Source organism: Talpa europaea (genome assembly GCF_964194135.1).
Source record: "Talpa europaea genome assembly, chromosome: 7".
NCBI lineage: Eukaryota > Metazoa > Chordata > Mammalia > Eulipotyphla > Talpidae > Talpa > Talpa europaea.
Window position 1 is genome coordinate 86052846 of NC_140074.1, and position 101511 is coordinate 86154356.

Here is a 101511-nt window from a genome sequence, read left to right on the forward strand (position 1 = left end):
AGTCCCATGATCTGCCTAGTTATCCCTCTCAGAATTTCATGCCTCTTCACGAGGATGGTATTTAGCTGGAGGAATGATTCTGATAGTGAGATTCCAGGCATCAGTGGGAGACAACTTATTGAACTGGTTAGAAGTGCCAAGTGTCTGTGCCTGAGGGACCCTGTCTGCTATCTGCACCCCAGCCAATGATGTGCTTGCTTTTCCCTCTTCCCACTTCAGATGTGACTCCCCACCCTGGCTGGGCAGTTCGAGCCATGGCTGACACCATCTTTGGCAGTGGGAGTGACCAGTGGGTTTGCCCCAATGACCGGCAGCTTGCCCTACGAGCAAAGTGAGTACCCCCATGATCCTGCCAGGCCTGCCCTTCTCCCTCCCTGCTGACCTCCTTTCTTTCACATGATTCATCCCCAAAGACCCAGCTAGAGACATTTGGAGACAAGTGTCTGTCCAGTGCATACCACACTCCAGGCCCTGAACTGGGTACTTGGCAATCATTTTCACTTAACTACCATGTGGAATTTGTCCCCATTTCTTCAATGAGGAAAGTAAGGCTGAGCTCCTTGTGCCAGTCACTTACCTTGTGAATTGCTGGACTGGGACCCACTCAGGTCCATCTCACTCGCATGCCTATCACACAGGCTGCAGGGAGCCAGTCCACTTCCTTTCCTTATCTGTTAAGAGTATAAATCTCCCTGTCACTGAGCCTTCAGTCTCTGAGCCCATGGAGGTGGGGAGCCTTTGATCTCTAGACACCCACTTCATAGTTGATTGCCTGGCACCTACAGACAGGACAGAGCAAAGTCTTGTCAAATGAATGAAATGCTGCCACTTGGGCTGAAACACACAGCCAGCCCTGAGGCATCCCAGGTCTCTGCCTTGCTCCTGTCAGGGTCTCTGGTTATGGTTTGTCTTCTGGGGTCACAGCTTTCCTGTTATTTCTCAGCTTGGTGATGCCTCAGCTCCAGTTAGATCGTGCCGTCTCCACCCACTAGCCCCCCGGGACTGGAGACCAGCGGGTCCCAGTTGCCACTCCTGCCTTCCAGTCTTCCCTATTCCTCCAAGGGAGTTGTGGGTTTCTGGTGTCTGGTGAGCCCAAGAGTGCCCCTTCATCTGTCAACCTGTGCCAATTATGAGAGCCAGCATTTCCCAGATGGGACCAAATTCAAGAAATTTGCAATTAGATGTTATGAGCCTGCAGGGGGACAGAGCTAAAACATCAAAGGGGGATAGAAAAATTAATCCAAAGTGCCCAAGAAGAGCAGAGTCATGCATGATTTGCAGGGATCTTTGCACAACAGATAATTTGTCCCTCTCCCTAGATGGCTCAGCTCCATCCAACTCCCCTATCTAGTCCCTGCACATCCCCACAGGGGGAGAGACTAGGGATGAAACCAGTCCCTCTCCCTCTCTCGTCTGACACCAAGCAGGATGATGTGTCCTCTTGGGCAGGATGCAAGGGCTGGGGAGAGAGACATTGTGGTAGGAGGGTTGGTGTGACCCCTGGTGCCCCTCCAGCCTTCCCTTTATTTCTCCTATCCTTGTGTTGTGTTGCTCTCAGCAGCAGCCAAAAACTGTTGTTGCACCTTTTAGAAGAGCAAATGCTTTTATCTTATCCCCTGGGGCGTGCTGCCTGGTAATGCCAGGTTCCTTGTAATGCCAGCGTTTGTAAAGGAGAGTGCTACAAATCCCCGCAGCTGGGTGCTGTGCCCCTAGGGTCCTTCTGTGAAGTCTGGGAAAATTACCTTGCCTGGTTCCTGCTTAGGTCTGTCCTTTTATTCTACAGCCACCATCAAGCATTTTCCAAGCCCCTACTATGTGCCACATATAGGTTGCACAGCAGTAAACAAGACCAACGTGGTCCCTTGTCTTAAAGCATTAATGGAGAGAAGTGAGCACTAGGCACATAATTACCCATGTGCAGCTGCTCTGACTGGGGAAACAAGCAGTAGGGGTGATGGGTGCTAACTTAATCCGAGGATTTGGAGAGGTTTCCCTGAGAGTGTGATGATGATGAGTCCTGGAGGAGCGATGTTAGCTTTTAGGAAGACAGAATAAGATATTTGACATGTAGAGAACTTGACAAGTGGTCACTGTGGCTTGAATGCAGAGAGTGAGTGGTGGTGGTGATAGAGGGTAATGGTGTGAAAGGAAGATGGAGAAGTGGGGGTGGGCAGGAGTCAGATGGGGCAGGGCCTGGTCACCCAGAGACTAAAGTCTGGAGGGGGAGACAGAGGGACCCACCTTGTCTTTAATGTTCAGGCGCAGTGGTGGAGCTATGCCTGGGCCTTGTGGAAACCCTGATAATGATTCTGAACCCATCCTGAAAGAGATCAAGGAAAAACCTCCTGGTGAAGATCATGTCTAAAAGAAGTCCTAAAAAAGAACAGGAGTGAGCCAGGTGGAAAGGGGTTTTAGGAAGAGGAGGAGAGGAGCAGGCACTCTAGGTGGAGGGCACCGTGTGAGCGAAGGCCTGCAGACAGCAGGCAGCCCAGACACCCAAGGGAGCTGGGAGCAGCTGTTGGTGACACAAACCTGTGAGCCCAGAAACAGGGCATCCTTTGGATGTGTGCGTGGGCTCTGGGCTGCACTGAAGCTTCTTCCCTAAGGCGTGATTGAGGGGAATGTGCGGCCTTGTCTCCATCTGGCACCCTGAGTTGTGTGAAGGGGCAAGATCCTTAGTGGCAACCACTTGACTGTAAGTGGGTCTCAGGGCCTGACTTCACAGGGGCAGTGAGCTGCAGGAGGAGGCCCAATGAGAAGATGTAAATTGTCAGGCTTGTTGGTGATCAGATGGAGGCAAAAAAGGTGTGGAGAGTGCCCAGATTGCCAGATGTGACCTCCCCAGGCCAGATGGGCAGCCGAGGTCTAACTTGCCTTTAGAGAGCCATCTAACAAGACCCTGCCTCTTTTCCTCCTCTGGGGAGTCGGGAGGCTGCCTTGCAGGATGCTTTGCAGGACTTGGGGCCTGGGCTGGCTCCAGGCCCAGAAGGAGCCAGGAGGATGTGCCCTCCTGGACAGTGGTGGTGCTGGACTGTACCCTCCCACTACTGAGTTCCTTTTTCCCTTAGGGAGTAGGGCAACCCTGTTTTCTCATGCCCCTTCCCTGGCCCAGGGGACCATATACAGAGGGTATCCTGACCAAGTCTCTGAACCTGAGTACCTCAGTTTCTGAAATGCTCAGACAGAGGAAACCCACAGGTTGTGCTGGCAGTGTCTTTTCTCAAGGCCTAAAACCCTGAGTCTTCCCAGCACTAAACCCTGAGTCTTCCCTACACAGGAAATGTAGGCATGTGCCTGTGCCCTCTGAGGACTGGCCCCCCTTTCTTTCTCTTCCACTCCCATCCCTTTCCAGCCCACGAGGAGCACTTGAAACAGTGTTGGTCTAGCCCAGTGCATTTATTTATTTTTTTTTTTGCATGTTTTTTTTTTTTATTTATTTGTTTGTTTGTTTGTTTTGTTTATACATGCACTGGGTACAGTCAGAAGCGCAGGAGGGTGAGAGAACTCACCAGAGCCAGAGCGGGGAGCAGAGCAGGCAGAAGGACCGAAGTACACTGCTGAGGGGAGCAGCGGGCGGCAGGAGAGGTCTGCGCGCCATGTGGGACCCTCCTCCGGTGGCCGGGGAGCAGCTGGGGATCGAACCGGCGCCTTAGAGGCCTCGGGCAGCTTCGCAACCCAGCGCTCAACCGCTGCGCCACCAGGGAGGCCCTGCATTTATTTTTTTTTAATTAGAGAAATAAGCAGTCTAGAAATCTGGACAACTCCCCCACACACATACACACAAAGCAGCACATTACTCTGAGCCTTCATCCTTTGCACATGTGGTGTCCTCTCCCTAAACTCCATCTCCTTCCCTCCATGGGGGAACACCTATTCATCCTGCAAAGCCCTGCATAAACACTACCTCTTTGGTTACACCATTCCTGAGTCCTACCTGTGATAATTATGGTGACCATCAACAACCACTTATTATGCAATTGAGCATTTGCTGTATGCAGAGCACTTCATGTGCTCTGCCTCATTTTGTTCTCAGGGCATCCCTAAAAAACAGATCAGAAAGTAAAGGACTGAGCAGCTACCCAAGTTCTAACATCTAGGTAGGGACGGAGCCATGAAAATAAGTCTGTCTGGTAAACTCCGAAGTCTTTCACCAGCCTGCTATGCTTACAAAGAGATGGTGTGCTTCTCAGTGGGTATGGTAGATTCACCTTAAGTTCTTTGTCTTAAGTGTTTTTGCAGCATAACTCATTGCTGCATGGCAATTTTGCTGTAAAAGATAAAATACCTGGTTGAAAGTTTGGTTTGACAGTTTGATTTCAAATTTGGTTTCGGCTGACTCTGCTCCCATTTTTATATTATAAAAATATGGTGATAAAACAACATGTTGGATGTGTGAAATATGAGAGTGTAAAGCCAGATTGCATACTATCCTAGAAAATGATAACGTATCAGTTTGCAAGTCCTTCAGGGACTTGCAGCCATCCCTCCCTCCTGTCAAAACCAAAGGTTGACCGAGCTATAACAAATATAAAGGAGGTGGCTAGTCAATTCCCAGCAGTCTCCAAGAGCATAAATGATCAGTTCTTCAGCTAATCTAGACACAACAGCTTATTCTCTATTGCTGTCTTTATCAGATTTATTGTGTGATGTTAGAAGCTGGAGACAAAAAAAGAAGAGCCAAGCTCCTCCTAACCCCCAAAAGGAAATGGTGACTTGATGGCTAATGAGCATTAGTTTCGTGAAAATACTTTGCTACTTGAGAGCGAAGACCATAATGTAGATGGAATTTTGGCATTTGGCACAGAATCTGGCTCAGATGATTTGGTGAAATAAAAGGCCTGGGCATGTGACGGAACATCTCAGTGCAGTCCAGGTATGTGCTCCAGCTGCATGCGTTGCAGATAATGAAAAGGTGACAGCGGAGTGGCTTTTACAACACGATACAAAGCTCAGGCATGAGTATGCATCCTATGGAATGGAAACGGATTCCTCTCTCGTAATGAAGGAAGAAAGTTTGGCAAAGAGAAAAAGTTTCATTGTGCCCTTTTAAATTAATATCCCTCTCTTTCATGATTTTTATCTTTTTTACAGCAAAATTGCCTTATGGTCAATTAGTTAAGAGGCAAAAATTGCCTGCAGCAAAGAACTTAGGGTAAAACTACTGAGGCCTGCTTTTCTCTCTCCTGACTTCTCTCTCCTGACACTGGGAGGGCTACTGCTGGCTGCAGTAGCCTAGGTGGGATGGCAACACGAGGCCTTGTGTGTCAGGGAGCCACCAGAAAGGTGTCCGCACCCCTCATCCTCCTGTGCTGTGTCGTGCATCAAGGGCTGGAAACAGTATCACTTCCTTAGGGAAACCCTTGTAGAACCACACCCCATAACTAGGTTAGTTCCCCTATCTGTATCTCCTGCTGACCCCCACCTGCATAGATCATCCAGGAGCAGGTCCTCGGCACCTAACAAGTGGCATCACAATGGATAGTCAATAAATATGTGTCAAAGGAATAGCTCTTACAATTTTTCATTCAGTAAATCCTTGTATAATTTGATGGGGCCTCTGTCTCCACCACCATATTGTCATTCTTCAAGGCATTGGCTTTGCCATCATGTCCATCTCTGTAGACCCAGCACTTGGCATAGAGTGTCTCAGAGAAACTGGGGCCCAGGGCAGGGAATTTGCAACCTGATCTGCTTCTGCCACTCTCTACTCATCCAGAAAAATAGAAAGGGTTTGAGTTCTTTCCCTCAACCTCAGGAGACATCACTGCTGCTGAACCCCCCCATCCTAGCCAGGCCCCAACCCCTCCGCCTTGCCTGCCTCTCTGTCCCCTTCTTCCACAGCTCTGTTGACCTCCAACCATTTTCAAAATGCTGCAGGCATCTCCTTTTACCTTCAGGGCTCATTTTAAATCTAATTACCATTCTTTCCTAGCCCATTGTAAACTTCATCTCACTTGTCTCACTTAGATCAAGGTTTTCATTCTTCTCTGAATAAGCTCTGTGCTCCGCCCTTAACCTCATGCACCATGGTAGGGGCCTCCTCCATTCGAACAGCCTCACAGTCTGTGCTCCTGCTGCCCAAGGTGCTAAGGTGATGGCGGCCAGCATTTGAGCCTGGTGTCTGCACTGTTTCTGTTCCCTGTACCCTCGCCCCTGACACATACACAGCATCTGGGCTGTGGCAGACTCTTCTCAGGGGAGCTTTGTAGATGTGATGGGGTTTGCACTGTGTGACTTCAACATCAACCCTGTTATTATCTCTCAAGGCTACAGACAGGCTGGTCTGTGCACACCTATCAGACAGAGAAGCAGAGGAAGAGTCAGTGCCTCAGCCCAGCCGAGGTAGAGGCCATCCTGCAGGTCATCCAGAGGGCCGAGCGGCTGGACATCATGGAGCAGCAAAGGATCGGGTAAGGGCTGCTCCCTAGCCAGGGCAGGAGCCAGTGGAAAGCAGATACCAGATCCAAGCGCTGGGAGTCTGGTGCCCTGGGTCCTAGTGCTGGTGGCTCACCACTGGGGGTGTTAGCTCTTCTTCAACACCCCTGTAGTGTAGGCGCAGAACCCATCACTTTGAAGCATGGGAGCCTCGATATACCCCTTTGTCAGATGGGGCTAGTGACTGGTGTGGGCCCCAGGATGTGGGGAAGAGGGATGAATGTGTCTGACTATATTAGAGGCTGTTCAGCTCTGCACACATAGGGTCCTCTGTGGTTCTCAAGGGGAGGGATTTAAGTCGAGACTGAAATGTGGATCTTTCCTTCAAAATTTCCTTCAAAAATTCAAAAATTCGGGCCTCCCCGGTGGCGCAGCGGTTGAGCGCTGGGTTGAGAAGCTGCCCGCGGCCTCTGCGGCACCGGTTCGATCCCCGGCTGCTCCTTGGCCACCGGAGGAGGATCCCACATGGCGTGCAGACCTCTCCTGCCGCCCGCTGCTCCCCTCAGCAGTGTACTTTGGTCCTTCTGCCTGCTCTGCTCCCCGCTCTGGCTCTGGTGAATTCTCTCACCCTCCCGCGCTTCTGACTGTACCCAGTGCATGTATAAACAAACAAACAAAACAAACAAACAAAATAAATAAATAAATAAAAACATGCCTCTATTAAAAAAAAAAAAATTCAAAAATTCAACTAGACTGCTCTCCAGCTTGTTCGAAGCACTTTTGGCCTCCAGCATCCAGACCTGAGCGCCATGGAGTCTTCAAATAGTTGTGTTGTGTCTTTCTTTAATTATAAACGCATTCATACTTTAGAAAAAGTCTGTAAGACACAAATAGGAAAACCCAAATGCAGTGCATTGTATGGAACAGGAATTAATGTGATTCTGGTCTCCTTATTCTTTTTCTATTAAAAAATTATGTGACCATTTTTTAAAAATGAGATGTGTGGAAACGTACAGTTCTAGAAAGTGAATGCACCAGTGCAAAGATCACTGTGTTCAAACAATTTATTGTCTATGCCTCAATAGTATTGGCATATTACTATCATTTTATAAAAAGGGTTTATATCAAGCAGACTAGTTGTACTTTGCCATTTCCCCCACCAACCTGACTGTGGCCCTTCGTGCTTACACACCTGTGCCCGGGACTCTGCAGCACCTGAATGTGCACATGTTGATAATTGACATACCAGTGCTATATCCCTCCAGCTCTCCCAAGAGGGTCAAGTAACTTCACATCTCTGACAAGGACAGGGAGCAGTACCCTAGATGAGGGAACAACATGTGGGTATGGTGTTGGGGCCCTGTAGCAACCTTGTCTGGGCAGTGGTTGGGTTGTAGGCAGGAAACACATTCTCTCTGACTCTGAGTCCTGTGCTGCAGGCGGCTGGTAGAGCGACTGGAGACCATGAGGCGCAACGTGATGGGGAATGGCCTCTCCCAGTGTCTACTCTGTGGGGAGGCGCTGGGCTTCTTGGGCAGCTCGTCAGTGTTCTGCAAAGACTGCAGGAAGGTAAGGCCCTGCTCTAGCCCTGCCACTCTGGCTACCCAGCCTGGACCAGCTCTGCTGCTCTGTGGCTTTGTATTATGGCTCTCAGAAGTATGAGTCTGTGTGTGCATGACTACATATGTGCACAGGTGTGCACATGATGTCCTATACTTATTGGCAAGCAGGATTGGGTTAACCTGTCTTCTAGGGTCAGCTTTGGGGATTGGACCTCTGGGACTCAGAGGCCTGGGGGTGAATTCAGCTTTACATTAGCTGTATGGCCTAAAAAAATATTGTTTAATATGTCAAGCCTCATCTTCCCCATCTGTAAAATAAGATTAATTTAGGAGTTGGAGGATTAAAAGTTTTATTCAAAAAAATTTTTTTAAGATTTATTTATGCATATAAGAGCTGGGGTACAGGCCAGAGATGCAGGGGGTGAGAGGATTTACCAGAGACCGAATGGGGAACAGAACAGGCAGACTGACTGAAACACGCTGCTGAGGGGAGCAGCGGGCGAGACAGGAGAGGTCTGCTTCACCATGTGGGTTGCTCCCTGGCAGGCTGGGGATCGAACTTGTGCTGTAGAGGCTGTGGTTTGCTTCATAGTACAGTGCTCAACCCCTTGCGCCCTAGGGAGGCCCCTATATGCAAATTTCTTAAACCTTGTATGACATGTTTTAGGTACTCAATAAACCTTATTAGTTGTTACTAAATAAATATAATTCTCTCATGGCCAAATCATATGCTAGGATCCCACTTGCTATTCAGTTGTCATACTCTTAATCCTTAACCATTCAAACATGAGTGATCTTTGCAGCATGATCAAATGGAGTGTCTCCTTTTCTTATACTCCACAATGTTATAAATTGTGTTGCTTATTAAGTTGTTTCATATTGAATCTAAGATGTCTTAAATTAACTTTTTGTTTTTCTTGAGTTTCTAATTACCTTTGGTTTTCTCTTTGACCAAAGAATAATATGCCTTCCACTCAAGATTATTTAGCATCTCAGTTTCTACTCTCCATTGCATGGAATCAATCTTTTTTTTTTTTTTAACTCTGCCAGAAACCCATCCAGACTTTTATCCCTATTCCTGTTCCAGCATAGACTAGTTGCTGCATATTTATTGTCATGGGATTTTCCTTTTTTGCCCTCCTAAGTTAAAGATGCTGTTCCAAAAATAATATATATCCCTCTGTTGTTTTCACTCTAATTTTACTGGAACCTCTAAAGTTTTGCTGGACCCCATGTGCCAATCACTCTTTTAAACCTGAAGTTATGTTAGTGAACAAGACAGAAAAAACCTCCCCACTTGAAATTACATTGGGTAGGGGAGCCAAAAATCAAGTAATGATCAAATAAATAGGTAGATTTCAGAAAGTAACAGATTCAGGGAAGAATTCATGGGATAGAACTGTGGGATAGAAGACTGTGGATTGGGTGGAGCAGTAGAATTAAAAGGACTATAATACATGGAAAAGTCAAAGAAGTAAATATGAATTTGGCCACATAGAAGCCATTGGCAACCTTGGCAAGGGCATTTTCTGTTGCATTCTAAAGCGAGCATTCCACAGGTATGAAGAGCTTTCCCAGCTAATAAGTGGGAAAGCTAGGATTTCAGCTAAGGTTGTTTTTATCCCCTGCTCTGTCACATGTGGTGAAGTAGACTGAGAAATGTGGATTAATGGTGAAGGTTTGAGAGAATAGTGTAGAGGTAGTTGGGGTCTGGGCTTCAGAAGTAGGGGTGGGCACTGGTGTGCCCACTTCATAAGATCCTTATGAAGTCCTCCCTAGGCCCTGACTAAATACCACTGTAGGAGTACGTCCAGAAACTTGGGAATGTCTTGCTAGGCAGGTGGTGTTGTGTTTCATGACTTCTTCCTGGGAGACCCCCGCGGCTAGTTCCTCTTCCTCCTCCATAATCCCACAAATGCTATAAATGTTCAGCCTTAGCTCATGCCCCTAGAAAAGTCTAGGGTTGCTGTCACAAAGGCAGGCTTCTGCCTGTGGATGCTGAAGGGTTAATGTCAGCTGTTCCTTGGAGAGTCATTTCCTAGGCAATAGTGAAACCCTAGGTAATAGTGGCATTCAACTGCATATGGGAATGCGGGGAAATGTTCTTCCAGATACTCTTGCCATACTACATCCCATGGTCCCCTGGAGCACAGGGCTGGGCTGGTGCTGAGGATATTTCCATTTGAAATTGTTTTTATTTTGTAGCTGGCTGACAACTTGATCATGGCTTGCGTAGTGAGATGAGGAATCCTTTGTGTTTCTGAGGGATGTTGTTACCAGGTCAAAGTGGGAGGAGAGCGTGCACTGAGTGATGAGCATTTGCAGGGTTTTCTTCATCCATCCTTGAGAAGATTGTGTCATTTATTTACTCTGCAAATAGAAGAAGGCCTACTGTGTGCAAGCCTTATTCCAGCAGCTAGAAGTATCATCAAGTTAGACAAAGTCCTTATTGTCATGGAGATTATATTCTAGTGATGGGAGAAGAGAGATAATGAATAAACAAATGTAAAATAGCATTAAGTAGACTGAGGACTCTAGTGAATTAAAAGAGGGCAATGTGGTGTAATGTGACTGGAGGGCCACTTTGAGCTCAGACCTGAGCTTAGGCAAGACCCTGCCCTGGGAAGGTCCAGGTAGAAACCTGTCCCAGGTAGAGGGAACAGTAAGGATGAAGGCCCTGAAGCAGAAACTAACTGGGCATGTGCAAAAGACTAACATGGCATCTGGGGGAGAGGGAACAAGCGGTAGACATGACAATCACACAGAACTTTATAAGTCAAGGTTAGGGGTTGATATTTGATTCTGAGTTTAATGGGATGCCAGTAGAGCATTGTAAGCAGGGGTGTGACATGATCTGATTTGCATATTTAAGAGATAAGTGTAACTGCTATTTGGACTGTAGGGGGACATAGAGTGGAAGCAGGAGATGAGTTGGGTAGTGACTACTGTCATTGGGAGATGATGGGATTGGGGACAAGGCAGCATGGGGATGGGAGCCAGATGTTGAAGGGTTCAAGAAGGAGGTTGAGAGTCCTAGGAAGGAATGAGGATCCTAGACTACAGCTGGACTAGGGCGCGAGGTCCCTTGGTCTGCCCACACAGGGAAGGGCGGAGGTCCTCCTGGGCTCACAGCAAGTGCTGCTCCACACAGATGGACTTGGTTTGCTGTCCCAGCTTGGCCACAGCAGAGTGACCTTGTACAAGTTGTTTAACTTCTGGGCCTTTGTTCCTTTATCTGTAAACAGGGTAATAAATAAAAGATCACCTTTGGGTGAGTGTGAGAAGTAGATGGAGTAATACAGGGAAAGCCCTTAGCAAAGTATCAGGTCCATTGCAAACACTATGTACAGAACGCCTGTTGTTATTGTTATTATAGTATTATTATCAACCCATTTTAAGTTCTAGCTGTTTTGACTGTGCATGTGTTGCAAAGAATAAGGGAACTAACCTATGTATCTCAGAAGAGGTTGAATGACATCCCACATATTAGTCAGCTCAGGCTGGCATAACAACTTACAATAGACTGGGCAGCCTCAACAACAGAAATTTATTTCTCAGAATTCTGGAGGCTGGGAAGTCCAAGATCAAGGCGCCTGCCAATTCCATTTCTGGTGAGAGCTCTCCTCCTAGCTTGTAGCTCCTTCTCGCTGTGTCTGCGCACAGCCATGGCAGAGAGAGCACTCTGGTCTCTCTCGCAAAGACATCAGTCCTGTGGGAACAGAGTCCTATGCTCATGACTGCATTTAACCTTAACTGCCTCCTACAGACTTTGTCTCCAATACAGCCCCACTGAGGGTTGGGCCTTCAGCATATGAATTTTGAGTGAACACATTCTCTTTATTAGAGTTCTGGATTTCTTGAATTTAAAATTGGAGTTACCACTGTTTTTCATAATTTATATAAAAGCCTCTGGAAGCCTTTGTAGCTCTCAAACATTGGGCATTATGAGCCAGCAGGGAAACCTCGGTTTTGTGCAAGTTCCTCATTTAAACCTAATACCCAATCACTTATCAGTCTGTTGCAGGCTATGTCTGGGTTAGGGGAATCTAAAAGGAAAGGTGTCTGCCACAGTCACTTCTCTCAAGTCTTGATGATCAGGGTGGGAAGACAGTATTCACGAGAGTGATGCTGACCATTGCTGGGGCGAGAGATCCCAGGACAGAGGGCAACAGAGAGGACTACCTGGAGGGACTGGCTCCTGAAGGCTGAGCAGGCTTTTGAGAGGCCAGGAGCAGAGCAACACACGTTCCAGGAAGGCAAGAACGGTGCAGCAGAGACACATCCCTGTAAATGGATTAGGTGAGCACCTGATTGAGGATGCAGGCCCTGAGGGCAGGGAGAAGCAAGCTGAAAGAAGAAAGGACACAGGAGATGACATCAGATTTGACTTAGGAACAGGGTGATGACAGGGACCAGAGGATATAGGGCAGAGCTGAGGTCTTTGGGAAGGAGATGGGACTTGTTAGAAGGGTTCTCTGAGGACCAAGCTGCACTTGAGCAGGGTGGGCCTGTCCTCCAGGACAGATCCCACGTGGTTGCACTTAGGAACCAAGTTACTAGAGAATCACAAGGGAGGCCCAGCTTACCCCAAGCTGTGACCCTCACAGGGGCTCTCTGGTTTCTGGAAGGGAAGGAATAATATCATCCATTCGCTCATCAACAAGTATTTATTGTATTCCTACTGGTGCAGATTCTGGGGACACGGTGTAGAGACACGATCCCTGCCTCTTGGAGGGAGATATTAAACAGCTGTGGATGACTAATTCCAGTTGTGATTGGAGCTGCAGAGGCAGCTCTGGTGGGGCTGAGATGCCCTGACAGGGTAATGGGTCCTCATCGGGGCCATCAGGAACCCTTCACTTTGGGTTCAACAATTTCTAGGGCACCTCCCTGTTTATTTCCATCTCCACTCCCCGCATTCACCTTTTTCTTGGCCTGTAGTCCTGGGGCAGGTGTGTGGGCATGGGCAGGCTGCAGGGAAGGGATGCTGAGAGGATCTCTCACTTGGGAAGTGTCCCGATCCAGGCCTGGGGTCTGGTCGCAGCCCTCCTGGCCACAAAGCTGTCCCTGGCAAGAGCACTGGCAGCATTCAGCAACTACATGCTAATGAGTACGTGGACAGAACCCAGGATGCCAGTCCTCAGTGCTGCCTCCCCTCCGTAATTGGGCCTGCCCACCCAGACTGCCTGCCCTTATTGTGGGAGGGCTCCAGTGGGCAGGGAGAGGGACTGGCTGATTAATTAGAGAGGCCTGGCACTCCTAATTGCTTAGGCTCTGAGTCAGCCAGCTTTCAGTTTAATTGAGAGTCCGGCTTCATCAGCAATGGGGAGGCTGGGGGTGGGGGCTTGCTGCAGAAGAACCTGCCTTAGCCCAGGGTGATGCTGTCATCATGTGAGGGAGGCAGTTGGGATTTTTCCTGCATTTTAGCCAAAATGTGGCTAGAGTATAGGCACTGAGGACCCTGCTAGGAAGTGATGCTCTCGGTGGTGTGTGTTGGGTTCCAGTGAGAAGTTGAGGTAATCTCATACTTTGCTCAAAGCCCTTAGGGGAAGCCCAGCTTGTAGGGGTCAGGTATCCCCTACCCAGGATGGGGGAGCACTGGAGGGAAGGCTCCCTCCTCTGAACCTGATCCCTGCCTCAAGGTGCTGCTGAAATGTGTCCTGCTGAGGTTAGCCCAGAGCCACTGTGAGGAGCTAACAGGAACCTGAGGGCCCCACCCTCGTGACCTCATGGCACCATCACACTGGAGTCTAGGGCTTCTAGGAATTGGGAAGAGACACAGACATTCAGTCCACAGCACCTGCTGAACAGAAATCTGGGCATAGGGGCAGGGGGCGGTCTCCTCAGGGGATTTTGCTTCTCCTCAGGTTTGAAGACCCTGCTGTGAGGTCCTAGCCCCAGGCCTGGCTTGGGGCTTCCCACTTGTCTCCTCCCCTGGCATTCCCCTCACGCCTTCTGCTGCACACCCCATACCACCACACACACTCCTGACACCACACACTACCACACACACTCCTGACACCACACACCACCACACACACACCCCTGACACCACACACACACCACACACACCCCCATCACCCCCCACACACACATGCACACACACTGGCTGGGGGCAGCTGCTGCCCTCCCTCAAACCATCCTCACACTTGCAGACTGTGAATCCTGAGGCCATTGTCTTATCTTTTGATGTCCTGTGGGGTTTGTAGAACACTTTCACAACAGCCATCCTTTTTGGTCCTCTCGACAAAGCTGTAAGGCAAGCAGGGAGGTAGGCTGTAGTCATCCCAGGTGGAGAACAGAGCTCAGTAGAGCAGGCTGCTGCCATTACCCTCCCAGGTAGTGGGGAGCTGGGTCCCAGGTTTGAGGGGCATTTGTGACCTGTGCAGTGCTGCTCCTCAGACCCAAGTGTGATGCTTCCCCTTCCTTGGAGAAGCAGGGGTATCTTTCTAAAGGACATAGGAGAAGGCACAGGAGAAGACACTCATGTCTCACTTTCCAGACCCAGCCCTCAGTGCCTCTGTCCCCCTGCTGCAGCCACAAAGCCACAGCCTCCAGAGCAATGACCATTTCATCTGAGTTGCCTCCAAATTGGCTTCTCAGTGTCTTTTCCCCTCTTCGACCTAATTCAGATTTAGAAAATGTGTGTTTGGGCCTCATTACGAAGATAGATTTTTTTTTATTCAAGTACTGATGTTTCCTAAATTCCCAGAAAAAGTACTTAATTCGTCTGCCCTGAGGGGGCCCGCTCTGACTGCTCGTATGTTGCCCGGGCTGCTGGCAGGAACTGACTTGGCCACTGTTGCCAGGATTGGAAGACTGGACCAGACACTGCAGCGTCTTGGATCATCTGCCCTGCTCAGGAGTCTGCCATACAGAACATCTCCATTACAGCACACTTTTCTTCAGATTCTTGGTGCTTGTGGTGGCTTTTCTCCCCCAACATACTTTCTTCCTCGTCACTTTGTGTGGACACAGTGGGTTCAGAGCCCTCCCCATTCATCCCTTTGTGCTGCTCACTTTCGGCTCAGGGCCATCAGGACAAAGGCTGCTTGCTGAGAGCCAGGTGGGCTCTGGTAGCCATGTGGCCTTGGGGCCAGGCCCGGGGCTACCTGGAGAAAGCCCAGGGTTAGGGTCAGTAGCCTGTTTCTGTAGCTGGGAGCCCTCTGGAGACCATGTCCACTAGCTCACCTGCACACCAAGCCCTGACCCCAGGAACTCACTGCTGGTGACAGATCATGTGGGAAGGGAAGCAGAGGGCATGGAGTGATCCCCAAGCAGGCAGGGGCAAGCAGGGGCGGCAGGGCTGACACCTGGAGAGGTGCATGAGGCTGCAAAGAGGAGCTGACATTTGAGCCACGTTGGGAAGAGGCCTCCCTGGTGTGTGTGGAGGACATTTCTAGAGGTGGCATGTTTCTGCAGAGGCCGAGTGACAAGGAAATGCAGGAACTGATGGGCATTTGGCATAGTTAATTGTTGGGGTCATGGCAGAGGGAGCTGGGGAAGAGGAGCATTGTGTGCCAGCCTGAGTAGTGTCCTGTAGGCAGCAGAGTCATCAAAGGGCACTAAGCAAGGGGGATGGCAGAGACTCACATGTTTGCTTTCCAGCCCTTGTCCTCACTCAAGCCCACACTCAGGGCTCCAGGCCACTCAGGGTGAGAGAGGTGTGACTTCTCCCCCTCCCTGATGTATGTCAGTTGGCCAGGTATGGGGGCCAGGGTGGTTGCTTGGGCTCCAAAATATTAAAGAATTAAGTGATATAATATCACTTTACTTTCTAACTGGTTTTCTTTTCCTGGAATTAAAAAATATATATATTATTGCCTAAAGGTTAAGAACCCTGAATTTGGGCTGCTAGGTTCTGTCTTGAGCAAGTTACCTCTCTGCCTCAGTTTTCTAACCTGGAAATTGGGAGTAATAATAGTTCCTATTTCATAAAGCAGTGTGAGGATTGACAGGCGTCTTTAGAAACAGTGCTTCGTTCTTTAGAAACAGCACCTGGCTCATAGTAACTGCTTAATAATTATAAAATTCCAACAATACAAAGTGTATAAAATATTACCAACATCTGCCACCTTGCCCCAACCTTAGCAGCCTGGGTATTTGTCCTTCCCCACCTTTCTCTCTCCACGTGTATACAGATGTATATAGGTGATATATATATACATATGTATTTTTAATGGAACGTAATGTAGTGCTTACTCTGCAATTTCCTTATTCATCATTTTTCCCTTAATATACCAGAAATCCCTGCAGATCTATACATGGAATTGATTCCATCTTTAGGAGCTATGTGGTAGAAGAGAATTCTCCCCACTCACCTATAGCTCCTTCTTTTCTAGGATGCTCACATACCCTTGGGTGGGATGGGCCTGGGTGGGAGGTGCAAGGCCAGGGCCTACCCTCTCTAGCTACAGATACCCCTCACCCTGCCGCCTGCTGGGTCTGGCCTCTTCCTCAGTTGGATCTCTCCCAGGGCCACAGCCCAGTCTGCAGTCTGCCTCCTGCTGCCTTCCTCTGTTCAGCGTTTATACCCTCCCCTCTCCCCTGCCACACACAACACACACCCTCCTGTGTCTGAAATTCAGTTGAGTCATGGGTCAAGTTCATTTCTCATAAAATCCATGGTCCTGTGAAGTCAGAGGAGAGACATAGCTGGTGGGGTGGGGTGGGGCAGTGCTGCCTAAATCCATAGGTGAAACAGCTCCATCTCTGCTATGGGTGGGCCCGAAGTCAGAAAGCTGGGCTCTGCTCTGAAATCCCCATGACCTTGAACAAACATCCCCTCCCCTCTCTGAGGGGCCCCTGTAAAAGGAAAGGGTTGGACAAGAGGTTCTCTCAGGCCCTTCTAACAGTTTCTCCTGTAAAACTCAGCCTCAGTCCAGCCCTTGCAGCATTATCACCCAGAATCTGCCCCTGGGGCCTACACCAGTCCCCGCAGATCTGGGAGCAGCAGCAGCCGCAGCTGTGAGCTAAAGCTCATTTCTTTGTGCCTCTGGAACACGACTCTGTCATTGTTTAAAAGCCCTGGTGAGTTTGCTTCCCAATTCACTTTGTCTCAGGCTATGCTTGAGTCCATGTCCTCTAAGCAAGAGGAAGCCAGTGTGGGATTGGCTTCCTCTGCATCTGTGATGCCCCTCATGGTAGGTAGGTGCAAGGCAGTGATTGTACCCACTTTCCAAGTGGAGAATCGGAGGCTCAGAGATGACTAGATCCAAAGCCATGCTTTTTCAATTACTCTTGAATCTTGCTTCAGATCTTTGCTCACATGCTGTTTGGGAAGTAAGACGAGCTAAAGTCGTGCAGGAGACCCTGCAAAGGAAGGTGCTGTCTAATGGTAGCTTGCCAGTGGGGTGCCAAGGCCATTCACTAAGTGCTCCCAACACTGGGGGACGGGCTGTAGCCCCTAGAGTTGACCTTTCATGGTGGGGTGTGGTGCCCAACCATGGGCCCTCTGAGACACCCCACTACATACAAAGTGGGCCTTATTGCCTGACCCTAGTTTATAACATCCCCAGGGTGGCTGGGCAGTGGCTGGACACATGTGGAAGGCTTATTGAGTCATGGACCAGAGTCACTGTGGGCCAGCCCCTTGTTGAGTGCGCAAAAACTTCTGCAGGCTGGGGTTGGGGTGTTGGGGATGCGGGTGGAGCTTCTTTCCCGAGACACCTCTCTGGTGCCCCTCAGGTTCCTACTTCCAAGCTCAGTGGCACTTCTCCTGGGTCTGGTCAGTCTCGCTTCAAGAAAACGCCGGCAGCAGGAAGCAGTGTTGGCAAATCTGTTTAGTGACTGTTACCAGGAACAGTAATTGTGTGCAGCCTCTTGTCCTCTGTTGTGGTAAATAACAGATAATGATATTTGCAGTCCATGGTGTGGCCTCGCGCCGTACACATGGCCCTCACCTCACCTGCCAGCCGGCTGTGCCCTGCCGCATTTCAGAAGGCCTGCCATTCTTCATCGTCCTTGCGTCACCCCTGCTGCTCCTGTTTGATGTTTACTGCATGATTCTTTGCTGTTCACAGACCTTAACTCAAGGCGGCTTTAGCCTGTCCTTCTGTTCCTCTATGGGAGGGTACCAGGACACTGTTCCTGTTGATGGGGAGACCCAGGGGAGAAGGAGGAGCCCACTCCCCCTTTAGCCTGGACCTCCAAAACAAGAAAGATTAAGGCCTTCCCCAGCGTCAGCTCTGAGATTCATTATGAATCTTTAGCATCTACTCCCTGGGCAGCTGGGGCCCCCCATGTGGCCAGCGCCGTGGCCACAAGCATCCTCCCTTTGAGGCACAGCTTCAAGACAGCCCCAAAGAGCCAGCCTTGCTGCCCAGGAGAGGCTGACAGGGCAGGGCAGTTTCAGGATGCTGATGTGAGGACAAAAAATCAAAATGATCCAGCCTCTTCCCCAGCTGTGGTTCTAAGAACCAGACTCCTTCAATAGAGCCTGGGCCAGGTGACTGCCAGGCAGAGGCATACTTCCAGTGAAAATAATCTGGGAAGCCCCAGCACAGGACTTCCAGAGAGCAGAGGCTGGTTATGCCACCAGACTGGACCAGGGGAGGCTGGAGCAGGCTTTGTCTGGGGCTTTCCATTCCCAGTGTTCATGTACCTGGCATGGCCAGTGTCTGTCTGGAAAGTGGGCTGCCATTTATCTTCAAACCATCACTGTCCACAGGAGAACAGCTCTGTTCACTCACTCTCTGTGTCGTCCATTTCTGGGCCCCATAAGCATCTTTCTCAACCGGTGTGGGGGTGATAGAGGGTGTGAATAAGAGGGAAGATCAGGAGTAGGGCCCCACCTAGACCTCCATTTACTACCCTAGGTGACCCCAACAAACCACCTAAACAGTCTGCCCCAGTCTTATCATTTGTAGGTGAACAGTTGGTACCCCCCATACAGGATGTGTTATGTAAGTTCTTGCATTATTATGGCCCTAGGTCCCCATCCTGTCTCTGCTGCCTCCTTGTTACATGAACTTGGCCAAGCCACCCAGCATCTCTGCAACTTCAATTCTTCATCTACAGCGTTGAGCTCATAAAACTTCCCTCACAGGGCCCTTATGAAAGTAAACAAGATTAAATGCAATAACGATAATGTGTGTTGAGCACTGAGCGAGGTGCCAGGCATGGAATAAGTGCTCAATAAATGGTGGCTATTATCACTATTATGAGTTGTAACTCTAAGGCACCATGTGGCAGAGAGCAAGATAGATGTAAGCCCTCTTCCTCCACCACCTGGGCCTTCCCCTGTCTTGATACCCTCCCAGCCAGAGTGCAGCTGGGCAGCTGTGGGCACCACATAACACAGTGGTCCTAGGAGATGACTGAGGCTGACCGAACCCCCCTTTGACTTGGATGGAGCCACATGAGCCGGCCGCTGGGAGTCTGGAGGGGCTGCCATGCTCAGCTGTGGCTCAGGCTCCTTCAGTGCCAGGAGTGCGGGCTGGGGCGAGGGGGCGCTCAGAAGCAAAGGGATTCTTCCTTTAGGGCTGGAAGGAGCTCAGAGGGCTCCAAGATTCTAGTCCCAGAAGCACTCGCCTGAAGCAAGCAAGAGGAGCAGGCTGTGTTCAGAGGGAAGGCTTGGCGAGAGTCAGGGAGCCCCTTGGTGGAATTCCACCTACCTCCTACTCTCCCTCCTCCAGCAGGTGGGATCAGTGATCAGCGAGCCCCGAGATACCAGCCAGGTCTCGGAGACTTTAGGAAGGTAGTGTTTGAATACCCCTGATGGAACCACTCTCAGAAGAGTGGCAAGTTCTTTTGCACTCACCTCTGGAGAGCATCAGTGCTATCCCTGTCCCCACACCAGGCCCCATTAGACCCCAGAGGTTCCTGTAGGTGTTTGAGAAGGACAGGTGTAGCCCCCAATCAGGAGGGCTACCTCCTCTCTCTCCATCAGGACTTTAGAGAGGCAGTGTTTCAAAACCCAGTCTCCGTTTTGATAAACATGGAAATACTTTCATGCTGGCTTTTAATACCATTTAAAATTTCAAAATAATATTTAAGTGTAAGAAAAGTGAACATAATATTGAATGTGCATTTCCCACTATGTGTGTCCTGCCCACTGGCCCTAGAGGTTCTGACACACCCCCAGAGGAGAGGGACCTCAGATTTAGACAGACTGGTGGCCACACTGGAGCGTTAGTAGAAGCACCTGTAGGGGCTCGCAGCCTCACTGCCTCCTTCAGCCTTTGGGGCCGGCCCCTCTTGCCATTCATGTTTCTGTGCATGACCCCTCTGCTTACACATGCCTGGCCAGCATTCTCCAGTCTTGGCCAGACTCAGTGCACACAGGCAGCGTCTGCGGCCGCTCCCCAGGGGCTGTGTCCTGGGCACCCCTGGACTCCACTGCCAGCACACAGCCCATGCCTGGGGGGACCGCTGCCACATCTGGTATGGTGCCCCTTTGATCACACATTATTAGATTTGCTGGTTTTTCAAAACCTTCCTCTCTGCTTCTGACTGAATAACCCCTTTCTTTCCCTTTGTCCAGGCTCTTGTTGAAACAGTTGCTGCCTCCATGCCCAGTCATGCCATCCCCATGGCACGCCCACCTCTCGGACCCTGTCGAGACAGCTCAGACCTCCTTTGTTTCCCTTGTTCAACTCAAAAAAGAGGCAAAAAGTGTCACACAGTCTCCAGAGCAGAGTGGTAGTGCTGAGGATAACCAGGGCCAGGAAGAGTTAACAGGTGGGCGGGGGTTTTGGGGGGACAGCCATCCCCCCAGCCAGCCTGGCAGTTTCATTCTGTCTGAAGTACCCAGATTCCCCCATCAGACACCTGCAGTGGGGCACAAGCACAGAGATGATTCAAAGCTACATCCAAGTCATGATTTCTTATTATGCGCTCCATGAATGTTAATAATCAAGAGCTGCTTCTCTTGCCTTTTTTTAACCCTCCTCTCCACTCAAGCCGCAGCACTGACTGACTGTAAGTGAGTCGCAGGTGGGGAGCCAGGGGGGAGGTGTTTTGGAAGCTAGTCCTGAAATCTGCAGTGCTTCCTTTTAGCTCGGAGAGGTGGCTAGGGGCTGCACCAGCCTGGGGTGCGCAGGTGGTCCCCTAGCAGCATCAGTGGCTCATCTGGTGGAGGGGGAGGATCTGCCTGGGCAGAGAGGGAGGCCTGGCCCTGTGTGGCTGGTACACTTACTATCTGCAGCCAGGATAGAGAAAGGCTGTTGTTTCCTTGGTAGGGCACTAGAATAGGAAGCACAGGAGACTTGCCTTCTTTCTGAAATTCTTCCCCTGTATTCCGGCTCCTTCTGTCTCAGACTAAGCCAGACCTGGCAGCTAGCATCCTTAGGGTGTGCCTCTTTGGACCCTAGTGACTTAGTATTTGCATAAGGTCAGCACATCCTCAGCCCTGCTGGCCTTCACACTGTGTCCTAATGAACAGGAGGGGCCTGATAGTGCCCTCTCCCACTAGAGGCTTGACCTAGTCTCTTGTACCTTGTACCTAGTCCCTTGTACCTAGTCTGTAGTTCAGAGGAAGGGCCGAGGCCCAAGAAGCCAGTCCTGCATTCACTTGGATGAGTGCCCTGTCTGGGCAGCTACCTGGGACTCAGACAGCATGGGAGTCACATCCCAGCTCCCATGGTCAAGTCCCTTAGCCTCAAACCATAGAGCCCTCATTGATAAAACAGGGACAGCAATATATACTTCACAGGGTAGTTATAAAAATTCTACATAAAGGACTTAGTGTACCGCAAGTGCTGGTAAAGTATATAAATATTTAAAATATATACATAAATATCTATTTAAAGATATTTTGCAGCAGGACCTTCGTTCTTGTATCTATGACAACCAGGCCATTTCTAGTCCCTATATTAGGGGCATGTGATCCGCCTCCAAGCCTGGCTGATGAGCAGGGCTGAGTCTGTAGCCTGAGGAGTCAGAGACCCAGTGGCACCCTGGGGCACTCCGGGAGGGGCTGGAGTGGGTCTGACTACATTTGAGGCACAGGCAGCCACTAAGTCCCATCTCCTGCCTGTCTGTGCATATGCTTTCAGCATCTTTAATCCATCCCGACCCACAAAAATCCAGATCTGGTCCAAAAATGCAGTCAGGGCAAGTGATTTCCCAAAACATTTAGCATAGGCTTCCTTTAAGTAGGAATTCTGATATCCATTTAAAATAGATTTTGACTTAGCACAATTTGATTTACATCTTGGCCAATATCCTTTCAGAAATTTTTCTGTGCATATATCGACTTCTAAATAAATATGAGCACATATGCTTATTTATATGCTAGAGAATCATACTATGCATACTGTTTATAACATGCTTTTTAAACTTAATTTATTTGAATATTGCTCCATTTCAGTACCTATCCAACTTTGTCATGACTTTTCACTTTTTCTATTTACAACATCATCGTTTTTATTGCTGCATCGCTTTCCCCAAAGCAGAATGGGACTTATCCTTGTCAGAGGTTCCACCTTGGGCACCAGGAGCACGTTGTGTGGCATGAAGTGTTCCTCATGTTGCTTCCTAGGCCTTTCTCCCCCTGCCTCACCGGGGCACCTGGTGGCACTGAGCATAGGTTGACATAGTTCCCAGTGAGAGACAGGCTGACCTACAGACGCCAATTGACTGGCACTCGGGAGAGCCATTTTCCAGATGCATTTTGCTAGTTCATTATCTCCCCTGTTCGATGGGATACTTGTTGAGGAAAAGAGTCCCTTGTACCTTGCCTCATGCCTTGTTCATCCTCATCATTCCTACAATGCAAATCAATATTTGTTAAATTGAAGCACCAAACATTTTAAATTAACCATCTTCAATATTCATTTCTGCAGCGCCACAGACATTTTCCTGGCCTCCACATATGGAGCATTTGAGTGCAATTTCATCTTTTTTTTGCTTGACTGAGCATCACAAAGGCTCTCTATGATAAATGATAATACCCCGAAGCCCTCGGGCCTGTCAGTGTGTGGCTGTTGGCCTGGTTACAGAATGACCACTGTTCTGAGAGCAGGGCTTTGTGCCCAGTAGCTCCCACCCGCCCCTGCATGGCACTGTGCCCCTCCTCCTAACGGGGGCTAAACCCCCTCCCCAGTGTGGAGCTTGAGGGGTTTGGCATGAATGGGTCAAGGGATCACAATAAGGATGTGAGGAGCCAGCCTAGGAGTACAGTGCCTGCGTTCTGGTGCTTGTGGCCTCAGAGGCCTTCTTGTACCTTTTGTTTCTGGGTTGTGATGTAGAAGGTAAAGGTGTTGGAGAAGCTAGGTAAGGAGAGGATGTTCCAGGGAGTCAAGGATAATCAACTGATAAGGATCATGAGGACACTGAGGGGGCACCTGGTCAGACCTTGAAACAAGTCTGCACATATAGGTGACCAGCATTGTGCAGCCCTGGGGAGGCAGACAGGAGTAGACATGTAAAAGCAAGGTTCACATGCCAGCTCCCCACTCTTAACTAAGGACCCTTAGTGTCATTTCCTGTGGCCGAGCCAGACTGGACTCATGCCCCCTCCCCTAAGAGTGAGCCCCACGCAGCCAGCTCTTCCACCGCCCCAGGTCACTCTACCCCATTTTAGGCTCTTATTCATCTGACCTCTATCATCCTGCCAGTCAGCATCACTCGGGTGGACAGGAGCACATCCTCCCTTGCACCTTGCCTCAGGCTGCTGAGTGTTTCGTGTCCCTGTGTGTCTTCTCACCCCAGCAGATTGGCATATTCTAAGAGAGATGCATCTTGCTTTTGCAATTGTAATACCAGAAGTAGCTCCCATTTGTTCATTCTTTTATTCCATATTCCCTGGAAACAGGAAGACGAACAGAAATAGACCTGGCCTCTACCCTTGGGGTGATAGTAGGGGAAGAGAGTAGTCACAAATGAGGGTAAGTCACAGGCCTGACAGGGGGAGAAGAGACAAGAATTTGTTAAGGAAGCTTCAATTGGATAGGAATTCAGAAAAAGCTTCCTTGGTATTTTTGCTGAATTCTGAAAGATGCATAAGGAGGATTAATGAGGAGAATGTGGTCATTGCATCCTAGACAAAGGGAGTGGCACGTGCAAAGGTCCTGTGGCAGGAGAAGTAGCATGAGGACCAGAGACTGAAGGCAGACCAACACTGCTGGGACTCAGAAACTGCAGAGCGATGCGGGGAGTGGAGTGCAAGCTGAGGCCAGCAGGGTCCAGGCTGAGCAGGCGTTCCACATCCCATGAAAGGGGGTGGTCTTCATCCAGAGAGCAGGAGGGAGCTTCTGCAGGCTTTTCAGCTGTCAGGGATGGGAGAATGACATGATTAGATTTGAATCTTTGGCTGCTGTGTAGGGAACTAATTGGAAAATGGCCAAATGGAAAGAGTGGTGAGAAGGATACCAGGCTCTGGAGAGGGTGGCGCGGATCGAGGTAGATGATGGAGAGGAACTGACAGTATGAGAATGAGAGTCTTGGAGTTGGATTATTAGGGTGGGAATGAGGGAGCTTGAGGATCAGGGGTGATTCTGTTTGATAACTGATGGGCACTGGCATCCTTCATGCAGTCAGACTTGTGGGGAAGGACCGGGGTGCTTGTCCAGTGTTTTCCATGTACTGTGCTAGCTCTGTTTGAGCCACTTTTCGTAAGTCATCTCTCTTGATCCTCCCACCTGTGGCCTGAAACTACCTGTTGTCACCATTTTACAAATGAAGAAATAAGGCTCAGAGGTGAGCAACAAGTCCCAATTTACTTCCAAATGGTAGACTGCTATCCTCCGCCCCAAAGCCTATGTCCCGTGGGAAACCCTGAGCCACCCCTTCCTCAGGTTCCTGGGCTGGGATGAACATTTGTACAAGAAACGCATGGAGGGAGGAGAGCGCACGTGTGGGCCGAGGGCCCGGAGTTTTGTCACTTCTGCTCCGAGTCAGGCCCAGAAGCCAGACTTGGCTTGTTTAATGCTTAGACACACTTCCAGGCTGCAGGAAGCATGAGACAGCCAAGCCTGGAAAACCTGCACTCGCTCGCCCAGAGCAAGGGCTCAGTGGAAACCCACGCCAGACAGGGCAGCAAGTGGCAGCTTTAGACCCCAGGGGTGTTCCGATCGACACTCCATGTTCCTGCTGCACCAAGCTGATGCCACAACTGGCTCACCCTCTCTCTTACTGGCTTTTTAATTACCACCTGCTTAATTTTCTTTAATGGAACCTAGGAACACCGACCAAGCCCATAAGGAGGAAAGGTTCATTATTGTCTTACTGATCTAAATAGAGCTGCAATTACGTATTATTTGAACTAGAACATGTTATCATTTTGCTGGCCTCAATCCCCAGCCAGCAGGTGCATGAAGATGACTGGCTGATGGTGGGAACTGACCGTGGATTTCACCAGTGATGGCTTATAGCCTGAAAACAGGATGGTAGGGCCAGGGCTGGAGTGTCCTGTCAGACCACCTCCTCATGCCTCACAGCCCCCACAGGGCAAGGGGTAAAGGGAATGTTTAGGACATTTCAAACGCCCTTAGGAAGTTGGGGGCCAACCTTTGACCCTGAGACCTTTGACCCAGCCTCTGGAAGGTGACTGGACCCCACTCCTATCCCCAGGCTCACTGGTTCTGTGTCCCATGGTCTGTAGGTAGAAGACAGGACATGGTTTTTCTGCATTCTCTCCTAGCTTTTTCTGTCCCACAACAGCATAGATGTCCAGATAATCAGGCATGCTTATCAAGGTATGTGGATGCCCATTCGCCAAACCTCGCTTAAAGACTAGGCCTATGATGTCGCCAGGCACCCCCTCAGACTTGGCAGGCTGCTCTGTGACCAAACATGCGGTTCCTCGCTGGGCACACCTGAGGCCTGGGCCCCAGCCTCCCAACCCAGGGCCGTGGGCACACAGTGGGCAATGACTACAGAATCAGCAGCTCAGAGGGTGGGTGAGATCAGATGGGGTGGGTGGAACAAAGCAGGCTGGCGAGGGAGCACCTCAGTCTCGGAAGTAGGGCGTTTTGGGGGAGGGAGGGCGCTGTGGGAGAACAGACTCTGAAACCTTCGGCGAGTCCTAAAGCGCCCAAAGGAGGGCTGGGTCCTCCACCCGGCACCGTCCACCAGAACTTCCCGCAATGGTGGAGGTGTGCCGTTTCCGTGCCAGCCGGTACAATAGTCAGCAGCCCTGGTATGAGGCTATTGCGTACTTACAATGTGGTTAGTGTGAGCGAGGAACTGAGATTTTCCTTTTATGTAATTCTAACTAACTTCAGCTTAAATAGCCACCTGCAGTTGATGACTTAGATGATACGGGACAATCATGCAGGGTTTTAGAACAGAGCACAAGGTGTGGCCAGTAATAATCACCACTGGCATATACAAGTGCTTCTAACACATCGTTGTTTTTCTGTGTATCTCGGGATAGACTCCCACTTTACAGATGAGGACATCTGATCGGGGCTTTGAGAAGCTTGTCCGAGGGCCCTCCCAGGCCTGACTCACTCCAAAGCCTGTGCCCCGAACACCAAGCTGTGCTGCCTCTGAATGGACTCAGAACAGTGTTTCTGGGACATAAAATTGGTGACAGTACAGGATGGTGTGAAGTGGAATTCCATGGTCGAGATAGCTGATGAAGTGCCCCTTGCTGGGGCTCCCTCTGTGTAGAAGCAGAGGAAGGCACCCAATTTCTTGTTCTTTGTCCCTCCTCCCAACAATACGTTAAAGCCCTCACCGCCCTGAATGGTATTTGGAGGTGAAGCCTTTGGGAGGTCATTAGGCTTAAATGAGATCATGAGCATGGTGCTCCTCAACGGGACTGGTACTCTTTTTAGCAGAGAGCTCATGCTCTCCAGTGGGGGCGCAGCTGTCTGTAAAGGACCCTCACCAAGAACCGGGCCAGGCTGCACCCTGACCTGGGACTTGCAGCCTTCAGAACTGTGGGACACAGGCCTCTGTTGTTTAAACCCCTGAATAGCCTATGCCTTTTGTTCATAGCGGCCTAAGCAGATGAAGATGGACAGAGTCTTACCCCCCTACACACACCTCTTGGCTGAATCTGTGGGGCAGGAATGCCACAAAGAGGGAGGGCAGGCTGTGGGGAAGCCGAGGCGTATCGGTGGGAAGACCACTGGACCAGGCTCCCTGTCTGGAGCTGGAAACCTCTTTCCTTCCCTCTTTGAAGTAGCACAGAGGGCAGAGCCAGATTCCCCAACCCAAAGAGTTTCTGGAAGAATTGGTATCATGGACCTGACGAGCATGTGCAGCTGCACCCCCAACAGCAAAACCTTGTCCCAGGGTCTTTCATGTTGAAATCAGCCACATTCCCAAAGACCTCAGCCAGCTTCCTGAGCACCGTGAGCATCGGCTTGGCACCTGGGCAGGGAGGGCATGATCCAGCTCTCCCAAGGCGTGAAAGAAGGGAGCCTCCTGCATCCTGACCATCACTAACTGGTTTTGGGACCTCAAGCCATCTTTAACATCACTGAGCCCCAATTTCTTAATCTGCGACCCACCTACTTCATTCTTTGTTGGTAGGGTCACAGTGCCTGACACACACTTGGTCAATAAATGGGGCTTTGTCCCTTCTTCATAACCAGCTCCATCATCTCATAGGGGACAGAGCTCTCTGTGTTTAGAGGGCAAGCTGTCATCAAGATCTGTAAGCATGTAGAACTTGCCGCAGGAAAGTCTCACCTCTCTGAGACAGCCACCCTTTTTTCACACACAGCATTTACAGGGGATAGTGGGAATTAGCAAGAAAAGCAGTGAACTGGCTTCAGTGATTCCTTCCTCTCTACTCCAGAGAGGAAAAGCGCATGGGTGGTTCTTGAGGCCCACCTTGTGGGCTTACAGGGGACCCTATCCTAGAGGTAGAAGGTTGGGGTCAGTGAGAGGGAGAGAGCAAGATATCTCTAGTGGGGAGCTAGTAAAGGGATTTCCCAAGGAGTTTAAAAAAAGTAGATACTGCCCCCTCCACACCACCCCCATCTCCTACCCCACACTGGACCAGTCAGGAGTGACTGCTCCGGGAGGACAGGCTGCTGGCCCTGGAGAGGCTGAGCCCCAGCCTGGCACAGGAGTGGTCAGCCCTTTTCTCCTCCAAGGGACCATGACAGCCGAATACCCCAAACCTGGGACATGCACAAGAGCTGGGGAAAGGCCCTAATTGTGATGGGGATGGACTTCCTATCAACCCAGAGAGACGGGTGATGGGAGCAGATTACATTTTATTTGGAGAAATTAAAGAAAAATGACATTTCTCATAGCTGAGTGTTGGATGGTAGCTAATGCATACCCCCATGAATGTATCCGTTTCCCTTCTGCCTTGAGCTGGCTCCCTGCCACCTTCCTCACTGGGCTCAGCCGCCCAATCAGGTGGTGACGACATGCTCTGGAAAGCCAAGTTGGTGACATTTCCCTCTCCTCTGAGAGGTGTGCTCCTTGCTCACTTGGCAGCCTGCAGAAAAGGCCAAGCAACAAATCTAGCCTCCCCTTAGGGGGTCGGGAGGAGGGTGGGAGAGAACCCCCAGCCCTGCAGGGTTCGTACCGCCTCTGCATAGCAGGAAGATTGATTAGCTGATGTGACAGTTCTCTGAGGAGGACACGCTGTTGCTGAATCAGACTGCCTGGGTTATGGGGGACAAACCTTAGGGGCAGCTCGTCCCCCTCTGCCTCCGGCTGCATTTCATCTGACCTTTCCCACCACCGTGTGTGGCTGTGCATTTCAGGGAAGCAAAATATGTATTTACACGCAGGAGCTTAAGCAATTCTGTAGAAGAAAAACAGTGCCAAAACTAGATTCTGGCTATGGAAGTGTCTGGAGAAAATGCTATAACCACGTCTGCGGTCACACCTGAGTCCGTTGCTTGTGTGTGAACTTGGGCAGATTCTCACACTTCTCCCTTGCTTCTGCACCTGTAAAATGGGCCTAATGCTTGTACAGTAGCACTCCGGGGGTGGCTAACTGAAGGGGCTTGGCATAAATCGAGTGCTCCTACTCTGACTGGTGTTTCTCACTATGTCATCTCACCTTGTCAGGCACATATGCGAGTTTTTTGCATGGCAATGTCTTCTTTGTTGAATAACATCATTTTCCACCCATATTTCCAGGGATCCACACACACTATGTTAGGCCATATCATATTCTGCTAAGTTTGCCTGAATCTTCCTCTGGTCTTAGGCCTTTGGGTTGTTTCCAGTCCTTTGCTACTGAACATGATGCAGCTGTGATCCTAACAGAATGTAATTGTGGGGGTGAGCCTGCATCATAAGATCTGTGTGTGGGCCAAAACTATAGGTTTTAGATCATCGTGCCCTTTGGGTTGTCTTCTAGCCTGAAGCAAAACAGTCATCCCCTAGGATGATGCCAGAGAGTACCTAGTTATTGTTTTCCCAGCCCCTCAAGCAAAAGGAAGGCGGCTGAAATATTTACTTTCCCATGTCCTCTCTCTTGCAGAAAGTCTGCACCAAATGTGGAATCGAGGCCTCCCCTGGCCAGAAGCGGCCCCTGTGGCTGTGTAAGATCTGCAGTGAGCAGAGAGAGGTAGGGTGCCCAAGGCAACAGCGTGGGGGTGGAATGGGGGTGATGCATTTGGGGAAGTTCATGTTTGCTCAGTGGGAGGGGATCTCTGGAGGTCAGGGATGACCTACCGGGTAGCCAGGGAGAAGGGTGGTCTGGGGCAGCCCACTGACTCGACTGTTTTCACAGTGCGGAGGCGGCAGTGGGCTGGTTCTCTCTGTTATGGCCAGGGTGTGGAGTGTTAGTGGGAATTCCCTCCCACTGGATGTGTGCCTGCACCATGCTAAGCTCTTTACATGTATGAATTTATTTCACCCTCAGCAACCCCACCGGAGGGGGCTATTAATATCCTCTTTCACTGATGGGGAAATGGAAACGCGGGAGGTTGGGTAACCTGTGGGCACCAAGCTAGCTGGCCGGGTTGTTGAGGAATCAGGTGTAGCATATTCTGCTGTGCTGAAGCCACTCCCAAAGTCCCTTCTGCTGCTAAGGTTCTAGTATTTTAGTTCTGACCTCATTCTAGGCAAAGAAATTGAGGCTCTTGGGCCTCCGCAGTGGCTCAGTGGTTGAGCACTGGGTTGGGAAGCTGCCCGCAGCCTCTGCAGTGCCAGTTCGATCCCCGGCCACTGGGCGAGGGTCCCACATGGCGCACAGACCTCTCCTGCCGCCCGCTGCTCCCCTCAGCAGTGTGCTTCAGTCCTTCTTCCTGTTCTGTTCCCCGCTCTGGCTCTGGTGGATTCTCTCGCCCTCCCGTGCTTCTGACTGTACCCAGTGCTTGTATAAATAAATAAATAAATCTTTATTTAAAAAAAAAAAGAAATTGAGGCTCAGTGAGGACTATGAGGCAGTAACAGATGGGGAAGGGGGCATGAACCTGAATCTGCTAACCCAAAACCCACCTTTCCTCACTATACCTGGACCAGAAGCAGAGCCCAGACAGAGCAGCACGCTGGGCTCTGGGCAGCGACATATTACAGGGTTCTTGAACAAATGAGCCGGAAGAGAGAGCAAGTGTCTCACACTGCAGATAGGGATTTTTTTTTTAATCTTCATCTTGCTCGATACTGTGTGTACATTTTAATATGAGCATCCATAAAATAAGCGCTGTTACAGAAAATCCTCAGCCATGCTATCACTGACTGTTGCTCTCCCGCCATTCCTTGGCGCCGCATACATTGTAGAGCCTCCCAATCCACCCTCTGAGCTCCCAGCTGCTCCCGCCATATCTTTCTGGGTAAAGTCTTCAGCACTGCCTCTTCACCCAACCTGAGACTACTCCCAGCTGTTGGTTGTGTCGCTTGTCTCTCTTAGCATCAGCTTTCCTCGGGTATTTAGAATTGGGGTTTGGATGCTCACTTTGAGTGGGAGTGAGTTTCTTTCTTCCTCTCCCTGCTCCTCACCTCCACCCCCTGCCCTTGATGAGGGATATTTTTCCATCACCTTCACCCAGGTCCTGAGTCCCAAAGTGCAGAGCCAGGTACGCCTGGGCTAGTGATGAGCTGCTTGGCAGTGACAATGGGGCTGTTCCCACAGCCCAGCGCGGAAGCCGTGGGCAGCCTGACCAGGTCCTGGCAGGCTGCTTGCTTCCAGCTGCCCGCTCCTTTTAGTATTCACGTTCAGCCTCACCAGAGGTGCTGGTCTGGGGGTGGGGGGTAGGAGACGGGGGTGGGGTGTGGGGGCAGTATCTACTTTTTTTATACTCCTTGGGAAATCCCTTTACTAGCTCCCATCTTCAGTGGCTCCTCAGCCCTTCAAAATAAAAAGTTTTTTGAGTATCTTATCCACTGATATATAGTTTTTGAGCACAGATAAGTTTACTTGTCATTTTCGAATGTTTTCATCTTTCACTGCGGTATCTTGGGAACCCAGTGGATACCTAAAGTGTGAACTTCTCATCCTTGCCCAAAATGGAAATGAGGGCCTCCCCGGTTGCGCAGCGGTTGAGCGCTGGGTTGCGAAGCTGTCTGTGGCCTCTGCGGCGCAGGTTCCATCCCTGGCTGCTCTCCGGCCACCGGAGGAGGGTCCCACATGGCACGCAGACCTCTCCTGCTGTGCCCACTGCTCCCTTCAGCATTGTATTTTGTCAGTCTGCCTGCTCTGCTCCCCGCTCTGGCTCTGGTGAATTCTCTCACCCTCCTGCGCTTCTGACTGTACCCAGCGCATGTATAAACAGAAACAAACAAACAAACAAATAAATTTTTAAAAAAATGCCTCTATAAAAAAAAAAGAATAATCTGGAAAAAAAAATGGAAATGAAATACCTATTTCGTAGAGATGCTGTAAGGATTCAGCAAGACCCTTAAAGTGGACAAAATGTCTGGCATAGAATAGGCACTCCATAGCTATTAGAGGCCTCCCTCCCTCTCGCTCAGCCAGAAAACCCCCCTTTTGACCTTGAGGTCCTTCTGGTCTTCAGGAGGTCCCTTTTAAGATGCAGATATCCTGAGAGAGGAAATTCCTTAACACAGTATCTGTGGGAGACACCTTAGCAGGATAAAATGCCAGTCACAGCTAAGCTGTAGGAGGACAGAGATGTAGGCGCTGTCAAGTAAAAGAAGGTAGATGGAGGAGAGATGAATTTAGCAAACTTAATAATTAACTGGAGGGCTGCGGAGGGAGCTGCCCTGTTGGGCCCCACCACCAGTCACCCTCACACTCCTTTGTAGTCCTGAACTACCACGTGCAGGGTCCACCACCAGCCCCTCCTAATCTCCAGAGCACTCCAGTGCCCAGAAAAGTCCAAAATAGCTTAGCATGAATTTTCTTATCTTTTTTAAGGCTAAGAATATGAGACTGTGCATTGTGCTATCAGTTTGTCCTTGAATTTCCAGAGACTGATAAAACTTAGTAAGATCAGGAAGGCTGCGTTCCCCCTCTGCAGCACCAGGTAGACTGGGCCTTCAGTAGGCCTTCAGTAGGATGGATGACCCATGAAAGTATGTGTGTCTGAGTCTGAGTACCTGGGGATACCAAACCCAGTTGATGCGTTTTCCTGCCTATTTTGGAGGTGGGGGAGTGGTAAGGTGGGTGACTGGTTTCCTAATTTATTGTTTTTGTTTTTAGAAAAATATCTAATCACAGCAGAGAGCTAAATAAAAAGAGCATTTAAAATGTCACATATAGCTGGTTCTGAGTCTGTGATAAAATTTGGAATTCTGCCCTGCAGCAAAAGCCACATCCTGATGGAAGAACTTGAGTTTTCTGATAGAAACTCTTATTCCACTCTGCCCAAACACTCTTATCTTCTTTCCTTTTGACACTTCACTTCCATCATCTCTAGCTATACTTGAAAGTAGTTTTTCTGGAGTGAGTCCCTGGGGCTGTCAGGTTGGCATGCCACCTGTTTGGTGCTCTTCAGCAGTGCAGTGGTGAGAGCTTCAGCCGCTCTGTTTGTGAGACTTTACAGTCTCACTTCTTGCTGAAAGGAGATCATAAACAGTAAAGTAAATCTGCCTTGTCACAATTTCTGTTAAAGTACTCAAGGTAAAGGGAGGAGAAGGGGTGCAAGGGGTAGTTACTATTATATGTGAGGGTCAGGGACGCGCTCACTGATAAAATGACATTTGTGCAGAGATCAGAAACACACTCTGTGACTTTTGGGACAGAAAGCATCCCAAGTAGAGGGCACAGTAAATGCAAAGGCCCTGAGGTAGGTGTGCTTTTTGGTATGAGGAATGAACAGCAAGGAGATTACTCTGACGGGAGCAAAGTCAGGGTCGGGAGAGGAGGTCGGAGATGTGGGCAGACTGTGTTGGTCCTTGTAGACCCCTGTAAGAACTTCGGCTTTTACTCAGAGGGAAATGAGGAGGTCTTGGAATGTCTTGAGTAAAGGAGTGACATGATCTGTACACCCCTCTCAATCTTTTAAAAAGATACTCTGGCTACTGTGTTGAGAATAAATTGTAGACGATAATGTCAGAGTCACTATCATGGTGTATGCATTTTTGTATTTAATATTACCCAAGATATTTCTTGACTATTGTCACCCTTAAAAGTTTTCATTTTTAAAAGCATACATTTTAGTCTCTTCTGACATAAAACTAATATGGACTATGGGAGAATAGTCCATAGAAATTTACAATGCCCAGAAAACCAGAGAGAAACATACCTTCAAATCCATCATCTTCACCCAGGAACAACCACGGCTAATGTTTTGTCATGTTTACTTCCAATCTTTTTTCCATGTCTCTTTATATTATTGAATCTAGGTTTCATATGTCACAGTAGTTCTTAGTGTCATCAATAACCCTTTATAAATTCTGCCATATGGATATTCTGCTATTGTATCTAAAATGATTCCATGTTTCCCTCTTTTTAATAACCACAATATATATATATCTGCGGGCATATTTTAGAATATATCCTAAGAATGGATTCTTAGAAAAGAAAAAGAAGCATCAGTGTTTGTATCCCCTCTTCTTTTTTTTTTTTTTAAGATTTATTTATTTATGCATACAAGAGCTGGGGACAGGCCTAGAGATGCATGAGGTGAGAGGATTCACCAGAGACAGAGTGGAGAACAGAACAGAACAGAGTGACTCAAGTACACTGCTGAGGGGAGCAGCGGGCGAGTCAGGAGAGGTCTGCTGCACCATGTGGTTGCTCCCTGGCCGGCTGGGGATTGAACTAGTGCTGCAGAGGCTGCAAATTGCTTCATAGTGCGGTGCTTAACCCCTTGCGCCAATTGATTGGACTCTTTCTCACTCAAAATTCTATGGCCTTTGCCTCTGTTGTCTTCTTAGAACAATTGTGAAAAGAGCCACCAAGAGGGAGAGTGGGCAGAGGTAACAACTAGGTGAACTGGTGCACCAGGAACAAGCTATAGTAAGGAAACTATGGGCCTTCCCAGTGGCGCAGCGGGTTGAGCACAGCACTGTGAAGCTGTCCGCAGCCTCTGCAGTGCGGATTCAATCCCGGCCGGCCAGCGAGAATCCCACATGACACAGCAGACCTTGCCTGTCTCTCCCGCTGCTCCCTTCAGCAGTGCTTTCGGTCCGTCTGCCTGTTCTGTTCCCCACTCTGTCTCTGGTGAATCCTCTCACCCCCACACCTCTGGCCTGTACCCCAGCTCTTGTATAAATTAAAAATAAATAAATAAATCTAAAGAAAATAAATAAGGAAACTATGAAATGAATGTTAATTTTAAAAGAGAGAAGGTGTGGAAACCAAACTGAACAAACCAGACCTTTGAAAAAAGAATTAGCAAATTTGAAAGAACCAAATGAATCATTTTCATTTCTAGAAATAAAAATTGTTGTTAAATTTAGAAACTCATTTGAGCACTCTAGTAAGTCATCACTTAAAGTAACCTTGTCAATAGGCTCTCAGAAACTGCAATTTTAAGATAAATGACATATAATGAAACTGGGTCCTCATATATCTTTTTCTCATCCATGTTATAATGAAAACACATTGAAGGGAATGAAGTTAATCAAGGACCTGCTGTACTTCAGTAATTGTTTAGAGCAATAAACCTTGTTCCCATTTCACAGCTACATCCCTATCTTTTGCTGCTCGGTGATTTTTTTTTTTTTTTTTAAATTTTCGATGCCTGGTCGGCTCTCCCAGCAGCCTGAAATACCGGCTCTGACTCCACCATATGGAATGTCATGAATGGTGGTTCTCTGACCATCTGGCACCACACTCTACCTGATTAGCTACTGGCCTTTTTTTTCCAATACGTTGTTATGTCAGCCTTTGGTTTCCCATTTTCTTCCACACCATTTCCATTCCTTCTGTGAATGGACACATGCTTTAGACATTTTCCTGGCTTCCTTGCTGGCAAATGGGTAACTTTGACATGTGTTGGAGATGTAAAGAAACACAAAAGGGAGTGAAACAGCCCTCGGTGGATGACACTTAATAGCACATTGGGCACATCTGAAGCACCCCGGAGAAACTTGGAACCAAGGACAATTTGGAGGAGGCAGTTTAGAGTGCAGGTATCTGAAGCCAATGAAATCAGAGGTGAGAGAAAGAGGAGGCAGGATGAGAAGGCCGAATGCACAACTGAAAGCAATTTTCAAGGCAATAGAGACATGATGCAGTCTGAAGCCGAGCTTACGCTTGTATTTACAATATCAAGTGGTAAATAACTTGATATTGGGGTTTTTTTTAACTAAACATTTTTCTGGGTAGATATCAGTCTTTTTCATTGATTTTTGTCTCGAACAAACATATTTGAATCTTTGATTCAGGAAAGCATTTCAATTATGTCTTTGTTTATTGCTTTGTTCCCAGCCTAGTCAGATGTCTTCTTGGGAATACTTTTAATCTGAAGGTTGCATTTCCACTCTCTGTGTTCTGTATTCGTTGTCTTCTACTAAGTCGTTTTCAATTCCTTTAAACATTTTTTTTTTGGTCTCACGTTGGTGGCTTCCTGTATTTTCTCTTGGTGCATGTATGTGGGTAAATGGCCTAAAGAGAAAAGAATCTTCAAAAATGTTTGTGTGCAAAAGAACTAGACATGAGACCTGAAACCATAAAATATATAGAAGGAAATATAGGTGAAAGACTACATGACATGCACCTCAAAGACATCTTTACAGACGCATCATCAAAGCAGTGATAGTGAAGGCAAAGATCAACAGCTGGGACTACATCAAATTAAAGAGCTTCTGCACAGCAAAAGAGACAATAACCAAAACAAAGAGAAATCCCACCAACTGGGAGAAAATTTTAGCACCCAACACCAACAATAAAGGACTGATCACAAAAATCTACAAAGAGCTGATGAGACTCAACAAAAACAAAGAAAACAATCCAGTCAAAAAATGGGCAGAAGAGCTAAAAAGACACTTCTCCAAAGAGGAAATACAAATGGCCACCAGGCATATGAAAAAATGTTCAACGTCACTTGCAATCAGGGAAATGCAAATCAAAACTACAATGAGATACCATCTCACACCAGGGAAAATGGCACATATTAAAAAAACTAGCAACAACAAATGTTGGCGAGGATGTGGAGAGAAAGGAACTCTCCTGCACTGCTGGTGGGAGTGCAAACTGGTCCAACCACTATGGAAAGCTGTGTGGAGATTCCTCAACCTACTAAAGTTAGAGCTTCCATATGATCCAGCAATTCCACTCCTAGGTGTTTACCCAAAGGACACAGAAACATTAATTCCAAAGAGCACCTGCACCCCTATGTTTATAGCAGCACAATTTATAATAGCTAAGCTTTGGAAACAACCCAAATGCCCCAAAATAGATGACTGGATCAAGAAGCTGTGGTACATATACACCATGGAATATTACTCAGCATTCAAAAAAGATAAACACATGCAATTTGCAGCAACATGGATGGAGCTGGAAGGGATCATGCTCAGCGAAATAAGCCAGAAAGAAAAAGAAAAATACCGGATGGTCTCACTCATAACAGGAATCTAGAAAACCTAAATAAGGGAGCAGGAAAAAGAATAACTATAAGTGGGCCTCCCCGTTGGTGCAGCAGTTGAGCGCTGGGTTGCGAAGCTGCCCGCGTCCTCTGCGGCGCAGGTTCCATCCCCGGCTGCTCCCCGGCCACTGGAGGAGGGTCCCGCATGGCGCGCAGACCTCTCCTGCCACCCGCTGCTCCCCTCAGCAGTGTGCTTCGGTCCTTCTGCCTGCTCTGCTCCCCGCTCTGGCTCTGGTGAATTCTCTCACCCTCCCGTGCTTCTGACTGTACCCAGTGCTTGTATAAATAAATAAATAAATAAATAAATAAATAAATAAATAAATAAATAAATAAATAAATCTTTAGGAAAAAAAAAAGAATATAAGAAAGAAAAAAATCAAAATCAACAAACAACTATGAACCAGAGACACACTTTTGGGGGGGGAAGGAAGGATTGGGGTCAAAATTGGGGGTTGCAATTGTATGGGGAATATAAAAATTAAAAAAAAAGAAAAGAAAAAAAAATGTTTGTGTGCAGTTTTGTAAACCATAATACAACAGACACCACCCACCACCCAGGTCAAGAATAGACCATTGCCAGCTTTAGCTTTGCCATGTTTGTAACCGAAACATGGTGGCATTATAGATGTTTTTCTGTGCATCCCTTCTTTTATTTGATTTTGAAATTCACTCCTATTGACACCTGTGACTGTATTCATTCAGATTGCTAGTGTATTCTGTTATGAAGAATACATACGATGAAAAATACCTATTTATCCATCTATCACTGATCATGTAATTATTACCAGTTCTTTTGCTATAGTGAATATTTCTGATGTAACCACTTATATCTCCTGGAGCACATGTACAAATTTCTCCAGAAATCACACCTAGGAGGGCTTCTGGTGAGCCACAGGGTGTGCCCATGTTCAGCTTCATTGGGCAGTTCCCAGTCACCCACCAGAATGGTGGTACCTGGTCATGCTCCTGTGAGCCGTATATGAGAGTTCCCTTTCCAGGCAATTTAGTTTTCCATGTTGTCAATTTTGCACTTTCCTGCCTCTCCAACCTAAGTTTTGATTCTGCTCTTTCCTTCCCTTTCTCTGCAGTTTTCCATTTTTTAAAAAAGATTTATTTATATATACAAGAACTGGGATGTAGGCCAGAGGTATGGGGGGAGGGGCCGATGAGAGGATTCACCAGAGACAGAGTGGGAAGCAGAACAGGCAGAACTACTGAAATACACTGCTGAGGGGAGCAGTGGGCGAGACAGGAGAGATCTGCTGCGCCATGTGGGTAGCTCCCTGGTTGGGATCAAACTTGTGCTACAGTGGCTGCAGATTGCTTCATAGTGCTGAGACTTAACCCCTTGTGCCACCATGGAGGCCCTGAAGTTTTCCATTATTTTCCTCCTTTTGCCATTTTCTGTTTGGCTCCTTTTCATAGAGGGTGTTTTCTTTCATCTTTCCAAGACACCTAATAATTTTCAAATTTTTGTTGAAACCCAGAATGCCACATTCACCTATACTGAACATTTTAAGGGATTTTTCATTTTTAGTCTCTAGAATGATGTATGCTCTCCTCACTTGTATGGTAGATTTCCCCAGCTCCTGCCCTCACCCCTCTAATTCATCGGTCTTTAGATGGTGTGAGTGCTACAGACCCAGGGCTCACCAGAGGCAGCCCTGTGCACCTCTCGGCCTTTTCTTTGTCCAGGATTTGGTCTGTTAAGTTCTCCACAGAGGAGACACATTCAACTCTCCCGTGACCCGACCCACTGGGCCATCAGAACTAGGAAGGGCATAGAAACTGCTACTTCCTTGGCTTTTCCTGCCTCTCTCTGCTCCCCTACTGCCTAGATTAACTTAACAGAAATACACCTTCCAAGATATAGTTGGCCATTGCCAGGTCCTTCCCACGCCTGCCTGGTTATTTTCTGGAAGTCTGTCTCCCATGAGCAAAGACATACTTGGAGGAGGAACAGTAGCCCCTTTGTAGCACTGGGAACCCGCAAACATGCTATGCTAGGAAGGCTCCCCTGGAGCTACAGACTCTGCATCCTCACCTCTGCCAGGCAGCCCAGGTGGGTCAGTGACACACTTTATTGCGACCCATTCACATACATGTTTGGGGGGCCAGGGAAGCTGAACGCAGATTGACTCTGAGATCCTTCCTGCTTTGGCTTTTGCGTGTCCTTTTCCACATGCTTTAATGGGTGGGTTAATGAGAGCTTGGGAGGGACTGCAGCAGGGGCTTCCAAATACACATTGCCAGCTGGAAGTTCTTTTCATACATTGTGTAGCCTTTAAGCCCTGTCCATTGTAACAAAAAACAGTGACTCACTCAAAGTTATATTGTAATCAGTTGGAGAAGTGAATTGGAATCTAGAGCCCCAAGGATTTTAGAAGTCATTTCTTCAGCTTGTAAAACACACCTTTGGAGTAAGAAGGCTGCTTTGAGGATACAGGTTATCAGCTGGAAAGTGGTAAAGACCAATTTGTAAGTAATTGAAAGCTGATTAATACAATTAGAGTGTTCTTCTCTGTTCAGCATTCGCTTTGCCTTCCCCATTTCCATGCCACATCCTGATTATAACTCAGTGGAGGTGGGGCTGTGCCAACATTTACTGTTTCCTGTGGTGCTTTGCACATAGAAAGTGCTCAGGAAATGTTTGTTGATTGAAAGAGACATTTGCAAAAAAGGAAAGCTCCTTCCTTCTTCAGATCACTTTAGAACCTTTTCCCAGCAGGGTGCTTTTGATTTCCCTGAAGTCTTATCACAGATGGCCTTGGCTGGGGTCCTGCAGTGCCCATCAATGTTGGGTCTGTATTCCCACCTCTTCCCCCCTGCCTGTTGATTGACTGAAAGAGGAATTTTTGAAGTGGGAAATTGGTGTCCTGTGGTGGTCTTTAAATCATCTCTAATACACACAGTTTGGAGAGTGACCAGCAGCCCAGTTGGGGTCCATGGGGAGTCTACCTTGACCTACCTATAAGGAACTGGGAGAATCAGGGGCTTCCTCGCTCCCAGCCAGTGCTATGGGAAGCAGCCATGCCAGCCGAACTCAGCATCCTTGTGGCACCTGCTTCCCCGGGTGGGCGGCCTGTGCTCACTGCAAGCTGCCATCTGCTTCCCCACGCTGGTTCTCTCCAGCTCCTGCTGTTACTTGCAGTTTGGATTTTTGCTGCAAACAGCTTTGCCAGAGGGCCCCCTCCAGAGGCCCGTGTACGCGCCCAGGAGTGGGTGGCTGGTGCTCAGGCAGGTGGTTGCCCGAGACCCTGCCATCTGTGCCAGGCTCACTCTGGGTGGCTGTTGCAGCGTCCCCGGGGGACCTGGATGGTGACACTTCCTCAGTGTGTTCGTCACCTCCCACACACTCTAGCTCTTCCAAACAGATCCACTATCAGTTCAAGCTCCTGGCCTCCCACATTTGTGGAAGTGATAGGAGGAGGCAGCTCCTGAGCCCACCAGCACCTCTTCCTCCCATGGAGAGGTAAAGTGGTCTCCACCCTCTTTCCTTCCCTTTTTTGGGGTATCTACTTGAGCCTGTGTCTGTGCACTGGAGAGAGAACTTTTCCCTCTGAGATGACACCAGATCCAAGAGGGAACTGTCTCACCACTGAGACAGTTGTCCTGGCACATCATGCACACAAAGTTATAGCCAACATTAACCACTCCCTACAAGCCAGTCTGTGACTGTCTGGCTTCATCCTTGCAGGAGCCTAGTGAGGTATTTCATTGTCTACATGTCACAGGGAAACTGAAGTCTAGAGAAAGGAGGTCACTTGCCCAAAGACAACAGGTAGCAACTGATAGAACAGGGTTTGAAACTAGGCATATCTTCCTCCAAAACTCCTTCTACCAATTCTACTTTCTATTCATTCATTCACATAATAGTAACTGAGTACATACTATGTCAGGCATTGTCTTAGACCCTTAGAATACATCAATGAATAAAATAGCCAAGTATCTCTGCCTTAAGTTTACATTCTTGGCAAAAGCCAGATGAAAAGAAAGGGAATAGGGCCTCCCTGGTGGCATAGCAGGTTGAGCTCAGTGCTGTGAAGCTGTCCGCAGCCTCTGCAGTGCGGGTTCAATTCCCAGCCGGCCAGGGAGAAACCCACATGGTGCAGCAGACCTCTCCTGTCTCGCCCACTGCTCCCCTCAGTAGTGAATTTCAGTAGATATGACTGTTCTGCTCCCCACTCTGTCTCTGGTGAATTCTCTCACCCCCACACCTCTGGCCTACACCCCAGTTATTGTATAAATAAATAAATCTTTAAAAAAAAAAAAAGAAGTCCCAATTTCTTAAAAAAAAAAAGGGGGGGGGGAGGAATAGACAATGGACATAATCAAACTAATAGCTAAGGAAAATACGCAGATGCTACATGGGATAGAGTAGGGAGCAGGCAGTAGGGAAGAGTAGGGAAGAAGCAGAGTGGGGAGCAAGGGCTGCTGTGTGAAAGGCAGACCAGCCACCACATCACACCCTGAGGATGGTTATTAGCAACAAAGCAAAAACAACACGTTGGCAAGGATATGGAGAAATTTGAACCTTGTGCATTACTAGCAGGAATGTGAAATGGTACAACCACTATGGAAAACAGAATGGCGATATCTCAAAAAATATCAGTGACCTAGCAGTCCTGCTTCCAGATATATACCCTGAGGAACTGGAAGCAGGTCTCAAACATACTGGGTATCATTGTCCACGGCAGTATTATTTACAATAGCTTAACGGTGGAAGCAACCAAGTTTCTACCTTTGAATGAATGGATGAACAAAATGTGGTCCGTACCTATTATTATTCATATTATTCAGCCTTAAAGAGGAATGGAATTCCGACACACGCTACAACATGGAAGAAGCATGAAAACATTATTGTAAGTGAAATAAACCACACACAAAAGGATAAATACTGAAGAATGCCACTGATAGGGGCTACCTAGAATAGTTCAACTCATGGAGAAAGTGAATGAGACAGGGAAGCCGGGAATAGGGAGTTAATATTTGAAGGGTACTGTTTGGTATGATGACAAAGTTCCAGATGATGATGGTGGTGGTAACGGTAGCCCAGTAAAAAGACCTAATGTCCCTGCACTGTGCACCTAAAAATGGTGCAACTAGTGAATTTATGTCATGTGTATTTTACCATAGGTAGAAAAAGAGGAAGAAGGTCAGGTGGGCAGTCTGTGAGAAGGTTCACTGTGAGCAAAGACTTGAAGGAAGTGGATCAGGGAGGCCAGTGGCTCCCTGGGGAGGAGCCCCTAGGACGAGAACACATGGTGTCTGACTTGTTCACAGAGCAGCAGGAGCAGGGAGGCTCCCATGGGGTGCCCATGGGGGTGGGGAGGGCTGCTCCCAAGAGGCTCTTCTGTCTTACGGAGCAGGGAGATTGGCTAACGTGGTCCAACATGAAGCTCCTTGGCCCAACAGGAACATGGCCCACAGCCCCGAGTATCACACTCTGGTGCACCACTGGGTGCCTCCGCCCCACTTAGCCTCCCCCCGTGTGCTGAGTGTGGTTGGCAACCCAGGGCTCTGTAACAAGGTACAGAGAGTCTGTGCCATCTCCATGGTTAGCTGGGCTGATGTGGTCCTGATATCTCAACCCAGCTCACCCCCTCTCCATCCCCCACCTTGGGCCTAACTGTCCCTGCTGTGGTACGCCCCTTGTGTGTCCTTGGGGAGGTGGGCGAACAACTAGGGAGAAAGCATCTGAATTTGGTCTTTTTTTCTGGCATTAGTTTGAATAAAAATTTGGATAATCAGATTTCCCTTCCCGTTTTTTCAGATGCCAAATGACATTGGCTGGCACTATTGTGCCCCTCCTCCTAGCCAGCTGTCTCACAGATGGGAACCGGGGTGTAGGGAGTATAGCTCCATCCTTCAGGAAGTAGTTATTAAACTCCTAGGTGGTGCTCAGCCCTGGAGAAATACATCCATCCCCTCTCCTAGGGAAATAACTCACGATACATGTCCAACTGAGGTGTCAGGAAGATTCCTTTGGAAAAAAGGGAGCAAAGAGAACCCACCTTCTTTGGGACCAGGTGTGGGGCTCTGGGTCCCTGTTTTCCAGCCAAATGGAGGCTCTGGGACATTAGATGGTAAGTCCCAGGTGCCCCAGCTGGGATGTGCAGGACTGGGACTTGACCCTGGGCTGTCTCACAGGCTCTTGCCATTAGTCCAGCCTCCTCCCCCTGATTCCTGATTTCTGCCAAGGAAACTCCCACTGCCTTCAGGGATGATCCTGCAGCCCTTCCTGTTCCAGGATGGCCCAAGATGGGCTGGCTGCCTACCAACATAGTGATCCCTGGCTCCCTGGGGTCTACTGGGCCCCTGCCTGCTTCTCCTAACCCTGCCTTCATAAGCTGTCACACCCCGGACTGCCTCAGGACACCACTACCAGAGCCTAGCCTGACCCTGACCCTTCTCTAACTGTATCTCCTGAATCTGGCTTTATGGCCCAGCACCTGGTTGCCACTGGGCCCTTATACTTTGCCTGCTGCCCACAACCCTGCACCAACTTGAGGGTCATGGTGATGAACCAGCTCACAAAGCTCCCTGTTTGCAAACTAAATCAGAAAAGAACTGTTGAGTAGGAGTTGGTTCTCCCTTCTACTAATAGAAGGAAAAGCACATTTCTGATGCATGATGTTCTACCTAGCTATACACCTAGAGGAATTCCCTGAAGTGCTTCTCCGGAAACATGGCCAGGAGCGCACATGGTAACATTTTTGTAGTAGCAAAAAAAAGGAAACAATATAAATATTCTGTCATGATGGGTAAATATAATATGCAGCAGTGAAAAAGGAACAGCTACTAAAGATAAATTATAAAACACAAGCAAAAAAACCCACAAAAACCACAGCAGCAAATCACTAAAAAATATACAATGACTCAGGGTATTCCTGGTGGCACAGGGGGTTAAGCACCATACTATGAAGTTGTCCACAGCCTCTGCAGCATGAGTTCAATCCCCAACCGGCCAGAGAGAAACCCACCTGGTGAAGCAGACCTCTCCTGTCTCGCCCGCTGCTCCCTTCAGCAATGTGTTTCAGTCAGTCTGCCTGTTCTGTTCCCCACTCTGTCTCTGGTGAATCCTCTCACCCCCTGCGTCTCTGGACTGTACCCCAGTTCTTGTATGCATAAATAAATAAATCTTTAAAAAATATATATACAACGACTCAAACACAATATTCAAAAACAGTAATAGTAAATATTTACTGTGCTTAGAAGTGTACACTTAAAATAATTTTAAAGTGCAGGTTTTTTTAATAATAGAAGGAAAAGCAAAGAATTGCTTAACACAAACTGTCTGAAAGGGAGGGAAGAATTATAGGGGCTTCTCAGATATGGTATTTAATTTTTTTCATGAGTTCACAGGTGTTTGCTTGAATACGGTTCTTTGGTAGGCACTGTGTTTTCGTATGCACGCTAGATTTCACAGACACACCTAAAAGATAACCGGAGCTTACTAAAATCAGACCCAAAAAATAGCTTGAATCAATGATGTGGAGAAAAACCTTCAAGAGCTCTAAAAACACGTTGCGGGGTGGAGGATGGATAAAACAATCAAAGAGGTGAACACTGATAAGGGAGACAGTGATGTATCTGGAAGATAGAGAAGGCAAATGCAACCGCAGAATTATAGGTTTTCCCCCAGAAGGAACAAGACGAATTGGAAATGAAGCAATAATCAAACCCATCACCGAGGACACAGCATCCCTGAATTGAGACCACATGCTGCAGGTCCTGATTAGGGGTCAGCCCGGAAATGGTTTCACTTTGGCTTTGGAATATGTTTCTGAGACTGTGTTTAAACATAGGCATGTTTGTTGTTCTGGGAATAGACTCAAAATTACGAAGCTTCTCTGAAAAGACCTGGCTGAGTGTAATTGGCCTGTTCAGTTTTCTGAGTCCAGCCCTATTCATTCCTGTGTGCAACCCCCTCCGTCTGGGAACAGAGGCTGGCTTCGCAGCCAGACACCACCAAACGTAACACGTCTGCCCTCTCTCCAATCTGTGTTGGAACAGGGAAGATAGTTAAATGTTTGGAATTCAAAGGGATTTCATGCTGCATGCAAATGAAGAGTTAGAGGCGGCATATATACAATTGACAAGGCAAGTAATTAAGAGCAGTAGTGAAAGCATCATTAGCCTGCCTGGCTTTGTTGAACTTGCAAGACCATTCCAGAAGAGCAGACATGTAGGACCAGAGTCAGAGAAGAAAGATAGGGGTCCCTGTTCACAGTGGCTTGTTGGGACCATCCCATGTCACAATGTGGGCGATGCAAGGACTGGCTGGGGAGTGCCCCTCAGAGCTACAAGGAGGTGAGGCCACAGGCGGAGGTTGGACAGCCTGCGCCAGGAGCTCTCCTTGAATCAAGGGTGCCTTGGCTCTGCAGCTCTGGAGAGCCACCGTTGAGTGTCATCTCCTTCGGGAGTGGCAAATGCTCCTCACCAGTAATTACATGGAAACCTCATAGGAGCAAATTCCCCACCAGGGGTTAATGGAAGGCAAAGCATTTCCTGTGGTTCTGAAATAATCTAGCCCAGGTGTTTAAATTATCTGTCAAGAAAACAGATAGCACCCTCAGAATATTTTTTTCTCACTGCATTTTTTCCCTTTCCACTATTGCTAGCAATTGCCTGCCTCCCAGCCTGACCTGGTTGTTCAAAAACCCACTTGAAATGAAGAGGAAATTTGCTCAGGCCCTGACCAAGACTTATGCTCTTGGGCTAAACAAGGTGCTGCCCACAGGGGTTTGGAAGAAGGGGCAGGTATCCTCTCTGCCTTTGCTAGGGCTTACTTTCCAGCCTGTCTGCTGGAGAGACACTGGCCTTACTCGGTGGAGGGAGCCCCGATCTGTGAACAACACCCAGGGGGCAGGAGACTTTGCATCAGGATGAGTCTGTACTCTCCCTGGCTGGGCTGGTGAGGGCAGGAGGATGCTGGCGGTTTTCTTCCTGGCTGTCCAACATAAACACAACTGTGCAGTTTTAAAAGTGTTACCCTTTACAATGCCACTATTCCTGGAGGAGGCCTCCCCTAGCTCTCCGCCAACACCTCAGTCATGAGTTAGCACTTCGTGAGGGATTAGGGCAGCACCAGAGCCCGATGGATGCCTGGGGCTAGGGGAGCAGCAGGTACTGGGACGCTAAAGCTCTGCCCAGCTGCCCCGGTGCTTCTCAAAATCCTTTGTAGACTCTCAGTCGCTTACTGGTGCTGGACTCCAACTAAATGTCAGCAGCAAGCAGCCCAGGGGATGGATATAGGAAAGCCTCCCAGAACAGACTAGGTCCTGAAGACAAGGCCTGAACACACTCTCACGACTCTAGGGAACATAGCCTAAGACCTTTGTGGGCTTGTGCCAGGGGGCCACCCATCCTGCAAGAACAATGGATCTTTCATTTCCTAAATGCTCAGCCCTAACACACAGGAGGTACTGAATGGATGCTATTTGACTTAATGCCCACTACTGCCCTCTTCAGAAGCTGTTATAAGCTTCATCTTTCCAAGACAGGGGGAAGCAAGCGATGAGGAAATCTGGCTGCTCTAAACTAAATCCCCATCCAAATTAAAAACAGTAGGGGGGGGCGGAATTTTAAGAAAAGAGGGAGGCAGAAAGGAAAGAAAGCTGAAAATCAAGTATTCCATGTGACAAATCTTTCCCCCGGTTTGAATTCTGCGAGTTGTCTGAGACAGATATGTATGTCTATGCATCTGTGACTCTAAATATTCAAACCAATATTTGTCTGTTCCCTTACAACAGAAGCGTGGCTATGAGCTTCCCTTGCCGTGAAGAGTGAGGAAACCAGTGCTCGTTGTCCAGTCACGTCTTGATTTTCTTTGAGACAATTTGGAATTTGATTTTCTACCTACCTTTTCTTTCTTCCGCAATTTTAGTATTTTGCAGTTATTTTTTCATTAGTTATTTAGACTGAACACTGTCTTTTACTGATGATTGTAAATTTCCTGATACCGAAAGTCTCCCATTCTGGAACTTTTTGTTTTAATTCATCTATTGTTCAATTGAATTGTGCTTTAGAAAAACTTTTAGGAAGTCAGGACGCAACTCAGTGTTCTGTTTTTGCTTATACATACAATCCACGGTGCCTTTTGGGTGTAAGAATCTCAGCCATTTTCCAGATTCCCGGGGCAGGTGGAGGTGCTGAGGGTGGTAGGTGTGGTGACTTTCCCAGGGCTGCCTCTGTGTTGTCACAGAGGTGTGACCCAGGCTTTGTGACCTGCTTCCTGCACCTCTGGCTCCTCACCCTTCAGCATGCACTGTCAAACCCATGTAGCAGTCACTACACTGTGCACTCTGCGTCTCCACCCCTCCCCGGCCCCCCTAGGTGTGAAGGCTTGTAGGGCAGTGGGCATTCCAGCTGGTAGCCAGAGATTTAGGATAAGATGATCCTGATCTCACTTGAGCAACAGATAGTATTTCTAGCATAAAATACAAAAACTGATTGTGTGCATCACGTTAGCACATCCCCTGCTGACTTGCCTTGCTCAGGATCAGCTTGCTGCCCTGGGCTGTAATCATGGCTTTTCGTACTTAGCTTGTCACCACGGAAACCTGGTCAGAGAGTACTGCCCAGCAGTCTGTGAGGGCAGCATCCCTTCCAATCAGCAGCACAATGCCCCAGGCCCTTCCCGTTTTCAGAAGGGCCTGCCTTTATGCTGGAAAGCCCTGTTGCCCTTTCCAGAACTGTCCAGGTTTTTTCCATTGCCAAATTGTGACTCCTGGAGGTTAGGTGGGTACAGTGACATCTGGGAGTGTGGGAGGGTATCTTTCTGCAGGGACAGAAATTTCAGTGTATGAACTTAGGCAGATGTTTTCAACTAACCATAACTTGACTACCTCTTTTCCTCCATTGCTTCACTACAGTGGAGTAGTTTAATTACTGCTTGCTTTTCCTTTCCTGAGCTACCAGCTTTTTCCTTTTAGCTATGTACAGATTCAATAGACCAGCCATAGGCTGTTCCCACTTTCCACATGTCAACCTGCTGTGCAGCCCAAGGGACTTAATAACATTAACTTCCAGTTACCAATCTGTTACACTTAATTTTAATCAAAGTAATACATGCATATGATTATAAAAAAATCCAATTGTTTTAAAGAGCTCATGTTCCTCCCTCCCCCTGCCCATCATATACAGACCTCTTGTTACTCCTTGTGCTGATCCTGCCATAATTTTCATGATTTATCAAATTTAGATACTCTCTATTCACTCCATGCTATGAAAGATAAGGCCCTGGCTACTCTGCTTCTCCTGTCTCATTCTAATTTTTGATACTTGTATAATTTTTAACTCTTAGATTAGATTTGTGACTTTATATAATATATGCCTTTCTTCTTCCATCAACATTTTAATATTCACATCAGGACTCCTATGTGAGGGGTGGATGTGAATTTCTCATTCTTCCTTTCTCTACTCTCACCTCCCTCCTTTGCTAGATTATACCTTCACTAATAGGTTGCCAAAATTATACTTTAGATTCTGTTCTTTAGCCATAGTTAACTCTTCCATGCTTTGTGATTCGTGCTTGGATTTTAACTCATGAAGGAGAATGAGTAAGAACATGGAGAGGCTAATGCCATTGAAAGAAAAGTTTACTGCTTACATTTTGAGAGAAAGGGGCACATGGGAATGCACAAGGTTCATTCAGGAGGCAGAAAAAAGAAAGGGAAAGCGTGGATCCCAGTCTTTATTGGGACTTTTGTGGGAACAATAAGACAGGGGTTGTGCAATAATTCTGGCATGCATAAGTACTAAGGGTTGTTCCTGGTTGCATGATGCCTGACCCTCGGTTGATTTAAGGCCAGGAATTACTGGTTTGGTTGTGTGGTCATCAGATAAAGGAGGTGATGGGGGTATGGGCTCAGTATTGGATCGAGGATTTTTAGTGACGATTTTTGTACTCCCACCAAGAACCACAGAAAACAGCAGAGATGTAAACAACTTAAGTCATTAGTTTGGTCCCGTGATTAAGGGATACCAAACAGACAAATAGAGTCTAAGAAAGCCCAGATCATTTTGTCTCTAAGTTAGTCCTGAGAGTTGAAAGTCAATAAATAGTATTTAATTTAGCAAACTTATATGTGCTACTTTATTTATTTATATATATTTTACATCATTTTTCATTTTTTTACAATGTTTGCTTTCTTTTCTCAGGTGTAGTCCCCATAGAATTTCTACCATCAGTTCGCCCTGCACCATCACCATAGTCCCTTGTGCTCTTCCCACCCTCGTTTTGATCCCTTTCCCTCCCTCCCTACAGAATGTTTCTGATTTATAGTTGTCTGTTTATTTTTGTTTTGTTTTATTGTTATTATTTTTTTCCCTAATGCCATATTTGGTTCCCCTGTATTCCTCCTATAAGTGAAACCATCTGGTATTTTTCTTTTTCCTTCTGACTTATTTCACTGAGCATAATCCCTTTTAGCTCCATCCATGTTGCTGTGAATGACATTAGTTTACTTAGACTGCCTGGGTTCAAACTGAGCATTTTCATCACTTGTCATTTCTCTTACATGTTTCTATTTCTTCATTTTTATGTTTCACCTTCCAAATTCCTCATTCTTATCTTCCTGCCTTTGTTTTACTTTTTTCTATTTCCATATTGTATTTTTTATTTTTAGGAACCTTATTCTTCATTTGTTCCTTTTTCATAGCATGCTGTTCTTATTTGAAGTTTTTTTTTTTTAAATCTCCTGATTTTACCCTTCCTACTTTTCTCAATTAATTAGCAGCATATATGATTGTTTCTTTTTCCAAATGTGTCTAAAGAGAATTAATCTTCTGTCTGAGGTACTGAGGCTTCACTGACTTAAAACAGTATTTATTTGGTCATGACTGTAGTTTGGGCTGGGCTCAGCAGGGTGATCTCTCCTGATGTCACTCAAGCACTGCAGTCACCTGAAAGTTTGACTGGGGTCAAACTTGAGGTCTGAGGAGATTCATCAACAGCCAGCAATTGATACTACCTCTTTGCTGGGGTATCTCAATTCTCTTTCCTTTGGCCTCCTGTCTTCAGGTGTTCTAAGAGGTGAGAAAGGAAACTGCCAGACCTTTTGAGGCCTGGTCTGAAGTTACATGTTACTTCTACAATCTGTTGGTCAAAGCAAGTCACAACTTGCTTTGTGGATGGATAAAGCAGAAGAGATACATAATACAGATATTAAAAATGATGAAATCCTGCCATTTGCAACATAGGTGGACCTGAGAGTATTACACTTAGTGAAATAAGTCAGACAAAGATAAATATGGTATGATTGCTCTCATATGTGGTAGATAAAGAAACAAAATGAACTAAACTAAACAAAAACAAACTTTTAAAAAAAGTGTTTACCAGAAGGGAAGGGGAAGCAGGGTGAACAAATTGGGTAAAAGGGGTTAACTGTATAGTGATGGATGAAAATTAGAATTCTGGTGGTGAACATAATATAGTAGATACAGGTGTTGATTTAAAATGCAATATATAAAAAGTAATAATAATAAATGTAGTATACCTGAAACCTGTATAATGTTGTAAACCAGTATTACTATATTGATTTCTTTTAAAGCAAGTCACGTACCTAGACCAGATTTAAGGGGTGAGGAGATAGACTCCATATCTTGACAGGAAGAGAGGAAAATAACTGGGGTCAGATTTAATCTACAACCTCCTAGGCAGCTTCTCCCTCTCTTAGTTTGCTCTGGCTGCTGTAACAAAATACCATAAACTGGCAGCTTTATTGTGAGAATTTATGTCTCAGGTTTCTGAAGTGCCAGCCAATTTGGTTTCTTGTAAGGACTCTTCCTGGCTTGCAGATGGTCACCATTTCACTGTGTCCACCTGGAGGAGAGAGAAGGGGATCTGCTTATAATGACGTTACTCCCATTATGGGGAAACCTACCATCATGACCATCAAAATCTAATTACCTCCCAAAGGCCCTTCTCCAAATACCATCACATAGGGGGTTATGATTTCTTGTGGGGGACATACTTTGTCCACAGTAACTTGTAAGCGTCAGTAGCATTCTTACATAACCTGAGTTACTTAAAGCCTTGAACTTTGGACATGTATTCCATAGTCTTAGCTGACAGACATCTACTAAGTACAGGTCACATGCTACCACAGCCTGGGTACCCTAGGCAGCACCTGCCGGCTCAGTGCTCGCCTGTGCAGGAAACAGACATGGAGATAGGCAATCATAACAGCGTTGCAATAGAGACATGCACAGTTAGTGGAAGTTTCTGGATAAAAGTAGTTTCCTAAAGGCTGGATTTTCTTATCCCAGCCCAGGTAAGAGAGAAGGAAAAGCATGTGCAAAGGCCTAGAAGCAAGAGACAGCATAGTGTGGTTGTTGTGCAACCATCCTGACCTGAGAGCTGGATTCGCAGGCAGACCAGCAGATGGGGAGGCAGCTACTGAGCCCTCTAGCATCAGAGTGAGCCTTGAACTCCAGAACTGAGAGCCCCTTTTAGCTCTCAGCCTAGGTGCCAGCATTTACATTTGTGCATTCCCATGCTCTCCAGCTTCTTGGCCCCGGTGTCTGCAGTTACAGATGCATATACCCCATGCTCACGCTCCCAAGTGCCCTCTGCAGCATGTTATCGTGTGCAGGTAATGCAGCCTGGGAGGAAAGCAAGGCCACAGGTGGCGACTGTAGAGCCTGGCGGCAGGAGGCAAAAAAAGAGCCTGAGCCACTCCATTTTCCTTTCAGTGGCCAAGGAGTGGGAGTGGCCCTGTCCGGTTGATCCGGTGGGTGGAAGGAGGAGGTGAGCGATGAGGCAGGGAGGGGCATTGTGGCTGGCAGAGCTCTGGGGTCATTCTTGTTGGCCTTGCCGTGAAGTTTAGATTACCTGTCAGGATTTCTTGGAGTGTGTGTGTGTGTGTGTGTGTGTGTGTGTGTGTGTTTAGGTAAAGAGAGGGGGAGAGGTGTGCTATCTTTCTGCCAGGGTGAATTGACCCTTTAGGGACAATTGTGAGGAAGAAGACCTCTTTATAATAGACCATTTCCTGTGACTTTTCAAGGCTGGGTCAGACTGGAGCTTTTGGGCACACAGAACATGGTGTCCCTGAAGACAGAGGTGCATGCCCTGTCCCCCAGGGGCATGGCCTTTGTGTTGCCAGCTTCCTTTTTTCATGCAGTCAGCAACATTCCTGCCACCTGCAGGCTCCTTGCTGGCTCCTGAGAATATGTGGATAGCTCGGGCACAACCCTGCCTTTGAAGAGCCTCGTAGCTTTCTGGTTGGATAAAGTGTTATACTGATGGCACTAAGGGGCCTCTAGGAACACTCCAGAGCCATTCTGATTCTGTGTGCAGTGACACATGGGAGGCTCCTGTAGCAGCAGGAAGGCACAGAGCAGGATCTCTACGATCCAAGCAGATGGGTCAAGGAGAGTCCTGGAGCCCTCAGTGGCTTTTCAGGCTTTTATTGAGCATTTACCAGGTACATGGCAGGCAGGGATGCTGGGGGCCCAGGAGGCTGGCAGGCCTCCCAGCCCCCGGCAAGTCCTCACTCTTTCTGGGCTCTATGGCATTCTCTCATGGTGTCCCCACTGTCTCAGCTGCTTCATCACTGCTACTCTCTCTTCTCCTCCTTCCGTTCTCATGACGCCGCCCTTAAAAGCCCAGTCTCAGCCCAGATGTGCCCACACCCTACTCCAGGTGTCCACCATCAGGCAAGCATGCAGGTCTGCAGGGATCCACCATCAACACGAATGGGGGAGTGGGGCAGAAAAGGCTGATGGTTTTTCACTTTCCCTACAGCTCCCTAAGGAAAGTACCCCAGCCTGATGGCAGTGAGAGGGAGGGCTCTCCTAGGTGGAAGGAATAGCATGTGCAAAGCCCCTGGCTATACCTCTGCTTGACCTGAGGCGTCAGAGGAGAGGGTGGCTGCTTCACCTGAGTTCATGTAGGTGCACTCTTCAGTTGCCTGGGAGGTGGGGAGAGTCGGAAACACAGGGAAGGGTCAGAGCAATGGAAAGGGATGGAGAGGTCTTGGCCACCCCCTCCCCCATCTTCCACAAGACCGCCCCTTCTTTCCCACTGGGCCTGGCAGTTACCACCTTCTCCTGCCACAGCTATTTAGGAAATGCCAATGATTAGTGATTGTTATCATGGTAATTAAAATTCCCTGGGAACAGCTTGGCTAATATCCATCAGTATCTGCAGTCAGGTTGGCCGTGAGCTGAAATCATAATGAAAACCTCGAAGCAAAGCTCAAAACAGTCTAAGGCAAGAATTTAATGCCGCTGGCCACCCCCTGCAAGAGCCTTGGCAACTGTGCGGGTCTCTTCTGATTAAATGGCATTTTCAAGGCTGGCTGCTTTGCTGGCCTTATCATAGCAAACCACACATGGGGAGCAGAATGGGGCTTTGCAAGGCTTCTCCAGAAAGCACATTTTCTGAGCTGTGGTCCTCAACTGGCATGAGGTGGGGGTTAATTCCCAGGAAGGGCTTTTCCCACCAGTGTTCTTGGGGAGGGGGCCAGGCATGGATGCCAGGCAGTGGGTGATGGGCCTGGAGACACAGAGCAGAAATGTCATGTAGCACATTTTGCAGGATGGGGTGGGCCCTAAGGAGAGAGAAGGTTGAGGATGTGCATGGGCTGACATGGAGGAGGAGAGGTAGAGGCTCGAACTCAGCTCAGCTGGGATCCATTACACCACACCTCAGCAGTCCTGCTCTCCCATGTGGAAGGGATTTTCCAAAATATTGACTGTGTTTTATGTACCTCTCCACGGATGATGCACCTGTGAGCCCTGGGCCTCTTGGCGGAGATTTGGGAACTGCTGCTTCTCCAGCTGCTCAGGATCACCGGCAGCCTGGCCTGGTCTGGTGTTTGTCCTCTGTGGCACCAGACCTTCCACCAGGACTGTAGCACTAGCACAGGAGAAGCAGACAGCCCCACGCCCTGGCATAGGAACTCCCAGGGAACGATTGGCCCTTGGGCAGGGACCTACCCCCTGGACCCTCGCAAGGAGCTACAAGCCTGGCAGACTGGTACAATCATAAATGCCTACTGAGCAAAAATATCAGGGTGAGTTATATGAAATTGAGGGGAATTTTTGTCAGTAATATATGGCTAAATGCTCCCCAGAAGGTTGACTATCAGCAGCCCGATGCTTTAGATTCTGTGCACTTTATCGTATTTTCCAAAGGCATTTACTAATCAGTGTTTCTTAAGTGGGGGCAAGGGTGGAGGTGGGTTGTTGCACAGGAGGTGAGGCTTGGACACCTCCCTACCGTGATGGCTACCGTGATGCCAGGGGATGCATCTGGGGCTGTGGGTCTTGCTGGTACTCGAGTTAGGGCTGGAGCAGGCGGCTGCCTTGTGCACTAGAGTTCACAGTCAAGAAGGTTCACTGGAGCTTGTTCTCCACTGCAAGCCCTGCTAGGCACCTCCTCTTTATCCCTCTTTAATCTGAAACAGTAAGTCCTTTTGATTAATCGCAAGAACTTGAGTGAAACCCCCAGGCCACTCTCCTAAGAAGGCTACAGACCATAGAGTAGGACAGGTTCCAGCAAACAACCATAGCTGCCAATTCATTCATCTAACCAGTATTTCTTGAGTACCTACAATGTGCCAAGCATGTGCTAGGAGCTTCAGTATTGAGCAAAAGTGCCCTGACCCTCCATCCTGGATGGCAGAGCCTAGTGGGACACAGATAAAAATGAAATGACCAACCAAAAGGTTGTCAAACCCAAGTGTCCATTGATGGACAAGTGTATGATAAAATGCAGGAGCTACAGACTGTGGGGTTTTATCCAGCCTCAAAAAGGAAAATCTGGGCCTCCCCGGTGGCACAGCGGTTGAGCACTGGGTTGCGAAGCTGCCCGCAGCCTCAGCAGCGCTGGTTCAATCCCCAGCTGCTCCATGGCCACCGGAGGAGGGTCCCACATGGCGCGCAGACCTCTCCTGCCGCCCGCTGCTCCCCTCAGCAGTGTACTTCGGTCCTTCTGCCTGCTCTGCTCCCCGCTCTGGCTCTGGTGAATTCTCTCACCCTCCTGTGCTTCTGACTGTACCCAGTGCTTGTATAAATAAATAAAAATAAATCTTTTAAAAAAATAAAGGAAAATCTGACCTATGTCGCAACATGGATGAACCATGAGGACATTATGCTACAATAAGTGAAATATACCGAATACTGTTTGTATAGTAAGTCCTAGTTAATAGATCAGTAGATTCATGGAAATTTTGATTTTATGCAAACCAAGACATGAGAGCAGGTCCTTAAAGTTGTTTAGTCCATTGTCAGCTGGGATTTTTTTTTTAAAGATCTATTTTATTTATTTATGCATACAAGAACAGGGTGTAGGCCAGAGGTGCGGGGGTGAGAGGATTCACCAAAGACAGAGTGGAAAGCAGAACAGGCAGATCTACTGAAATACACTGCTGAGGGGAGCAACAGGCGAGACAGGAAAGGTCTGGCCGGGGATTGAACTCATGCTACGGTGGGTGGTGATAACTTGTTAGTGCTGAGATTTAACACCTTGCACCACCAGGGAAGCCCTGGGATTTTTTTTAAAGATTTATTTATTTATGCATACAAGAGCTGGGGTACAGGCCAGGGGTGTGGGGGGCGTGAGAGGATTCACCAGAGACAGAGTGGGGAACGGAACAGGCAGATTGACTGAAGTACACTGCTAAGGGGAGCAGCGGGCGAGTCAGGAGAGGCTGCTGAGCCATGTGGGTTGCTCCCTGACTAGAAAGTCGAACTCGTGCTGCAGTGGTTGCCAAATTGCTTCATAGGTTGCGTCTTAACCCCTTGCGCCACCAGGGAGGCCCTGGGATTTTTTTTTTTTTAACCTCAACATTATAACAAAACAATGTTGACTGCAGGCTAAATGTCAAATACTGTATGTATGTCAAAAAGACACTGTGGGAGTCCATTCACATAAGGTGTCCAGGGCAGTCACCATCACAGAAATGTAGAATAGTCACCACGGGCAGGGGAGGGGGGAGTTATTCAATGGTTATAAGTTTCCATTTTGCAAGATAAAGAGAGTTCTGGAGATTGCACATCAGTGTGACCATATTATATGCTGCTGCACTATACACTTAAGAAATGGGTAAGATGGTCAATTGTGTGTTGTATTGTACCACAATTGAAAACTTTTAATTAAATGAAAGAAAAGAGCATGCCTAGTGATAGGCCAGAGCAATGATCCCAGCTCTGCAGGAACAGCACGAGAGACCTCAAGGTGAGATCTCAGCGAGTCCCAAACATGTGCTTGGTGCTATGGAACCCCACACACAGCTCAGGAGCATTTCTTGTCCTCTCCCACCAAAGCCACGTGACTGAGTCAGCTTCAGGGCCGTGACGTCCACTCCCATTCAACAGACCCTAGACTGACCACCCACGAAGTTGTGTCCCAAGAGGGGCAGCAGGACCCCCAGTCCCCTCCTGCAGCTCCTACCTCTCGTGACCTTGGGGCCTGGTAGGTGCCTCTCCCAAGCCCACCACAACATGGAACTGCTCCTGAACAGGATCCCCAGGCCAGACCCCAATCCCAACAGGAAGCATAGTGTGAGGTCCCCACCTTGAGGATGCTTAGCACTGGGGCTCAGTCTTTCTTCCTGGAGGGCAGTCTGACCATATGCATGTCACTCTTTGACCCAGCAGTTCTGCTCCTCGGAATACTTCTGAAGGCAATCTCAGCACCCGTCAGATGATGTGTGTGCAGAGATGATGGTGCAGCACTGCTCACAAGAGTGAAAAATTGGAAACAATTTAAATGTCCAGCAGTGGGGAGCTGGTTTAATTAAGTTCAATAAATCCAAACCATGGAGCCATTAAAAAATGATGGTGGAGTCCATTACTTATTAACACGGAACAGCTGCCATGATATAGCACTAAGTAGGGGCAAAAGCAGGTTGCATCCACATGATCCTATTCTTCTTTAAAAAAAAAAAGAAAATATACATATAGGAAACAGCATTAGAAAATTCACAGATATACATATAGGAAACAGCATTAGAAAATTCACAGCATAGTTTGAGCAGGGCTTGTTCTTTGTGGTAACCTATATAGTATGATTACCTGTAGTGCTACGTTTTACTTTCATTGTCTAGTTTTCTTTTTCTTTTTTTTTTTAAAGATTTTTTTTAATAGAGGCATGTTTTATTTATTTATTTGTTTGTTTGTTCGTTTATACATGCACTGGGTACAGTCAGAAGCACGGGAGGGTGAGAGAATTCACCAGAGCCAGAGCAGGGAGCAGAGCAGGCAGAAGGACCAAAGTACACTGCTGAGGGGAGCAGTGGGCGGCAGGAGAGGTCTGCACGCCATGTGGGACCCTCCTTTGGTGGCCGGGGAGCAGCCGGGGATTGAACCGGCGCCGCAGAGGCCGCGGGCAGCTTCGCAACCCAGCGCTCTACCGCTGCGCCACCGGGGAGGCCCCATTGTCTAGTTTTCTATGCTCTGTATATATTTCTCTTCTCCAAAGGAGGGAAAAAAAGGCTGAAGAAGGGTGTGGTGCAGGGCCTAAGCCCACCTGGGCTCCACTGTTCACAGATGGCCCTTGATAGCTTACTGCATTTGGCTCCCCTGAGACCCAACCCTGTTGGGGAGCAGAGGGCTGGTGTGCTCAGGCAAGGGCAGGCATAGCCGGCATATTGGATGCTCAGGGCTTTGCTTAGCAGAGGGAGGCCAAGTGAGTCCCTGTCCAGCCCCCTGTGGCTTCCTGGGCACCTTTCCTCAGGAGCTCTGCAGGGACTTGGGGGTCTTGGTGCCCCTGCCAAGTTTATTTCCTCTCCCTGTGTGGCGTTTCCCGCCCCTCTAGATGTCCCATTCACTGTAATGGGGTCTGACCCACTAAGGGTTTGCTCACCATTCAGCCACCATGACTGAGCATCTGTTTTGCATCTGTAAACTGGGACTCCATTGTGGAGTAGAGGCCAGCCCATGGTGGGGTAACCTTGGGCAAGGTGCTTGACTTATCAGAACTTCAGTTTTCCCTCTGAAAGGTGCAAATAGTAACAAAGCTTCCTCAGAGAATGTCACCACACATCTCTGGGAATGGGGGAGAAGACTTGTTGCTTTTGCAAAAAAAATTTACTTTTGTGAAGTTTAGACCAATATATATGTATGTATGTGTGTGTGTGTATGTATATATACACATATATGTACACATTTGTGTGTGTGTATATATATATATGCGTGTGTGTATATATATACACATTTGTATATATGGGTGTGTGTGTATATATACATATATATGTGTGTGTGTGTGTGTGTATATATATATATATAAAGGGGGGGTATGAGGATTATTGGGGGTTTTCCCAAAGGGGGCCCTTCCACACAGGGTACTCCCTGGGTAAGGGAGGCTTGATTCATGCCAAGGGCAGGGCTTGGGCTCAGTGGCCCTGTGCCTGGCACACTGGAGTATAAAGAGGTAGCCTTGGAGAAACAGATGTGCCTTGATCAACGCATGAACAGTCCACGCTGCAGTTAAGTGCGGAGTGCACTCAGTCCTGTTGCTGAGCTTGAGTTTCCCTAGGAAAGCCTTCCGAGTAGGTTCCTGGGGAAGCGCTGTGTGCACTCCTGGTTGGAGAACCCTGACGTCCTGAATATTAAGACTGTCCTGCAGTAACCATGCTTGGTTGAACTCCTGCTTCCCAAGTGAACATAAATCAATAAATGAATCCCCCTCCCCTTTTTTTTTGTCTGGCCCCTATTAACATCCCACAGAACTAATGTGGTACAGATGAAGTTTAGGGAATGGGCAATACTGTCCTAGAGATAATGAAGGCAGACCCTGGCCTTCTGATTTTAATTTGTCCATTTTGAATAGAGGACTTGGTCTGCTGGTTATAAAACTGAGGTGATCTGTGTTCCAGAGCAGCACATCTGTCGAGTGATGGCTCCAGGCCTGGCACTGGGCAGCAGAGCTTTTGTCCATGCTCAGGTCTGGCCCTCAGGGCCTCCCTGTGAGACAAGGTCTGTCCTGATGAAACAGGGTCTGGGAGGCTGATGTCAGGTCTCCCAGCTGCTGGGTGACAGACCCCAGAATTCAAGCCCAGGACTTCTGCTCTGTACTGCCCAGGCTTGCTTTTCTCTGAGAAGGCCACATCATTCCTTCACATGCTCCCACTCCTCTTCCTAAATACCCGGTCTATATTTATTCCTAAATATCCCCTTCATCAGGAAAGAGATTACGGAGCACTTGGTGTTTTCTGAAGTAGACGTTAGGAGTTCAGGGACCTTATCTCAGTCACTGCTCTGACTTCTAATCTGCGGCTCTCTCTGAGACGGCCCTCTCTCTCTGCCGCAGACACTCAGCCCAAGAAGCTCTCAAAAATTGGCTTCTAATACCATAATGTGTCCCTTCCTCCAGCCTCTTGTCACTCTGCCCCATGCCCAGGGACAGGGTGGGCAGGAGAAATACAGGCGGCATCTGTGGAGCAATTACTGGGTGCTGTGTGCAGCACCAAGCACTTCCCAGCTTTTCCCCCAGCGGCATGGGGGCATCCATGGAATGGACACAGTACAGGGAAGGCAGTTCTGTACCTTACCTCCAAGCACATGTCCCCTGCCTCCAGGTCTGGAAGAGGTCAGGGGCCTGGTTCTACAAAGGGCTCCCCAAGTACATCTTGCCACTGAAGACCCCTGGCCGGGCTGATGACCCCCACCTCCGACCTTTGCCGGTGGAGCCAGCCGAGCAGGAGCCCAGAAGCACTGAGACCAGTCGCGTCTACACATGGGCCCGAGGAAGAGGTAAGTCCCCTTTGCCCTCTCTCCCAGCAAAGCTCCTCACCTTCCTCCCAGCTGCCAACTGAACCCTGCCATGGGCCCAGGCCAGTGCCCACAACACCCTCCATGTGACTCAGACTAGTGCTTTGTCTCTCCCTATGCCCTTACATCCTGACCTGTACCTACACAGTTGGCTGGACCTCAAGCATGGTGATAGCTTGTGGGTGGCAGGGTTCTCTGGGCCACTTAACAAACAAGCACTAATTTGGGGGCAAGGATGCCTTGAACGGCATTATAGATCTTTGCAGAAATGTGATGTCCATTGAGGGTTTTTTCAAATTATGAAAATGCATCTTTGCAAGAAAGGCCTGTACCTTCCCTTTTCAGTGCCTGTCTGGCATCTCAGCAAGGGAGGATTCCTGGCTCCCCTGCTCCTAATGAGCAAAATGACTTTGTGCCCAGGGTTCCTGGGTATTTGTGGTGGCTCACTGATGGGGGTGCACCATAGGGGGCCACCATCAGAAGGGGTGCTCTGCCCCACTTGGCAGTACAGCTTACATGATGTTTTCCTATTTGGGGTTTCATTTTCAAAGTTCCTAGTCTCATAACTGACTCTGGATGTGGACAGGGCAGTATGTCATGCCCCCATCTTATGGATGAAGGGCCTAAGAGCCCGAGAAGAGAAGGGACTTACCCAGCTGATGTGTCTGGCAGAGCTGAGACCAAAAGGCAGGCCCTTGCCCTCTGCACTCTGGCCCCTTCTGCCCAGAGGGGTCTGAGAGCCAGGATCTGCTGAGGGTTCCAAATGTGGCCAGGCAGCCTGAGATGAGGGGCTCATCCTGATCCTGGGGAAGGTGGGCTCCAGATATTAGCAGAGGCAGCCGCTCCTCAGGTGGCCTAGAGCATCTCTTCTTTTGTGCCAGGACAGTGCCTGACCATCTTTTTATCATTTAGACTTACTTTTTTTCATGTTACAATAGTAAGACCTGTTAATTATAAAAGTTTGAAAGTAAAAATACCCATAGGTCAACCCTTTTAGATATAACCAGCATATAACACCAGCATTTTCTCTAGATATTTCTTACTCAATGTCATCTGGCTCTTTGCAGCCAATCTTCTGTGATAATTCTGCTGAACTCCGTTTGCATTTCTGATTCCCATGAACTCACCTCCCGTCATCCCTGCCATAGACAAGTTTCTGTGGGGACCACAGGTGAGGGCAGGCAGAGCCCAGCATGCAGTGCAGGGAGCAGGCCCAAACCAACTGACTTGAGGGTCACTGGGATCACCCAGCCCCTGGAAGAAGTTGGGTTGAGGGGTGGGGATCGTATATTTGTTAAGAAAGTAGCTGCCCTTTCCCCCCCATCCCTTTTCCATCCTCAGAACCAGGACTCACTCTGTCCTGTCCCAGCCTTGTCCGGGTGCATCCGTGTGCCCCAAACCAGGGAAGAGACATGCTATGGAAGCAGAAGCTGGTGGACACTAACAGGTTTAGACTGTTGCTTGAGGAGAGGAGACCCTGAGCTCCCACCCAAGGGGCCTCATTGCCCTGTCTGCTTCAGGGTCAGCACTGTCACACCCATAGCCCTGGGGGGTGCAGAGCCTCTCCTCCTTAGCCATGCAGGCTTAAATGGCCTTTTAATTGTGTGGGGAGGAAGGCCAGTGGCCCACAGCACTGTTTATTAACTGAGTTTTCACCGAGGCCAGGCCTCTTCATGAGAACTTGGTCTCTGCAGGCCCTGTCGGAAGCCCCCAGGCTCCCAGAGCACAAGGCAGCACCTCCAGGCCCCAGGCCAGGTGCATCACAGCCCTGTAATTATCAGTGCTGAGGCGGAGACTGAGATGGGAGACTGAGGTGTCACATCCAAGAACAGCAGGATGGTGAGGGCTGATGTTCCAGGGGGGCATCAGCAGCCACCCAGAGAGAGATGCACTGCATAGGCATGGATACATGTGCTGGGTACGACTGAACATGGGGAAGCCCACAGGGGAAAGTTTTGACCCCATCAGGCACCACTGGCTGGGGGTGGAGAGAAGCTGTTCCTGGGGTCAGAGCCGCAGTTTGGAGTCCATCTCCATGTCTGGGGTCACAGGCTACATAGCCTGTTCACCCCAAATGAGCAGGGTACCAGGCAGAACAAAGAGTGACCAGCAGTAGGGTGTGGGCTTCCCTACCACACAGGAAGCTGCATGTGGGCAGGACCATGACTGTCCTAAACAGACCCGATAACTTCAGCAGGTAGCGCACAGGCGGCACCAGGTAGATGCTTATTAGAGGAGAGAATGGAAGAATGAATGGATGAGTAAACCATCCCTCTGCTCCAGATATTGAAAGGCTTATGAGGAGATTTCTGCTAATGCCTGCAGGTTCCCCTGGGCCAGGCATCCATTGGATAGCCCCAGGGGACACTGGGAAGCTGTTTAAAAAAAAAACCCACCCTGGTGAAGTTACTTTCCTCCCAAGCCCCTGCCTCTAGAGACCCAGGGCCAGCATCCCCACCCTGCCCACAGTCCCTCCTCATCCTGACAGCAGCTCCCCTCTTCTCTCTGCACCCGTTCCTTCATTCCCACCTACCTCTCTCACTCTTTGCCCTCTCAGCTGTCCTCTCAGCTCCAGCTTCTCCCCCACCCCAGCCCACCCTGTTTTCTTTCTCGTGTCCTGTTAGAAGAGGAAGGCTAATCAATACTAGAAGCCATGAACTTTTCAATCCACAGAACAGTTGAAATTTATTGATGTCTCTGAGATACGTTCCTTTCCTTCTTCCTTTATGTTTTCTTTGTTCATTTTTAACTACATAAGAACACATGCTATAGTTCAACAAGTTAAACAACTTAATTTCAAAAATTGAAATCTGTTTTGCTTGCTATCATCTCCAAACTCCTTTTTCCCTGTTCTACAAACATTATACGTGATATAGGGGTTTTCTTGCTTTTGTTTTAACAATAAAAATACTTTCTTACCTATTATTCTACAAGTTGCTTTTTGCACTTAAAATAATATAAGCACCCCTCCATGTCAACAAAGTTTATGCTTTATATTTTTAGTAGCCAAATAAAATCCCATCATATTGTGGATTGTGATTCAATTATTCACCTACTAATGAACATTCAAATTGTTTCTGGCTTTTCACCACTGCAAGCAATACTGTAATATCCTTGTATGGATATGATGCTTTCGTTTCCAGGGGCTTTCTTAAAATGGGGTTAAGTGTTCTAAATTTCCAGACATTCCCAAATTATATTCCAAAATGTTACCATAATTTATACCTGCATCCTTGCCTGCCATTAATGTTATTGGTGTTTATCATTTTGACCAGTATACTAGATGGAAGCTTTCTACTATATTCATTTGTACTTTTGAGTATCTCTTCACCTTTATTTTTATTGATTATTTAAGTTTCCTCTTTTAAAAACTGGCTCTGCTCATTTTTCACTAAACTGTGTATTTTCTTATTGATTTATAGATGTTTCTTATGTTAGGGATAGTTAATGGGTATAAAGACTTCCCTTGACTTAACACCTTGTTGGACTTCCATCTTTGCTTATATTATTCAGTACTTTGCCATTCAAATCTATTTTGTCAGTCAAAAACAGTATGTTTTTATTTTTGTGATGTCAAGTATGTCTGTTGTTTGTGGTTTCTAGGTTTCCTATCTTGCTTTGAAATGTCTTCCTCATCCCAAGGTTAAAGAAATAAAAAGTCTGTTAATTGAAAAGTTTAAAAGAATAATGCAAACTATTTAAATATGATAAAAGTCCCAAAGAAGAAAAAAATGAATACCAAATATATTAATTTGGTGATAAAGGACTGAAATCACGTTCTGTCAAAATGCAAGTCAAGAATACCCCCATCATCACCATCATTCAGTAATACTTTGTAGTATTCAATATAATAAGGCAAGAAAATAAAATCATCTAATATTGGGAAAGAGAAGGAATTATCTTATTTGCAGATGATGTGATCACATACCAGGAAAATCCCCAGAGAACCTCCTAAAACAGCTTACTGGGATTAAAATAGAAATTTCAGAAGTGACAGGACACAAATTAATAGTTTACACAAAAAATCAATAGTTTTACTCCATGCTGACTAATTAGAGGTGGAAATGGAAAAAATCCATTATTCATAGTTTCAACAAAAATTATACAATTCCCAAGAATAAATTTCAAAAGAAAATTATAGGTTCAGTGTGGAAAAAAATTATAAAATCTTTTCAAAGGCCAAAATAAGACATGAACAAAAAGACAGACAAGAATAATAAGTCCTTCCAAATTAAAAAGTGTAACAATTCCTCTCTGATTCCCTGTGAAATTTTTAGAGTGGACTGGATTCAAATGTCTCCATTATCCAATGGGATCCAAGTGTAGCATAATCATGCAGTGGAATATTATTCAGCCTTAAAAAGGAGTGAAGTACTGACACATGCTACAGCATGGACAAACCTTGATCACACTATGCCAAGTGAAAGGAGTCAGAGATAAGAGGCTACATATTGTGTGATTCTATTTATATGAAATGTCCAGGATAAGCAAGTCCATATAGGCAAAAAGTAGATTAGTAGTTGTGGATTAGTGGTGGGAGGTGTGGGTAGGACTGCTAATGGGTGCAGGGCCCCTTTCAGAGGCGATGGGAATTCTGCCGAAGTAGAAAGCAGTAATGGTTGCACAACTTTGTGAATATACCAAAAACAACTGAATTTTATTTTCAAAGGATAGATTTTATGGTATATGAATTATATATTCCCTCAGTGTTGTAAGGAAGTTAAAGAATAGCTCTATGATGTTTTTTGCAAGAGCAGTGGGAGGAGTTGCCTGACCAAATGTTGAAGCTCACTATAAAATTATGATGCCAATAAAAATGATACAGTGTTGGCACCAGAATAGTGTATTTGTTGATAGAATAAATAGATACATGGAACAGAACAGAGAAAGAATAGAATTGAACATAGGTAGCTTTTCAATTCAGTGAAAAAAATAACAGGTTTATTTAACAACTGGAGATAGTGTATTAGATTTTCCATCCCATTCTCTGTGTATCCACAAACACAGAATCTAAATGTTAAAAATAACACAATGAACATTATTAGAGAAAACTTACAAGTGTCTTTTCCTCTCTCTGTTATCTCAAAGAGAGCTCTGGCATCTTCAGGATAGGTAGGCTACCTATCTGAGTTTGCTATTCTGTCTTTCCTCTGTACTCTGTGCATTGATTTTGGCCAAGGACTTGCCTGCAGACCCCTTGGTAAGCCCCATTCCGAGGTGCTCCTAGCAGGACATTATTCTTTTCCCAGGAGTGAATACAGAAACATGTAACCTGAGCCCCTCCTGGTGACTGTCCCCAGAATTTGACCTGGCTACCTCTGGAAAGGGCTCTGTCCCCCCACCTCTCATCAATCCAGGTGGAGTGTGTGCTCCATACTACTTTTCCCTTGAAGATCTTTACTCCAAGTTTATGGAAGTCAGCTTTTGTGCACACCCAAATATTCCTTTGTGAAATATAAGATGTGCTTGGTAGAATCAGCAAAGTTAACTTGGGTCTTAATCCCTTTAAGTAGGCCACTTCCTCTACAGGCTTCTTTCCTTTGAGCTGGATTCCCACCCTAGGACTGTGTATAGAGAGGTCATTGCTGGCAATACAGGTAGAGGATACCATATTAATCTGGTTTATTTGGCTTTTTTCTCATGTACCAGAAAAGCTTAGAGGAAGTCAGCTGCAGCTTTGTTTCAATAGTTCAGTGACATAAGAATGGATACCTTTAAATTCTTACTCTTTTTCTCATGGTCACAAAATGGCTGCTGTGGCTCCGACTATCACTATAAAGAAAGGAAGGAATTCCAAAAGGGAGCCTGGACACTCAGGCCTTTAGCTCCTACAGCCTTACATTGTAATAAAAGTAGGCATTGGACAAGGCTGCTCCTTGTGCTGTCTATGCTCTTCACAGTGTCTGCCTTACCAGTTGCAGAGCTGATTCCCCATGAGAGCCAGAGAATTGAATTTATCTGACTTAAGTCATTACTTGTAGAAATTATTCTCAGTTAGAATGTTGTGGTTCTCTACCTCCAGCACCCAGCATACTTACAGGATGGGACTTTGCAACCTGGAGGCAACTCTGGCTGGGTCTGCCCTATGTTTAATCTACCTCACCTTTCTCAGTGTGCCTAAGCACCTGAAACAGGAGCCTGAAGCCGGGGACTGGAGTCTGTGCAGTGTTCAGGGTGTTTTTTAGGATGCATCTTTTTCTCAGATAGGAGCTGATCAGATAGGAGCTTTCAGATAGGAGGTTTTGCTGTGTTTGTCTCTCCCTAGCACCGGTAGGTGAGAGAGGTCCTCTAAAGTCTTTGTCACTGTCCTGTGGTAAGCCTTTGCACTTTGCCTTCCACCTGAATGCTAACGAGAGTACAGCCTTCCCTCAGAAAGTACAGATATCCATTTCCTTCCACCTCCACTGATCCCCACAGAGGTGGCAGAGGAACCTCATTTGGCCAAAATCCCCCTACTGAGCAGCTGAGCTCCACATAGCTCCCCCTGAGGCTCAGGTCACAGCCCCTCCCCAAGACCTCTGCAGGAAACCTCCCTCTTACTACCCCCTTCCACCTGAGCCAAGCACAGCCTTCCTGGATAGGTTTAAACAGATTTACCTCTTCAAGGTCTGTTCTGGAAAAGTACTTCGAGGTTTTGGATTTGTTCCAAATGGGTAGTTTTAAGAAAAATAGGAGTTTCTTTATCACTCTGTTGGTTCACTAGATTTCAAACAATTTTTTTTTTTAATCCTAAGCTGTGATTCTGTTTGCAGTTTGGTGAAAGCAAGCTTCGGGGTTGTTTGGGTTGAGTCTGGCTCAGCTGAGGCTACAAATGTTTTCCTGGGGCACCCTTCCTCACTGACTCCTCAACTAACCTGCCCACCTCCACACCATCTCTGCCACCTCCTTCCCACCTCCAGAAGCCAAGTCATTGGGGGCTGCACTGGCCTCAGCCAGAGCTCTGTGACTCACGGTCATTATCTCATCTGATGCTCATAACAGCCCATGGGGCAGCTACAGACAGTGAAATTGACTCTTTGTGATGGATGAGGAGGGGGGAGTCTGCCCAAGGTCACACAGACTGTGACTAAGAGGGCCTGGAGCACCTAGGCCCCAGGCTCCCGACTTCCCGCCCATGTGCTCTGCTGTGAGTGCTGGCAGGTGAGCTTACTAGTCAGATCACCCCACACTGACTTCCCTCTTTCATATTTGATCAGAGGATTTTGATTGCCAGGAAGAGAACGCTGAGGCCAGCTGTGAGGGGTTGCTGTCAGGGTGCCGGGGGAGGGCGTCCCAGAGGCAGAATGGAGATGAAGGCTCCGAGGCCTGTGGGTAGAGGAGCATGGTGGCAGCTTCTCCTGCTTCTCAGGGAACTCTCCAGTGAGCTCTGGTCCCTGAGCTCTGCCCACTCAACAGCTGTACTCAGCCCCACTTCTGCAGGCCTTTCAGTCTCAGCGTCTTCCCCCACATCAACATGGGGAGGAAGGCATTGGCCCAACACATTCCTGCTCAAGCTACCCTTTTTGCTCTAATCCGTATCCTATCAGACAAGATAGTTGCTGTGGCCAGACAAAGCCATTTACCTGCAAAGCAGAGCTGGGTTAGTTTAGAAGGGAATTTGTGTCTCTTGCTCACTAGGCATTGAACCACAGAATTGAGTATGTTTATATAGCCAATGAGGTAGGGAGCTCTCTGTCACTGGGAGCATTCAAGCAGAGGCGGTATACAATAGTGGGGATACTGTGGCTCCGAAACTGGAAGAAGTGGCTGTGGTCTGTTACTGTGTATCCAGTTATGCCCCACATTGTTAGCGCAGAAGGAGGGGTAGGGGATACAGTCTATGCCCAAAACTGAGACAGCCACTTGGCCTCCAAAAGCTTTGAACCTGAGACCTCTGTCTTGTTAGCACAGAGCCACAGTCGACTGAGCTAATAAGCAGTTCCGTGGCAGCCGTTTCTCCATCAAATGCATATGCTGTTTCCTGACTTCTTAACGCAGCGTGCTATTTATACCAGTAGATCCATTCATTCTTAATGAACCATGGTTGTGGATTGTAAAATGTTTTATTTTCAGACAGGATTGCTCACTGCCCAGAGCCAGCTGTTGCTATGCCGCCTTCCTTCTCTCTCTGTTCCTGAGAAATAAGCATTTTGGAGCTCTCTTAGAGGGTGCAGCCACCCTCTCCGAGCCCCCAGCCCACCCCACAGTGCTCCCCAGCAGACTCAGTTTGTCATTTCTGACACGCTGGTCTGGATGTGGGTCATGCATTCCCCTCAGCCTCTGGAGCCTCTGGGAGTGTGTATTATGTGCCAGGGGGCCAGGCTGGCTGAGGTGTGGAGGAGGCAGGGCAGAGCAGGGGGCCTCCGTATTGGGGGTGGGTACCACCTGTCCCTGGATGGTCGAACATTTGCTGGTGTTTCAGGTCACAAACTGGTGAGCAGCAGTGACTCAGTTTGGCTCACTGCTTAAATTCACTGGTGACTTTTAAAACATGAAGAGTTCTCATTAAAAAGAATATGAAGTCCTGGCTTCTCTTTTGAAAATCAGAAGAAGGTCTGCCAGTACTGCCCTCCCTGGAAAACATGGTAAGCTAAGGAGCATCTCACATGGGGCTGGCATTCTCTGGTTTACCCTCTTATCTCCAAACTTTGATCACCACCCTTGCGAGTTACTAAAAAGAAAGTGAGCCAATTCCACATCTCCATGAAAAGGAAGAGAACAGATAGACGTTAGACCACAGGGTCACTTATTACAGGGAAAGGTCCCTGTGTCCGTGAAGGAGTCTGCCTTACTGACCCTTCCCCTGCCATATCTGCCTGTCCTTCCTCCTGATCCTGACCCCAAGCTCCTGCCCAGTGTGCCTCTGTGTCCTCTGAGGAAGGTGACCCACCTCTATCACCTTCAGGGCCTCACTAGTAAGGGGTGAGTGGGTCAGCCCTCATAGAGCTTGTATTTTTTCATGGGAGGACCCTGGGTAGGAAACCTTAGTCATTAGAAGTGCTTCTTCCTCTCTGAGTAGAATGGGATTCAGAGGCAGGGACAGAGAATCAGTTCTCTTCCTGCTTTCATATCTTACAGTTCCAAGTCCAAGGAATGAGGCTTTCTGGAGGAACTTGGGGGCAGGTGAGAAAGCAGCCCAGGGTCCTATACTGAGGCTGCCTCTACTGGAAAGAGCAGCCCCATTTCAGCACTGGCCATGCCCTACACACACCTACACACACACACATACACACACACACGATGCACACACATACAGTCCTGACGTACCAGTGTACCAGGGAAACCCCATCGACCCACCCAGCACCCCACCCTGTCGCCCACACTGTGCTGGTGCTGAGCTGTCTAAGTGCTTAAGAGCCAGCAGGTCTTCCTTTCAAAGTCCTGTCCCCAGGATCGTCCCTTACACTTAATCGTGATCACCTTCTCTCTTTTCATTTTACTGCCTGCCCCAGCATGGGTTCTAGAGTCCTGGGGAGCTGAAAGTACCTGGGATTGTTTTTATATAAAGATGATAGACACCACCAAATACACATACAGAGAGACGCAGGCTCCAGAAAGGACTGTTCAGAGAAGGAGGGGGAGGCTGACTGTCTTGGCACGGTCTGCGAGGGCTGTGTCCAGTGTACACCCTGGCAGCACTGGCTCTGGTCTTCATGATGGAGGTCTGCTATTTGGGTCCCAAAAATAAACCAAAAAAGCCACAGCTAAACATTCCTTGGGGGACCCCACCAGTCCTTGGGGGACTGAAAGCCACCCATCCGTCTAGAGACTGGAGAAGGGGTGGACACCGTGCTGAGCTGCCCATGCCCACTGTGGGCCCTTCTGGGACAAACGCCAGCAGTCAGTTGTCAGGATGTTCGCTTGGCCACCATCTTTCCAGGCTCGCCTGAGGGCCACGGTACCGTTTTGGTCTTTGAGTTGACAGAGGCAGTGCAGGCCTCAGCACTGAGTGGCCACCGTGGTTATGGTTACGCGTTGCAGACTGTGCATCCCTTATGTCAACCCCCAACAACCTGTGATATGGGGTACTAATATTGTTGTTTTTTACATAAGAGGAAACCAAGACACAGAGAGATCCAGTAACTTGAACTATAATCTAGGCATGGGCAGAAAGAAAAGTAATTCCAGCATTCAGGAAATACTCTTCCCCTAAATCTCAGCAGAGAAGCCCGGCCATATCCTGTGCGACTGTGTTTCGAAAGAGAAACCTGTGCATGCTGATTTGGCTTGACCTTCAGGTTAAGGCAACTCAGCCCAACATGGGGGGCATTCGGGGGTGGAGGTAGGCAAGGTGAATGGAGGGGCAGCCAGAGAACAGAATCCTGAATGTCAGTAAGCCGCGTCGCCCACTGCTGTGCCCATCCCTGCCCCCAGCAGCTCTTCTGCCTGTCCTGGGCGTCCTCCCTGGCTTGGAGATTGATTTCCCAAGAGTAGAAAGCCCTCATTAGCCACACCAGGGAGGTCAGGGGCATGGTTGTCGCTTCTAATTTGCCCAAATTCAGTGACAACCTCAACTGATTGGTTGATTCCAGCTGCAAGGTGAGGTCTTAGGGCTCCTTGCCCCTGTCTGAGCTGAAATAAGAAAGAAGGCTCCCCTCCCAGGCCCCAGCCAGCCTCTAGCTCCAGCTCAGCCGATGCACACGGAGTTCCCGTATGTGCCAGGCCTGTGCTGGGCCCTGCCTTGTGCAGCACAGCACACCTCTCCTGCCGCTCACCTGTCTTGCCATGTGAACTGCAACTTCATTCCACCCACTCTAGATTCCACAGCCTTTGGGGACCTGTGTGAAGTGAATAGATCTGGGCCCGCCTGCCCTCTCTGACTCCAATAAAGCCCTCCGAGATAACAGTGCTGGCTTTGCTCAGCTCAGGAGCTCTTTCCCAGGGCCCCGTCCACCCCCCAGTGAAGCCTGGACTCGCAGATGGGGCTGGCTTCCTACTGCTGGTCCATGAGGAACAACAGTGGAGACTGGGGGAGATGGTGCCAGTGCTCGCCACACAAGGAGGAGTGGCCTCCCGTGCCTCCATGGGCCCTGCAGAGGTTTCTGGGATTCCAGCCCTGGTGAGGGAGCCTAAGGGACAAACCCAAAGGCCAAGAAAGCTGGATCCTGAGGGCATGTGTCAGAGAGGTCAGAGCAAGAGAAGCCAAGATCCAGAGACAGATGGACAGAGATGCAGAGAGGGGAGAATGGAGAGCGAGAGAAAACAGAAAGCAGAAAGAAGAACCAAGACAAACCTAAGAACTTAGAACACGTGGAGACGCAAAGACACAGAAGAGAGGGAAAGAGGAGCAGAGGCAGAAACATTCTTTTTAACATCAGGGAGAGGCACAAAGAAACAAAGTAAAAGAAAGACAAAAGCAGGAGACAGAAGAGAGAAAGAGCTGAGGGCAGGGAGCAAATGAAAGCACATACGGATCCCATCAAAAGAGTAGGCAGGAGATACGCACTCATTTTGTTTGATCTCTGCCTTAAATCAGAAGCAATAATCTGTCAGAGAGGAGCAGTACTGAGCACACACAAGCGGGGTCAGCCTCTTTCCCTTGAGGACCTGAGCCTGGAGCCTTTCTCTTGAGCCAGCAGGGCTGTCCTGGCCCTGAAGAAGCCTACTGCCTGGACTATGCCCTTCCTGTTCTCTCTGGGGTGCCTGGCACACCCCAGCCCCAGCATTTCTATTTGTCTATCATGCCTATCTTAAATTCTACCTCTTCCAGGAAGCCCTCCCTGACTTCTCACCCCAACACTCCCAGGCTCCCCTTCATAGTATCATGTTTCTTTGGAGGAAGCTGTTCTTATCTTCCAGCTCCCATTCTATCTAGAGCTCCTCAAGCAAGGGCAGGAACACAGGATTTCAATGCTGGTGACCACATCACTATTGATTTAAGGATTCGTCTTCATTATCCGGTGCCTCCTGTCTGTCTGTGAGCCTGAAGGAGAGAGTTAATTAAAATCAATGGTGTATGAATAAACAAGCATAGGAAACACTCCACTCCCCAAATCTCAATTCCCAGCCTGGTCTCAGGTAGCAGCCTGGAAGGGAAACAAGAAAGCTCCCCAGGAAGGCGCCACACCCTCACCCAGCCCTCTGAGGTGGTATTCTGACTGTCTGTCACCTGAGGTCATGAGGCTCAGGGTGGTGGGCACCTGGCAAGCCAGGGGACAGAGGCCCACCCACATCTCCTGAGTTCAGGGTCTGGGAAGGAGGGGGATGGGCTCTGAGCCTCTCTAAACTGATCCCTATGAGGACAGGCTATCCTTAATACTGGTCAAGGCCCTGACTCTCCAGGGGCCATGGAGGTAGTTCCCAAAACAAAGGAAGAACCTGTTCTTCCAGCAAAGCCTCTGGTTTGGAAGAAGAGCCCGCCTGAGCAGTGCACTCCCCCCCACCCCCAGGGCCCACTCATCCTGTGTCCATGGCAACTGGCCTCTGACAGCCCCTCCTCCATTAGTCTGTCCCTGGCTCAGGCTGAGGCCACCGGCAGCCTGCCTCATCCCGCTTGAGTGTCCTTGGGGGTGGGGATGGTGGGGAGGCTGTGAGGAGGCTCCCGCTCCATGGAAAAGCCCAGCCTTCTGGAGACACTGCTGGCTCACCGCTGTCTGACCGACCGCCCTGCAGTCCTGCTTCTGTGTACAGAGCAGTTTCCTCTCCTGGGGAGCTTTCTTCAGAACGCAGTCAACTAGTATTGACTGATGCCTGGAGCAGCCTCTCCACAGGAACCATTTGGATGGGTTCCTGGGGGATGAATCGGATTCTGATTTTCACAAACTTTACAGACATACAGCTGCTTAAACTTGCAGCGCCTTTTATCCTACTTGATCTTATTTTGGTGGTAGTTATTGTTGTCTCCATTTCACAGTTGAGAAGATTGAGGTTTAGAGAAGTAAAGATGTTTGCTTAGGAGCCTCCATGGCAGAACCAGAATTCAGCCCTAATGTTGGTATTAAAATGTTCATAGAAATCTTGCTTTCCCACATCTAGACCCCTGCTTCTGACAGGAAGAGGACCCACAGAACCCAGAAAGAGCATGTTGAGGCAGAGTGAACCAGCCTGCCGGGAGGGAAGGATTTTTGAGGGAGCAGAGCTGTTAAGTTGAGGCAGGCCTGTGGGGTGCCCTGCACGCTGGGTAAGGAGAAAAGAACAGGGATCCCAGAGTTAGGTAAGTCTGGGCTCAAATCCAGCTCAGCCTCCAAACAGCGTCTGAAGGCAGCTTGTACCCTCAACGTGCCATGAAGCACAACTTGGGAATCTCAGCTCCCCTGCAAAGGTGAGTCCTTCCCGATGAGGCTGGCCTGGACACTGAACATGCTGACCCCAGAGGCCGCCCTGTGTTGGGCAGAGTGGGCTGAGAGTGCAGCACACTCCCCTCAAACAAACAGTGCTCATGTTTCAAGAACCTACCATGTGCCAGATACACCTCTGTTATCTGATACGCCCCACAGCAACTCAAGAAGGGACCCATCCTGCGCCCATTTCTTAGGTGAGCCCAAGGAGAGCAAAGAGGAGAAGAGACTGGCCCCACCCAAGTCGCACAGCTGAGAAGCAGCAGCCAGGGCACAATCAGCCTGTCTGACTCGGGCCAGTGCCTCTTCATCAGCCCACACCTCCATCCTGTTGCCTCCAAAGAGCGCTGGACTTGGGGCTCCAGGCCCAACCTATGTGCAGGTAGGGCAGCCCCCCTCATCCCAGTAGGGACGGCTCTGCAGCTCTTTCACAGCCGTGCCAGCCTGGTGGGCTGCGTAAGGCAAATGGGGGATTCTGTGCATTCCACGAGGCCTATCTTTCCTTTACATTAAAATTTTTTCTTTTTGTTTTTAGTATGCAAAATTTTCCACCATCTGCTTTGCCTTGGCAGAATGTTTGCTGAAAATATCTCTCTTCCTCTCTAATTCCCATCATTTCTGGGGCTTTGGGAGCTTCCAAGCAGAGCAGCAGCAGCTCACCAGTGCCTCCCAAGTTCTCAGGCTGCCGGCTGTCCTTGTGCTGGGCAGGCAGATGTCGGTAGCCCAAAAGCCACATCTCCCCTGCTCTTAGTCAGAGAGGGTCATTCGGGACTCTCCACTGATGGGACAAAGCTGGCCTAAAAGTGACTCTTAAAATTCAGATCTGGAGGGCTGTCCAGGCTGGCCTCTGTGTGTGTGTGATAAAACCCTGGGTGGTGCCTGGGGTCACAGAGAGGTGCTGGCAGAGCAGAGTCTGGAAGCAGGTCCCCCAAATCCCAGTGTACGGCTGTGAGGTGAATGGCCCCATCCTGCCTATCCTCTGGACCATCTCAGGCCAGGTGTGTCCACAGAACAACAGCTGCCACACGTGTTCTTTGCAGCAGTAAAGACTTTCCAAAAGGGAAGACTTCCCCCCACCTTCATGTACCAAAACTCTTGAGTTTCCATGGTGACAGTCAAATTGCAAATCCATCCAAGAGTGAGCCAGGGGAGGGGGAAAAAAAAAAGCTGGCCTATCCCCAGAGAAGTAGGCATGGCTGATGCTTGGGCTCTCCACTGCTGATGGTGAGCAGAGTGGGGCAGCCCTTCTGGGGCATGATGGGAAAATCTCTGGGATGCCAGGTTCCCAAGTGAGTGGTCCAGGGGCTCAGGCATTTGGTGGAGAGGGGGGCCGCCTCTTCCTCCCTGCCTCGTGGCAGAGCCCAGCTGAATCCATTTAGTGACACCTCCTTCTTGAGAGGCTATTGGGACAGCCTTCTCCCTGGTGTTTTCCCATCTTCAATCGGAAAAATCAGGCGTGGGCAGAATACAAGCGCTCATCGCTGAGCCAAGCTAGACTCAGCCTTTTGGGAATTAGAGGGGAGCATCAGCCTTCAGACACACTGAGTGTTTTGTTGAGGATGGAAGAGAAAGGGCCAAAAGATTTATGAGCCTAAAAGCTTTGTTAATAGACCTGGAAGATTTATGATCCCAGCTGCTATTCAGGGAGAAAGGTGGCAACAGCAATCGAATGGCAAATTAGCCAAGGTTTGGGTTTTATGGTGACATTTGGAGGGGGAGGAGGAAGAAGAACTTCTTCCCTTGCTGCCGGAGGAAGCTCGGAATATTTGGGTAAACGGCGTTCCCATTGGGCTGTGTCCAGGGATGTTCTTAGCGGTGTTTCTCTGTGTTTATCTCCCACCAACAGTGAGTGCCGAGGATGGCCCGGACACCGCCCATCCCTCTGGCTTGCTGCTTTTTCAGCGGGGTTTATTACAGTGGATCAGAAATGGGACTTGGGTTTGTGTCACAAGGTCCTCTAAGCCGAGGCCTAACTGCAGCTTGAAATGCCAGACACTGAGCAAAGATGCTTAAGCCAAGAGAGACATATCCAGGAGTGAATCCACCCTGTCAGCCAGCTCTTTCTCTGCTCTGTGATGCCTTTGTAAGCTCACTTGTCAGCGGGGGCTGTCTCTGTGGGAGGGCTATGACACTTTGGGGTCTGTAAAAGGAGACAACAGACCAAATAGCTATAACTGTGGAGAGGGGGTTATTTTTCTAAACCATGTGCAACATGGGCCCCACGAGTGAACAAGGCAAGATGGGCACCTGGCCCGCACCTCCTGGGTTGATTTTCTGGACAGAACATTCCACTCACAACTAAACTCTTCTCCCAGTGAGCACAGCACAGTCTTCCTGCAGTTTTAGCCCACTGCTCCCAGCCACCACTGTGGCAATGTATGACAGATGACAGACAGAGAGTAGGTGAAGAAATGGGCTCAAACAGCTTGCCCCTCCGCATAAACCAAGTCCTGGGGCATCCGTTCCCATCATCTCCTTTTGAGCTCTCAGTATTTGGGAGACTTTGGCATCCAGCCATTTGTACCAAGGGTCCAGGCATTCCTCTACATCATGGAACCCCAGCCCGGCCCCCGCCATTACATAGATCCTGCATAGCAAGAAGGGGGAAGAAACAAATGTTTCAGGTCAGGAAGACTGAATCGATTATTTCTGCCAGAGAGATGGGGAAGCCAGCGTGGAGATCAGTCACTGCACTCTCCACAGGGATTTCCCGCTGCTTAACTCAGGAAGGATGTCCCTAGTCCCCCCTGCTGGAGAGGGGGAGCCAGAAGCCGCCTTGATTCTTTTGCAGTTGCCCTAAGGGAGATCTGGAGAGCTGCTGGCTGCCTCCTGCCCACTCCCACTCCCTTTGTCTGGGGACCCATGGGGTTGGTATTTAGTCAGTGAGTGAGTCAAAGATACATAAGTGCTTGTAAACCTGATGCCCATGAGGTCCAGGCTTAGTGAATTCGTGATCAGAGAAATTCAATCCAGAACCTGAAAAGAAATTGCAAAATAAGCCAGGTCTTTACTTGCATTTCTCAAATACTATAAAGGGGCATGTGTAGCCTCTCTCAGTCCCCATCTCCTTTTAATTCTACCTCACAAAAATCCTAAAGTCTAACACAGAACTCTTCCTTGAGGGCAGGGGAGGGAGAGAAAGTGGCAGAAAAGGTAAATCATTGAGCAGACAGAGGGGAAAGCTGGGAGCAATGGAATTAGCATCACTCTTGCCCCACCCATGTGGAGGGGGTATGTAGGAGAAGCAAACCAACCTCATTCCTGATGTGATTCAGCCCCTGCCCTTAAGGAGCCCGGTGGTCTGCTGGGGGAGACACACAAAGTGCTGTCATAGCAGAAGGCACAGGGCCACTCAGCCAGCCTGGCAGGAGCTATGGGGCGTGGGAGCTTCCTGGGGGACATGGTGTCTGAACTGAGCCAGGAGAGAGCAATGGGCAGGGCATTCAAGACAGAGGGCAGCCAGTCACTGCAGGAGATGATGACCAGCAATTTGTCAGGAGCTCCAAGCATTCTGCGGCTGCAGGAGCCTGGGGTAGGAAAACAGTATGTGCAGGATGAGGTGGAAGTAGGCAAAGGGCAGATGCTCAGGCTTGACCCTGTAGGTTGTGGGGAACCTCTCTCTCTCTCTCTCTCTCTCTCTCTCGCTCTCTCTCTCTCTCTCTCTCTCTCTCTCTCTCTCTCTCTCTCTCTCGCTCTCTCTCTCTCTCAGCCCAGTTAGTCATTTGAGCATCACAAAGTACCTACTGTGTGCCAACCACCTGCTATGGAAGCATAGGCTTCAGACTCTCTTTGAGCTGAAGTGGTTAGCCTGTGGTTGTTTAGTTAGACCTGTGACCTGTGACTCCCTTAACTGACACAGGCTGAAGGCCTGAAGAATTTCCAGAAGGTTCCAGCTCTAGGTAGAAGCTCCATGGCATAGATTCTGCCATTTCCCCCTCTTCTATACCCACAGTGACTTCCCAACTGACCAGGTTCTTCTCCTGCTGGGCTTTTATGCAGTGTCAGTACTGTTCCCAGTACCCTGCTCCAAAGGGTGGGGTGGGACAGATGAAACCTATTAGCCATCCTATAGATTGATTTTCTTTCCAATCTCCTCTCCCACCAAATGGAGCCCTATGGCACTGAGGTGTTTGGCAGATTGAGTAAGCTCATGCTCGCTGGGCGCCTGGCAGAAAGCATTCAGCGGCTCCTAACCTCCCTCCATAACAGTATTTTGATTCCCTGGTAAGACACACTGACTCCTACCCCATCCGCTGACTGAGTCACTGTGAGAACTGGTTACTGTGATCCCCAGCCTTTCCATGCAGTTGTACTTGTTATTCTAATTACATCATTTAATTAAATGTTCCGTAAGTTGATGAAAAGAGTCAGAAAAGACACAGTTATTTCATTAAAACCAAGACTTTGGAAAGTCTCTCTGGAAGAAGCCACTTGCTTAAAAAAGCTATTGAATTAGGTGTGGGCAGGACAACTGTAAAAAAAAAAAAAAAACAGGAGAAAGAAATGGAAAAATAGAGAAGGTTGTGCACTCATCTTCCTTTGCCAGTGTCTTTAAGCTCTGCTCTAATTTAAAGAAACAGAACCTGGGAATCACAGACAACGCAGTGTGGCTGTAGTTTATACATGAAAAGCCGTGTGGGCCCAATCTCAAAGAAGCACCCAAGCCCCACATCAAAGGATTGGCGAATGGATGCACATTTCTATGCTTAAAATTAAAATAGAATGTTTAGCATATGAATATATCCTGTATTATGACTCCCACTGTTGATCAACCAGCCAAATATGGTCCCATTTAGTCCAGAAAAGAGGATTTCTACCACGGTGGGCGTGCACTGCGAGAGCTCCCTCTCCTCCGCTCTCCTGGGATTCCATCAGCCTGGCTCCCTCTCTGCATTCATGAGGCCCCGTGGGAGGGTCTGCCGGCTTGGGGCCCTTGTTCTTCCAGTGGAATCAGGATGGTTAGGACACTGGCTGTGGGGCCAACCTGCTAGGGTTAGAATCCCTGCCTCTCCCCCCGCCCCGCCCCCAGCTATCTTGGACAAGGCCTCAGTTTCCTCACCTGTAAAATGGGGACAGTAGGTCTTGCAGGCTTCTTCTGAAGCGTCCAAATTGGTGTGTGTGCAGCCATCCCTAAGGGTCATTGAGGGCCGGAATCCCCGACTGCCGAGCACTGCCCTGCGTCTCTACAGTCTGGTGCAAACCTCTGAGCAAGGCACTTGTACCAAAGGGGACAGTCAGAGGGAAGGGGTGACATGTGGAGATGACTGATAAGGAGGTTGGGGGGACCCTCCCTGCTGGTCATGCTGAGCCCAAGTCCCAGCATCCTAACACCAGGATTCACCTCTTTGATGACAGAAAGGAGTGTTCCCTGCTCCCCGGGCCATTGTTGCCGGTGTCCAAATACAAGAGCAAGCTGAGGTTCTATGATACTTTGTTCTGAACTAGAGGGAGGCCTGCCCTGGCCCCTCTTTTTGAGATGCCAGCAGGAGGTAGCCAGTAGGGATAACCTCCCATGCTGGTATCTGTCTTTTCCAGTGGTTTCCAGTGACAGTGACAGCGACTCAGATCTCAGCTCCTCCAGCCTGGAGGTCTTGCCCACTGGTGCCAGGGACCTGAAAGGTGACAAACCCTGCAGTGAATCAGGTAAGTGCAGGAAGTACACTTGAGGCCCCAAGTACAGAGCCTTTGTTGCTTCCTTGGACCACCACTCCCCAGTGGGTGTCTCTGGAGCTGTTCAAGATCAGGGAGGAGAAGTAGGCCTGGGGCTGGGACAACTGGGAGCTACAGTCTTAGCATCACTGAAGGGCAAGGTGGAAAGAAGCTCTAGGTGTTTGAGGCAGAGGAGGGCAAGGGAACAGGTCTTACAGCCTCCCTGCACCTCCACTGCACCCTGACCCCACCCCAGCTTACTGTCAGCATTCCCCAGATGAGCTCCTTCATAAACGATGAGAGCTGTGGAAATCAGATGCAGAGTCCTTGGACCAGCTCAGCTCTGCCGTGCAGCTACAGTGGGATCGCAAATAATCCCCCCAGGGTTATTTTTCCTTCTGTTTAACACAAATAGGATGGAGGTGGTCTGAAAGGTCCTTCTGAATTTAACATCTGCACTCACCTCTGTGACCCTAAAAGAGGGTTTAACTAGAGCCTTGAGGCTGGTACAGAGGCGATCTGGGGGACATGATTGCCATTCCTTTAAACTCATGAGGGGCCTTCCTGGACAAAGGAGCGTCTTCCCCAGTGTTACTCTGGGGGTTAGAGCTGCAATATTAGGAAGATATTTCAGGGAGACTGATTATCATGCATAAGAAAGCTTTGTAATAAATGCTCCAGACAGGAATGAAATGCCTCAGGGTGCTTTCCTGGGGCCAAGGCTAGATCATCTCCTGCCAGAGCTGATGTGGAAGGAATTCCTGCTAGAATTGTCTAAGTCAGAGCTGGCAAGTGCCTGGTACCTGAACTCCCTCTGCTACACCTGTACCTGTGACAGATATCACTAGGCAATCTCCATACTCCTTCCCACAGATCAGCTGTGCCCTCAGAATCCGCCTCAGTGCAGTTTCCTAGTGGGTAGTACTGATAGGCAGGGAGGATATAAGCAATGACCACTGTGCCCAGACTGGGTGATCTTGGGACCCTTCGGCCTGAAGATTCTATCTTAGAAAAGCGAAAGGAGGGGCCTCCCTGGTGGTGCAGGTGATTGAGTGCCGCACTATGAGGCTGTCTGCAGCCTCCGCAGCGCGGGTTCAATCCCGGCTGGCTGGCGAGAATCCCACATGGTGAGGCGGACCTTTCCTGTCTCGCCCACTGCTCTCCTCAGCAGTGTGTTTCATCAGTCTGCCTGTTCTGCTCCCCACTCTGTCTCTGGTGAATCCTCTCACCCTCCCACGCATCTGGCCTATACCCAGCACTTGTATAAATAAAAAATAAATCTTTAAAAAAAAAAAAAGAAAAATGGAAGGAAATGTACCCGCTAGCCTTGGTTTCCAGGGCAGATTTCACATTCCTCCCCTGCTCCCCACCACCATAGTGCATGTCCTCTCCCTCCATACCGTTCTTCAGCTGTGAGCAGGTGGGCATAGAAGACAGAAGATGGATGCAGCGTCACATCTATACTCTCAGTCAGATGATACCATGTTGGAGTGAAGAATCTTAGTAAAGGCAGCAATTAATTGGGTTAACTGAGACACGTATCCTTCATCCCTACACCCACCTCATTCTCTGAAGTCAGGACAAATGTCATCATTACCAATTGTCATGTCAGTGACTTGACTTGATCTGAGGGCCCATTCGATTGGCTTTATATATTTGGCCTTAGGGTGACGGCATGCTAGGACGTGACAGCCACAAGCAGGTGGGGATGGTATGCCCAGCATCAGGGTTGGGGCAGACACTTCCATAGATGCCCATCACAATTCCAAATGACAAGATGGGAAATCAGCTCCTTGTCGAGCTGAGATCATCTCTGTCTCAGGCTCCGAGCGTTGGCACTGAGATGTTCAGGCCCACACTTGGTCTCTTGCAGGTGGCAACATGGAGTCCCCCAAGATGGGGCTCACCCGCCCACCCAGCCACCTCTCAGGAAGCCAGAGCAGCCTGGCCAGCGAGACAGGGACAGGAACAGGCCCTGCAGACCCCCAGGGGGGCACCCTCCTCCAGCGGGACTCCAAGGGTACTGGTGAGTACCGAGCTACTCCTTCAACCCCACTCACCTCCCTTCCCTCTTCTGTTCCCCTCCCGCAGGGCCCTCCTTTCTCACTCAGTCCTCCAAAGCTGGAGAGTCTTCAGTTCTCCGTGTTTACTGAGGGTTGTGCCAGGCACTGGCTCCCAGTCTTCCCAAGCAGCCCCCAGTTAGTTTTGGATAAGGAAGCACCCTTGCTGGACGGTCCCACAAGGACCTGCCTACCCCGCCATCTCTTCCATTTTGTTCCCAAAGATCAAGCTGTCACCAGAAGGATTTTCATCACTGTTCACCCCATAGTGGTCTTTTTTCTCTCTCCCCCAAAGGCAAAAGGCACACCTGGGCAAGTCCCCGCTGACATGGTCTCCAGATGTCCCCTCTGCCTGATCTGGGTAGAGACCTGTTTGGTGCATCTAGCAGGCTTTCCAGTGGAGGAGTTTGAGAGAGAGAGAAAGCAAGCTGGAACCAGGCCCTTCCCAACTCCTTCCTGACCGGACCTGGCCAGCCCTGTGGACGTGACCTCTGACTCAACAAACCAGTGTTTGGGGGGCTGAGACAGCATCCCCCCACCAGTGCCTTTCTACACCCCTTCTTTCCTGGGATCCCTGCCCCCCTCCCCCAGCCGTTTCATTCAACCATCACCTTTATTTATTGTTCCCCACTCCATCCCCACCCTCTGTCTACCACATTTCTAAGTGTAAGTTTGCGTGTTTTATAGGATAGCCTGGAAGGGCCTTCAGATTTTTCTTGTGGGGCCTTCCCACGTGCACTGTGACCTCAGAGGGCAGCAAGCAAGACTTTCTCCACATTTGTATTAATGGGTGCAGAAATGTGCCCCTGAGCCATGCCCTTCAGAGCTGACCTTGGCCCCTTGATCTGAGTAGTGACGTCCTCCCTCTACTGTCTCGTTAGGTTTCTTCGGTCCCTGGGACTTGCTCAGCCTACCCTCTCCTCCCCTTGTGTAGCTGGGAAGGGTTCGGATGAATACTGTGAGCACTCGTGCAAGAGCAGCCTGCAGCTGAGTCCTGTGGGCACGGGGCTCCCCTCGGCCGTTAATTCACTTCTCTTCAGTAGGTTTGGTTGGGCATGAAAAACACTTTATTCAAAGTACGGGCCAATGGTTCTGGGGAAACCCTTCCCTGAAGAGAGAGAACATGCGTGTTGGTGTCCACATCCTCCCTGCCCCCGCTGCACACTCACCAGACCCCATGCCCGAAGGGCTTGCCTCTCTGCACGCTCTCAGGCCTGCACCATTAACTCTTTTGCCCTTGCTCCTGGCAGACATAAAAAAACTCAATGTTTCCCTGTGAGAAGTTATGCTTCAAAATAAAAACAATAAAGATTAGAATTTGCATTGAGCCAGTGAGTTGATCAAAAGACCAAAATCACTTACATTTCTGTGCTGCATTAATAAGAAACAGATGGAAAAAATGTGGCACATTAATGTGCTGGAATACTTCCTCTGCCACTGTAAAAGGAATGAGCCACATCTATGTGTGTTGAAATTGCTCACCAACCTAACGTTGAGCAAAAAATAAAAAAAGAGGCCATTTATGTTTAAAGAGATATTCAAGCATACATGCAAGTAATCACACTGCGTTTTTACAAATTCGTATGTACATATGTAAAAGGATTTTTCAAATGGATGAGGACTCCCGGTTAGAGATGACAGACTGATCACATTCAGATTTCCTTTGACCCCCATCCAAAACCCCACCAAAATGACATATGGGAATGAAAATGGCAGAAACCACAAAGACAAAAAGGACTGGAGAAGAGGTGGCAATGGGTAAGAGAGATCTGAAAACTTTGGAAGATGCAAGTATAGAACTTGCTCCCCCACTCCCCAGAATGTCTGCAAGGAAGGAAGTCCACCACGAACTAGACCATTTGCTCTACAGACTCCCCCAAATAGCTTACTCCCCGCCAGATATTCACTACGGTAGAAATACAGGCTAGGTCTGAAAATAGTGTTGGCTGAAAGAAGTTATTAGATCCCCTAAGTCCCTACTCCCAGCCTACATGTGGACTGCCCTTCCCTACCCTGACCCTGGTAGGAGACAGGCTTATTGCTGATAAAGGCTGAGCTAGAAAGATTTTGGATTAGGGAACCTGAGCTCAGGCAAAGACAGGTGAGGGATGGTTAATGGGGAAATCCTCATCCCCCCTCCCCTGCTAACACCTGAGGCTATTCCACTCACCCCCAAAGCAGGACATTGTTGAATTTCTCTGGGAAACTGACCAAAGAGATCGATAGATACTGACTGACATGGCCATTCCTCCATCTCTCGGCCATCGCCATGGCACCAGCTGGCAGCCCAGCCTGAATGTGCAGAGCTTCCTATCGGCTCTGCTGTGCTGCATTCAGAATGGGAACAGGGCACCAGCATTTGACCAAAACCAACAACCAAAAATACAGAGACTCCAAGAAAGAGATCAGAAAGTGACCCTGTGACAATATTGCTCCCATGAAGCAGGGAAAGAACGTTTGTTTTTTTGTTTTTTTGTTTTTTTAAAGAGGCATGTATTATTTATTTATTTGTTTGTTTGTTTGTTTATACAAGCACTGGGTACAGTCAGAAGCGCGGGAGGGTGAGAGAATTCACCAGAGCCAGAGCGGGGAGCAGAGCAGGCAGAAGGACCGAGGTACACTGCTGAGGGGAGCAGCAGGCGGCAGGAGAGGTCTGCGCGCCATGCGGGACCCTCCTCCAGTGGCCAGGGAGCAGCTGGGGATTGAACCTGCGCTGCAGAGGCTGAGGGCAGCTTCGCAACCCAGCGCTCAACCGCTGCGCCACCAGGGAGGTCCAAAAGAACATTTGTTTTTTTAAGAAAGTATTAAAGCTCTTCAAAAGTAAAACTATAACAACAGAAATTTTAAAATGCATGAAAGGATGGAAGATTAATTGAGAAAAAAATCTCCCAGAAAGCAAAATACAAAAACAAAGAGGTATAAAAAGTAAGAAGGGAAAAAAATCAAGAAATTTCAACCACCAAATGATCAGATCAGTATACAGAAGGTCCAACTTCCAACTAACAAGGATTTCAAACTGAGAAACAGAAAATAGAGGAGAGGAAACTAGAAGAAATGATAGAAGAATATTTCCCAGGACTGAAGGAAATGAGCTTCCGTAGAGAAAAAACCCACCAAAAGCCGGGTGCAGGGACACGGAGCTCCACCATGTGTGGTGTGGGCCGCCAGAGCAGCTGCGCAGCAGAACCTGTAGTGAAGATGCACATCCCCACCCCACAGCAGTGCAGGACCCATCCCCCCAGTCTTCTAAAACAGATCTCACTCACCAGGTCTGGACCAGGGGTGTGTACATCTAACGAGCTCCCCAGATGACGCCAATGTGCTGCCAGAGAGACCCACTTGCTTGTAGGAACTCTTTTTTTTTTTTTTTTTAAGGATTTATTTTTATTTATTTATACAAGCACTGCTGGGTACAGTCAGAAGTGCGGGAGGTGAGAGAATTCACCAGAGCCAGAGCGGGAAGCACAACAGGCAGAAGCACCGAAGTACACTGCTGAGGGGAGCAGCGGGCAGCAGGAGAGGTCTGTGCGCCATGTGGGACCCTCCTCCGGTGGCCGGGGAGCAGCCGGGGATCGAACTGGCGCTGCAGAGGCTGCGGGCAGCTTCGCAACCCAGCGCTCAACTGCTGTGCCATTGGGGAGGCCCTAGAAACTCTTCTATGCAGGATCCAGGAGGCATGCACAATATGTTTAGGGCAGTACCTTTTTATTTTTTTTTTAAAAGATTTATTTATTTGTTTGTTTGTTTATACAAGCACTGGGTACAGTCAGAAGCGCGGGAGGGTGAGAGAATTCACCAGAGCCAGAGCGGAGAACAGAACAGGCAGAGTAACGAAATACACTGCTGAGGGGAGCAGCGGACAGCAGGAGAGGTCTGCGCGCCATGTGGGACCCTCGCCAGTGGCCGGGGATTGAACCGGCGCTGCAGAGGCTATGGGCAGCTTCGCAGCCCAGCGCTCAACCGCTGCACCACCAGGGAAGGCCCCGGCAGTACCTTTTTATTAGCTCAAAACTGGAAACAACCTAAATACCGTGAACAGAAGAATAGGTACATAAATTGTGAGGCTGTCATGTGTCACTTAATAATAATTCCATCAGAAGGACCTCATACACCACAGTGGGCCCAATAGGCCACCCCATGTACCTGGCTGTGTACTCGGCTCTACCGCTGAGTTTGTGTAATAACACTCGCTGGCATTCACAGAATGAGGAAATTTCCTAATGATACATTTCTTAGAATGTATCCCTGTTGTTAAACCACATGGGACTGTAATCAAACAATGAGTTGAATATTATATGGTGAAAATGAATGGCCGCACAGCCTAGGTGAGGCTTACAATGCTGAGCCAAGAACAGATGGCAGAAAAATACATTATAACACCATCTGCATGGAGATTTTTAAAACATGCAAAGATGTTATATATTAACATATATTTTATGCAGTGAAAGAAGAAAGAAATGCATAGGAAGGATCAACACATTCAGGATGCATCTTAAGAAGAGGCGTGCAATTAAAGAGGGCCTTCAACTTTATTACTTAAGCTCAGTAATGGATAGATAGATGAGCTCATAATTCTTACAATATCTCATTATAGTATTTTCAGAAGTCTGAAATATTTCAAAATAAAAAACTTAAGCTACTATATAGTATGCCTTCATGTTTATGAAATTTCAGGCACCAGGAGAAAGAAAAAAATCGTAAAACCTTCCAAAGGAAAAAATAAAGTTCATACACCAAACATCAGGGATTAAAATGGCATTGAAATTCTCAAAGCAGATTTCGAAGCCAGAACATAATGAAGAAGTAACTTCTGAATTCTGAAATGATTTCTGATCTAGATTTATATCCAGCCAGATCTCAATCTTGCTAGGATGAAGATATTTTCAGATATCCATGTGTGTGTGTTTTTTTTAATTTACCTCCCACACACTCTCAGGCAGCTACTAGAGGATGTGCTCCAACCAAACAAGGGAGAAAACAGGAAAGAGGATACAGGGGACACAATTGGAGATCCAACACTGGAAAGGGGCAAAGAGCATCCTCAGGATGATGGGTGCCGTGGCTATGCAGCTGGGCCAGACACCAAGGCCTCCAGTCCAGGCTGGAACGTGAGGACGGAAAAGACAGTCAAGCATCAGAAGCAGATGTGTGTAGGGGAGATTGTGTATATCATATTATTCTATATCATGATATATATATGTGTGTGTGTGTGTGTGACATAAAATTGAAGAATTGAGAAATAGAATCAGCATGAGATTTATCTTCAATGGTAAACGCCAACAGAAGTAGCTAGAAAGTTCTAAGGGTTGCCTAGAGAAGGACTTAAGGGGTTGGGGGAACCAAGGGATTGCTGCTCTGTGTATTAACTTAGGACAGCTGTCCTTTCTCAACTATATACTGCATTAGGTTTCTAACAATGACTTTTTTCCATGGAAAATGCATAACAAAATTAAGGCGTATAGAAATGACTTGATTAGCGCTAAACACCAGGTAACCCACATAATCCTGAAAGAGGCAGCAGGTAGAAAACGCATGATCTTTGGACACCTGGGATTTCAAAGCCCAGGTCCACCGCTAAGTACCAGATATTACGGGTGCTTCTGGATGCCTCATTTTTCTCATCTATAAAATGGAGATAACACCTCCTTCACAAGATTATTGTGAAAATTGAAAGCCGTAAAGTGCAAGTAAGACCCTGCCACTTTGCGCAGCACAACATCAGCCCCAGCTACCAGCTCTGACTCTTGTAGAATCCAGCTGTGACAGAGCCCAGGAGTTGTGCGGGTGACATAAGAACATGAGTGCAGTGGCTGCTTGGCCTGGGCCGCAGCACATACTCATGGTGTCCCACTGGGAGTCATGGTGCTCACCTCAAGTCATTCTCTGTCTGGTATTGACTGAGCAGCTGCTGGGTGTCTAGTAGGTGTGAGAGGCTGGTGTTCCGTGGCGGACAAAACAATTGTAGCCCTGCCCTCTGCCGCATCCAAATCATCCAGTAGGCTTGCTAAAGCCAAGATCACTGCTTGAGCAAAGGTCGGGCACAAGGGCTGAGCATGTCCATATTAAACTTTCCAGTGATGCTGATGTTTCCCTTTGGGAGACCACAGTTTGAGAATCACTGCTGTAATGAAGCCAGTTTACCTGCAGCTTCTTGAGCTGACATCCCTAGACTGGCTCAGGCAGGGGAGCAACGTGCTGGTAAGGAGGACAGGCTAGCTGGGGTGAGGCCAAGGGAATAAACCTCAGCTTCCAGGTGACTCCTCTGGACCAAGTCCTGCCGCCATGTCCCACCTCAGCACAGATGTTTTCCTCCCAGCTGTTTTCAGCCCTCGAGAAAAGAGCATCCATAGGCCCAGCAGGTGAGAACCATTCTACCCACAAAGCAGGAAGGGGTGGGGGGAGTTTCATCTTTTCCAAATGAGAAAATGCCCACTTTCTGGCATTGCACTTGAGGTTCCCAAAGGCTGGCAGTCTGTTCCTGCCCGTTCCTGCCTCTCCTGTGAACTGTCTCCGTGTTTCTGCCCGAGTGCAGGTGCAGTCAGCCATGGAGAGGGAGGCTGCCCATCAAGGACTCCAGGCAGCTCTCCTTGCTTCCTGCCACCCGCCTCCTCACATGGCTTTGTTTGCTGACAACAAACAGAACCCTTGATTCCACTGATGGGCCAGGGCTAGGAAGAGAGGAAGCATTTTGCTGTGTAATAACCAACACAGCCACCATTTTTTGAGTATGCACCTGCTATGATCTTTAGGGATCCTCACCCACCTATCAGACAGACACTTCTATTGTTCCCATTTTACAGAAGAGGAAACTGAGGCCCAGAAAGGTCAAAAGAACCAGCATGTGAATGCAGGCAGGGCCAGCAGATGCTGAAGACCCTGCCCGGTGCAGGCCAGGGGATTCTGAATGTGGAAGGAAACAGGCGCAGGCAGCACAGATGGAAACTTCTAGATGAATAAGGTAAAGTCAACCCCTTGTCCACTGCTAGTGTAACTAATGAAAATAAAGCCCAGGTACTGCAGAGGGACTTTGCCTCCCTGTTGGGCACCGACTTGTGCCCATGGCCCAGTGTGAAAACGCCGGGTGTCTCAGGAATCCTTCTCAAAGGGTGGGTTCAAGGGAGCAGGTGTCTTTCCAGGTCATGTGTGGGCAGGAGTAGGGGTGATTGGGCTTGGAGGGTTTCCCGGAGATTCCATCAATCAAGTCACCTCTTGGGATCTTCCAAACCATGGTGGTGGAAGCTTGTCCCCAAACTCCAGGAGGGGAACTGCAATTCTACATCCCCCCAGGCCTCTCCTGGCCCCCTGCAAAAGCCTTATCTTCCGTACCACCTGCCTTTCTTTTTTTCATTATGATAACATGTGCATAATCTAAATTGACCCTCTGAACCATTCCTAAGTGTACAGTTCACACTGTTGTGTAGCCATCACCACCATCTGTCTCCAGAACTCATCTTAAGATTTATTTATGCATACAAGAGCTGGGGTGTAGGCCAGAGGTGCGGGGGTTGGGGGTGGTGGTGAGAGGATTCACTAGAGACACAGTGGGGAGCAGACCAGGCAGATTTGCTGAAATACACTGCTGAGGGGAGCAGCGGGTGAGACAGGAGAGGTCTGCTGCGCCATGTGGGTCACCTCCCTGGCCAGGGATCAAACTCACGCTGCAGTGGCTGCTGATAGCTTCACAGTGCTGAGACTTAACGCTTTGTGCCACCAGAGAGGCTCCTCCAGAACTTTCTTATCTTCCCACAGTGAAACTCTGTGCCCTTTAACCACTGACTCCTCCCTCCCTCAGCCCCTGTAACCAGAATTCTGCTCGGTGTGTGGCTTATTTCACTTAGGGTGTTTTTAGGGTCCACCCTAGTAACACGTCCAGATTTCATTCCATGTTATGACTGCATAATCCTCTGTTGTATGGCTGCTTCACATTTTGTTTGTTCATCTGTTGATGGACATTTGGGTTATTTCCATTTGTTGACTGTTGTGAATTGTGCTGTGAACATTGGCATATAAATATCTGTTTGAGGCCCCGCTTTCACTTCTTTGGGGTGTAGACTGAGAAGTGGGGTTGCTGGATTATGCAGATATTCTGCATCTAACTGTTCTTCACAACAGCAATACCATTTTCCACCAGGGCCTGCCTTTCCTTGTAAAGCAAGATTCGGTCCTCGGTGCAGGGCAGGGGAGCAGCAATTACCCTGGGGCTTCAGCTGCTCCCTCAGGGCTGGAAGCCCTCTGGCCTTATGCTGACATCAGCCGTGAATGACCTGCCAGCCACACTGGCCCAAGCTCACTTTACTGCTCTGCTGTCACTGTCTGGAGATGCTAACAACTTCGAACTAAGAACCTGCAGTTTTACTTTGCACTAGGACCAGAAAATCACGTCACTGATCCTAGGTGACCTGGCAGTTCTTTCTGGGCACAGAGTCTGCAGGTAGTATCCACAGTCAAGGCCTGACTGGAAGAGTCCTCAGACTCTGTTGAGGGACAGTCAGGAGTGGAGGCCAGAGCCCCTGAATGGCATCTGGGGACACGGGTACTCACCCTGGTCCTGTCACCAGCTCTCTGCACTTGTCACTCCACATCCGTTATTTGAGAGATCTGGACTAAATAGAGAGTTTTCTAATGGTGCTCCCCAGAGCTCCCAACAATGAGGTGGGGAATGGGATACCCCAGGGGCAGTTTGGGATCCACTGTCAGCGTAGGGGCTTCCCTCGACTGGCCTGCTCCTTGGCTCCACAGCAGGAAAGAGACTGAGGGGCTGAAACCAGGCCTGTCTGGATCGTCCACCCCAGCATTCCCCACCCTACCCTCTGCCTCTGAGGAGGGAGAAGTCAATGGCATTGAGGTAAGCAGGTAGTGGGCCCAGCTGCTGGAGAGGTGCCCCAGATACCAGCCAGAAATGCACTGGGAGGACACACACACACACACACACACCCCTTCAGTGCACACACAAAGATTCAACCGTTTAACAAAATGTGTGTGACGAGTCAGTAAAAACTGCTCATCCAGGTACTTACAAAGGCCTTTCTGCACAGAGGAGGGATGCCCCCCAAAAAATATCTGGCACTGGCCTTGTGCAGAGCACTTGGGGAGAGGAACTCTATGAGGCCCTGCTCACCCCTGCCAAGGCACGGAAGGACCTCAGCTCAATGCTCTGGTTTCCTGCCCCGCCCCCTCCCCCACAGCAGGCTGAGGCTACGCAGACAGCCAGGGTCTGGCCTGTGCTGCTGCCCAGCCACCCCCGGGGGAAGAAAGTGGAAAAGAGCATAGTTGCACCATTAGGACCATGGAGAGGTTGGGGGCCTGGAGGGTAGGGAAGTAGGAGAAGTGAAGGGAGCTCAGAGAACCTGAAACTGGACAAGTTGCCCCCCAGTCTTCACCAAGACAGGCTGTAGTTCTGAGCAATTTGATGCAGACCCCAGGATGTCGGCAATTTCTTTAGTGCCAATTACTGGAGAAATAATTCACCGTGCTCACCCCCTGCCTCTCTGCAGAAGCTCTTTGGGGACATTTTAAGTCTGACTGTACCTGCTGAGCAACTGACAAGTGAAGCCTCTCTCCCTCCCTCCCAGCCGCCTGCCTGCCACCTCCTCCACCTCTCTGCCCTGGCTCTTTAATGCAGAAAAGGGAACGTAAAGCTGGTCCTCGCCCCCAAGGCAGGACCCTGCTCGAGTGGTCAGTGCCTGCTCCTGCCGCGGGGGCTCTGCTTCTAAGTGAGGTGCGGCCGAGCTGGCGGCCCTAGCGTCCATCTCCCCACCAGCTTCTGTAAGGCAGGAGCCTTGTCTTATCCATCTTTGTCCCTGGTTAGCTGTCAAGAAACACTGCCAGATCAATAGATGGGTGGGTTGACGGATGAGTGGGGGATGGGGCACAGGCTAGATGGATGAACGGAGGGGAGGGAGGGAGGAGAGAGAGACGGAGGTATGGAACGCTGGACAAATGAATGGAGATGGACGAAAGGATATTCTGTGTGTACTGTGTATTGAGAGACATCGGAGAGGTTGGACAGAAGGATGCAGGCTATCCGCAGGGAGGATGGATGGATGAAAACACTCCCATGTAGGGCCCATCTGTTTTCCTTCCCTCAGAAAAGGCCAGCAGATCAGGAACCTCCAGTTCCCATAAGCGGTGGGGGGCCCTACCCAGGGCCTCCACCATTCAAAGTAGCCAAAAGAACCGATGTTGAAACAAACCCCAGCTGCTGAGGACCCAGGCCTCCGGGCCCCAAAGCAGCTGCTTCCCACAGGGAGAGTGCCAGCTCTGGCTGGCCTGCCTGTCTTGTGGCTGCCCACCCAGTGCCTGGGCTGCTGCTGAGGGGCTGGCTCCTGGAGGGGCTGTGGAAGGTGGGACGACCTTATTTGAATTATCTATTTAGATGATTACATCTATTATTGTCCAAAACAGTTGGCTCCACAATGCCTCTTGGGAAGGGAACTGTCTTTGTTTAGAAAATGCCTTTAAAAGATTGATTGTACCCAAATGCCCCAAAATAGATGACTGGATCAAGAAGATGTGGTACATATATACCATGGAATATTACTCAGCATTCAAAAAAGATAAACACATGCAATTTGCAGCAACATGGATGGCGCTGGAAGGGATCATGCTCAGCGAAATAAGCCAGAAAGAAAAAGAAAAATACCGGATGGTCTCACTCATAGCAGGAATCTAGAGAACTTAAATAAGGGACCAGGAAAATGAATATAAGAAAGTGAAAATCAAAATCAACAGAAAACTATGAACCAGAGACACTTTTTGGGGGGTGGGGGGCGGGAGGGGAGGGATTGGGGTCAGAATGGGGCGTTTGCAATTGTATGGGGGAATATAAAAATAAAATTTATTATTTAAAAAAAAAAAAAAGATTGATTGTGGATGATCCTGAGAACATGTTTCTACTGGGAACCAGGACCACAAGAAAAGTCAATGGGAATTTAGAAGAAGGAAGAGAGGTTTGAGGATGAAGCCAGAGAGACCAGGTGAGGCAGGACCTCCCTGAGTGAAAGTCTCTCTGCCCCCCACGGGGCCAAACACACCCCACGGGGGCGGCTGAGGAATCAGCATGTCATGTTCCATGTGATGCCGTTTGTGGTGATTCAAGCCCCTCCTTGCCCGCCCTCCAGTATCGCCTGCACACCCACATCCCCGTGCCTTGTGAAGGGTTTGGGGAAGAAGGGGCTGAATATCACATCTGAATCCCTCTGGTTCAGAAACAGAGAGATGAAAGCCTATGTCCACCCCCCAAAGCAGAGTTACCTCAGCCAAAGCAAGACCTCAGAGCCAAGATGACGCAACCTCTGTCTTTGCAAACCTTCGCAAAGGCTTCAGCCTTCCCCGAGACGCCAAAGTGGATTTTAGAGGCCCCTCTCCTGGGTCCGAGGCGCCGTCTCCAGGAGACCACGGCCGGCGTGGAAATGGCCGGACACCGTGCCAGGGCTGGTGCTAGACCATGCTCTCCACACTCCTCAGCTCAGTCCTCATAGCACTGGAAGGTAGACAACATCCCCCCCACTCTACGCACTAGGAACTGAGGCTGGCAGAGGGCCAGCAAGTGGCACGAGGCAACACAGCATGTGGCAGAATGAGGATTCAAACCCCAGGCCCTTGCTCTTAGAGTGTACTCTCATCTACGCTCCCCTGAGGAAGTGCAGCCTTTCAAAAACTGAAATCGCCATCCTCAAGCAACCTTCCTCTGCCCTAATCTAGCGCCAGTGTCTAGAAGTCCCCTAGTTTTCTGGAACACCCCCTTCATTCCTGCCAGTGGCTTTGCCTCCCGTGAGCCCAGTGGCTGTGAGGTCCAGCAGGCCTCTGCCACTCCCACCCGTCTGCCTGTGGAACTCCACCAGGCGCCCACTGCCAGAGCAGAGAAAACCAAGATGCCCCTGCGTCCTGCCCTGGTTCTTGTCCACAGCCCCTCCTCCCTGTGCTCCACACCCCCACCCCCACTCACAGCTCCATTTGCTTCAGGAAAGGAAGCACCATTTCCCGCCCAGCCCAGGGATTTCCAAGCTGGGAATTCAAACAGCTCAGTGCAGAATAGGCTCAAACAGAGTCAGCTAATGGAAATAACAAGATGATAAATTATTCCAAGGAAAGAGCGATTTTCCTTATACCCTGTTGACTCAGAAAACACTGTGATCTTGGTAGAAATTGGAGGTGCCGGAGCTGGTACCTGGGGAAGAGAAATGAAAGCATTCTGCTTGGCACTGCCAGTGCAACCCCAGGGGTGAGAGAATGTGAGGTGAATCCCATGCCGGGAGCACACTGGGCCCTTCAGGTGTGTCCTCCCTGGAAGCCCCAGCTAGCAGGACCTGCCACCAGCTGGCAGAAGGGGCTGGCAGGTCAAGGGCAGAATGCCTGGGCCTAGAGTCAGACAAATCTGCCTTCTCTTTCCAGCTCTGGGACCAGTTGACTGTGTGACCTTAGGCAAGTAGCTTAACCTCTCTGAGACTCAGTCTCTGGAGACAACAATAGGGAGGATTCCATGTGTGGCATGTGCTCTGAATGACATGTTCAGAGAGGCCCTGACTCCCCTCTCTCTGACTGTTGCCCACTCCCTGCAATCAGAGGGGCACAGAACAGCTGCCAGCTCTGGCTGCAAGCTGCAGTAGGGGACGATGGGAATTGCAATTGAACACATGACCCTCAGACCATGTGGGGTACCAGGCCCATGCCAAGGGTGGCACCCGTGGTGCCCTCCACGCCCTCTGAAGCTTCCAGGTAACAACTTTATCCTTCCCCTTGTCTGTCTGGTTTTGTTTTGGTTTTATAATTGCTTTGTAGCCAGTTTTATGGAAATCTTTCTGACCATGTGTTAGGAACACCCCTTTTTTCCAGTTCAGGTTGTAAGTGTCTTGTGATTTTGCTTACCACTTTGGATGCTATGGAAGTAAGCAGACCTCTTTGCCCCACACTAATTGGCCCCAGGTATCGGGTCTGCTGCCTTCCCCCTAAAGGCTTTTATTAAAAACCAGGCCAGACGGTCTCCCAGGCTCCTTTTGAACTTGCTGCCCACTGCCCCTGGGGAGACCACGCTGGCTGGTGGGAGGCAGATAAACCGCCTTGACCAAATCATTGTTCTTAGACTGTGGTAAGGCCAAAGCAGGAGCTCACAGCTGAACTTTCTTCTAAAGGCATTTTTACTCTTCAGAGGCCTTTGAGTCCTTCATTTCCCAGAAACTGGCTGGGTTCCCAGGTTGAGGTTGCCTTGAAGTTTGGCTGCTGAAGAAGAAAAAGAGTTTCCTCTATTTTGATGTTAACTAAGATCCAGAGTTTGAGCTGGTAGCACAAAGATTGCAAACATCTGGAGAGGATTTCCTCAACTGCATTGTTTTGGCAAATGCAAATATGAAACCAGGGAGGACAGACATGACAGGAAAAGTTCGAATTCCAGGCTGAAGTGAGCTCAGTAGTGGGTACCCCAAAGAGGCCCAAACTTTTAAGGGGTCCATAAACCAGAAAAATCTCTAGATTTGAGGGCCAACATGCAGCTACTCACATTTTTATCTCGCCAAATAAGAATATAACAAGTGAAAGGCTTGCTCATGAACTGTCAACAGCTTTTGCAAACTGCTGGGCAGGACTAAGCCTCGGGGGTCGATGTGCAGCCAGCACTCTTGGGGTCCAGGTGAAGGGGTGCTGAGCTGGTCTGTGTACTGGATCTGGTCTTCCCCAGCCCAGTCATGCAGACACATACCCAGGGCTTGAGTCTGGAGCCCATCTCTTGTTAGCTGTGGGACCCCTATACCTCGGTTTTCCCATCTTTAGGATGGCTGTGGTCGCCACACCCTCCTCATGGCCTGTGCTGAGACCTGGGTTCTGGCACATGGTGCACACTTGGTCAGTATTTGCTGTGGCTTTTTCACTGCACCGCCACAGCCCTTTGCAAGACTATGGGTTCGAGTGAATCCAGGACAAAAATGATCTTTGGACACAGGAAGAATGCAGGCCAATGAGCTAAGGCACAGTGGATTTGACTCCTGGCAATGCAGGGCGCACTAGCCCTGTGACTCCAGCAGCTCAGTGAAGTCCCCAGAGCTGATGCTCAGCTCCCATCCCCTGGTGCTGAGACAATTCAGCAAAGACACTTGGGCAGAAGAGGGGGGTTGGTGTCTAGAGACCCAGGGACCTGCCCCTGACCTAGCATGTTAGTGCATGGACCCCAACAGAGGGGCTAATAGGGAAATTACAAGCTGAACCCCCACCTCCCACCATACACTTGCACACATGCTCTGCACCAGCTCCCACGATCATGTACACCCTGACATCAACACACAAATGCACATCCATTCACTATGCACCTCTGCATGGATGCGCGCGCACACACACAGAGTCTCTTTGTAACAGTGTTTGGCGTCAGCCCCTTTAGTGCCCCTTGCTGCCCTGTATCAGCTTCACTTTGACTTTTTCAACAAGGAACCTCTGAACACTGACACCGATCAGCTGAGCCTGAGCATAGACGTGTCCGTGTGCACACATGTGCCTGTTTAGTTGCACCACTGTGCACACATGCGTGTGTGGGTATGTGCACATACGTGTATGGTCCATAAGTGTGTTTTTGGATGTACACAGGAGCATAAAAGAATTGAAAAGTTGGTTCTAGGGCCTCCCTGGTGGTGCAGGGGTTAAAGTCTCAGCACTATGATGCTGTCTGCAGCCTCTGCAGCACGAGTTCGATCCCCAGCCAGCCAGGGAGCCACCCTCATGGCTCAGCAGACCTCTCCTGTCTCACCCGCTGCTCCCCTCAGCAGTGTACTTCGGTCAATCTCCCTGTTCTGTTCCTCACTCTGTCTCTGGTGAATCCTCTCACCCCCTGCACCTCTGGCCTACACCCCAGCTCTTGTATGCATGAAAGAAAAAGATAAATTCGTTCTGAGAGCTCTACCTCTCTCCCTCCCCACCTGTCCTCGCCCTCCTTTCTCTCCTTTTCCCCTTTTCCATAACGAAGAAAGGAAAGCAGCAGGGGACACTAGAAAGAACCAGGGGGCTTGGGCGTCCCACAGACCTGGATCCAAACCCCACCTCTGTTGCCTCCCATCCCAGGCTCACAGAGCACGTCACTTGAGCTCCCTGAGCCTCAGTGTCTCAGCTGATGAATTAAGGAGTTCACCTCACACGCCGTCCAGCAGGAAACACAGATCCTGAGCCCGTCGCTGGGTCTGCAGCCAGTCAGTTCCTCACAGGGTGACCTTGGGGGGCTTCTCACCTGTGCCCCGTGTCACTGTCTCCAGAGAACCCACCTGACAGAGGTGGTTGAATGAGTGACATGTGAGGCTCTTAGAATAGCATGTGGCGCATAGTAGGAACTATATTCAGAGCAGTTATTAAAATATGAATCTAAGAGCACTTAGAGAAAAAGAAAACAAAAAAAAAGTAGCGCTTTTAGGAGGGATGAAAATATTCTGAAATAGGATTGTGCTGATGGTCACACAAATCTGTAAATTTACTAAAAATTAAATTGAAATGGTTGGGTTTTATAGTATGTAAATTATATAGCTCAGTAAAGCTGTTTCTTTATAAAGCATTTCAAGATGAGTAAACTAGTTAGTGGCAGGAGAATGCACGCAGTATTGATGCCAGTTATGAAAAGCTTTAAACTATATAAAATACTTTTTTTTAAATAATAAATTTTATGTTTATTTTCCCCATACAATTGCAACCCCCCCATTCTGACCCCATTCCCTCCCCTCCCGCCCCCCACCCCCCAAAAAGTGTCTCTGGTTCATAGTTGTTTGTTGATTTTGATTTTCACTTTCTTATAGTTATTCATTTCCTGGTCCCTTATTTAAGTTTTCTAGATTCCTGCTATGAGTGAGACCATCCGGTATTTTTCTTTTTCTTTTTGGCTTATTTCACTGAGCATGATCCCTTCCAGCGCCATCCATGTTGCTGCAAATTGCATGTGTTTATCTTTTTTGATTGCTGAGTAATATTCCATGGTGTATATGTACCACATCTTCTTGATCCAGTCATCTATTTTTGGGCATTTGGGTTGTTTCCAAAGCTTAGCTATTGTAAACAGTGCTGCTATAAACATAGGGTGCAGGTGTTCTTTGGAATGGATGTTTCTGTGTCCTTTGGGTAAATACCTAGGAGTGGAATTGCTGGATCATATGGAAGCTCTATGTTTAGTAGGTCAAGAAATCTCCACACAGCTCTCCACAGTGGTTGGACCAGTTTGCACTCCCACCAACAGTGCAGGAGAGTTCCTTTTTTTGCACACCCTCGCCAACATTTGTTGTTGCTAGTTGTTTTAATATGTGCCATTCTCACTGGTGTAAGATGGTATCTCATGGTAGTTTTGATTTGCATTTCCCTGATGACAAGTGATATTGAACATTTTTTCATATGCCTGTTGGCCATTTGCATTTCCTCTTCAGAGAAGTTTCTTTTTAGCTCTTCTGCCCATTTTTTGACTGGATTATTTTCTTTGTTGTTGTTGAGTCTCATCAGCTCTTTGCAGATTTTTGTGATCAGTCCTTTATCATTAGTGTTGGGTGCAAAAATGTTCTCCCAGTTGGTGGGGTTTCTCTTTGTTTTTGTTATTGTCTCTTTTGCTGTGCGGAAGCTCTTTAATTTGATGTAGTCCCAGCTGTTTATCTTTGCCTTCACTATCACTGCTTTGGTGTACCACATCTTCTTGATCCAGTCATCTACTTTTGGGCATTTGGGCTGTTTCCAAAGCTTAGCTATTGTAAATAGTGCTGCTATAAACATAGGGGTGCAGCTGCTCTTTGGAATTGATGTTTCTGTGTCCTTTGGGTAAATGCCTAGGAGTGGAATTGCTGGATCCTGTGGAAGCTCTATGTTTAGTAGGTCCAGAAATCTCCACACAGCTCTCCATAGTGGTTGGACCAGTTTGCACTCCCACCAACAGTGCAGAAGAGTTCCTTTTTCTCCACACCCTCGCCAACACTTGTTGTTGCTATAAACTATATAAAATACTTTTCTAAAGCAAATATGCGTAGTCAAGATATCCAGTGGTGTCTGGAATGATACACAGCAGCTTCATAAATCGTGCCTGTTCCCTGGGGTAGGAATGGGAGACTCCATTTCCCTCTGTGATTTTTTTTTTTTAGATTTATTTATTTATTTATACAAGCACTGGGTACAGTCAGAAGCGCAGGAGGGTGAGAGAATTCCCCAGAGCCAGAGCAGGGAGCAGAGCAGGCAGAAGGACCGAGGTACACTGCTGAGGGGAGCAGCGGGCGGCAGGAGAGGTCTGCGCGCCATGTGGGACCCTCCTCCGGTGGCCGGGGAGCAGCCGGGGATCGAACCGGCGCCGCACAGGCTGCGGGCAGCTTCGCAACCCAGCGCTCAACCGCTGCGCCACCGGGGAGGCCCTCCCTCTGTAATGTTTTACAGTATTTTCAAAAGACCAGGAAACATAGGCAGTGGCATCATCAAAGCCAGAATCAGAAGGGGCAGGTGGCGGCGTGTACAGGGAGAGCTGAGGCCTGGGCAGTGGGGGTTGGGGGGTGTCAGCCGCTGCTTCGTGACTTCTGGGATGAAATGGTGGTGATTATGCTGGTATTTTCTTTATAACTATTCATTATACTGTGCATCTGCACTTTGTGCAGTTTTTTATGTTATAGTTCATATGTTTCAAGTTAAAAAACTAAAGAAAAGATGAAGCGTTCATTTTGGTGGCTATGTTTTAGTTTGTTACGTTAATCTCTATGCTCTTCTGTATTAAAATCAAAATAATTAAAGCAAAATAATGACGCCACCCTTGCAGGATGGGGTGGGGGCTGCATAAGGTCATCAGCCACCTCTGGAATAAAACACTAGCATGCCTGGGGGAAAGGGAGACAGAGACATGGTCTTCGCTCCTCAACGAGGCTGGCCCTGGGGTGACCTTGGCTGTCCCCAGTCCCCAAGGGAGCAGATGGGCCAAAGCGACCCCTCAGCCTGCCACCAGGCTCCCAGATGCCAGGAACACTGGGCAGTCACTTGGCGAGGGGCCTCAGACAGCCCCCGGATTTACCAGGCTCTCCATGACTCCCTGTTGATAAATGAGCCCCCACTCCCTCCCTTGAATTGCTGCTGTCTCCAAGGCCAGCCACTTGCCAGGAGTGGGAATGTGTACAGGCCAGGAGGAGCTGGCCTGGCCAGTGGGGCCTCTGCTGGCCTTCCCTCTTCCTCCTTCCCACCTGCCCTGCCTGTAATCCTGAGGCCTCTCCCTCCGTCATGGCTTGGTCTGGCTGGGCTGCCCTTGTGCTCGTTCCCCCTCCAACCGTGATTGAGTGCCTGCCAGCCAGCCAGCCACTGTGTCCCTGCTCCGGAAGAGCTTGCAGGCAGCACAGTAAATGACGTGAATACACCTATAGACCTCTCTAGAAGTCTTGGCTGAGATTTAAAAAGTGAGAATGAGTCACTCATGAGATGATTTAGGATGAGGATATTTTGGAGGAGTTGCTGGCAAGTGCAAGGGTCCTGAGGCAGGGTCGGGGAGGGGAGGGGAAGATGAAGGAAATGAAATGTATTCCTTTTCAGACCCTCTGCCGAGGCCCTATAGTTGGGGGTCAAGATACAGCCACCACAAGGACCCCCAGGACCCAAGCAAGGCTCAGAGAGCAGCCACAGGAAAACCCCAATAACCTAACTGAGGTGAGCTTCAAGCCCTGCGCTGGGGGCTGCGTTCAAGGATTCCCAGATGACAAGAAAGGGTAGAACCACTTTCCTTGCCACCGCACACGTGCACACACGCCCAGCTGAGAGCTGTGAGCCCTCGCCCTGCTGTAACGTTGTTTACCGGGCTCGACCTGGGACCAGCCAGGTGGCCTCTCTGGGCCTTGGTGTCCATGATAACAAAGATGTGCTGCTTGTGGAGGCCTAAGCCTGGGCTCCTGGGGGTGGGTCCTGAGACTCTCCCAGGAGGTTCTGAGGGACATCAAATTTGACCCCACAAAGATGGAGCTGTCCCCTCTGGTTCCTCAAGAGTTTCATGCTGTTAAGAAAAAATGATGAGAAGTGTGATCAAAATAAAAACAAAAATGTGGCACAGACAAGCCTGAGGGGCACTGTGGGAAGAGCACCAGCGTCTGGTTCTGGGAGGAAGATGCTGGAGCTGGTGTCAGCCAAGGGTGGGGTGAAGGCAGCCGGTTGAAGGGCACATTTGGGCTTCGCCGTTGGAACTGCACAGGACATGGTGAGGACCCTTCATTGTCCCGGAGTCCTTGACTCTAAATGCAGGCACAGAAGGGCACCCACTGGCCCAGAGAGCCCCTTCCAACTCCAGCCAACAGCCTGCAGACTTTCTCCACTCAGCCTGAGCAGCCACTGTGCCCTGTACCCAAGCCCCTTCCTCCACCCTCCATACCCTCTGCTGGCCTCTTTCTCAGATTTCAGGTTCCAGGACTGAGGCGCAGTTGCTCTGGCCAGGAGCCTGAGGACCAGAAGGGGGCCTGCCGGGACCCAGCAGTGAGGCCAGGAGCCCATGCTGTGCTGCCAACAGAACTCAAGTTCCAGACTCTCAAAGGAAGGCTGGGGTGAGTCACTGGGCCTGGCCATTGTCCTGTGAGGGAGAGGACTGGCCCAGAGCTGGCAAAACCCTCAAGGAGGCTAAACAAACCTTGACCTTCCCTGTGCTCCATTGCAAGAGCTGTGCTGCATTGCCTTTGGTTGAATCTGTGTGGCAAAATTGGCCTGTTGAGGGGGTTGAGGGGCGGCAAAGGTGTCACATCGGGGCTGGCAGTGAGCAAAGGCGGGGATTCTTTGAGCCAAACTGCCCGGCCTCAGTGTTGACTCTGCTCCTTTCTAGTTATAATGCCTTGGGCAATTGACTTAACCTCATTTACTTGATGGGAAAAAAGCTATTTTATTGTAAGCATGATATGCTTATTTCCATGTGCAGTAGAGAAGTATAACCAGCACATCCATCCCATCACAGATATTATTGTTAGGACAAAGCAAACCTGATACTTAAAGCATCTTTGAGACAGTTGACATTTAAAGATAAATATAAATTAAATAATGCAGGCCCCACTTAAGAAGCTGGTTCTAGTAAGGAGGTTGGAGAATGCAGTTTTAAGGGGGGCTTGCCTGCTTGGCAGTGCTTGAGGCTTTCGTTCAGGGTGAGTGGTTTCCAGACTGTCTTGGACCCTGGGAACCCTACAGGGTTTGGGGTGGAGGTTTGATCCGTGTGTGTCAGTAGGAGCAGGAGCATGAAGGACACTCTGGTGCCACATCCCCCCCCCCCCCCCGCCCAGGCTGCAGATGTGATTTAGAAGGTGATGGGGTGTGACCATGGGACACGGTAGTTGGGATGAAGCCATTGAGAAGGCGGTCAGTGTCGAGGGGCGTGGGGTGGACCTGCTGTGTGGGCAGGCAAAGGCATCAGGAGCCCCCACAGTGAAGTGGAGGGGAAGGCAGGGTGGAAGCTGGGCCACAGCATGCGGCAGAAGTCCAGAAGGATCAGGCGGAGGCTCAGAGGATTGCACTGCCAAGGGATAGAGGAGGGCAGCCAGGGAGGAAGGTATGGAGCAGGCAGGGCAAAGCTGAGAGTGAGCAATGGAGAGCAGCATGGCGCTGGGGAAGCTCAGAGCTGCCTAGGACTCCCCGGCTGCCAGGTCAATGGGGACGGGAGTCCAACTGGGCAGTTAGGAAGTGCCAGCCAAGGTGAGGCTTCAGAGCCGCCTCTCTGTCTCATAGACTCCAGAAGACACAGCTCCCCTCCCCGGGTCCCTTGCCTAATGGCCGCAGGTCCTGATTTGCACTCCCACCATCCCACCCGAGGGATTAAGCATATTCAGTGTTGTAAACCATCACCACTGTCCATTTCCAGAACTCTTCCATCATCCCCAAGAGAACTCTGTGCCCCACCTCCACCCCCAAGCCTCTTATAACTTCTACTCTCTTATAAGGGCTTATTTTTTTTTCTTTTTTGCGTAGAACTGGGGTGTAGGCCAGAGAGGTATGGGAGGTGAGAGGATTCACCAGAGACAGAGTAGGGAGTAGAACAGGTGGATCTACTGAAATACACTGCTGAGGGGAGCAGGAGGCGAGACAGGACAAGTCTGCTGCGCCATATGTGGGTCAGCTCCCTGGCTGGGGATTGAACTCAGGCCCTAGAGGTGAT

At 48.9% G+C, this 101511-nt stretch overlaps 1 protein-coding gene across 1 annotated transcript; it reads left to right on the plus strand.

Annotated features, from left to right (window-relative positions):
* Positions 1–209: 209 nt before the first annotated feature.
* Positions 210–80528, plus strand: RPH3AL (rabphilin 3A like (without C2 domains); the record flags this gene model as incomplete). Its single annotated transcript, XM_084237855.1, has 8 exons — positions 210–331; positions 6267–6410; positions 7815–7944; positions 29287–29373; positions 59278–59452; positions 78262–78369; positions 80249–80401; positions 80467–80528. Exons 1-8 carry the CDS (start codon positions 255–257, stop codon positions 80526–80528), a joined length of 936 nt encoding a protein of 311 aa, XP_084093981.1. The 5' UTR covers positions 210–254.
* Positions 80529–101511: the final 20983 nt, after the last annotated feature.